This window comes from Cavia porcellus, unplaced genomic scaffold, assembly GCF_034190915.1.
Source record: "Cavia porcellus strain 051 isolate PalLab524CR breed Dunkin Hartley unplaced genomic scaffold, mCavPor4.1 scaffold_28, whole genome shotgun sequence".
NCBI classification, from domain to species: Eukaryota; Metazoa; Chordata; class Mammalia; order Rodentia; family Caviidae; genus Cavia; species Cavia porcellus.
The window spans coordinates 41,454,199-41,573,913 of record NW_026947511.1 but is presented as its reverse complement, the minus strand read 5'-3'; the positions used below and the strand labels follow the sequence as shown (position 1 = coordinate 41,573,913).

General features: G+C 52.5%; 7 protein-coding genes across 22 annotated transcripts; 1 reads left to right on the top strand and 6 right to left on the bottom strand.

Moving 5' to 3' along the window:
- Positions 1 to 2,280: 2,280 nt before the first annotated feature.
- On the bottom strand, positions 2,281 to 8,192 carry Treml1 (triggering receptor expressed on myeloid cells like 1). The gene is made up of 6 exons (XM_003473659.5): positions 7,382 to 8,192; positions 6,909 to 7,241; positions 4,628 to 4,760; positions 3,690 to 3,775; positions 3,223 to 3,275; positions 2,281 to 2,904 (listed from the first exon to the last, which is right to left on the bottom strand). Exons 1-6 carry the CDS (start codon positions 7,758 to 7,760, stop codon positions 2,590 to 2,592), a joined length of 1,299 nt encoding a protein of 432 aa, XP_003473707.3. The 5' UTR covers positions 7,761 to 8,192; the 3' UTR covers positions 2,281 to 2,589.
- Positions 8,193 to 10,490: 2,298 nt separating this feature from the next.
- On the bottom strand, positions 10,491 to 22,689 carry Trem2 (triggering receptor expressed on myeloid cells 2). Of its 2 annotated transcripts, XM_003473658.5 has the most exons (7): positions 22,435 to 22,689; positions 21,895 to 21,934; positions 14,725 to 14,828; positions 12,775 to 13,125; positions 11,421 to 11,514; positions 10,819 to 11,006; positions 10,491 to 10,744 (listed from the first exon to the last, which is right to left on the bottom strand). In XM_003473658.5, the coding sequence occupies exons 2-7, from the start codon at positions 21,909 to 21,911 to the stop codon at positions 10,728 to 10,730; spliced, it is 771 nt and encodes a 256-aa protein (XP_003473706.3). In that variant the 5' UTR covers positions 21,912 to 21,934; positions 22,435 to 22,689; the 3' UTR covers positions 10,491 to 10,727. The 2 variants fall into 2 exon arrangements, with proteins under 2 accessions (XP_003473706.3, XP_023422512.1); XM_023566744.2 differs by lacking the exons at positions 14,725 to 14,828; positions 21,895 to 21,934; positions 22,435 to 22,689 and adding an exon at positions 14,439 to 14,618.
- Positions 22,690 to 24,572: 1,883 nt separating this feature from the next.
- LOC101787963 (CMRF35-like molecule 6) lies at positions 24,573 to 33,116 on the bottom strand. Of its 2 annotated transcripts, none has more exons than XM_013156539.3 (6): positions 31,193 to 33,116; positions 30,668 to 30,985; positions 29,882 to 29,966; positions 28,433 to 28,560; positions 27,674 to 27,726; positions 24,573 to 26,975 (listed from the first exon to the last, which is right to left on the bottom strand). In XM_013156539.3, exons 1-6 carry the CDS (start codon positions 31,248 to 31,250, stop codon positions 26,766 to 26,768), a joined length of 852 nt encoding a protein of 283 aa, XP_013011993.1. In that variant the 5' UTR covers positions 31,251 to 33,116; the 3' UTR covers positions 24,573 to 26,765. The 2 variants fall into 2 exon arrangements, with proteins under 2 accessions (XP_013011993.1, XP_013011994.1); XM_013156540.3 differs by having other exon boundaries at positions 30,668 to 30,911.
- A 140-nt stretch (positions 33,117 to 33,256) lies between these two features.
- On the bottom strand, positions 33,257 to 42,629 carry Treml2 (triggering receptor expressed on myeloid cells like 2). 2 transcript variants are annotated; one of them, XM_013156546.2, is made up of 7 exons: positions 41,435 to 42,629; positions 41,050 to 41,191; positions 40,579 to 40,750; positions 38,822 to 39,142; positions 35,878 to 36,217; positions 35,030 to 35,136; positions 33,257 to 34,811 (listed from the first exon to the last, which is right to left on the bottom strand). In XM_013156546.2, exons 3-7 carry the CDS (start codon positions 40,628 to 40,630, stop codon positions 34,729 to 34,731), a joined length of 903 nt encoding a protein of 300 aa, XP_013012000.1. In that variant the 5' UTR covers positions 40,631 to 40,750; positions 41,050 to 41,191; positions 41,435 to 42,629; the 3' UTR covers positions 33,257 to 34,728. The 2 variants fall into 2 exon arrangements, with proteins under 2 accessions (XP_013012000.1, XP_063094984.1); XM_063238914.1 differs by lacking the exons at positions 41,050 to 41,191; positions 41,435 to 42,629 and having other exon boundaries at positions 38,822 to 39,263; positions 40,579 to 40,719.
- Positions 42,630 to 42,767: 138 nt separating this feature from the next.
- On the bottom strand, positions 42,768 to 71,432 carry Treml4 (triggering receptor expressed on myeloid cells like 4). Of its 8 annotated transcripts, XR_010044071.1 has the most exons (10): positions 71,288 to 71,430; positions 70,744 to 71,103; positions 55,762 to 55,838; positions 55,245 to 55,644; positions 54,827 to 54,862; positions 53,632 to 53,689; positions 48,155 to 48,278; positions 47,561 to 47,867; positions 43,711 to 43,758; positions 42,866 to 42,946 (listed from the first exon to the last, which is right to left on the bottom strand). XR_010044071.1 is itself a non-coding variant. In XM_063238916.1 (9 exons), exons 2-9 carry the CDS (start codon positions 70,817 to 70,819, stop codon positions 42,805 to 42,807), a joined length of 867 nt encoding a protein of 288 aa, XP_063094986.1. In that variant the 5' UTR covers positions 70,820 to 71,103; positions 71,288 to 71,432; the 3' UTR covers positions 42,768 to 42,804. The 8 variants fall into 8 exon arrangements, 7 of the variants coding, with proteins under 7 accessions (XP_063094986.1, XP_063094987.1, XP_063094989.1 ...); XM_063238916.1 differs by lacking the exons at positions 47,561 to 47,867; positions 48,155 to 48,278 and adding an exon at positions 49,210 to 49,239 and having other exon boundaries at positions 42,768 to 42,946; positions 71,288 to 71,432; XM_063238917.1 differs by lacking the exons at positions 47,561 to 47,867; positions 48,155 to 48,278 and having other exon boundaries at positions 42,768 to 42,946; positions 71,288 to 71,431.
- Positions 71,433 to 78,405: 6,973 nt separating this feature from the next.
- On the bottom strand, positions 78,406 to 90,981 carry Trem1 (triggering receptor expressed on myeloid cells 1). 5 transcript variants are annotated; one of them, XM_013157056.3, is made up of 5 exons: positions 90,887 to 90,981; positions 90,386 to 90,626; positions 83,865 to 84,209; positions 81,911 to 82,133; positions 78,406 to 79,314 (listed from the first exon to the last, which is right to left on the bottom strand). In XM_013157056.3, exons 2-5 carry the CDS (start codon positions 90,450 to 90,452, stop codon positions 79,209 to 79,211), a joined length of 741 nt encoding a protein of 246 aa, XP_013012510.1. In that variant the 5' UTR covers positions 90,453 to 90,626; positions 90,887 to 90,981; the 3' UTR covers positions 78,406 to 79,208. The 5 variants fall into 5 exon arrangements, with proteins under 5 accessions (XP_013012510.1, XP_063094983.1, XP_013012511.1 ...); XM_063238913.1 differs by lacking the exon at positions 90,887 to 90,981 and adding an exon at positions 84,638 to 84,794 and having other exon boundaries at positions 90,386 to 90,725; XM_013157057.3 differs by lacking the exon at positions 90,386 to 90,626 and having other exon boundaries at positions 90,887 to 90,972.
- A 7,571-nt stretch (positions 90,982 to 98,552) lies between these two features.
- Positions 98,553 to 101,209, top strand: Ncr2 (natural cytotoxicity triggering receptor 2). 2 transcript variants are annotated; one of them, XM_013156555.2, is made up of 5 exons: positions 98,553 to 98,696; positions 98,788 to 99,126; positions 99,347 to 99,470; positions 99,561 to 99,668; positions 100,403 to 101,209. In XM_013156555.2, the coding sequence occupies exons 1-5, from the start codon at positions 98,642 to 98,644 to the stop codon at positions 100,617 to 100,619; spliced, it is 843 nt and encodes a 280-aa protein (XP_013012009.1). In that variant the 5' UTR covers positions 98,553 to 98,641; the 3' UTR covers positions 100,620 to 101,209. The 2 variants fall into 2 exon arrangements, with proteins under 2 accessions (XP_013012009.1, XP_063094981.1); XM_063238911.1 differs by lacking the exon at positions 99,347 to 99,470 and having other exon boundaries at positions 100,403 to 100,543.
- The last annotated feature ends 18,506 nt before the right edge of the window (positions 101,210 to 119,715 follow it).

Genomic DNA, 119,715 nt, shown 5'->3' with positions numbered 1-119,715 from the left:
GCTTCTTCCTACAACCATCTACGCCTCCATTTGTGAGCAGAATATCAAAGTTAGATAGCTCTGGTCTTTTCGCCACCCTTAGAGAGCTTGGGAAGTGGGTGGGCGGGGCCTCAAGAGAGCTGCAAGGATTGGTTGGTGGAAGGTCCCCCACTTAAGATACTCAAATGCGGATTGGCTGCCATTTGGGCAGCCCTGCTGCTGCCATGGCAATCTCTAGAATGCTGCAGTTACTTCCAGAACTGCAGGTATCAGGGCTGGAGGTTTAGCTCAGCGGCATAAATGCCTGCCTTGGAAGCAGGCAGTCGTGAGTTCGATCCCCAGTACCGATAAAAAGGAAAAAGACCAAAAAAAAAACAGAACTGCTGGTGTCAGAAACATGTTGGCCAGGGTCAGGCAAGGTCCTGGGCCTTCCAGGGCAGGAGAAGGAAAGTGGATAAAAGATGGCTGATGTGAGGTACCTTCTTACCTTGAGTTCTCCATTAGGCTTTCCTCCATTCCTCTTGTCTGTGTTTTCTCCTTTCATTGTTTTGATCTTGGTGTGTAGCCCGGGCTGGCCTTGAACTCTTGGTGATCCTCCTGCTTCAGCCTTCCATGTGCCCATGTGCACGGACTACAACCGTACACCACCCCACCCTGCCTCCCCTCTCCCTTCCAAGGACAGCATAAAGTCCTTCGGCCAGAAATCAGGAGGGTGGGAGCCTGAGGCCCCTGGCTGCAGATGAGAAGGGGCCGCTCAGTGGTCAGCCTGGCCCCGAGTGCTTTCCCAGTCACCCCGAGTTCATGGATTATGGGCATCTGTGCCTGACAGGATCTGAATCCTTAAAAATTCCCACAATGTGTGAGGGCAGGAGGGCCAAACACGGCAACTTCTGCTATCCTGGCCCGTGCTGCAGGCCAGAGCGTCACAAGAACAAACTAGCCCAGATCTTGGGTCAGTACATTAGTGACACGGGGAGGGATCATTTCGGGTGAGAAGGCGCAATGCCGGCTTTGTGTGGAGGGTCCTTTTAAAAGGGCACATAAAGGTCATTCCTTTCCTCTGGACTTTTACCTGCACTATATTTGCCATTGTACCAAACCTTGTGTCCTGAGGACTCATTGTTCAGAAGCAGGAAAAATAACTACTTTCCATTTTTACTTGGCATGGTTTATACTCTTTTCAAAATAAAGTCTTCCTCAGACTGTGCCTTCTAACCACAATGTGCCTATTTTGTATTTTGTCTGGCCATTATATTATTGCCCGTGATCCTGTGAGCAAAGGTGTTGTCTCTGTTTCTTTACATGTATTAAGCTTTTGGATATTTGCCTAATTTAGCAAAACTCCTCATTTGTGCAGTAAACATTTTGAGTGCCTCCTCGGCAACATGCACTGTAATTGGTTCTCAGAAGACAGAAACTCACTCAAGCTTTGAGTTACACCAACTCGGCAGAACTGAGCCTGACCTGGACCTTTCACCCCTTGGGTGATACCCAGCCTTGACTCACGTCTGTATCCGGAGATTCACCAAATAATGACTTTATGGCATCTCCTCCAGGAACCTGATTATTCAACTGACTGCTCACCCTTGAATAAATATCAAAGGTCTTCCACTTTCTCTCAGAAGAAGGAGAAAATAAAATGCATCATAGATGCATTATAGTATCAAACAGTCTAAATCCAGGGGCTCATAAGTCAAAGACTGCTCTTGTGAGATTTCCATTGCAGGAAGGGAGACAGAAAATATGTAAATAAAATGATCATAGACTGTATCTTCTATCAAAGATATAAACAGTGCAGTAAACTTATACTTGTAGGGTAAGGAGTTTTTGTAAGTCGAGCTGGTCACCGGAGGCTCAGAGGAGGAGGAATTCTTCAAGCTGGGGATGGACGGTGAAGTGGAAACACGGTGACATGCTGTCTGTTATCATTTCTGTCCTTTCTCTTGTTTCTCTAGTGTCCCACACACGCCCATCTGTCCTGGGTCTCCTTCAACTTACCGTTAACTGCCCCAACCTAGCACTCTGTCACGTAATAATATGTCACTTGTTCCCAAGATGCAGGGCAGAACGCAGCAGAGCTTTCTGGACCCAGGCAAAATGAATGTGTGCTTCCAGGCATCCTGAGAGAAAGGCGAAGTGCTTTTGAAGAAGTCTTTGTGGTGCCCCCTGGTGCCTCGAAGGGTTCTGACTCCAGAGGAAACTACTTCCCCGTGAATTGGAGAAGAGCTTCATTTCCCAGGCCAGGTGGTCAGTTAGACCTGAGGCCTTTTGTCTCCCATTCAGCCATTCAGGACTCACATATCATCATTTAGGGTTTATTTAGCCCAATGTGTCATTGCAGAGGACCCAGCAGAGGGGTAAATGTCCCTGAAACACCTCCATCAGACCTAGGGTATCACCTTCCCTGCTGGCGATATCAGGATAGATTACACCCCGAAGCCCCCGGCACCTCCAGTACCCTGAAGATCTGAAGCAGTGATGGCGAACCTTTTAGAGCTTTTAGTGATACCAGCAACGCACTGTGGCACGTGTGCCCTAGGGTTGCCACCACACTGACCCAGGGCCCACAGCCCCAGGGACAACCCCTGGGTGTCCAGTGTGCTGAGCAGTTTAGCTAGGTGGGCTTGGACTGCTGGGCAGGTCCTGGGTGGGCTCACTGGAGGCCCCTCCACTTTTGTCCCCTCCCGGGAAGATGACTGTTGCATAAGTGAGGGGCTTGGAGGACATCACCGCCTTGGGAGGCAGAGGGGGAGGAGAGGGCGGGGGTGCAGCTGGGGCTTTTCCAGATGGAGGCTCAAGCTGCAGGTTGGTGTAGGCGGTATTGTCAAAGGAGGATGGCAAGTCGAGCCCCACGGAGGGTATGTCCCAAGACGATTCGGCCTCCAGTCCAGAGTCACCAGCATGGCGGGCCGCTGAAAACAGGTCCTGTACAGAAGAGCAGGCAAATCAGGCAAAGGCAGGAGGCCTCCCTCTGCCCCAGCTCCCTCTGTCGGGAGGCAGGGGCACCACATCAGCCTCTGGAATCCTAAATCCATCAGTGGGCAAACGAGCTGAACTTTTTCAAGCCCAAGCTCCTCCCCTAAGCTGGGGAGGCTGAGCGTCCTTGGGAAATCATGGGCACTGGGTTTGTGGTGGAAGGAGAGGGTTTGGACCTCAACTGGGTCTCCATCCCTCACCACCCTTCGTCCCGGGCCTTTCAGTGATGTGTGCGTGGGGGCGCCGGGACCTGCAGAGGCCTCTTACCGCGTCCGAGATGCCGCTGCTCTGGAACTTGCTACAGACGCCGAGCCTGTTCCCTGCAGGACCAGACACAGCACTGCTGCAGTCTACTTGCCGGGCAGCGCCCAGCTTGTCCCCTCACTCCCTTCCAGAGTGCAGACTCACCCTCTTCCTCCCCACCCAAATCCCCACCCCTCTGTTCCGCTGCCCTCCTCCCCTCACTCTCCCTCTGGTATCAGCCCACTCCCAGGACCGTTCCCCATCTCCTTCCTTCAACCCCACTGCCCCATCCTTTCCAATTCCTGTCTGCCCCACTGAATCCCTCCTCCCCTCCCCACCTCACCGTGGGAATTCTGGGGTGCAAGAGCTTGACTAAATCCACCCAGAAATCCCTGTAGAGCATTGCAGACCCAGACCCCCGGCGGGTCTGTGACACTGGCTGATACCGGACCAGGAGAGCCAGGCCAGGATAGCAGCACACAGATGCCTACCTTTCCCTTTCACCATCACAACCACCAGCACCACGGCCACCACCAGCAGGCCCAGCAAGAGCACTGCACCCCAGATCCAGGGGACGCTGAGGACAGAGGGATGGGCTGGATTAGCCCTGAGGCAGAGTGGGGAGCAGAACAAGATGGAGCATCCTGGCTGAACAGCCACAGGATGAAGGGCCCCTTGCCCAGCTGGGATGCCTGCCTGCCTGCCTGTGATCAGAAGTTCCCCAGGGGTCTTAGTAGATATCTATAGAGAGGTCCACCCCACAACGGCAGGATACACATTGTTCTCAGCTGTACACGGGACATTCTCCAGAACAGACCACACGCCGACTCACAGAACGTGCTTACGTAAATGTAAAGAAATTGAAATTATTCCACGCGTACTATCAGACCACAGTGCACTGAAACTGGAAATCCATGGCAGAGGAAACCACAAAAAAACTTCACAAACACATGGAGATTAAATAGCATCATCCTAAACAACCAACAGTTCACAGATGAAATTAAGAAATTAGACAGTGTTTAGAGAGAAACGATTATGATAATACAACACACCGTAACCTATGGACTCAATGAAACTGATCCTAAGAGGGAAACTTACAGCGGTAAATACCCATATCAGGAAACAGAGCAAGAGCATGTTTACAACTTAATGGTGAACCTCAAACTTCCCTAAAGAGAAGAGCAGGCTAAGCCAAAATCTTATACAGATCACAGCAGGGGTGGGGGATTTAGCTAAGTAGCTTACGCGCCTGCCTGGCAAGCGCGAGGTCATGAGTTCGATCCCCGGCACCAAAAATAAATAAATAAATAAATAAAGACCAGAGCAGAAATTAATGCTTTGGAGACAAAAAAGAAGTTCCCTGGGGGTGGAAGGAATTGTAAGTTCACCACCCGCTCCTCCCAGCCCCCAAACCCAGCCTTTTCCATACCTCCTCTCACGCTGGCTGAGCCCCCAAGGGCTAGCGCTGCCTTCAGGGTCTGTGACGTGGCCCTCGGCCAGGGTGCCAGTCCCAAAGGTCTCTTCCTCCTCCTCCTTCTCTTCCTCGTCTCCTAGGACAGGAGCTGGGTCATAAGGACACAGTGAGTGGAGCACGCACACTGTTGGCCTCCCTGGCTGATGGAGGTCAAGGGATGAGGGAGAGGGAGCCGGGACCAGAGGCCCCGATGAAGAAGCAGGAAGAGGCAGAGGCCGAGTCGGGCGGGCAGTAGGGGCTCCCAACTGGGACCTGGCCTGGTATCAACCCCTCGTCCTCCAGCTGAGCTCGCTGGCCCCTAAATTCGGCCCTGGACACGGCTCCTGTCATCCTACCAGGGGCTCCTGGAAGCAGCACCAGGGTTGGCTCTTGGGTACCAGCCAGTCCTTCCAGGTGGATGAGGACCTGGCCTTGTTCCTGAGAGAGCCACCTCGCGGTTCCCTGCATGCACCAAAGCCAGTCCTGGAATGTGGTGAGTATCTCTGATGTGCAAGCCAACACTCTCTACCTGAATTCCACCTAGAAACCATGTTGGATTTTTTTTTGGTACTGGGCATCAAACTCACAACCTCACACTTGCCAGCAGACGCTTATGCCGCTGAGCTAAATCCCCAGTCCTCCTGCTTTTATAGGTTCCATTCTTTCAGCCCACATCTTGTGAGCATTTAAGTATTCATTAAAACTTAAAAATAAATAACATTTTAATATTATATAATTATATACTATATGAGTTAATTGTATAATTAATAAATAAATGTTAATACAGTAATTATACACAATATACTTATGCATTAATATAGCATTTAATATGTTAAAATTTTAATAATAAAATTTAAAAACAAATCAATATGAAAATTATTTGAAAAACTACTGTAGGATGTTATTTAAAATAAACTGATCTGGGAAGGAAATGTCAGCCACCCGAAGAGGAGACCACTGCTGCTTTTCTTTTGTGAATACTGACATTTTTCACACTCATTATTCTCTTTTTTTGAGGCAGGGTCTTCCTGTATAGTTCAGGCTACCCCCAGACTCACTAGGTAGCCCAGGCTGATTTTGAACTTGCAACAATCCTCCTGCCTCAGCCTCTCGAGTGCTGGGATTACAGGTGTGCACCACCATTCCTGGCTCCTTGGGCTTTTTATTCTCAAGTAATTTGTGTCTTCAAGTAATAAAACTTAGAAAGGCATTTTCCCTGCTCTTATTTTGCCCCTGAAGAAGAGGCGGGGCTCAGGTGTCCTTGGGCTCCCAGTGATCTGCAATCCGGGGTTACTGTTTATAAACAGCCTCTCGGCAGCCTTTGTTACTCTTTGCCCTCTTCACCCCGACACTGAGGATTAGCCCCCTAGCAAACCATGACTGGAGAGACCTCGAAGGGAAGCAGGGCAGGAGCCAGGGTCTGGGTACCCTGTGCAGTGGGCAGTGGGAGGTGCCCCAGGACAGGGTGTGTGTGTATGGCCTGCAGCTCTATAAGCGTCAGCTGCAGAGGATCATCCAGGTGTCCTCTTGGCACCAGCAGAGCAGGACATGTGCAGCAGGATGGGTAGTTTTCTAGTAATAATATTTACATTTAAAAATTTTAATAGACACTTAGTACTGGAAAGATGTGGGCCATGAGAATTAAACTTATAAAAGCAACACGGTTTCTACATGGAAATTCTGGTGGAGAGTGTTGGCTTGCACATTCAGGACACTCTCCAGCTCTAAACTTGAGCCAGCTGAAGGAGATCAGGTACTGACTGTGCCCTATGGATCGTGCACCCACCACCAGTGGTGCAATTAAGATATAAAATTGCTAAGTTTTAAGCCATCAAATGTTGTAGGAATACAAAACTGGAAGGTACAAAAATTCATTTCAAAGAGAATTAATTTCAGATTATATATCTGAATTCAGCTTTATTTAAAACATTTCTAAATTAGCCGGGCATGGTGGCACCTGCCTGTAATCCCAGCACTCAGGAGGCTGAGACAGGAGGATTGCTGTGAGTTCACCTTGGACTTCATAGTGAGTTCAAGGCCAGCGAATCCTAGTATTAAATAAATGTGTTTCTAAGTTAAAATAATATAAAAAGGTAGCATCAAGTATGTGGGAAATGCTGGAGGAGGAGGCCGGGAGTTATCTCAGTCTTCCAGGCCAGTGCGGTTTCCGCTGCCCGCACAGCTGTCAAGGGAATCCCCTCCCTCCCCTGCCCCAGCATGCAGCCCTGGGTGGGGCCCGGAGGGCTGGGTGACTCACCCTTGGGCTGCACCTCCAGGGAGAAGGTGTGCACCAAGTGGGGCCCGGAGGCGCCCTCCACCAGGCAGCCGTACTCGCCCGCATCGGCCTCCTGCAGCGTGACCATCTCCACCTGCAGCAGGCCCCCTCCCATGTCCGTGAGGAAGATGCGCTGGTTCTCGGGAGCGCTACGGTTCACTACGGAGGTCACCAGGGGCTGGCATCCATTCAGGGAAAAGCGGCACCACACCTTCCGTGCCCGGATGTCCTGCAGCCGGTAGTGACACTGCACCTGGATAGAGCCCCCGACGGGGACCTGCAGTAGCTCAGGGCGGCTGCCCGCAGAGCCCCAGCCTAGGGGAGCAGAAGGCGTTTGAGGTCGGGAGGAAACTGCGGATCAAAGGGCTGCAGCTGCCGCCAACCCACACCCCCACTGGCCAGTGACTCCGGGTCTCCAGATGAGCAGGGAGGGAGGTGTGGCGTCTGCACCTTACCTTCCAGTCCCAGGAGCAGCAGCAGCAGGAGCAGGCTGGGGTCCATGGCTGGCGGGGAGGTGTCAGCCCGGGGCTGCCTGGGCACTGACACGGCCTCTCCCGAGGGCAGGAAACAACTGTCTCCCCCGGTCACGAGGGGCTCCCGCCACCACAGGGTGGGAGGCAGGGACTGGTGGGCACTTGGAGGGGTGGTGACAGGAAGCCCTTCCCAACCCGGCTGCTGGATGCTCAGAGACTGGCCCGAGGTAGGGCAGGCGAGGGGGAGAAGGCCCAGGAGAGGGAGGAGGGCAGAGGAGGATGGTGGTGGTGATCGGAGCCTCCCAAACTCAGAGCTGAGGCTGCAGAGCTGGGGAGGAACCCGGAGTGCACGCAGGGCCATCTGGTTCCGGACCCCCCCACGCCCGGAGCCCCACCTGCCAGCACAGGCCAGGGCAGAGCCCCGCTTTGATGAACCCCGGCCTGGAAGCTGCTTTGCATTCTGCCTGAGCTCTCCGGCCTTCTGTCTCCATTTACGATCCTCAGTCGGTGCTGCGTGCTGGAGCCTTGCTTTGGTCGACGTTTCTCTGTGTTTCTCTCCCCTCCTCTGTCTCGTTGCAGCAGGTTAATTAGTTGGTTGTTTGCATGTTCTCTCTCCTTCCCCACTGTTTTTTGTGTTTTTTTTTTTTTTCATTTTTTTCTGCCAACAGATTTCTTCATAGTTTTCCTCTACCCTTTCAGTATTATTGTCTTTAAAGTTTTGATTCTGTAATATTTTTAATATACAAGTTCTCTTTCTTGTTCTCCGGGCATTCTTTGTGGACAGCACATGGTTCTTGTGCCTTGAATGCTTTTTCTCTGCTGGAGACGGTTCTCCTGAGTCCCTCCTCCTCCTCTCCTCCTTCCCCACTCTGCAAGTCAGGGTTACTGTCCTGTGGTGCAGACCCACTGCCAGCCAGGTATGGTGGTGCATACCCATAATCCCAGCACTCGGGAGGCTGAGGCAGGAGGATTGCTGAGAGTTTGAGGCCAGCCTGGGCTATAAAGTGAGTTCACGGCCAGCCTGAACTGCCTGGTGAGACCGTGTCTCCAAAAAAAGACAAAAATTTAAAACAAACAAACAGAAAAATAAAACTGCTGCCAGCACAGGAGACACTGGGTGATCATTCACATCCCCCTAAGGAATTCTGTCTGACTATGGGCAGCAGGGCGGTGGCAGCCCTCGGAGTGGCCACAGTGGCCTGTGTGGCTGGGAATCCCCCCCCCCATCACTCTCCTGGATCCTTCACCCTCTCCTCCTTCCTTCAGCCACCAAGAGAAACCCGGAGCAGGGGAGGGGACAGCTGCCTGGTGTGTTAGGCTGAGCATCCCGGACGTGCTGTTCTGCTTGCCTGGGAGTAAAGGGGCTTCCTGGGACAAAGTGCGTTCAGGTTAAAACTGGAAAAGCCCTCAGAAAACCCATCCTGCAAATCCTGATCAGACTTTCTTTGATTCCCCCTCAATGAAGTTATCTTCCCATGAATAAGCCCCTGGGGATGTTGTGTGGCACAAGGACTGTACCCACCCTTTAGCAGAGCTCCAGAGGTCCTGGCCGGGGTACAGGGGCTCAGGTGGGACCCAGGAAGTGCCATGCTGCTGGGCCCACTGAGGACCTGCTATGGCTGGTCACCTGACCAGGGACTTTCACAAACATTTATCTTAACCTCACCCAAACCATATAAAGTAAGTAAAGTGAAGTTGATTGATTGACTTTTTACAAGCGAGGACACTGAGGCACAGAAGGGTCCAAGGACATCCCTCCAGTGTCTTGCTGGAAGGCAGAAGTGAAACAAAAACCCAGGGCCCCAGCTCCCCTTCCTCCCAGTGTGTGCCCGGCGTTTCAGGCAGGGGTCCCCACGAAGGGAGCCTGCAGAGGGGGAGCCCAGCCCTGGCGCCTGGATTCTACCTTGGATTCGGGAGGATGGGGCCATGTCCAGGATACAGGGAGGACATTTAAGGTACCAGAAAGTAAAAAAGCCCAGACTGGCCTGGGAGCTCCGGGGCAGGGGACACGGCATGGCCCACGTGGGGTGGACAAGGCAGGCACAGCACGAGAGGAGGCCAGAACATGGCTCTGTGGTGGCCCCTTCCCAGTGACTCAAAGCCCAGCAGGTGACATAGCTATGACCAGAGGAGCGCCTGGCCTCCGCCCACAGCCTCTCTGCCTCTTCAGCGGCTGCTCCCATCCCCTTATTTTTGCCCAATGGCTACTGGGAGCCGCCTTCACTGTCCCCTTGGCCCTCAAAGGACTCCTGCACCCCGCCATGTCTTCTTGGCTCATTTCCTCACCTCCTCCCAGTGTTTCTCGAAGGGCGCCTGCCAACTCAGCCCGTCCCTTCTGCCTGCCAGCATCTTTCCCCTGCTGTATTCCACGTCTCCCTCAGGGCTTTGCTCTCCACTAGCCTCTCAGACTTATCTGTCTGCCTCCCCGCTAAAACAGGAACAGGAGGAGGGCTCTGCTCACTGTCCTCACCCCCCAGGCCCCAGAACAGCGCCTGGTGCAGGCCAGAGGCCCCCCGAATGAACAGGACTGAGCTAGAGGGCAGGGTGCCTTGAGTACCAGGCGAAACTGGCATTTCCAGGCTCTACTGGGGACCTCAGGAGAACCCCTCCTAGTGTGTGCCTGGTGATTCAGGCAGGGGTCCCACAGCGGGAGCCTTTTGGAGACTCAGTCTGCCCTCTGTACCCTGAGAGGCTGGGCACACGCAGCTCTGAGGCTCTATGATCCCTGCTGTGACTCCGCCCTGGGAGGGAAGTCGCTCTAGGGAGACAGCAGGAGTCAGACGGGGAAGGAGCCCACAGCTGTCCAACAACAGAGGGAGAGAATGTCCCAGGGCCACCCGGGGAGACGCTAGGTGCTGCTGATATCCAGGGAAGGGGCAGGATGGGGCAGCAGGGTCAAGGGAGGGAGAGGAAGAGAAGACTCCCCAGATGGGAGCCTATGGGGACGGAGGGCTGCAGCACCCCCAGACCTGGGCCCTGCGCAGTGAGATCCTGTATCTTTTCCACAGCCAAACTCATCTCCACACCCTCATGCAAAAGAGAAAACCTTTGTGACCCTCAAACCACCCAGAGGAAACCGATCAGTCTGGGATTGGTTTGTGAGTGTGTTTAATGTCCAAAGCCCAGGCATGCACAGGCAGCCACTCCTACCTCACACACAGAGACACAGGTGAACACACACGCACACACATGCATGCACACGGGCTTGGGGGAAGCAGCTGCAGGCAGAGCGGCCTCTTGCCAGAGAAGAGCCGACCCAGGAGTCTCGGTGGCCAAGGGGCCAGCGCACAGGCACAGGCCAGGAGGCCCCAGCTGGGGTTCCCGTCTCTCATGCGTCCCTTGGTCCTGCAACAGACGGGGTGCTTAGCCCCTGCCCACCCTCTTCAGGCCACCCGGCCACAGCCCCTCACCTGACTCACCTGTCAGGGTCTGGAGCTTGTGTCCTGGGTTGTGGCCACCATCCAGCTCCCTGGCCAGAGGTGTCCCCAGCTTCCACCCACGCCGGGTCACACACCACAGGCCACCGGCAATGAGAAGCTTGCTGAGGAAGATGCAGGCCAGGAGGAGAAGGATGGGAGTGGGCAGGAAGGGCTTCTCTGCTGGGCGACTATGTGGAGAGAGAGAAGGCAGCGAGGGGGCGGGGTGTCATGGGTGGGGTCGGCCCTGGGAGAAGGGGCGGGCTCTGTGGGGCTGGGATGCTGTGGCCAGTTTACACAATGGTTGCATGACCAATGCTGCTAGGTTATGGGACCACTGGGAAAGCAAGGCCGCCTATCCTGGGGTGTTGGGGTGTTGGGGTGTTGGAGCAGCGATCTTTACCAATGAACCCAGGAGAACCTCAGGCCTCACCACCGCACGGCCCCGGACACACCCTGGCAGGCTGCGGGGGTTTAAGCAAGGCCACCTGCAGGCCCTTCCCTGCCTCCAGGCCCTGGAACTGCTGGTCCTGGGACCCCTCCCCACCCCATGCCAGGCTCTGTGGGGTGGAAGCCTGCAGGTACCAAGAACAGGACCACAGTACCTGGAGATGCTCTGCTCCACCTGGGCACCACCAAAGACCTCGGAGTCTTCAAGGCCCCAGACGCCCTCCTCCTCCTCCTGTGGCGTCAGTGGGTCTGTGGGAGACAGCGCGACATGCTGACCCCTCCTGCTGCAGGCCCTGCCGGGGTGGGAGGATCCCACAGGTACAGGGTGCCCTGGATTTCAGGCAGGCCCGTAACCTCTGCAGGGCTCAGATTGCTCATCCACGTACCCCCAAGGGACAGGGTACCAGCTCCCCAGGATCCCACAACAGCACTTCCACTGACACCCAGCCCTGGCACAAGGTCTTCAAAGGGTAAATGCACAGCTTTGCAAACAGGTGTAGTGGGCCCAGCTGAGTACCCTGCCCGGGCCCTGCTGGCTGTGTTATTATTTGCCTGGCACCCTCTGAGGAGTGGGCTGGGCCTTGGACCCTGAGGGCTGAAATCCATGCCTCTTGCTTCCCAGCTCCTGAGGAAAGGGATGCGGGATGTGTGCCCAGGGCTGCAGGGCCCCCCATTCTCTGCTCCCCAACACTGACACTTCTCTGACCCTGTTCCCAGGATTAGAGGGCAGAGCAGAGCGGAATGGGGGAGCTGGGAGGGATCTATCACTTGGCACTGCTCTCCTTGGGGACACTGGTCTGGGAGGCAGGCGGAGGCGTCCTGGATCCCAAAGCTCCAGCCGAAGTCTCAGCTCCTGAGTGAGGACCCCAGCCAGGTCTGAGGCAGGAGGTCTGTGGGGGATGTCCCGCCCTCCCGTCCTCCCCTCCTCCCTCCCTCCACTGCTCCTGAGGACCCGCAGGAGCCCCAGGGCCACCAGGACAGACACCGACGTCTCCGGGAAACCTGCGCACGGGTGCAGGCGTGTGTGTGATGCCGGCAGTGGACACTAGGGCCTCCCAAGCCACGGTAGCTGAGTTCTCTGCCCCTAAGTACAGCTGCTGTCCCCACACCCCATTTTAAGAGGAGGAAATGAAGCCCAGCACAGCAAGCCTCCTGCTAGGGTGTCTTTCTGCACCAGGTTGGCTCATTTGCTTGTGGGTCTTTCGGCTGTTCAGATGGGTGATAAATTAACCTCCTGCTAGGATACAAGGGTCTGAGGAAGCAAGACCAAGACAGACAACGTTTTCTTGCAAATTAGAGAAAGATGCCCTTTCTGTAGGTGACATAGCCCTGCACCAGAGAGCACAGCCTGGATTGGGCTTGCTTATGCAGTTAGCAACCTGTACAACCATCCATGAGACCCACTTTGTGGGTTTTCCCAGCTTTACAAAGAGCCCAGAGGATGCTCCTGCACAAAGCCCCCTCCCAAAAAAAGGGGCCTGGTCTTGGTCCAAGGCCAGAGGTACTCACCTTTCAGCACCTCCACCAGCACTTTGTGGAGGGTGTCAGCCTCCCTGCCGTGGAGGACCTGGCACTGGTAGAGGCCAGCGTCATGGGCTTGGAGGTTCCGCAGCGTCACGGTGAGGATGCCACCCAGGGCGTCATCCGCAATGGCCGTGCTCCCGTTGCGCCTCTGCAGGAAGGCCAGCAGCCACAGGCTGTGCGTGCTGACCACACGCTGGCACAGGCCCTCTTCGTGCGGCTGCCGGCACCAGGCCTTGCGGCGTCCCCAGTGCTTTGCGGGGTCATAGGGACAGGAGACCCGCAGGGACTGGCCCTCCACACCCTGGAGCACTGTGGTGTTGTGGGCTCCGGACAGCTCTGCAGGGGAGACAGCAACTCAACTCCTGCGCTCATCATCTGTGTGCTAAGTATTTATTGAGCGCTTACTATGTGCGGTGGACCCAATGGAGCCCAGCAGAAGCTCAGGTGCTGGCATGGGCTGCATGAGGTGCCCCGGCCGTGGCATCTGCATGTGGTAAATGCTCCTGACTCTGCTCGTCTCCCTGCTGGACTTGCTGGACAACTTGGGAGAAGCAATAGCCTCTCTCTGGACCTGTTTCCAGAACCCACCATCTGCAAGGTCCCTCCAGTTCCATTCTGGACATCTTTCCCTGCCACATGGGACCAGGACCTCCTCCTGTTGCCTCTCCAGCCAGAGAGCAGGGCTCGTGGCCTCTCGGTGCCCCAGCCGTCCATAGCAGTACACATCTTCCTCCATCCTGACCTTTAGCTTCCAGCTTCTCTATTTCTGTGGCTTTGTTCCCCTTCAGGAAGGACTTGTCTTGAGCTATTTTGGGGGAGACATGAGGCTGCTATTCTGGGGATTCTCTGGCAGGGAGAAGCCAGACTTGAAGCCCCAGCTCACTCCCCAGGGCGCTGCCCAGGGCCCCCAGAACTCCTGCCTCCCCCTTAGCCTGACCCCAGCCACAGCTGTGAAACACGGAATTGAGGCCGGCTGTGGTGGCCCACACCTGTAACCCCAGCACTCGGGAGGCTGAGGCAGGAGGACTGTTGCAGGAATTCAAGACCAGCCTAGGCTACAAAATGAGTTCAAGGCCAGCCTGAAATACATAGAAAGACCCTGTCTCAAAAAGAGGGGGAGAAAGGAAGAAAAAGATAGAAAGAAGAAAAAGAAAGGGATTGAGAGGCTGACAGCCTGCACTGTGGATCTAGAGACCCCGTACACCCTCCCCGGCACCCCTGCCCCAAGCAGCCTGACTCCACCCAAAGCTGAGGGTCAGGCCTCTGTGAGGACAATCCTCTCCCCTGTCCAGGACTCCCCACTGCCCTGGGGGAACAGAGGTACTCAGCAAGGTGTGGTTTTGCTTGGTAATTCCAGCATTCTGGGAGGCTGAGTCAGGAGGGTCAAGAGTTGGAGCCCAGCCTGGGTAATTTAGGGAGACCCTATCTCAGAATAAGAGGAGGGTCCTGCCCCCACCACGGGAAAAAGGAGCTGTGTGCAAGGCTTGGGGGTGACTGGAACCTTCAGCCCCCCTCTTCCTATGCTGCAGCCCCTTCCCAACAGCCCCCAAGTGCAGAGCTCTGTCTGGGGTCTTTCTTCCTTCCCACCCGCCTGCCAAGCCCTGGGACAGTCTTCTGCTTCACTGAGCTACAATTTTAGGGAGTCTTACCCATGCCCCTCAACTTCCCCAAGCTGCATCAGGATGCGCCCCTTCCTGCAAGACCAGCGTCCAGCAGCCCCTCAGGCCTGAGCCCCAGGATGGTCATGGCCCGAGGGGTGCAATCTGAGGGCGGCAGCTCGGCTGGGAGCAAGCCAGGGAGAGGCAGAGCAGAGCAGGGGTCCGGAGGCTGCACGCGCACCCCTCCAGCTGCGCACCCGCCTCCCCACACCGCTGGCCACAAGCCACAAGATAGGAAGGAGAGGGAGGAAGGCGCCCCAGGGGCAGCGGGACCCACCTGTGACCAAGAGCAGGAGCAGCAGCCGCAGAGGGTCCATGCCGCCTCCCCGTGAGCACAGAGACACGCACGGGCGCCTGGACAAGCACTGTCTTTCCCTGGAACTGCAGAAGGCAGGGGTGGGCACGTGCGCGGCCCACAGGAACTGGGCTCCTGTGATTCAGGACGGTGTGGGAGGGAGGAGGGCACCAGCCACAGCAGCCTGGAGGAGGCGGAGGGTGACGGAGCCCTGAGAGGACGTCAGGCCTCCTCCTGTGTGGCTGGGCCACTGCGGTCTGGTGCTGCCCAGTCTCCTGGCAGAGCCCAACCCATAGGGCACCGTCCACACAGCTCTGTTCAGCTGCCGCCTCCAGTTGGCTCCACCCTCCCAGGGGACAGAGAAGAGCTGCTCCCCCAGGAAGACAGGACCCCGGGCAGCCCTTTCCAGGGCTCCCCTCTGCTTGACACCCCAATAATGAGAACACAGAACTGGAGCCAGATTTCCCAGCTTCCTGCATGGGCACCTACATACCCATGCCATCACTGTGCCTCAGTTTCCATACCTGTAAGATGGGAACACTGGTAACACACCGCATAACATGGATTCCTAGGAGTATGGTGCTTCTAAATCAGGCCTGTGGCCCAGGAAGTGCTCAGCAGATAGGAGCACTGCTGTTGTCCCAGTGCAAAGGGGACAGGCACTCCGTGAGAGGGAGGCCCTCTGGAATGTCCTGCTCAAGGTGAGCCTTGAGGAGCAGCAGGGCATCCCTCATGGGTGGGGTGGGTCGAAGTAGCATTCGGTTCCATGAATCACAACACACTCATGTTACTCTATGTGAGAACCACCGTCACTAAGCCTGTCAACAAACACTATGATGCAGAACACTTTCAACACCCCACAAAGTTTCCTCGTGCCTGATGTTAGCCAGGCTCTTCCTCTGCAGTCCAGGTTCCAGCAACGGCCGGTCTGACATCTGTTCCACCAGCTTCCTGCCCTCTGTGGCCTGCCATCCTCGGGGAACCACACAGCAGAAGGCCATTCAAGCTCACTGAAACGTACACGAAGCCCATCACCATCCCCTTCTACCGCAGAGCAGGACTTCACGGGAAGGGAACCTCGGGCGCTTCCCCTGCTCACCAGCGGATGGGCGCCCGGGCTGTTTTTAGTGCGGAGCCATCAGAACTCAGTGGGTATACGAGGAGGTCTAGTCCCTGACATGGTCCCGCTGAGCTGAAGGAATCTCTGCCCTCGGCCAGCAGCAGCATCTCAGTTACTAACCGGAGCTTTACAATCCAGCATCAAAACCGGGCAGTGCTTCTCCAAGGTGGTTTGCTGGTCCAGCTCCTTTACTTGGCCGTGTCAGTTTGAGAATCAGCTTGCTAATTTCCATCCCCCCACAAGACACACACACACACACACACACACACACACACATACACACACACACACACACACACACACACACACACACACACACGGTGAGGCTGCACTAACTCTAGGGTTCGGCTTGGAAAGAAATAACCTTTTTTATTTTCAGTACAGAAAATCATGCCTACTAATGTTCTACCACTGAACTACATTTGCAGCCCTTCTCAGATTTTTATTTTGATACAAGGTCTCACTACACTGCCCAGGCTGCCCTCAGACTCCCGCCTCCCAGGGAGCCAGGATTACAGGTTTGTGCCACCACGCCTGACACACGAGGCCTTCCGATCTGTGTCACAGCTTGGTCTTTCAGTTACTTGTGACTTCTATGACTTCTCTGATATATGGTCTCCAGCTTTCTCCATACAAATCCACGTACTCTGCTTTTAACCTAAGCATCTCATGGTATTTTGTGCAATTTTGTTCTTTATTTATTTGTTTTGGGGGGTCTTCTTGAGACAGGGTCTCCCTATGCAATTCAGGCTGCCTCTGAGCTCACTTTGTAGCCCAAGCTGGTCTCAAACTTGCAACAATCCTGCTGCCCCAGCCTCCCAAATGCTGGGATTATAAGCATGTGCCACAATGACCAGCTATTTTGTGCTATTTTAAATGTTTCTAATTTTCCATATCACAGGAAGAAGCAGATTTCAGAAGTTCTGTGAGTCTTTTTCTTATTTTCTGACCCATTTAAGCCTTATTCTGGCTCCTTCTCCCCCTTCTCTTACTACCCAGAGAAAAGCTCTCTTTAATTCCCAGCAAAGGGCAGGTGCACAGAGACACTTTCCCGTCACCCACATCGCGTGCCTCCTTGTAGCCCTGCAGACTGTATCTCTTGGGGCCCAGCGTGGGAACCTCTCCACCCTGCCCCACTCACAAGCATGGGGCCCATCCTTTCCCTTTGCTGAATCTGAGACCAAAGATTCCTCCTCCTCACAGCTGGGCACAAGAGACACGTGGCCTCCGTCACTACATCTGAGCCCCTCTGCCCAGGGACACACACATCCCTTCACCCACCAGCCACATGCTCACCCGGCGCCAGGTCTCAGGGAGATCAGTATTCCTGGGTGTCCTGGTGACCATCACTGAGGGAAGCGGGAGCCAGAAGCATGGCTGGGACTGATGTGGTGCCCCTGGGACAGTGATTACACCTGCCACTGAGCTTCTGCCGAGCGAGCCCTCTCAGCTTTGCAGAGTTCCCCGAGGTCCCTGCAGGAGCTGCTCCTGGCCACCACCCTCCTCAGCCACAGCCCTCTCCCTGGCTCCTTTTCGCCTGGACTCACTCAAGAGGCCAGAGGGGAGCACTGTCACCACTCTCGGATCCTCTGTCCCCACTGGGGCCGACCTGAGCAGCCAGGTAGCACAGGTGTCCTGTCAGGACCACGGCCAGAGCCCACACGTGCCCGAGTTGGGACAGTGTGACCAGAACCTCTGGCATGGGTACAGGGCTCTCAAACCTGGCACAAGACCAGGACACACCACCAGGCCAATCTGGGACATGGCATTGGAGGGTGGGTGGGGGTCCATAGGGTCATTGCCTGGGGCCACCGCCCACAATCATGCAGTCCCCAGATGTCATCCTGGTAAGTGACCACGTAAGACCTCCTTTTTGCAGTTCCCTCTTTGATCCTACCTTGCTTTTACTGAGCTCAGCTTCCCGGATCTGAGCCCCTGTCCTCAAGTCCTGTCTTCCATCCCTTTCCAACTCCTGGCATCTCCTCCCTTCCTCCCACCCGCTCTGTACTTGAGCCTCTCTTTTCTGGCACATGCAGGCCCAAGTCACTGCTAACATCTCATACTTTCAAAGTGCTCCTTCTGGGCAGGACGGCTCCCAGGCAATGCGTGTGTGTGTGCACGCGTACGTGCGTGTGTGCATGCGTGAATGGCGGGGTTGGATATGTCCCAGGCAGGCAGGTCGCAGGCCAGCCCAGCACAGAACACAGGAGACGAGTCTCCCTTGGATGCTGAAGCCTGTGTAGGTGCTGCAGGCATCACAGAGCTGGGGCAGAAGCACAGACACTATCTTTGGCTGCCAATTGGGTCAGAATCAGTCACATGCCGGCCAGGGTCAAGCAGGACATCTCGCCTGAGTATGAGAGCAGTGTGGGGACAGGAAAGCTGTGTGGGACAGCCACAAAAATACAGCGCAGGGCACAGACCGTGGCTTCTTACAGATCTGATTCTATGAGATGTGATCAAACTATATTGTGAATGGTTACACTGCAGTAAAAATACACAGCGATGGCTCCGCCCCCTCTGAGCCGTTCTCGCCACTTCCTGAAGCAGTTCTGGAGTCCCCTCTCGTTGGCAGTGCAGGCTGCTGCTGTGTGCCACCCAAAATACGATGCTGCGTCCTCACCCACCTCACTCACCAGATCTGACACCTGACGGCGACTTCCAGCCTTTATTCAAGGTCAAAACAACCAAGGAAAGGAGTATCTCGAATCAGTTCAGGACATCAAGGCAGCCACAGCAGTGCAGCCAAGACACTCAGCAAAGAGCAGTGACATTTATTACATTTTTTTAACTTAAACGCTCATTCCTGTACTTTTTGATCGCACTGTGTATGGGCGAGTTTCTTAGCTCTCTGAGGCCGGGTCCGCTGTCTGGTTTATTTAAAGAATAAAACAGTGACTCTGTTTTCTTTCTTTGTATTTCTCTCTACACTGTCTCCCTCTTCCTCCCAGCCACCTCCACCCCGACCACTTTCCTCACCTTGCACGACCCCTCCTGCTGCCCTGATGGTCCCCAGTTTTCTCCCCACGTCCCCCCTTCTGGTGTCTCCCCGCTGCCCACCACACCCAAGCCTCAGCTCCCTTTGCAGGGACCTGGCCTCCTCCGTCTGGCAGCCTCCACTTCCCCTTCAGGCACTGCCCAGGCCGCCCGGCTCCCCCAAGCCTGCCCCCACCCCTCCCACCCTTCACTTCTTTAAATTGTTTTCTATTTTATACTATGCAGAATTTCAAAAAGAAGCCAAGCAGACTGAAGGTATGGAAACTCACCCACCGGCAACAGTATCGGTGGCCCCCGATACATTGTATCGACTTGCAGCCACCCTGATCTGTCTCCTTCCTGGCTCAGACAGCATTTGGAAGCAAGTCCCAGCCACCCTATCATCGCACCTGTAACTATTTCTGCTAAATTCTTTAAAAAAAAAAAAAAAGTAAAATAAAACTTCAAGAATTGCCAATAGTTTCAACAATGTTGTATGTGTGTTATGAGTTAAAAAGAACCGGATCTGAGTAAATCTGCACACGCCGCTGGCTGATACACATGTTGGTTTTAGCCTTCAAGAACCCCCCCCCTCCCCTCCCCCACCTTTTTCTGCCCTGACGATTTATTTCTTAAAGAAAGCGGATTGTTTGTCCTGTAGAATTGCTTACAGTGTGCAGCTGGATGATTCATCCCCACAGTCTTGCTTAACTTTTTCCCCTGTCCTCTGCATTTTCTATAAATTGATGCTTAGGTACAAAAAATTTGTAGTTTTTTTTTTTTTTTTTGATGTGTGTGTGAATATTTTATACCTGGTGGTTTATTCTTCCAGCAGGAGGGAGATACCTGATGTAGGGCTTGGGGTCCTTTATGTGAGCCCAGTGGCACTCTTCAAGTGTGACTGCTTAGATTTTAACGTTTGATATAGTTTGTGAATAAATGGATTGAAACAGACTTGACACGTCTCAGTCCGTGGTGGCTTCCATCTGGTATGACAAGAGGGTGCAGCTAGGGCATGTGCATTTCTTGCTAGACCTGGGTCATTGGTTTTTTTTTTTTTTTTCCAAGAATTCCTGGTTCCTTTTTAGAAAAAGTTGGCATTTCAAGACTACACTCTGGCCTCACGGGTGCTCACTGGTGCTGGCTGCCATTGGATCTGGGTGTTCTTAGTAGACAGCAGAATAAACTATGAACAATAAGTCTGAAAGAGTTTATCCTGATAGTTCCAGGACTATAAATTAAGCTAGTAAGCTGTTGTTCAACATCTTTTTTCTTTCCATTTCTTTTTAGTCAAGGTCTCACTTTGCAGTTCAGGCTGGTCTTGCACTGTCTTTGTAGCCCAGGCTGGTCTTGAACTTGAAATGATCCTCTTGCCTCAGCCTTCCAAGTGCTGGGATTTCAGGTGAGCCCCACCACACCCAGCTAAATGTCTTTTATCTTGCATCATCCGAAACTTAGAATTCTACCTCAAAATAATAAAATTAGAGTATCACCTAATTATTCTTTTGTTTTATCTCATATTAGATTCAGGAGTCACAGAACAATAAGGCCAGTGCTCTAACCCACAACACATTTACAGTAAAATGTTAAATCTTTATTAACACTTTTATTATTAGTGCTTATCCTATTAGAAATGCATAGTTAAAGTTTGGGGTTTTTGTTTCGCTTTGGTATCGGGCATTGAACTCACAACCTCACATTTGCCAAGCAGGCGCTTAAGCCACTGAGCTAAACCCCAGCCCTGCATAGTTAAAGCTTATTTATTTATTCTTGCCTTTTAGAGACCAAGTGTTACAATGCAGTTCAGGCTGGCCTTGTAGCACAGCCTGGCTTTGAACTTGCAGCGATCCTCCTGCCTCAGCCCCCAAATGCTGGGATTACAGATTACAGGATTACAGAGGTGTCACCACACCTCTGCATAGTTAAATTACTACACACAGCTCTTCCCTGTGTAAGGCCAGCAGCTTGATGCATAATTGGGTTCACGTATTTCTTTCTCTCTTTTGGTTTTGAGGGAGTGATTTTGGTGATAATGTGATGTAATAAATATACATTAGGTCTCTATCCCAGATTCCTGAGACAGAGGTTCTAATCCCCTTGCAGGTGGGGAGCTTGGAGAATCTTCAGTTCTAATAAGTGCCCTTTAACTTCCAGCTCCTGCCTCAGAGCACCTAAGATCTTTGTAATTTTCTAAATGAAGGGAGCATCTGACACAGAGCTCCAAAATCCTTCAGACGTTTTTGGGTAATGGAAACCTCTTATTCTAAGCTGTTTCCCATTGGTCAGCTGACAGCCTCAGGAAGGGGACCGGTTGCCAGGGAAAGCAACCCCACGTTAGCTCTGCCCCGACTCCGGGATGTAGAGAGAGGGACTGGAGATTGAGTCGCCCAGCAATGGCCAGCGCTGCAATCTATTCTCTTTACACCATGAAGACTCCACAACAGCCCAGGTGGGCAGGATGAGGGTGGGTTGCAGCAGGCTGAGTGCCAGGAAGGCACAGATGTCTTCTTGCCCTCTCACCTCTTCCAACAGGCTGTCCATCTGTGTCCTTCGCAGTATCTTTATAATAAGTGTAGGTAAAGTGTTTCCCTGAGTTCTTTGAGCTTCTCTGTAGAAAACCAGTCAACAGGGGCCAGGGATGAGGTCCTGAGTTTGGTTTCTGGTAGAAAGAAAGAAAGAAAGAAAGAAAGAAAGAAAGAAAGAAAGAAAGAAAAAAGAAAGAAAGAAAGAAAGAAAGAAAGAAAGAAAGAAAGAAAGAAAGAAAGAAAGACCAACCCCCTAGAGGGATCTTGAGAACTCCTGACCTGTAGCTTGCTGATCCAAAGCACAGAGGGGACCCTGGACTAGCAGGGGCAGCTCTGTGGGCCTGACCCTCAGCCCTGGGGTCTGACCTTACCTCCAGGCAGTTTTCATATGGACCGAGTTGTACTGCAGGACACACAGCTGAGGCCTGGTGGGGGACTGCTGGATGGGGGCGGTGCATGAAGGCGCAGCTTGGGAACCAAGAATTATTCTGTTGTGAGTACTGAGTGCAAAAATAGGAAACATTTCCCTACCTTGGCCTCTTATTCATGATCCGCAGCTCCTTCTGTACATCTGCACCAGAAAAAGTCACAAATGGCCTCCTCCTCCCAGGTCTTAACATTCTCAATTTTTCTGCTGTCTCTAACATCCTCCTCCTCCTCCTCCTCCTCCTCCTCCTTCTTCTCCTCCTCCTCCTCCTCCTCCTCCTCCTCCTTCTCCTCCTCCTCTTTTTCCTCCTCCTCCTCCTTCTCTTCTTTCTCTTCCTCTTTTTTTTCCCCTGGATGCTGGGCATTGAACTCAGGGCCTTGCACATGCGAGATGAGTTCTAGGCCACTGAACTACATCCCTATCCTTTTTTATTTTTTTTAGAATTTTATTTTGAGACACTGTTATGCTGCCAAAGCAAGACTGGAAATTTCGATCCTCCTGCCTCAGCCTCCTAAGTAGCTGGGATGACCGGCGCCAGCACTAGGCTACACCGCCTTTTACGTTCTTGACCACGGTACTGGTTACCCTCCATGTCTGCGCCCACCCCTCCACGCACTCCCGGACCCAGTCTTCCACTGACTCACCGCTGGATCCGGCCAGGAGGAAACTCTGCTCGGGGTCGGCACAGCACTGAGGGGAGAGTAACAAAAGGACGATCTCCTTTCCCTCCTCCCTCCGCGCCCTGACGTCGGCCGGAGCACAAAGTCTACACGAAGGACGCTGCTTAGAGAATTCCTGCAGCGTGCATGGCGAACCGCCCAGAAGGTGGCGCTGTTTCCCAGGGTCGCTCTGAGCTCGGTCGCTAGCCGGACACTATCCTCAGCGCATGCGTACTCAGAGTCAAAAGCATTTCCGCCTCTCTCACCTGGGAAACCTTTCAAAACTGTATTTGGGGGGGATGTCAGCGGGATCTCTGCAGTTATCATTTGAGCCCAGATTTTTTTTAAAAAAGGCAAAAATATCTCTTAAGACATCAGTTGCTGTAAAATGAACTGATTCTTCAGAGACTTTAAGCAGAACTTTTAAAATAGCAATTTAGAAAATTAGAATTTAAAAAAACTTCACATCGAAATTGTGAGTCTAGGGGCTGGGGACTTAGCTCAGCGGCATAAGCGCCTGCCTTGCAAGCAGGCAGTCGTGAGTTTGATCCCTGGTACCGATAAAAACGAAAAAGACCAAAAAAAAAAAAAAAAAAGAAAAGAAAAGAAAAGAAAAGAAAGAAAGAAAGAAAAGAAAAGAAAAAGAAAGAAAAAAAAGAAAAAAGAAAAAAAAGAAGTTGTGACTCTAAGCATAAGGGCCCTGACAACGTATGTGACCGACTCCAGCGGCATCGGTAGATGCATGGCGCACACTTTTGTGCAGATAACATCACATCTTCGACCCATAGGTGATTTCTCTCTCAATGTCACACTCGGGGACAGAGTGTCTTTTGTGCTAACCACATAAAGCGTGTTGGCACGGTTTTTAAATCTTGTCTTCTTTTCTATTAGTGCAAGTGTGCAATCCGTAATGTTCACGCTCCCTGTGTGGCGGTGGCGCCTGTACACTTCCTCACACTTTCTTCCCTTTTAGACCTTTCCCCTCCACCCCCAACACCATATGTATGACTTTACGTGACAAAGACAAAAAAGCTTGCCATTGCTCTAAATCCTTCATCGTTAGAACATGGTTGTACACTGTTGTGCTGAATAACAGTATCGCGCTGTGTGTTACAGTTGCGTGCGTGGCTACGCTAATCGCAATGTATTACATTGTTGCCTACGGCAGCTAAGTAAATGTTTCAGGTAACTGAGGTTCAGAGAAATCCAATAGCTTGTCTAGAATCATGCAGCCAGGAAAAGTTGGAACTTGGGTTTAGACTTAGGTGGGCTGGCTTCCAATGTGGATTTCAACGATATTAGTAATAATAGACGATTCCTCCACTCCTCTGATTCTAATTCCCCAAAGATAATCCCTATTCATGTTTTGGTGTTTGCTCACACGTCCCCCCCCCCCCGTGGTTACACACAGAAAGGAGCTCGTGCTAAATATGCCGCTTGTTTCACTTAATGTATCTGGGATCTCTTTCCCTCTCAACAAACATGTTTTTACTTTATTCTTTCTGATATAGAATGTGTGGTAAAGCGTAATTTATTTAATCAGCTCCTATCCACGGATGGTAAGAGTTGGCTCTTGCAAATTTTTTTTAAATGTCATACTTATTCTTACTAAAATACTTGGGGAAAATACATTACCAGCATGGATTTTTTCACAGGACACTAATATTTGACGATGTTTCCTCGAGTGTTGGGAAGTCAATCTGGATACTGCAAAAGATTTACTAAGCTTATTCAGTTTAACTCCCGATTCAACTCTTTTACGGTCCAAGGTCCCTGTCTTGTAGTAGACTTCACTTTTAATCAATGTCCTGCCCCAGACTTTCATACCATCACCACAGCCTCAAAGATCTCAAACCCAAACACACCAGAGCTAAAATACCAGGGACCAGAGGGACTTTCACCCCCAAGTCCCAGCTTGTTGATTCCCAAGTTTCTGGCTGAGGATATGCATCTCCTGTGGCAGAGACACCACAGATCTCCCAGTGAGAAGGAAAAAGATCAAGACCCAGGAAAAACTGGGCTAAGGGTTTGATTGGGAGATAGGACATTGACAGCAAGATAAATATGGACTTGAAAAATACAAATGTGTGTATTTTCCTCAAAGACAGGATAAAGTCTTCAGGAATTTTTGATGGCTTTTTCTTGGTGTCAAATAGAATTTTCTAGACTGAAATCCCTCCAAAGGCAGGCATACCACAAAGCCCAGCCTGCAAAACCATAGACGCAGGATGTCGTTGTGGGCAGAGCAAGGGGCCTGGAGAAATCCAGCAGGGGTGCAGAGGGAAGGGATCTCCACAGAAGATGCAGCATCGGGGACAGGGGAGAAGACAGGCAGGCATCTGGCCCTGGACAGGCTTTCCTAAGGACTGGGAGTTTATATCAAGAGTTTTTATTTCAAAATCTCTTGACCCTTGTCTGTTTTTACCTGTACACAAACTGGAACTGGTGTGTCCTTTTTACTGATGTGAATGAGCTCGTATAACTCCCAAACTCAAATCCTGTATCATTTGCACGCTTTGCACACTTCTGGCCCTTCTCATTTTTTCCCATGATTCCTGGTGTCTTCTTTCGTACCAAAGATTTTCACTTTCACACAGTCAAGACTGTTACATTGTTTACCTTTATAGTTTGCTCTTCTGGCCTCTGAAGTCCTTCTGTGTCCTGAAGTCATAAGGACCTTGACATTTTTGTCTAAGCGTTTTATTGTTTGGCTGCTCGCACACATTTAGGTTTATAACACACCTGGGATTCGTGTGTGTAAGGCATAAGATGGGAACTGTGCTGTTCCACCTGTGGACAGACAGCTGTGCCCACCGCATTAACCATTCCGAGCTCCAAACCGTGCTCTGTCACATATCACAGGTACCCAGGGCTGTTTCTCGCCTCTGCCTGCCTCCATCCCAGGATGCACAGTGGGCCTAGGATCCACCATTTATTAGCTGTGTAACCTTGAGAAATTACTTAATCTTTCTTGCCTCAGTTTCTCCATCTGTACAGTGGTGAGAGTACCTCACTTACAAGCGCATTCCAGCTATGTCTGTCTGGTGGGCTCTATCGCTCCATCCTGGTAGCTTAGTAGACTTAAGCTCAGTAGCCTCAGCCCTGGCCAGGCACCCGGCTGCCTTAAATCCTTGTTCATGAATACAGATCAGTCAGCTCCAGGAGCAGATGGAGAAAATCCTTTGGGTTTTGACCCCCTCACTTGGCCCCTGGCACTGCAGGAGACCCAGATTAAGGGCACCCAGTAAAGATGAAGACAGGAACCCCACAGGCAGGTGGGCGAGGGCACAGGTGGTGGAGAGTCATAAAGGACCAGAGAGCTCTCACGGCTGCAGGTCAGCGCTAGGGACCTCCTCAGAGCAAGGCTGCGGCAGGGCCGGGGGAGGTCAGGTACAGAGGTGCCGGCCTCTAACGCTCAACTCTGGATTCCAGGAGAAAGCGATGTCGGGCAGCACAGGGCAGAAACTCCAGGAGCCAGCGTGACATTCAGGGCACCCTACTCCCTCCCATGCCTATCCCCCGAACCCAAATGCCGGCCTGCATGCAGGTACAGCCTGTGTTTCCTGGATCCCGAGGATGGGGACAGAAACTCAGCCCCATGTGGAGACCCTGGAAGACAGGTGGTGGCAGCAAAGACGTCAGTCGGGGCGACAGGAGCTTCCCTGCCTTCCCACGGCCCTGCCCACTTGGCCTGGAGTCCCTGAGTTGAGTTCTGTCACTTCTGGGAAGTGGACCCCGGCTCCAGTGGGGCCTTGGACTGGGCAGGAGGTGTCCCTGAGCCCACGCTGCGGGACACTGACAAGCCTCGGCTGAGGGAGCTGTGTTCACAGACACTGGCAGGACAGCTCCCTGCCCACTCTGCCTGGCAGAGGCCGGAGCTCTGGGAGGCTTCCAAGCAGCAGGCAGCCTCCACCCAACCTTCTTCCCCGCAGTCATGGGAATCCATGACGGAGAGAGGGGGTGGTTTCAGCACCAGGAGGCCAGTGAGAGAGGAGCTGGGGTGGGGCCCCAGAGGCAGCCACAGAGGGACTTGCACAGCCCACCAGGAGGGAAATGACAGGTGACAGCCACGAGACTGGGAAGAATGAGAGGCCCTTGTCCTGTTGGGCTCTGTCCTGGGGGCACCTCCCCAGGCCTGGGGGGCTGAGCAGGGCCAACACCTCCCCTGTGCCCAGAGCGCTCCTTCCCTGCTCCTTCCTCCCTCCTGCAGGAGGACGAAGGCCTGGCCGGCCTGGCTGTGTCCACTGCATGAAGTCACCTCTTTGCAGACAGAGTGGCTCTGCACCCAGGGAGCACCTGAGCAGCACCTGCTGCCCTCAGTTCCTGGGCTCCCCATCAAGGACAGGGGACATGGAGAGCTGGGGCCTTTGTCGAGTGATGCTGGCATATTCCACGGACAGGAGTCGGTCAGCCATGTGGCTGTCGGAGTCAATGGGGTCCTTGGTGCCAGAGTGATTTAGGTGGGTGAGGGAGGCATAGTGGATGGTCTCTGCGTCCTGGTCAGAGGCAGCTGGCTGATTAAAGTCCTGGGAACCAAAGCAGGCAGATAAAAGTCCACTGTATGAGTCATGGCTGCAATGGTCAGCAGCCCTTGGGACACTGGACAGGGTGTTGGCCTCGGACACCTCTGGGAATGGGGGTCTGGGAAAAACTGCTGTCACCCCAAGGAATGTGTCTAAGGAGGCCAGGAAGCCAGCAATAGCAGCGCTCTGGAGCTTGCTACAAATCCAGAACCAGAGCCAGCTCAGAGCTGTTGAAGTCCAGAACCTGGAGTGGCCTCCGGGAGCCCTGTTGATCATGCTCTCCGAGTGAATTCAGAGCACACCCGAGTGGTAGGGGCACTGAGCTAAGTTGGGGTGCATCATAGGATGGAGGCCGGCCTGACGCCGGGGGTCATACCCAGGACACTGAGGTTCTTGCAGTTCCAAGATCTATGACTCAAAGGGACTCAGGACCTGAGGCGGGACAGACCCAGCCCAGGGCAACTGCTGAGTCCCCACCAAGAGGGCACCCTAGCGACTGTGCTGTGGGCCGAGTGATTAGCCAACTTCTCTCTCGGGCCAGCGTTGGGAAATCAAGGAGAGGAACCACGTGGGGAGGCCGTGAGCGGTCACAAGTGTGTGTCAAGGTTTAGGGTAAATAGAGTGCAGGCTGGGGAACCAAAACAGGATGGTGACGCAGGGACGCTGCAGTCCCCTGTCCCGGAGCCGATGTCACTACTCACAGTGTTCTCTTTCCGAAGGTCGTCATAGATGTGGAGGGAGTCTGTCTTCTCACCTGGAAGGAAGAGCCAAGGTGAGGGACAGGGCGTCCGCAGAGCTTTCGGTTGATTTATTCATCCTACACATTTGCTACTCTGTAGCCTTCCACCTACATCTCCTCTTTCTTTCCTCCTCACCGAGGAAGACAAAATTTACAATGATAACATGCTTGCAATGCCATTCACCATACAGCTTCAACAGCACAGCATCTGCCTGGCAAGCACGAGGTCCCGAGTTCAATTTCCAGTACAAAAAAAAAAAAAAAACAAAAAACACTGTTAACCAGAAAGATCTTTACACAAACTGATTCAAAAGTTCTTAATCAACCCTGGGGGTGGGGCGCATGCCTGTAATCCCACTACTCAGAAGGCTGAGGCAGGAGGATCATTGCAAGTTCGAGACCAGCCTGGGCTACAAAGTGAGCTCAAGGCCAGCCTGAACTGCATAGCGAGACTCTGTCTCAAAAAGACCAAAAAAAAAAAAAAAGTCCTTAACCGCAAAGATGGCTTTGAAGTCTGTGACCCAGAGGCACCAGGCATACCCGGTTGTGGTCAAGTGGGCGTGGAGGTAGCTAGCTGGCTTCCAGCAAGCTGCTCTGGAGCCTCTACTGGGGACTGTGGCCACCTGGACATGTCCCCTCTGTGGCCTCCGGGTACTCACTGGTAAATGAGCATGACAAACCTTGGCTCTGTGACCAAGCATCTGTGGCAGCACACGCTCACCTTCCCTGGCTCCTCTTCCTCGGGCTCTCCCGAGATACAGGATCGTGAGCACGCTGAGGCTCAGAAGCAGCAGGACAGCCACCACCACGGCCACCACGATCGCCTTCCACTTCCAGTCACCTGGAGGACTTAGGCAAAGGAGTAGAGGGGTGGGGGACCTCAGAGCCCGGCCTCACTGCCCGTGGTCACCGCAGGCTTCCTGGCTTCCTGTCTCTCCTGGGTCCCCAGCAGGTGGTAGCCACCTGTCCCTTCTGCCTCCTGAGAGTAGTCCTAGCTTTCTTTCTGCCCTGAAGAACACTGTGCACCCTCTGGGCCTCCGCCCCTCAACCAGAGGCCCCTCCCCAGCCCTTCTCTGTGACCTCTGTGGTCAGCCTTCAGGATATGCTTTGAGAGGGCCTGCCTAGGGCTGGGCATGGTGGCGCACACCTTCAGTCCAGCACGCTGGGAGGCTAAGGGCAGAGGACAGAGCCAAGACTAGGCAACTTAATTAAAAAAATTTTAAGGTCTGTTATGTGGCTCAGTGCTCAGGCCTTGAGTTCCATCCCCAGCCCTGCAAAGAAAATAATGTCTCAAATCATAGGAAAGATACAAAGGTAGACACTCTTCTGTCCTCAAAGACCCTAGTGGAAAATGTCAGGCCCAGAAGGGAAGAGAGATGGTTCCGGAACACAATATTTCTCAGCTCAGTGGATCACTACTACCAGGTTACTGGCATTCTTTATTATTATTATTATTATTATTTTGGTTTGGTTTGGTTTGTTTTTTTGAGGCACGGTCTTGCTATGTAATCCAGGCTGGCCTTGAACTCTCTATGTAGCCTGTTGATCCTCCTGCCTCAGCTTCCTGAAAGCTGGGGTTACAGGCACCTCCCACCATGCCTGGGGTTGTGGCTTTATATCTTGACAAGCAATGGTTCACAGGAGCCCAGGGCCCCAGGTGTGTGGGCATGGTGGGTAGAGAAATGGCCAGACAATGGCGGAGGGCCTGGAGAAATCCGGGTCAGGCTGTGGGTTTAGTGACCACAGGCCATGCGCTTCCCCCAGGACCACTGCGGTGTGGCCTTGTGCCTGCCCTGGGCTGGGTCACCCAAATCCACTCTTGATCTTCACAGCAACTAGGAAGATAGGGCTCAAAAGATAGGGTGACCACATCCTCCAAAGCCCATCTGGCAAAGTCTAGAAGCATTTCGGAGCCACTTCTGGCAGAGGAATATTTGTGCTCCTGGCATCCAATGAGTAAAGGTCAACCACTGTACCCAGCACCCGACAAGGCAGAACAGTACCCTGGGACAGAAATCAGCTGCCTCCAGAGGCCCACAGGGCCAAGAGTGACCAACTTTGATGTAAGAAGGGAAGGCAACTGCTCCCCTCTGGCAGATGAGAAAGTCAAAGCCAAAAGTAGCACAAGGGTCCCCCCACCCACCCACAGGTACCCCAGGTAAGAGGGTACCTGGCAACAGCAGGGCTGGTGGCAGAGGCTGGGGCTGTGACCATCATGGTCCTCTGAGTGTGCCTGGTGGTGGGTGGGGTTGGAGCTGTAAGAGACGACAGTAAGAGGGTGCCTATCTGCGTCCACACATCAGGGTAACAGGAGCCCAGGCCTGCCCCGAAGGGCACTGTGGACAGGTCACTGAGCCCAAGCTTGGGCAAAGAATGAGCTTCAGGCACCGTAAGCCCAAACAGCCAGGCAGGCTCGGCACCGGGGAGGGTCTGGGGGGGTGTGCTTCAAGTAAATGCAGGGAACCTGGCACCTCTGTAGCTCTCGGAAGGAATACACAGGGGCCTCCAGGTTGGAGGGACCCCAAACTTCCCATTCCAAAGTTAAAGGCTCTCGATTGTTAGAGAGGTGTCCCCCACGCTCACCCCAACCCCAGTCTCACTCCCTAAGTCTCAGTTCTGCCTCACTGTCCAGCTGACCCTATCTGTCCACTTTTCTCCCCCAACCCACCCACAGTTGCCCTGTGGTCCCCCATCTGTGCAGTGGGCTCGCAGTCCTTTGAGGGAAGCTGGGTTTAGGGTCGGAGTAGGATGTCCAGGAATGGACCTCACACCAGCCGCGCTAAAGCATGGGGAAGCTCTAAGAGTTTCCTGAGTGAACGCAGGAGGCACCTGCGATGTGGAAGACTGGACTGGGGACCAGCAGGTGACCTCGGGCCTTGGCCTTCAGCCAGGAGAGGGGTAGACGGAAGGATTCCTAGGATCTCCCCCAGCTCTGCCACCTGCTGTGATGACTCACCTTTAGCCACCTCCAGGTACACAGTTTTGAGCAGGTAGACATATGGGTGCTCATAGAATCCACACCAGTACTCTCCCGAGTCCCACGTGGTGAGTCCTGACATGGTGACCTTGAAGCTGTGAAACCTGGGGAAATCCCTGATGGAGCAGCGTGGGTCCATAGCCATGTCACTGGTCACTAATATGGTAAAAGCATTTGCGGACGTTTTCCGAGCCCAGGCTTTCGGCCATATGCTTGGGTATGCCTTGTAATCACAGATCATAGAGAGTGTCTCACCCTCCTGCAGTTTCAGAATCTCGGGGTTCTGGGCCCAGGAGCCTGTGAATACATGCGCAGGTCAGGGAGCCCCAACTTTTATGCAAGGCTGGGTGGCGGGGCCGCCCTCCTTGGGGAGTAACTGTCACTGTGGTGACGCTCAGGATGTACCCCAGAGCCACGCGTGGGCCCCACTCCACTGACTCTGGCACCTGCACTCGCTGTCCCCTCCGCTCACCTCCTCTGCCCACCCTCGTCCCTGCCGCTTACCGAAAGCCAGGAGCACCAGCAGCGTGGGGGACAGCAGGTATGTGGCCTCCCAGGCCATGGGTCCTCTTCCTAGGTGGTGGGGCAGGGGAGCCCCAAGGAGAGGGACAGGAGCTACACGGGATGCAGCCCGGTGACCCCAGGCCTTCGGGACATGTTGCCCACAGCAGAGGCTCCCACAGCCCGGCAGAAAGTCCAGGGAGAACGGAGTCTGCGGAGGCCTCGCCCAGGACTCTGGGCTCCCCTCAGCCCAGCCTCTTCCCTCCCCTCGGGGTGTGACAAAGAAGCTGAGAAACTGGGGGAAACCCTGACGAAACCTAGTTCTCCTACGTCTCTGGCCACCACTTACTCAACTTCCTCCTTTTTCACCCCAACGTATGCATGCGTGACAGAGCTAGGGGACTTGGGAGCTCTGACCACGATCCTAATGGGTCAGGGGCCTGGTGCCCAGAACTGTCCCCTAGGGACTAAAGGGGAGGAGAGGACAGGAACAGAGGGAGGGACAACAGAGGGGAGGAGAAGGGGAGCCTTGCCTGCCCCCATCATCCCACACCCCACCAGGCTCCCTCTGGAAGCATCCACGGAAAGGCAGCACTAAGTAAGCACTTGTTTAAAGTAATGGGGTATCCCAGCACTCAGGAGGCTGAGGCAGGAGGATCGCTGTGTGTTCGAGGCCAGCCTGGGCTACAAAGTGAGTTCAGGGCCAGCATAGCAAGAACTGCACAGTGAGGCCCTGTCTCAAAAAGACCAAAAGCAAACAAACAAATAAATAATGAGGTGAGCCATGAAGACTCAGTGATCCAGGCTGTTCATATGGACAGATGAACCACAAACAGGAAAGACCTGTAAGGAGGAATTCAGTCACTGGGCGTGGTGGCATGCACCAATAATGCCAGCACTCTGGGAGGCTCAGGCAGGAGGATCACAAGTTCGGGTCCAGTCTGGGAAAATTAGTGAGTTAGCACAATTCCATCTCCAAATATAAAATAAAAAAGGAGCCGTGAGTGTGCAGATGGGGCTGCAGGGCCCAGACTGTATGATGCAGGGAGAGAAGGCCAGGGCAGGAGAAGGGGCCACAGCACAGGTGCGGGGGGCCCAGGCCTTTGGGTGAGGCCTCTGGGACTGGCCGAGGTGGAGACCCCACTTCGTGGGGCAAATCCTGGGGTCCAGCAGCGGGGCTTCTGACCCTGCCCAGCACCAGGCAGGAGGCATCCGTCCTGAAGGAGGAGTCCACGGTGACTGTGGACCCCACATCTGCTGGCAGCATCCCCAGCTTGTGGGTGTTAGGGTCACTGTGGCTGCCTGGGACCCGGAAGCACCCCTGACTCCCATTGAGAGGAGCCTAGTCCCCCGCCTGTCTGTCACCCTGCCCACCTGGCCCCGAGGCAGCTGGGTCCTCTGAGCCAGGAAGACGGTGAGGACAGGAAGGACAGGAAGGAGCCCAGGCCCATGGCCAGTGGCAGACGGGCTCGGCACCCACGGCTCCTCCAGCTGCAGCTGGCACCGTTGTCCCCTTCCAGGGCTCCCTGATGTGGTGGCCTGCACGGCCCCTGCACCCACACATGTGAAGCCCAGCCAAGCCTGCGGGATCCCCGGTGCTCCCTCTAGAGGACCTGATGCCTTCCTGTCTCTCAGGCTGTGGCCTCGCCTCGGGCCAGGCACAGGCTGTACCCATGCCAGGTCTGCTCGCCCCAGAGCCCTGGCCCCTCCATAGCTAGGCTGGGTGCCCTCCTCCTGACACCCTGGTTTCCCCCAAGGCACACACCCTTGATCTCAGAAGTGACACTAAGGGGCTGCAAAGCTCATCTCAGCCAGCTACGATGGCACAGGCCTGTCATATCAGCACTGAGAGGCCGAGGCAGGAGGACTCCAAGTTTGAGCCCAGCCTGGGCAGCTTAGCAACTTAGAGAGACCCTGTGTCAAAATTAGGAAATATTTTGGGGAGCTGATGATGAAACACAAAGTGAAGGTCCTGGGTCCAATACTCAGTGTCCCCGTCCTCAAGCTCATCTCCATCCTCCAGGTGAGTAAACAGGATCAGAGAGGACAGTGACGGTCACCGAGACAGGGGCTGTGCCAGGCTTTGAACCCAGGCCTCTATTTTAGCACTATCAGCCACCCCTCCGCCCTATCCCCTCCCAAGGGTCCCTCACCAAAGGGACCCCAGTGTCCATGTAGTGAGGAGGGGGAGGAAGGACCCAGAACAGGGTCCTCGGGTCTCAGATGCTGAAGGGGAGAAGTGCCACGTGGCAGGGCAGTCAGGGGACAGTAAGGACAGGGCCCTGACACGTCACCGTGCTTGCGCCTTTTCATTGCCTCCTGGACACAGTCTGAGAGGTAGGAATTGTGAGCCCCTTGCGCAAGAGAGGAAAGATGAGGCCCAGCTAGGGTAGTGACTTCCTCATGGCATCACGAGTCCCAGTCCCTGATTCCTCCACTGCTCTTCCCACCGGGCATCTGGCTGTCCATGAGACGGGGCCATCCGGGCCACCAAGGTTGCTGTGCAGAGTCACAGTGGAGCTGGTGCCCCACGAGGCAGGCTCTCCTAGTGATACTGCAGCAGCCGCTCTCAGCTCGGCACTTGCTGGCCAGGAATGAACATCCGTGTGTCTGTGTGTCTGTCTGTCCTGGAACCGGGGTTTGGGGGTGCAGCAGTCTTCCCTTGACTACTCTCTCCTGGACCTGGGGAAGAGGGTCGCCCTTCTTGCTGGCCCCCAAGTTTGCTGCCTAACTCATCCAGAGGGTCCACGTCAGCTGTCCAATGAGACCTCTACTGAGTCATCCTCCTGAGGGCTGGCAGCAGAGATGTTGAACTGTCCCCAGGGGCTACCCCAGGCATTGCAGGATGAAGGCTGCCCCTCTCGGGGAGGAATCTGGCCAACACCCTGCAGCCTTGACAGCTGGACTCCGGCTGGCAGTCTGGATCGTAGAGGTCGAGCCTGAGCCAGAGGGGGCAGGCAGGTGGCAGAGTCCAGGGCCCAGCTCCTCCTCCAGGCTGCGTCAGCTCAATTTGTCCTCACTGTGTCCCAAGTGGGTCTTCTCCCCCGGGGGACAGCGAAGGGCTGGGGTACACAGCAACCCAATCTTTCTCTGAGCCAAGCTTAGCCTCCCCACCAGAGTCCAGGCCAAACAAGGGACCTGGTCATTGCCCTGGGGAGCTCAGACCTGGCACCAGGACACGGGGACACTGGGGCTCAGAGCCCCAAGTTTCAGCCACCCCAGGGGCAGGGCGGGGGAGGCAGTTGCAGGGAGCAGGGGCTCTGCAGGCTTCCAGCATGAAGCTACCTGCCAGTGAGCCAGGTAGGCGGTATCCAGGGGCCCTGTCAGAGGACACATGTCAGGACAGAACAGGCTTGGATCGCTTGGGCTCCCTGCCACCAGCCTCTGTGGCCTCAGCACTCGGTCACTTCGCTGTCCAACTCAGGATGGCGCCCTCGGGGCATTGGCTGCCCTTGGGACTGTACCCTCCTCTCCCACCAGTCCTGGTGCTCAGGCCTCCCTGAGTCCCCAGAGAAGCTTCCCAGCATTGTTAAGTGGTCTCAGATGAAGCGGGCTCTCACAGGGGCTCGTTTTCTCACCGAGGGTGCCCAGGCTCGGGCAGAACCGCTGCCCAGGCTGTAGCCTACGAGGGAGCAGGAGAGACAAAGGAAGGTCATGCCTGGTATACTATGCCCAGTGCCCTGCCCCTCGCTGGCTCTGCCTCAGTCCCCCCAGGTTACCCTCCCTGGCCACCTCCTCCCACACCTTGAAGTTCTCTGCTGGACACAAGCCCAGCGACACCTCCCCGTCCCGGCGACCCCGTCCTGGCACAGCTACCCAAGGGCAGGTGGCCCTACTCACTTCCCCGGTATTTCTTCTTCCAGAACTTGTAGACCACGGCCAGCATGACAGGCGCGGGGAGCAGGGTCAGCAGCACGACCAGTGCGGTGAGGTGGGGCTCCTGCAGCCTGGGGCAGGACAGAGGTGAGCACCGGGGACCCTGTTCCAGGTGCCCCGGACCCACCCACCTGCAGGACAAGGACCCTAAAGACCCCACTGAGACCAAAGAGATTCCGGTCTCATCGGTGCCTAGGGACATCGCCGACCAGCTTTGTCCTCTGCAGTGGATGCTGCGGGTCCCACAGACACCCCGGTCTTACACAGTGCGTGGGGCACCCAAGCCGATCCTGCGACAGACAGATGGACAGGACACCCACACAAGTACACACACATGCGTGCACATCTGCTTATGAAATTGGGTGGGGGGACCCTCCGACCCATCTGTGGCAGGCAGCTCTCTCCTGATGGCACATAGGGCTTGGCATGACTTTCCTAGCACCCTGGCCCCTCAGGGACTCGGGTGCCCACTGGGGTGAACGGCTCCTGCCCTGCCCACATCCCCATACCCTCTTTCTAGGGAGCCAGGGGAGGCAGCAGTGACAGGGTCCCCACTTCCCACTTCCAACCCCTCTCCCCTTGGCCCCAGTGAGGTGGCAGGAGAGGTCAGGGGGAGGTCAGTGAAAGGCCAGAGACAGGTCACAAGGTCAAGGGACAAGGGTCAAAGGCCCTGACAGAGACAAGCAAGCAGGAAGAGGTCAAGGGACGATCAGAGAAGGGTCAAGGGGAGGTCGCAGGAGTTTGGGGTGTAGCTGCTAGAGCTCTTCCTTGCGGTCTGTTCCAGCCCTAAGACCCATACCCCCAGCAGGTACCTGGTGGACAGCACTTGGTCACAGCATGTTCCTGAGGTGGGCAGGCTGCCTCCGTGCCTGCTGGTATCAGCGGGAGACATAGTCACTGGCCAGGGTCCCACGGGGACGATGTCACTGGGGAGGCTGGAGCCTGTCACAGAGGCTGGCCTGGAGGTCCCCAAGGCAGTTGACGGCCGAAGACTGGCCCAGGGGAGGGACCCAGGTGTGAATGCAGTCACAGCAGAGGGGAATGGGGTGTCAGGGCCTGAAGTGGGGGCTCGTCCTGTGCTGATGACAGTCCTGCGCTTGAGGCTGTGGTCAGTTAGGCGGGTGACAGGGGCGGGCCTCTGAGTCACTGGGCCTGGGGGGCCAGAGGGCGGGGGTCAGGCTGACTCAGCTGCGCACTGGGCCAGGCCAGGCCAGGCAGCCCCATGGGGTCTGCGCCGCTGACACCCACCCTCCTCGGCGTTGGGCCCCAGCTTCTCTAAGACCTGAGTGACCAGGTACAGTGCCGGTGCCAGGTAGGGAGACCCAAGAAGGGCAGAACGGGGTGACCCTGTCACATTCCCTTCAGCCTCTCTCCTGTCAGACTTCTCCTCCTGACCTGTAACTCCCAAGAAAAGGCCCTGACAGGGACAGATGGGCAGGAAGAGGTCAAGCAAAGCCCAGTGAGGAGTGCGCACAAAGGCACCATGCCCGGGTTAGGGTCCTGTGGCCTGGGACCCATGGGAAGACAGCCCAGACAGCCAGTCAGGCCGAGCCAATTCCGGGAGAGAGGGTCCCTATCACCTCATAAAAGATGCCAGGGGCAAGAGACCTGCAGGAAGCCATCCTCCCAGAACCTCTGCCCCTCCTTGGGCAGCTCTCTGCCTCTTTCTTCCTTATGAACAAAGCATCTTTCCTTAAACTCTGTCCCACGAATCCATTACTGGCTGACGTGGATCCCGGGCAGCACGCATGCCAGTGGACACTCATCCCAGTGGCAATCGCCCTGGACGTGACAACAGGAAGGCACCCAGGGTTCCATGTTCCAGAGAAAGCCAAGCAGTTGGGGTCAAATGCCTTCCTTGGAGGGCTTCACAACACGCCCCTGGCCTTACTGTGCTCTGACCCCATCAACCCAGCTCTGCAGCACCCTATTTTCCCAAAGCTGGGGTCTGGTTGGTGGCAGAGAGAGGGGTTAAAGGAGTTGCAAAGACTCCATCTGGGGTGGGGTGGTCTGAGACCCAGTGGGGATGGAGGCGATTGGAGAGAGGCCACTACCCCCCCACTCCCGTCTGTGCACAGAAAGGACCTTTTTCTAGAGCCCAGCGGCTGTTACACAGGGTAGCTGAGCTCAAGCCACGTTGGACAGGGGAGCGACTGGGGCCAGAACCAGCAGCACTGCTGAGGATGGGTGAGCCGAGAGAGACGTCATACTAACAACGTTATATTCAGCAGTGGGGAACCCCCGAAGATCCCTCCAAGCACCCCGCATTGGTGCCTTGGGAGCCAGCACCCAGACATCCAGCCAGAGCCAGAGCACTTGCTTTCTCCACAAAGGTTGGACAGGAAAGCACCGAGGACCCCCTGTGACACTGTGTCCCGTTCCCCCCCCCCCACCCCCCCCGCTGCACACAGACCCCAGGAGTGAGGCGACACCGACTTCCCCGGTCCAGAGGCTCCTAAAACCCAGAAGGCCAGGTGGAGGGACGAAGCAATAGATTGCAGGGGGATTAATTTGTGACCGGGCTGAGGGCTGAATTCCTAACACCTGCAAAGGTCTGCGAAGTTGGAATCTCCCCCGATTCTCCCTAAGAGGAGGGAATCAAGGTTCCACGCAGCACCATCGGGAGAAAGATGAGAGCGAGGGTCGGTGATAAGCTGGGTTCTGACTGCTTCCGGGTCAGACCAGAACAGGAGAGGGCAGGATTGAACCTGGACTTCACCTTTGAGAGCGAGCGTCTTCCCTGACTGGGACCCAACAGCAGGTGGAGCGCAGTGGGTCAGCGGAGGGGGAAGCGCTGGTAATAAACATCGTGAGAATCGGATGTGTTCCCTCGCCTCTCCTAACCGATAAATACGGGGAAGCTTGTGTCTCAGTCCTCAGTCCTTGTCTGACCTTTTTCTATGCTTAAGAGAGTTTTTGCATCCCCTTGATTTCTTTTCTTTTTTTCTTTTTTTCTTTTTTCTTTTTTTTTTTTTTTTTTTTTTTTTTTTTTTTTTTTTAGACAGGCTTTCACTATGCAGTTCAGGCTGGTCTTCAGCTCATCTAGGCTGGCCTTAAACTCACACAAATCCTCCTGTTTCAGCCTCCCAAGTGCTGGGATGACATGCATGCATCACTATGCCTGGCTCCCTTCAATTTTTAAAAATAGCTTTATGGAAATAAAATTCACATTCCATACCATACCATCAGGGTGGCAGAAAGCCTCACAATCACAGTTCTGAGCCCAACCAGCTCAAAGCATCTTGATATTTATTTCCATGCTGCCCTAAGTGCCCCACATACACCATGGATCAGCTGAAGATTTTCCTTACGTTGCTCTTCCTGACCCCAGGGCCTTTGTTCCTGCTCCCTATAGAATGTACCTAGCTTTCAATGGGATAGAGAACTGTCCTCATTTGGGACTTTGCTGGCTCGCACTTCCTCAGGGAGATGTCCTCTGATCCCTGGTAGGCCAAGATCTTCTGCTGAGTTATTCTATTCACTTTCTGCTCTTAGGAACATTGATGTTATCAGCAGAGATTGGCCTGAATGAAGTGTTATTGCCTGGCATCTCCCCCAGGCGGGACTGGGGCCAATCTGGGTTCCTCTGGGTTCCCTGAGCCTAGGACAGAGCCTGGAGCATCACAGAGGCTCAGTGAATGTGTGTTGAATGGAAGGAATCCTGAATGTGAATCTCACCTCTGCACCCCAGGAGCCCTGTGCCCCTGGCAAGGTCAGGACACCCACAGCCATCCCAGGGCCCGCAGGCTGGCTCACCTGGAGACACCTCCAGCAGGAAGCCCTCCATGGGGAAGAGGCTCCCGGCGGTGACGCGCATGCACCAGTAGCGGCCAGAGTCCTGCGGTCTGAGGTCCGCCATGATGAGGCTGATCACCTTGCCCTGGGCATCATCTTGCACCCTGTAGTGTGGTCGTGTCACCCAGGGCCGGCGGAAGTTGACTTCACACTTCTTGTTCCTGACCTTGCACCAAACTTTGGTTTCGACCTGGTTCCTGCGGCTCTTGTAGGAGCACTGCATGGAGAGCGTCTGCCCTCCACGACGATGGATTCTCCTGTACGCGCTCAGGGCAGGCGGACCTGGGGAGACAGGACTTGCTGAGCCAGGTCTGGGGAGAGGAAGAAGAAGCCATCTGCGATCTCCAAGTGCAGGCCAAGTGACAGAGGTGGGGACCACCCTGTTGTCCAGGGGTGCAGGATCCTAGGAGGAAGCACAGCTCTATCCGCAAGGACCCCCGATATGATGGGGGACACAGAGGACCCGCTCATGGCAGGCCAGACCACCAGACCACATGATGCGGTCTGCGCCCTTCACCTCCCGCACTCCAGGGGAAACAAAGCAGGACTACGGGGTGGCAGGGGGTGACTCAGAGGACAAGGGGAGGGAGAGAGCTGCGGATTTCTCCTGCCTTCTGCCTCTGTAAGCGGAGCCCCCCCCCCCCCCCGCTCCTGCAACAGAGCCGTCTACAAACACACAGAGCTCCTGTGCAACAGACAACAACAGACAGCTCGAGTTCTGGAGTCAAAATAAAGCCAGGTTAAAGGCGGGTCCCGCCACTGCACAGCGTGAGCAGGTCACCTAGCATCCACTTCTTCATGGGTCAAAGAGGTGACTCTCCGAGACAGTGCCTTGGACAGAGTGGGCGCTCAGTGTGCACACCCCTTTGCCCAAAAGCAAGCTGCCCCAGACTTCCTCAGTTGGAGCTCAGAGCACCCAAATCAAGGGCCCAGGACCCCAGAAATCTGGCCCAGGTCCCAATCCAGCTGCCGCTGTAACTGCAGCTCTCAGCAGAGGAACCCTCTACTCTCTCTGTGGCTTGGCCCCTGGCAACACGGCAGAATGACCCAACTCAGTGATTTGATGGGTGAACCCAAGGTGTTTTAGCCCAGGACAGGCAGACAGACACCTTCTGTCCTGGTGAGAGCCAGAAGAGGCTGACCTTGGGAACGCTGCAGTGTCAGCCTCCTTGCAGGTGGTGGAGGGTGGGTTTTAAACAACCCTGCCATGCCCAGAACTGAACAGGAAGTGGTAAATTGGTTGCCATGGCAGCAAGCGAGGCATGAATGGGTGAGACTCTTTTAAGGACCACTGTGGGGAGGGAAAGGCCTTCCGCGATTGGGCCCCTCCAGAACAGGGGCAGGGACCAGAGGCGGCACCAGCCTTCTGAGAAAAACAGTTTGGTGGGACAGGCGCCTGACGCTGTGGTTCCCATCAGAAGGAGTCAGACCTTTCCTGACATAGCACAGGCAGGAAGGCTGTTTCTGCGAGGAAACCGTGTCCCTCACTTCAGCCTAGCAAACGGGGGCCCAGTACAGAGAGGTCAGGAGTGGGCCCTGACTGATGAGGCCCGGTCGGCAGTGCGGGGGCAGGGTGGCACACTCTCTCCCAAGTCAGCCCCAGCCTTCTTCCCCTCCCCAGCCTGCAAAGCGTTAGGATGACTGAGCCAGAGAAGGCAGAGAGGGCGGGACAGGAAAGGTGGCCCTGCCCTCCCTCGTCCACTCCCTTGTCCTCTCACCTGCATCACAGGCCTGCAGACACAGCAGCAGAAGCAGGAGCCCGGGGGCCATGGCTCCCGCCAGGTAGACGTCACAGGCCCTGCAAGGGGCCGGGGTACCCGGGGGGCCCTAAGTCAGGGCCTGGGCCACTGCAGGACATGCCACCTGTGTTTGCCAGGGCAGGAGTCCAGGCTGTAAGAGTAAGTGGCCCATTTAGGGAAGTGACGATTCGGGGACCCAGAGCCACCCACAGACCGCAGACTCCCACAGAGCCTATCACTGGACGGGAGGCACCAGTGGCTATTTCCGGTTCTTTCTCAGAACTTGGGCAGGTGCGGTTGTGGCCGCTCCTCTCCAACTGGGCCCCTTCCAAGGATGCTTCCTGCCCTTCTGGATCCTTCCAGAAACCAGGTCCAGGAGGGGCCCCTCTCACCACACAGAGGCAAGAGGTCACCTAGGGGGCAGTTGTGGGGCTGCTGGCCTAGGCTTACCTGGGATCCTCGGGGCCAGAGTCCAGGAAAGATCAGGTCACTGTCTGCCCACTCGCTCACTCAGGGCCGGACCTCTCTGTCCTGTCGTCCTGCGCGTCCCTGGCTCCTCACAAGGGTCACGTGCTCACGTGCTGTTTTCATTCTGTTTTGGCAGAAATGCAAATCGTAAGACTCAGAACGTGAAGTGTGGGTTCAGAGAGCAGCTTCTGTGCCATCAACAGTGCAGGCGCACACACACTCCCACGCATGCACACAGCCTCCCTTCCCTGGGCACCTTCCCCAGCCTCTAGCCCTCTCCCTGCCTCTCCTCCTCCTGCGTCCCCCTCGCCTACCAGCTCCCACTGCCAGGCTTTGCACAGCCACCGCGTGCCTCTCCTGCACCCACCTGCGGGCGAGCAGCCGCCGCGCGGCCCCATGCGCCGTCCCCAGCTCTGCCCCGTCAGCACGCGGCGCCCCTCGGCTTCCTCCCATCGGCCCTATCTCACCACCACAGCCTGCAGGCCCGTGGAGATGACCTAGCATTCCGCGCAAGACCCGCCCTTTGCCTAGTTCCTGGGGCTGGACCCCGGGGCGGCCTGCACAGGGCTGTCCTCGGAGCTTCTGGCTGCGGGGGCCCAGGTGCTCCCTTCCTTACTTGGGCCACTTTTTGCTTTTCTCCCTTTCTTTCTTCCTTCCATTTTTGCAGCACTGGGGTGTGAGCCGAGGCCTTCCACACTGAGCTGCAGCCTACCCGAGCCCTTTTTTTCTAGCCCTGCTTGTTCTTTTTTTTTTGAGCCAGGATCTCAACCAAGTTGCTCGGGATCTTCCTGCCTCGGCCTCCTGGTGTGCTGGGGTTACCCTTTTCTATCTCGCTGGCTGGGCTCCCTCTACCAGGGGCAGGGAGACCAGGTCAGGAGCCCCTCCCAGGGGTCAGGCTGCTCTTCTGGTGCCAGCTGTGCTCCTTGCTCAGGATGTCAGAGCACCTGGACCTGCGTGCCGGGAGCAGTGCTGCGGCCCAGAGATGGCCGGGCTCCCCTTTCTAACTCCGCCCACGCCAGCCTCCCTTGCCAACCCTGGGAGTCTGGCTCCGGGTGCCACCGCTGTTTCTTAGGTGTCAGCCTCCAAGCCACCCTCACACATCTCTGCTGCATTCAAGGAGCTCTGGGTGATTCTAAGACATCCTTGGGATTCAGTTCCCGTTGATTACGATGTGTGTGTTGGTGGATGTTTATCTGGGTTCATTCTGCCTGGGGCTAAATCAGCTCTGCGATCTGTGCCTGTCATCATTTGCTCAGCACAAGACAGTTAAAGACCTGCCATCCAGCGCTGTCCAGGCCCGGTCCAGCTTCTCTCCAGGTCTCAGGTGGTGCCTGCTTGCTCCTCTGACACTGCTGTGCAGGTCGATGAGGACTGTGCGGTTTTTCAGCCTGCTTTCCCTCATGTTGTGATTGAGCACATTTTATTAATCAGTCTTCAAGTTCAGTAGTTCTGTCCTCTGTTATTTACACTCTCCTGTAGTGAACTTTGTAATGTGGTTTATTAATTTTTTAGTTTCCCAGTTTCTTTCTGTCGTTGGTAATATTTTTCTTTTGTACCAGGAATCAAACTCAGGACCTTGTGCTTGTCAGGCAGGCACTTATGCCACTGAACTATATCCCCAACCCCTGGTAATTTAATTTTTAAAAAAATAATTTTTTTGTTTCTATCTTTTCTTTATAGTGTTTTAGAGCACAGAGAAATTTTACCTTTTTCCATTTTTTGTTTCATTTAATTTTTTTATTTTAAAAATAATAAAACCCAACAAAACAAAACAGAATAAAACCAAATGAAACAAAGCAGTGAAACCAGTACAGAACTTCGAAGCAGGATGCCAGGAAGACAACAGCGACCACCATGATACATGTTATCCTCACAATAGCTGTCCATCCATCAGATATAGCAAAATCGACCCAAAACAAAACAGAATAAAACCCATCAAAACAGAACATCGAATAAAGCAAAACAATGAATCAGAACAAAACAAAACAACAACTGCTCCTCCTCCTCCTCCTCCTCCTCCTCCTCCTGCTCCTCCTCCTCCTCTTCCTCCTTCTTTCTGAAGTAGAGTCTCTCTGCGTAGTCCAGGCTGGCTTTGAACTCAGAGCCTTCCCCTGCCTCAGCCTCCCCAGTACTAGGATTACAGGTATGCGCCACCATGATGCCTGGACTTTACTTTTTTATCCTTTACTTGTTTACATTTTACCAAATCTCTGATCCTTTTTCTCTGTGGCTTCTGCCTCTCTTATATGATGTATCTTTGCCTTTACACAGTTATTTTATTTAGAGTCTTTCTAGTGCACCATACTCACTTTAATCCATGTTAAATGTATTTTAGAGTGTGGAAAGGGGATACAAAGTTATTTTTGCCATGTAGTTAAATATGTTTAGCTGGGCAGTGGCACATGCCTGTAACACCAGCACTGGAGAAGCTGAGGCAGGAGTATCTCTGGGAGTTTGAGGCCAGCCTGGGCTACAAAGTGAGTTCAAGACCGACCTGAATTACAGAGTGAACCCCTGCCTCAAAAAGACAAAACAAAACATGCTTTGTTTCCAATTGTTACAAGTGAAATCGCTTTCTTTGTAATATACTAACTACATCTACCTATTTGAACTACTTCTAGCCAGCTGATCATCTGGGTTTACCTCTGGGACATCTTGACACACTGAAATCCAGAGTGATCCTCTGCGCCTCTAAAAAAACAGGAAACAAAAGACAAGAACATGAGAAAAATCTCCAAGTGCTGTGAACTAAAGACAATAACCTGAACAAATTTCCTACCAAGAAATCAATTGAGCAGTCTGTTCCAGAGGAAGCCGAAGTAGCAGAATGATAACTCAAAGTAGGCAAAATATGCTCAGGGAGATAAGGAAGAGCAGAAATAAGGAATCGTGAAAAAGAACAACTTAGAAGAGGTATTGATTATGAATAGGGAAACTCTAGAAATGAAGAGCAAACGAGCCAGATGCACCGGGGAGGGAAGCCGCATGAAGAGTGTACCCCAAAGGCACAGGGCGGACAGGTGTTGGGAGGCTGTGGGGTTAGCCTGACTGAATCCCCTGGACCGGTTTGCCTGGGCCCCGCCGTCTGCAGTGCTCTTGAGTGTGTCTGGGGGCCTTGGAGCTGGGAGCTTGGAGCTGTGCCTGGTCACTGTGGACTGGCCAGGCCCACCAGCTTCCAAACCAGTGGGCGGGGAAGGTTTAAATAAAAGAGACAGACGGTATGATTTTAGGGCTCCAGGAGGATCAAAACCCTCTAGCAGAATTTGAGATTCTCTGAGATGAAGAACTTCTCTGGACAGACATACTGATTTGGTTTTCGAACCAAGGAAGGGGATACTGAGGAAAGCACGGGAACCGAGCAGAACCTTGGGGGTCGGTTTCAAGACTTCCCCAAGTAAATTAAGCTAGTTAGGAGACTGTCTTCTCCCAAGGTTGATTCACCACCACACAAGTGAGACGCCTACAGCTACAGTCTCTCTGCAGTTAATTGGGGCTGAAGCTGGGCGTCCTCGGCTGTGGCCTTGACTTGTCCTTTGGAGGCCTCATGGCATCACAGGCCTTCTCGGGGACCATAGAGGTTCCCTTGCTGTGAATCCGATGCCCATCTCCAGACAAGGGGCCTGGGCCTGGGCCAGACTCACAGGTAACCAAAGCCAGCTGGTTCATTTCCAATGCTGCTCAGGCATTTGCTTCGTGGTGGTCTCCATCCGCTGGCCCCTTGCCCTTCCTCTGATACCGTTTCCTTCTCCCCTCCTCAGCCGCCCGTGACTACTCAGCAGCCCAGCGCCATCGTGCCCTTCTGCCATGATGCTTCTGTCCTGGAACCAGATGGCATGGACGGAACCCCCTTAACATGGGAGGCCAATTAAATCTCTCCTTTGAGTTGCAGGTGGCAGGTACGGTGTTCTGGAAGCTGGAACACTCACTAACAGAAAGCATGTAAGGAGGTTGGGGATTTAGCTCAGTGGCATAAGTGCCTGCCTGGCAAGCGTGAGGTCGTGAGTTCAAACCCTGCACCAAAAAAAACAAAACAAAAAACCTCCATGGAGGAGAACTATTTAAATAATAAGAATTTCTCAGAATTTAAAAATAAATGTATGAATGTACTGAGAGAATGGAAAATTACATCCTCTGCATTAAGACACTTATCATAAAAAAGAATATAAAATGTTCCAGAAAGATAAAATAGGCAGCTAAAATGAAGGAAAATCAGATTAATACCAGAGCTTTCCATAGCAACACTGGGAGGAGGAAGATGCCAGGATGTCCTCAATGTTTGAAGAAAAACAACACTTTCAGAAGTTTACGTACAATGTTTTCAAACTCATCACAAGTTCAAAAATGGTGGAGAAGACTCTTTTGAGCTCACAGAGGTCAAAGCCAAAGGATTAAAAGTTTCTGCTAAGAGCTGCCTCTCAGCATCTGAACTGGTAAAGATATATCTTTATTCCGTTCACTTGTGTCCCGTTGCTAATCTGCTCTAAGCAATCTCAGTATTTCTGCACCGTGTGAATTTGTCCCAACCCATTGCAGTTGTGTAAGTTTAATAAATCAAGGAAGGATCTTGGCCCGTGGTCTACACCTGTAGTCCCAGCTACTCAGAAGCCTGAGTGGGAGATGACTTGAGACCCTGTCTCTGGTCAAGCAATCAATAAAATAAGTCAAGAAAGGACTGGGTTCTACCATACACAATTTTTGGTTGTTGTTGTTTTGGAGACAGGGTCGCACTGTGTAGTACAGGCTAGATTTGAACTCACTATATAGCCCAGGCTGGCCTTGAATTTCCAGTAATCCTCCTGCCTCAACCTCCCAGTGCTGACTGGGATTACAGGCATGCACTACCATGCCTGGCCACCACGTACAATCAAAAACCAAATCATGGTGGCAATAATTCACGAGTGTTTATTTTTATGTATTATTTTTATTATGAAAACTTGCAAGACTGCACAGGATACACGCCATTGTTAGCTACGTTTAGTCTCACATTTCACTTTACTTCTTTATTTTTGGGCAAGACCAGCCCGTAGGGGGTGCTGTATGCTTCCCACAGGCTCACAGAAAGCACATGCTCCCCTGTGTAATCACAGGTCCAGGCAGCATCCCTTGATGTCAGAGACCCCACAATGCAGGTAACCCCACCTGAGAATAAACCCTAAAGGAAGTCTCCCCTAATTCCATGTGAGAACACGCTGGAAGACGACCATGCCAGCCTGGTTCCAGTACAGACAGGCGAAGGCCTGTACAGTACAGACAGTACAGACAGGCGAAGGCAGTACAGACATCTGCAGCCTGGGGGTGGCCAGGGGAGGGCACACAGGGAGCCTGAGCTGCAGCCTGGGAGTGTACCCAGCCCTGTGCGCCGCACGTGTGTGAAAAACAGTTGTGGCAACGTTATTTGGCACGAATGAAAAACAGAGCCACAGAAAAGTAAAACTGGGTGCTTTTAAAAGGGCACAAGGGCAGCTAGGAAATGATAATGAATCAATGAGAAACACAGCAAAACCGAAGCGTGCATAGAAGGCCGTGTAGCTCGAGCTGAAATAGGCATGAATGAAGAAACCTCCATTCAACGCCACCACTCCCACCCGGCCAAGGAAGCAGAACAAGGAAATGGGAAAGTTTGTGCTGTCCAGGCTGCACTCTCTCGGTGGTGGCCTGTGTCATCGCTGGTCCTTCCAGGTGGTCACTGTTCTTGGTGGCCAGTGCCCAGGTCTCCCTGGACATGAAGTGCTCTGAATGTGACCCTAGCTGTTCTTGTTTTATGGCTGTGATGTCTTCCGTTTCCTAAAATTTTTCTTTTTTTCACCCCCATTCAATTATTTTGTTTTATTCAACTGAATTTTTCTCTTCCAGGCTACAAAACCACCTCCATGCTGAACGAACAGAACACAGGATCCTGGTGGTCAGATGTTACTTATAGACGATGGTGCAGGCTTCTGCTTGGAGACTTTTTTGTTATTTTAATTGCATCTGAGTTTTTCTTGAACTTGTAAGACTTCCTCAGTGTTCAGTCTGGTGATCACAACCTTTCTTAACTTCAATTTTTTTTTCTTAATTTCATTTTTTTTTTTTTTTTTTTTTTTTTTTTTGTCTTTTTCATTTTTATCGGTACCAGGTATCGAACTCACGACCGCCTGCTTACAAGGCAGGTGCTTATGCCGCTGAGCTAAATCCCCAGCCCCCTTAATTTCAATTCCATCATTTATTTTAAAGCCATTTTTATCTCAGATGAAGATATGTGGGGTGGGAAGACAGGAAGCCAAGGGGATCTGCTCACAGATCTCGCTCAGTGAGACAGGGTCCAAGGGGTTGAGTTTAAATGCAAGAAGATATACTTAGAGGTGTCGTACTGCAGAGTCACGCGACGGCAGGCATCCTGTCGCCCGGTCGAGGCAGGTGGAAGGATGCAAGGTCCCTGGGAAGCAGGGAGGATGCATGCAGCTGGGGGGAGATGCTGAGCTGAGCGCTGGCCCACAGCAGTATAAATAATTACCTGACCACAAGTGGCCAGCTTGGGGGCAGGGCAGTGGAAGTGGACCTTAGAATGCTCTCCACAGGCGGAGGGAGTCTCCAAGGGCTCCTTATCACTGATGATTGGGGGACAGGAAGTTGTCGCCCCCGGGTTAGAGCACTGGCTTTTCCTCATAGTGCTGCTGCAGTCAGTGGTCAGGGGCAGGAGAATAGGTGTTTCTCCTGTGTCCAGGGATGTGGCCAACGATACCCAAGGGCTCTGGGGCATGGGTGAAGTTGGCATAATCAGAAATCTCCATCCCTTCTGTCACCACCGTGTCCTTGTGACCCTGGAGAAGGGAGAAGGAAACTCATAAAGTGAGCCTTTTTCTCTGCCCCTCTTCCCCACACCTTGTTTACCCCGGCCCATTTCCTGTCCTGTCTCCTCCCTTCTCTCCACCTCCCCCTTCTTCTCCTGATCCCCACCCTGCTCTGCTCTACCTTCTCCTCGGGCCCCCTGGGGATCAGGGCCCAGGGAAGCCTCTCTTTCTCTGAGGTCTGTTTCTGATTTTCAGGGCTATCCTTCCTCCTGGCACAGAAGCCGCCCAGCTGCACTGTCCCCAGCCCGGACACTCACCCTGCAGCCCCACCAGCAGCACAGGACCGCACACAGCACCAACAGCAACGCGGCCTTGAGTGCCAGGAGTCCACACTCCAGGAGGAACAGGAGGTCCGGGGAGGAGGCAGCACCAGAGTTTCTCCTGGAAGGTGGGAGAGAGAGGGGCGACTCTTCCCGTCCCTACGTGGCGCTGTCGGGGAGAGGGCAGCTGCCACCCTCCCCCAACAACCTCCCCAAGAGCCCCCTGCCTTCCTGGGCTCCAAGCTGAAGCCAGCGTTTCATGGCTGTTCTTAGTGACATTTCTTTGATTCTGAACAGGCGGAGCCTCTCAGATCCCCTCTTCTGTCACTGCCTGTAGGGGACCTCGCCCATCTCTCTGGGGGTCCGGCCTTCTTCCCTGTGGGTTAGCCTTGGTCCCCTGCAGTCTCCAGGCAACAGCACCCGGCTTCTTTCAGACACTTACAATTCCTCTTTCCCTCTGTTACCCTCCTGAGAACCTTTCCCATCGTGCTGTTGCTTGAATCAAATTTCTTATTCTTGGTGTCACCGGTTCGATTTGATTGTTTTTGTCCCTGTGGTTTGTGTTTTTAAAGTTCTGTGTGAGAAGTCCTTCCTGCCTCCCGGGCCACCAGAGAGTCGTCTGCAGTGTTCTTCTTGTTGTCGTATTTTTCAGTTTTCATTTTGCATTAGTACCTTGAGACCACAAGATTACGTGAGACACGAAAGCTTTGTATTGTACGGTTTCTCTTACCTGAGAAACTCAAGGTAGAAATAAAAGAGCAAAATAAAAGATGACAGGAAATGAGGATGGATCTTTGCAGTGTTGTTTTTTGAATGACTTAATTTTATTTTTCACACACACACACACACACACACACACACACACACACCCCTGAATCTAGCCGGAGTCCATCTTCCCATGTTATTAGACAGGGATCCAATTTTTTGATTCATTTTTCATTTTTAAAAAATATGTTGTGCCTGTTACCTCAAGAATATCTTCCAAATAATGGGCCCCATAAAAAAATAAAATAAGAGGGCCCCAGATTTAACTCAGTGGCATAAGCACCTACCTTGCAAGGGTGTGGTTGTGAGTTTGACCCCTGGTACAAAAAAAAAAAATTAAATACGAAAACACATGATGGGCCCCCACTGGTTCTCAGGGGCTGCCTTCCGGTAGGCTACATCCTTGCACACCTCCCGGCATGCTGGGAACCCCTAAGTTCCACCTGAGGAGTGTTCACTCATGCTTACACCAGCCTACTCTGCTATCAGCCGTGTTGCTCGGTACTTGGTAGAACAGGTCTCTGCTCTTATTTTTATTTTTTCGTGGTAGCTACTCATACATCCTTATTTTTCCATATAATTTCAGAGTAAGTTTATCAAATTGCTTTTTTAAAAAAACTTGAATTCAATTTTGTGATTGGGGGAAATTGAAATCTTTACCATATTATTGTCTCGTCCAAGATCATTGATTATTTCTAGTCACATCACCTATTTTATTCAATAACATGTTAAGATTTTTATTTTACAAAGAGACCTTGGTAAATTCATTCTTTCTATAAACAATTGATTTTGTGTCTGACATGAATGAATTTTCATTTTATTTAGATTTTGCCAACTGATTATTCAGACGTAGAAAATTGCTTTTGTTTTGGGGGAACAGAGGGAAAGAATCCAACAATGTTGTCCAAACTGGCCTTGAACTCACAGTCCTCCTGCCTCAGCCCAGAGTAGCTAGGATGACAGGTGTGAACCACCACGCTCATTGTTAAGAACATTTTGCCAGTTGACCTTATATCTGTCAGCCTTGCTAAACTCTATCATGAGATCTAATAGTCATTTTAAATACAGACGATCCTACCATCTGTAAATGATGCTCATTTTTATTTTCTTGTCTTATCTTCTCTCCCTGAACCTACCTTCTTCCAGCGCTGGCCAGCACCCCTAACACTCTACTGAGCATTAGTGGTAGCTGTAAGAATCCTTAACTTGTGTTCATGCTTTTTCCACTCAGTAATAATTTATGGTAGTCATTGGCATACAATCTTGACCAGCTTTAGGAAGACTTTTGCCTTATAATATGGATATACTGAAGCTTTCCAGATGCATTTTCCACAGAAGCTGAATTTTTACTGGACATTTTTACTGCTTGTTAGATTTAGTCCATTTGTATTGATAGGTTATCTACGGCTGAACAATCCTTTCAGTCCTGAAATCTGCCCCTCCTGATCACACTGGTTACAACTCACTCTTTTCTGATATATTTTGCTCTCACTCAGCTGGTTTTCATTTTGCTTTTGGCTCCATGCCCAGCATGAGCCTGTAATTCAATTTTCATGTGTTAGCTGTAGCTAGTTTTGAGGCACTGGCCTCTCCAAATGCCCTGACAGCTGTTATGGCTGTGTCTAGACATCTCCCCAAAGCCTCATGCAGTCATAGATGGGGCTTTTCAGAGGCAGCTGCATCTTAATCCCCGTGGCCCTGGGATTAAGTGTGTGACGTGAAATCAAGGGTGTGTGATTACTTAATCAGCCCACTGACTGGCTTGGCATAGTTCTGGGTGTGAATAATGGGTACCCACTCTGGGTGTGAGCGCTACCCGCTTCAAAAGCCTGCAGTCTGGATAAAATATAAGAGGCAGAAGGAGGGATGCTGCCATTCCTTGCCACCTGCTGCCTACCATATCCCGATTCCCCTCTGTGATGCCCCTCTGCCATGTGCCACCCTGCCTTGGGCCAGCTGCCTATGAACCGAAACCTCTACAAACTGTGAGCCAAATCCACCTTTCCTCCTTTGACTCTGGGGTTAGGCATTGTGTCTCAGCAAGAAAAGTAACTAAGAAAACAGCGCTGGCTTCCTTTCTATTTTATGTAAAATCCTGCATAAAGTATGAATAAAGCATTTGATTCTTAAATGTTTGGTGAGATCTGTAAAACTATCTGAGTCTCAAGCTTTCTATGAAGATGCTTTTTAACATTTCAATTTTACGTAATTATTAAGCTATTCAAATCTATTACTTTCTAAATCTTGGTGATATATAGATATATAGACATATAGATACATTTTAATCGTGGCAAAATTTCATTTATTGAAGCTGGGAAAAAAATTCACTGCAGAGTAAATTTGGCCCAGATAAAACTAGGAAAAAATAAAGTAAACACACCCTACAACATAGGTTGGGCTATCGTGAGGAGACACAATAGTCTCAGCATTTATATTTCAAGGAATTTGCCCACTTGTAGGATTTCAGGCTAGAATCTACCCTTTAATTTGTTATTTACTTAAATCATTTATCTTGCTTGCAACAGAAATGTGTCTATTCTTTATAAAGGACTATTTATGGATTTCCTTTATTTCTGCCATCTTAATCTATTTATTTTAGCCCTAACCTTTTCATAGAGGTTTTGGTATCTCAATACTTATAATATCTTTATATATTGTTTATATATCTTTGGGCTTGTTCTGTGGCTCATTTCCCATCTTCTTGAACTAATTTTTAAACTTTTATGTTTAAAAATTTAAATCAAATTTAATTAAAGCTGTTATGCCCCATGATTTTCTACTATTGTAATACATTTTATTTTATATTTCATAATTTATATGAAAATATATTAACAAATACTACTTAGTTTCAAAGGGTGTTGTTTTAACTTTGCTTCTCTCACTTATTCTTAATTTTGTTGCATTATGTTTGAAATTTTATTCTGAAAAAAAGGAAAATATATTTTGATTCTCATTAATCTTTGGAATTATTAAAGTTTCTTTTATGTCCTCATATAAGGTATGCTCTCATAAATATTCTCTACATATTTGAAGACTGTACATTATTTGTCTTTATGCAGAATGTTTGGTTTTTTTCTTTCTGTACTGAGAATCGAACTCAGAACCTGACACTATGCCTCTGAGCTTTATCCCTGGCCCCACAGTGTTCCATATGTATATGTTTATATGTACATGTATATACAATTTATGCATAATACATTTTATTAAATATTTACATTTATATAGTTGACAATATTCTTAAACATGTATATTCTGAATAATCAAAATTATTAAAGATAATTTATAATGTACTATAAATAGGTATCATAATGTGCATACTTGTAAATATCATGCAAATGGAATAATACTTAGAATTTATTAGTTAAAATAACTTGGAATTTATTATTATTTGTTAATATTTGTTTAGAACTTAAGTTCTTTTGTTTATTTTTAATCTTACTGGTTCTCCATCTTCTGAGAGGAGCGGAACTCTCCAACTACAGTTACATATCATAGCTGATAGGGTTGCTTGGTCTACTTTTTGTTGTTTTGTTTTGTTTTTTTGAGACAAGATCTTTTATGTAGCCCAAGCTGACCTCAAACTCACAGTAATCCTCCTGCCTCAGCCTCTCTAGCGCTGGGGTACAGACATGCACCACTGCACCCAGCTGTAGGTTTCTCTTATAAACAATATATTGCTCAAGACTCTTTGAGTCTCTGTCATTCGATGAGTTTAACCCACTTATATTTATATTAGGGCTTCTTTCTGCCTTATTTCACTGTTTCCATGTGTTGTGTTTTATTTTTTTAAATTATTTCCCTACGCTCCCTTACATGGTTTCATTTTGCTAATTAAATTTAACTGAAAGAGTGCCCCTCTATTTAGTTACCTGAAGACCCATAACCATTCTGATTATCTCCAATTACTGGCTCAAAGTTAACATCTACATATGGCCTCTCACGAGACAAGCATTTAGCCGTCCTGTGTCTCCAAGTCTTCTTCCTCATCTTCTCTTGCCCACAGAGATTTTTAATACCCATAATGAGCACATTTATTCTTTTCCTTCATGTCTCTCACTTTTCCCTCAACTTGTTTTAAATCTTCTCATCCTTTTCCAGAAGCTTTCTGCAGGAATCCCTCAGCTTTTATCCCGGCTCGCACTCCAGCCACACCTTTTATGTATCACATACACGGTGGTCTAGGGCACTGTTTAAAACCAGCCTCACCACTTAGATCTTTTTAAGATTCTTTCTCTTCATTCAGTGTATTCACGCTTCTTGCCTAACCCTAGTGACTAAGAACGTTGGTTCCACAACTGTCCTTTGGGTGGTTTCCAGTGTTAGCTCACAGTTTGTAGAGGTTTTAGCCCACAATCAGCTGACTCCAAGGCAGGGTAGAACATGGCAGAGGGTGGTTGGTGGAGGTGGAAGCCAGCAAAAGCAACAAGAGAGGGACAAATTTCTTTCTGTCCCTTGTATTTTATGCAGGCTACCAGCCCTAGGGCCACACCCTTAACCCCAGCATTGGACCATGAATCAGTCACAAGCTCTAGACTCAGCCATCTCCAAAAAGCCTGACCCCCATGACTGCATGAGACTGGCAGGGGGTTTGGGGGGACATATCTAGGCATAAATCATAAAAAGTCCCCTCTTTGATTCAAAAGATGTTGCATGAACTCTTTCATCACCTTTTCCCTGGATCCTCCTTCCAAGGGAAAACTCTGTCTTACCTGTGCTCAGATCCATTGAAGGAGAGGCCAGAGGTCCCCTCTGGAGAACTGACCAGAGCTAGGAGGACATAGAGAAGACAAGTTGTTCAGAGACCCAGAACAGAGCATGACACTGGGTCCCCAGGACCACAAGAGGAAGTGGAGAAAGGATAGAACCAGCTCCCCGGGCTCTCGGGCCAGGAGTTAAGGTAACCTAACCCCTCAGTTCCTCTTTCTTTCCTTCTTTCTTTCATCTTTTGAACTAGTAGCTTAAAAACTATACATATTTATGAGGCATATAGGAGGTTTCAATACATATATACATTGCATAATACTCAAAACGTCAAAAATAGTTTAGTTAGCTTATGAATAAGACAGCTAGCTAGAATAAGGGCTGGAGACAGAGTTGGGCGATCAACCACATTGATAAGAATTAAAATAAGCATAGACAGTGCGCTAGGACTTTAGCCCAAGCACAAACCTCCTTAGACCACATGGAATGCAACCCCTCCCTTCTAAGCTCCTGAATTTCCAGGAACTTAAAAGCAGAATAACCAGTTTTTCTCTGAAATCACAGTTTCCTTTCAACCCTACAAGTATTGGGTCAGAGAATTGGGGAATTGGGTCAGAGAACTTGAGTGGGGTCATTTAACCCCCCTGGGTGAGGTGGTCACTAAACACTTGGGCCAGTCCTGTCCTCTGCTTATCTGGGAGTAGTTCTGAATTGAGGGTCCACATAGCCCCCACTCAGGACCCCTCCTGGAAAGTCCAGCAGCTACTCTGCTTTACTGCAATTTCCAGTAAAATTCTCCTAGCCACCTCCTTGTGGCTTAAGACTTCATTCTACATTGTGAGACCATAAACCCAGTTTTGTACAAAATTAAGTGTTTCCTGTTTCAGAGCTGCCACCCAGATGGGAGGTTAATGTGAGGAAAGCCCCCAGTGGGGAGCTTTACTGTCTTTTTCTTCTTGCAATACATTCTTGTTCCTGTGATCCCATTCAGGAGACAGAGATTGGCACGCTTATGTAGATACACAGCCAGCATGAGGATGGGGAGAGCAGTTTCTCTCCGTCTTAGGTCCTGATGTCCGTCCCACAGCCCAGACCCTGGGACATCCAGGGCAGGCCTTCCTGGTCTCTCCTTCCCTGACACCGAGGTCCCCCAGGTTGTGTGGGCATCCCTCTCCCCTCCCCCACTGGAGACCCCAGACTGACCTGTGGTTGTGGTCCACGTGGGAGCACTGGATGGGGCTAAAGAGAGAAGAGATTAGATGACTGTGCAGGCCCACAAGGGAAGGGGGTCTGTCCCCAAAGCTAAAGGGGGCGCAGGGGACATTGCTGGTCCCTCAGAGACCCGAGCCCCAGGTCTGCACTCTGCAGCTGTGGGTGTCCCGGAGCAGGAAAGAGAATCACAAGACTCCAGTCCTGGAGCCTTGAATATGCTTCCCCGAAGGCTCAGACCAGGACTGGCAGGAGGAGCAGAAGTGAGACTCCACCCCGAGACGGGGCTGCTCTCTGCCCTTGGGTCAAAGCAGAAGGCTCGGCAGGATTGGGGTGAGGGAGTCACTGGCCAGGGCTGAGCAAACCCCACCTGCGTCTCTCTGATGGGGGCACTTCCTCAAGAACGCCTCACCTGGAGACACCACCAGAGTGATGTTTCTGAGAATGAAGATCGTGTTTTCGGAAGCATTGTAGTTCCCGCACCAGTAGGACCCCGAGTCATCCTCCTGCAGGTCAGTGATGTTGACCACCAGGAAACCAGCTTCGGGGTCATCCCAGATTGTGTGCCGTGACTTTTCCACTGCCGTCTGAGGCTGGTAGGTAGTGACCACCCTTGTACAACTCTTCACACTTGTCTGGCGACACCAGCTTTTACTCACATAGGGTCCCGTCTCGGGTGTGTACGAGCACCGCACAGTCAGTGTCTGTCCCTCCACTGCCTGCAGCTCCACAGAATCTGCTGTCAACAGCCTGGAACCTGGGTAACAAGTCCTCCCTCGGTCACAGTCCTGACCGGGCCACCATTCCCAGGGCTGGGGGAAGTAGAGGGGAAACCACTTGTGATGCCCACCCCGGATGTGGCCCCCGAAGCCAGTGCCCTGGACGTGGCTGCTCCAACTCCACCCTCATCCTGAGCCCCTCTGTCTCACCTGTGGCCAGGAGCACCAGCAGCACCGGGGGCAGCAGCAGGAAGGAGCTCCTGCAAGCCATGACACCCGCGTCACTTCTGCCAAGGAAAGAAATAGGGCAAAGGGAAGCCCTCTGGGCAGAGGGAACCAGAAGAGGGGCCCCATTCTTCCGGCCGTCAGCATCTGTGAGCTTGCAGAACCCAGAAAGGTCAATACTATACATCGACGGGAGAAGTGGCCAGCCTGGGAATGTGGGCACGGGAGAGAGGTGGCAGCTAGGCCTAGGTCGGGGGCCCCGGCTGCAGGGTCTCTCACTGCGCAGGAAGAACCTGCAGTGAACAAAGAGATTGCTCCTTTTTTCCCTCTCCTGTGCTCTCCCTGTGGGAAGCCAGGACTGGGGAGGCACAGCCTGAGTTCTTGTCATGGTCCCCACTCCAGGGCAGGGTGCTCCTTCCTGGATGCAGTGGGGCATAATGCATCTTCACCCTGGGAAGTTTTGTTGGGGGCACCAGACTTTGATGGCAGGAGCTGAGGGTGAACCCTGGAGGAAGTGGGGCCCAAGGAGCTGGGCCAGAGCCATGCGAGCAAGGATTATCAGTCGGGAAGCAGAAGGGGACAGATGGGCTAGGGCCGGAAAGAAGGAGGGGGCTCGAGACCAGATTTGCTGGATGAATACAGAAATGAGTGAAAAGATGAAAATTCTGGTTCGGTTACAGTGTGTGCACAAATATGTGCTAGCCCTCACTTATAATTCTAGCACTTGGGAGGCTGAGGCAGGAGGACTGCTGTGAGTTCAAGGGCAGCGTAGGCTACATGGTGAGGCCCTGTCTCAAAAAAAAAACAGTTTAAGGAGAAACAAGGTCAAAGTTGCAGCAATCTAGCAACAAAGCACAGCGGGCTTTACCTTCCAAAACCGTACATGTAAATAAATGATCAAATAAACACACAACTGGGCAGAAAAATCTCCCACGCAGAAGGGACCTGCCATGGCCTGAGTGCTGGTGTTTTCTGAGTCATTCCTGGAGACTCAGGGCCGTTGGAGAGTGGATCCAGTTGCAAGGACTCCGCCATCATGAGTGGGACTGGTGTCACTGAAGGGAGCGACTTTGTCCCTCTGCCATGGAGGAGCTGTGTTCTTCCTTTCGGTGGGAGAAGATCAAGGAGAAGCTGCTGCTATGGGCTGCAGTGTTTGTCCTGAGTCAGGGGTCCCAAATCCTGCGCCGTGGCCTGGGCTGGTCTGTGGCCTGCTAGGAACCTGGCCGCACAGCAAGAGGGGCGTGGGGGGCAGCAGGAAAGCAGAACTTCCTCACGCTGAGCTCCAGGCCCCGGCAGATCGGCAGATCGGTGAGGAACTGGGTTCCCGCAGGAGCTCGGACCCCCTGAGAGCTGTGCCTGGGAGGGATCCAGGCTGCAAGCTGCTTTGATCATCCAGAAACCATCATCATCTCCTGCCCCCCAGCTTCACCCCCTATGTGGAAACATTGTCTTCCGGGAACCCTGGTGCCAAGAAGGTTGGGGACTGCTACCCCAAAGGTTCAGGGGTTGGAAGCTTGATACCCACTGGGATGGCAGGGCTGGGCGACAGTGTGGAGCATTTAGGGGCGGGGCCAAGTGGGAGTCACCAGAACTGGGGCCATCCCGGAGTGGACCTGAGACCCCGTCTCTCTCTGGCTTCTGGTCTAAGGACACGATGTCTCCTCTTGGATGATTTCCTGCCCAGGAGACGCCATCTGCCTTGAGGCCTTCACCAGAGCTGAGCTGATGCTGCCGCTGTGTCCTTACTCTCTGTCCCCAAACAGAGCCAGTACTTTGCCCCCTGAGCAATCCCCACTTAACCTGAACATGGCGCCCCAAAGTAGGCCTCTTTGGCATGAGGGATTATTTTGAGCTCCAGGCAACCGAGCACCATCAGATGAGGAAAAGAATCCTATCCTCCCCTTCCTACCTGTCTTAGAAGCTGAGTATAAAATTTCCCTTTTCCAGGAGACCCTCATATGAGGAAGAGACAAGCACTCAGCCCTGGGAGCTGATACCGAGCTAAGTTTGCAGAGATGGACTTTATTAAAATCACCTTTACCTTCCATGGGTTTCTCCACGTCATTCCAGTCACTCCCCAAACACTGAGTGTCCCTCAAAGCCCGAACCCCTTCTCACTGTCCAGATAGTCTGTGGGCCCCTGATTCCGCCTCTTTGAGTTACACTTCCTTCTGTGAACTCCCATGCACAACAAGATTAATAAAGGCTGGGCGCCTTTTCTCGCAGGGATTTGTTCCTTGAGATATTTTAATTCCCAGCCCCTCTGGCCCAAACCTCTCCAACACACCCGTCATCCATCCACCCAGAGTACCTGGCCCAAGGCCAAGGCGATGGTAGAAGAGATGGGGGGGGGGGGGACAAAGGGCCTCAGGCACCAAGCTATGGACTCTTTCTTTGAGAAAGAAAGCTTAAAAATCAGAGTGGTGCTTTTCCCACAATGAGGAACATCTGCTTTAATTAAGTGGAAGCTGAAATCAGGCGTGAAAGCCCAGCATGCTGTACTAAAAGTTAATCTGTACTAAGGAGAAGCTGAATTCACAGCAAGGAACTGAAAGCTTCGTAAGGTGGATGGAAATCTCAGAGGACTTCACTCTGCGCCAGGTCCCATGGAATGGAGGCTTTGGGAGCCCCCGTGACTGTCACTGTGCGACACCCTTAAGCACCTGACATGTGGCAAGTTAGACTACAGAGCTGGATTTTAATTTCCATTGGATTTTAGCTAATTTAAGGGCAAAAAGCTGCAATGGGTCTGTGACTCCAATTCTGGACAACATAGTTCCCGTGGCTGAGTGGATCTTAGTGGCAGCGCCAGCCCCACCCCAGGAGCAGATTTCTTTGCTGTGTTGTGTTGGTGAATGTGAAAGCTGTGAGGCTGGCTGGGTGTGGGAGTATCATTGCTGAATTCCCAGCACTCTGAGAGGCTGAGGCAGGCCGACTGCAGGTTGGAGCCCAACCTGGGCAACTTAGCCTGACCCTGCGTCAAGACACAAATAGAAAGGGCTGGGTACGTGGCTCAGAAGAAAAGCCTTGGGTTCAATTTCCAGTACTGTGAAAGAGGGAGAGGAGAAAATGTAATAGGAGGTAAAGCATAAGGGTCTCTTTGTACATTATCTAAAAGACTTCACGCAAAATGTCACTGTGTTTCAGATTGGGAAGGACATCTTCGGACTCCAACGGTACAAATCATACAGGGACACCGATACATTGAACCACACTGTCAAATGCTGTGTCCTGGCCGATCTCACCACCTGGGGCAATGAGGGTTAATACAAAGCTCAGAGCTTATTGGAGCCTCTAGTGTGAGGCAGGTCCTTCAACATAGAGCACCGTGATGTGTGCTTGTAGTCTCGGCTACTTGGGAGGCTGATGCAGGAGGATCGTTTCAGTTCAGGAGTTCAGGGCCAGCCTAGCAACATGGCAGCACTGCATCTCAAAAAGAAAATAACAAGCCACAGTAAAAACAGAGTGTGTTCATGTGATTTGCAATTAACCTTAAATAGGTGTTCCTTTATTACTTGCAGGAGAAGACTGAGATCCAGCCTAGAAGAGGAAGTGGCTGCTGATACGAGAGACAGTGGTGCAGAGGAAGCGAGATAGGTTTCCACTCCTGGCAGCCCCATGCCGACTGTTCCCTAGCAAATGCAACTTGCAGGAGTAATCAGGCAGGAGGACCTGGATACAGAGGCCACAAGGACCTCTCAGTCCAGCTGAGACAGTCTTCAGCATGGGGGGAGGGGAAGCTTCAAGCAAAAAGCAGACTGTCAATTCTCTGAAATGGACCCCTGCCCAGCTAGGAGAGATTCCCCAGCAGATCTGCTGTTCACACCTGGGGAGCACAGCATTTAACAGGAAGCCAGCAGCTTCCCCACACATCACAACCTGATAGCACCCACCCACCCAGCTCAGCTTACAGAGAGGGGATTCGTGCTGTGGCGGTCAGCACCCCCTGCCATACCAACACTGCCCTTGAGCTAACCCTAGGCCCCCTACTCAGAGACCCAAGATTTTGCACACACCCCCAACACACACACCCTCCCGAATAAAACATGCTCTCACCCTTGCTTGGGGCCAATGGTGTCTTCACCCTTGGTCTGGCTTCACCCAGTCTGCAATAAAGTCCTTGCATATTGCTTAAACTCTGCCCACTTCGGCAGTCACAACTGTACCTCAGTTTACCCTACCCTCGTGCTGAAACCCGGGAGGTCAAGATCCCCTCCCAGGGGAGTCCAATCTCCCTCTGCAGACACCCAGTGGGGCACACGAGACTGCCTGTGACAGCCACCTCCAGCCCTTCCTCACACGACTCACTGCTGGTGTTGGTCTCCTCTTCAGGTGGGGTGTCACCTGCATCCCGTCACCTCCTAGCTCTGTCCCTTGTCTCTGCTCTTTCACTCATGCTAAGTGGCTTTCTAGCCCCAGCGTGAGTTATGCTCTAAAAACCCAGTCCTGGTCACCCTCACTCTCAGGTCTGACACTCTGATGGCTGCAAAATCCCAGGGATGCCTGGCTTTATTGTCTGTCGATTCACTCGGCCTCAAGGAACTGCTTGGAGATGTCCCTTCCTTCCCTGAGTCACCTCCACTCCGCTGGTGTCTAAGACCACTATGGACAATTCACCTCCCTCGCTTCCTGCCTCATCCCCCGGCACGTGTACTCAAAAATCTCAAACCTCTCCACCTTGCCCCCGACCGGAAACAAAAACGTCTCATTTATTTCTGTAACACCAAACTAAATAATGGCTCCCAGTGGCCCATCTGTGGCACATCAGATTTTTCAGTTCTCCAAGCCCTTGAGTTGCAGGCTGGGAAAATGTGTGAGCCTGGTGTTTTTTGGCCTCTGCAGGCCCCCTTCCCTCTGCACCTCCTGGGACCCCACCAGACTGCTTCTCATTCCCACACCCCACCTACTCCCCGGCCCCCTCCTGACTACAAGTGAGCCTTCACTTCCCTGGCCCCGCCATGGCATCTCCTCCACCCTCCTGTCTCCCTCCTCTGGCTGAGGCCCCTCCAGCTGCCACTCAACCGCCACTAACCCCTCAGCTTCCCCAGCCCCACCCCCACTCCATTTCTCCTGGACGACCCCCATCCCACGCTCTCCCACCTGCACCCCAACCTCTCACCCCGCTCTCACTCTTGATCTGGATTCTGCTTTGGTTCTTCAAGCCCTGCTCCCTGATTCCCTCTCTGCGAGGTCACTGGCACAGAGGGCACCCACTGTCCAGGTCCAGGTCCCCTTCTCCCTCACTGGTCTCTCTCCCATCCCTCCCTGCCTTGGCTCCTTTCACTCTGACCCCTGCACTTACATCCAAGAGTTTCAGTACCTGGCTCAAAGCTATGGTCTTACTCAGGATGACATCAGTGTTGCCTGGAGGGTGGAGGAAACAAATCTGACCCTCACCCAAGCATGTGACAGTGACTGCTGCTGGACTGAGCCCCTTTTGAGGGGATGGCACCACGGCTGTTCCCAGGCTCAATCCCATTGGGTCTTTAACCAAAGACATGGCCTGCTGAGGACAAGAGATTACATGGTCATTTGCCTCTTGGAAGGACTTAAGAAAAAAAAAAAAAAAACAGCCCACAGGTGTGTCAATTATGACAAACTTAAAGAGATCACTCAAAAAAAGAATGAAAATCCAGCTCAGTTTACGTCCTGACTGGCAACCACACTAAGAAAATATACTACCCTCAATCCTGAAAGCCCAGAGGGACGGTGGAGTCTCAAAATGCATTTTATCATCCCATCAGCTCCTGACATCCGCAAAAAATCCCAAAAACTGAGAGAGGCTCTCAGACCCCACAACAGGCACTAATGCCACAGGCAAGATGAGGTCACCAATCAGCAAACCATCTCTGACACATGGTTTCTCACCTCCCCCAGAAGAAACCCAAAACCCAAACAGGATGCCACGAAAACGCCCAGGGGCACAAACTGGCCCCTGTTAAATGACATTTAACAAAATGGTAAATATCAACTGTCAGGCCACTGGGTAAAAGAGTGTCCCAACCTCAAACCCCTCGCAAGCCTTGTCCCACCTCTGGAGGCCCTCACTGGAAGTTGGACTGTCCCGTGGCAACCAGGAATGCTATGATGGTCCCCTCCCAGGGGCACCCCACAGGACAACCTGGTTCTCTCTGACCTGATCAGTTGGGCCTCTGATGACTGACACCCCCCCGAAAGTCTTGGAAGCCCCTGGGCCATCGCAGCAGCTGAACTTGGGTAAACGTTAAGGTGGAAGGAAAGACTGTCTCATTCCACCTTCCCCTCTCTTCCAGGACAGCTGCTTCGGGCCGACATTTCTGTGGTGAGGCTTGATGGCACCCTATCTAAGCCTCCCGAGACTCCCCCGCTCCTCTGCCAGCTGCAAAACCACACAACTCCCGTGCCTTCCTGGCCATCATGACCTGCCCCACCCCACTGCTCAGGAGAGATACCTTAACAAAACTGACCGCCTCTCTGACTATCCCCAGTCACTTCTCCCTCCTTAAACCCACTTCTGGAATATCTCTGCCCCTTCTGTTGCCACACACAAGCTCCCCGCCTCATACCTCTTAAAGATGATCACCCACACCCCACTCAGTGCCAGTACTCCCTAACAACTCAGCTCTCCTCAAACACGGCCTTCTCATGCCTCTCAATTCCCCTTTCAACACCCCATCCTTGCTGTTAAAACGTCAGACTAGTTTATACTGGCTGGCCCAAGACCTCCAAGCCATCAACCAAATTGTGCTCCCCACCCACCCTACAGTCCTCAACCCTACACCCTCCTGTTCTCCATCCCTCATCCACCACCCAGCACGCCATCCTGGATCTCAAAGGGGCCTTTTTCACTATCCCCCTACCTCCCCAATCACAGCTGCTCTTTGCCTTCACGTGGACAGACACAGACATCCACCAGTCACAGCAGCTCACCTGGACGGTTCTTTCCCAAGGTTTCCATGACAGCCCCACCATTTCAGCCAGGCCCTCACTGATGACCTCCTTTCCTTCTGCCCTGCCACTTCCCATCTCCTCTGGTACATTGATGACCTACTCCTCTAGAGCCCCTCTGCCATCTCCTGCCATCAAGACACCCTCACTGGAGGCCTGTGGCTTTAGCTCAAAGGCATATGCATCTACCTGGCAAGTGTGAGGTTGTGAGATCAATCCCTGGTACCAAAAAAAAAGTACCTCACTGTCTCACCATCCTCCAACATTTAGACAGTAAGAGATACCAGACCTCCCCCTCCAAGGCCCAGATTTGCAAGCCTAGGCATCCTCCTACAGAGAAACACCCGAGTTCCCCTCGCCCCAAGCTCCTACAGCGGATGCCCACCACTGTCCAACAACTCCTCTCTTTTCTGAGAATGATAGGTTACTTTCACCTCTGGATCCCAGGCTTTTCTATCCTCACAAAACCCCTCTGTGAGCTCACTCACAACAATCCTTCAGGCCACTGAGACCAAAAGGCTCTCCCCTGTGTGTCCTTTCAGAAATTAAAGCAGGATTTAACCCTGACCGCTATCCATCTATTCCAGACCCCGCCCACCTCTCCTCCTTCCCACGGCAGAACAAAAACCGTGCACCCTGCAAGGGTTCCACACTGCATCCAGTTGCCTTTGTATCATGACAGACACCGCCATCCAGGGGTGGCCTCTCTGCTTCCGGGCAGTGGTAGCCGTTGTGCTTATGCTTGGAGAGGCCATAAAGATTTCTCTCCATGTTCCCAGCACCTCCCACTCTGCTCATGACTTCCGGGAGCTCCTTACCTCCTCCTTTCTCCCCTACCTGCCCTCAACTCCAAGTCTCCTCCAGCTCCATGCTTTCTTTCTTGAATATTCCACCATTATCCTGTCCCCAGGCCTCAGCTTTAATCCTGCAACTTCCCTGCTCCCACTCATAGAGACAAAAGACAATAGCCTCCCTCACTTGGGGGCTTGCCTGCCTCAGCCTCGTACAAAAACACCAGGCTCCTCCCTCACATCTCAGCGCTTCCCAGCCAGGACCCAGAGCACACCTGGTTCACGGACGGGAGTTCTTGCAAAGCCTCGGCAGTTTCTGTGGGATGTGCAATGGTTACAATGGACACAGTCATTGAGGCCCAAGCCTGTCCCACCCACTCCACTCACAGCGGGCCAAACTCACAGCTCTGACCCAAGCCCTCCCCCTGGAAAAGGGAAGCAGAATTAACAGCCACGCAGACTCAAAATACGCTTTTCACATCCTTCACAACCATGCAGCAATATGAGCTGAAAGAGGACTTCCTACCACCCGGGGAATCCCCAGCCTCAGTCCACACCTAATAAAGGCACTCATGGAGGCAGATGATTCGCAGTAAGGGACAGAAACCCAGAGACCCGCAGCACAATGAAAGCTCTTTCGCAGACCAGACAGCCAAGGAGGCTGCTGCCTCCACCAGCACCCCAGCTGCCCCCTACGCACCGGGGCCAACATCTCTCCTGACAGGCTTCACCCCAACTATTCCACAGAAGCACATTCACAGCAGGACCAGACACTCCCCACCTCAGGGGGACAGTTCCCACCTTCCAGACACGCCAGATTCTTTCCTCCTGCACGATGGCTTTCACACAGGCTATGAACCCCTCAGCCGCTCACTCCCTCCTTTCAGCCTCCTGGGGACCTACACTGAAGCAGATCACCGCACACTGCCCAGTCTGCCACTCTGACATCCTCCGAGGTTTCTCCAGCCTACCTCTTACCTAACCCATCAAGTCTATGGATTTACCCCTGCCCAAGAGTGGCAAATTGCCTTTACACATATGCCATAAGTCAAAAAACTTCAAAAATCTCCTGTCTGGCTGGACACCTTTACAGGATGGATTGAGGCATTCTCCGCCACCTCAGAAAGGGCCGACGCAGTCCTACAGTGCCTCCCTCCACTTGGTGTGCCCCACCCGGCAACCCAGTCAGATAACAAGCCAGCTTTTGCTGCCCAAATAACCCTAGAGGTCTCAGAATCTCCAAATAAACTGGAAACCCCACTCTCTACAGGCCCGTCCTTGGGAAAGGTAGAAAAAGCCAATAATCTAATTAAGGTCCAACTCACAAAGTGCTCCTTGCAGCTAAAAAAGGATTGCCTGCCCCTGCTCCCTGACCCTCTCCTTGGCCTCAGGGCAGCTCCTCAGGGGCCCACCGGATTCAGCCCCTGTGAGCTGCTGTACAGCTGATCCTTTCTTTGGGCCTCCCCAGTACCTCTGAGAGACCATCTCCCCGCCCTTCAGCTAGGCAGACAGCAGATCCCAAAGGCAGCAAACTTCATTTTACCTTCCCCAACATCCAGCCACAGGAGGGTGCCCTTGCTGGCTGATCTGCTTTGGTTAAAAAACTTAGGCCTCAACCCTCAAAACCCCAATGGACAGGTTCCCACACAGACCTCTAAGCAGCCGGCCTGCGGGACCCATGCCATTGGGTTCACTGCTCCCTCCTAAAACTCCACTCCCCAGCTCGCTTCCTAATCCCCACCACAGCCTGCTGCCCACTGGAAATCGTGAGTGCCCTTTTACCCGCATTCCCGAGGAGTGGACGCCCCGCTGACTCAGATTCAGCAGCTCCCTCAGATTCAGGTCTCCCTCCCTCAGGCAGACCCTCGCCCACCTCCCCAGGCTCCCCTGCTGGACTCTCTCCTGTCTTGGGCAGGCGCCTCCTTGTCCCTACCCTCAGAGCCGTACTCTAGATGATTCACCTTGGGTCAGAAACCTCATCATCCGAGGAACTTCTCCATCTCTCTCTTCCAAGTCCGCCTGTTCACCCTCCTCCAAGCCCTCTGCCTGGCCCGAGAACTCTGACCTTTCACCTAGAACTCTGACCTTTCACCTGTCTTCTCACTCTCAGCCTGCTAACTCCTAACCCAACAAGCCCACATCCATCCACAACATACAGGGTCAACCCTTGTCTTATGCAAAGCTTGGTCTCTCTGTTTCTTTCTCTCTCTCTCTCTCTCTCTCTCTCTCTCTCTCTCTCTCTCTCTCTTTCTCTTTCTCTTTCTGTGTTTGTTTGTGTTTTTTGGCAAGAAATCTGTCATAGTCTCCCTGGTTTCTTCCCCAATCCGATTCCATTGTCTTTTTTCTGGTGGGACTGATACTCCTCCCCTTGTGTGTGCTCAGACACTCTCCTCAATAAGCATCACTTCCCTCCTGCTGATTGGGTTCCTAATCACCCTGCTGTGGTCTTCTGTCTCCAGCTCCAGTATGACATACACACCCCACCCCAACTGCCCAGAGTCCAGAGCTACCCTCCTACCTTGGTGAGTCCATAAACCCAGCCTGTTCCCTACTAAACCACTCCCAACTATCACTGGCACAGGTAATGGCCTCTTTGCCTCCACCTCCTCCACTGAGGGGCACCTGGGCCCCCTCTACCCAGGCCATGGCTGAGTTCATCTGGTTTCCCACTTCTGAGCATACACTTGGGGTGCAGGGGCCCACAGGGGAGCTGTGCCTATGGGCCTCAGCATGCTGAAATACCACCTATCACAGGACCAGTAGCCACAGGCATAAAAATCTTTACAGGACATCCTATGCCTCTCCAGCAAGGGCTCCCTGGGAGAACCCCTAGGGGCCTTACCCCCATCTAATGCAACTTTGCTCTGAACCTCCATTTCCCTGTGACCACAGGAACACAGCGTTTGACTCGGTCCATCAGAGCATCAGGACTCCCAAGCACAGAAACAATCTCATGAATCTAAACTCCTGGTTCTGCTCATCCTGCCAACTTTCATATCTCAAATTTCTGCTATGGCTCCTTCCAGCCGCTGACCCACACTTGCTGGCCAGGACCCCCAAATGGGATACCACCCCCACCCAATACCCCCTACTGCCCCACCTGAAGAGCTCCTCCCAGTGACTTCTTGTGGATACCATAAGATTTTCCTTCTGAGGGGGATTTGAGCAAAGATGGCAGATAGATAACAGCTGGCTACAGAGGCTCCCTGAGATAGTCAACTTAGAATTCAACGTAATACAGAGTGGGGAGCCCCAAACAGAGAGAGATGAATTCTCTCATCCCAAGAAGAAACTAAGGTGAGAAAAACCAATCAAACATACAGACCCAGCGCTATTATTGGAACAGCTAAAGGTTCTGTGCTCCCACCACAGCAGGCAACTTGCCAAGCCATCTGAGGTCCCACCGCTTCAACTCACTGGAGGCACAGTCACACTGAGGTTGGGGGCCAGCCAGCCGAACGGAGAGCTGAGCTGGTGGGGAGCCTGCATCAACCTGTGGTAAGTGACGGGAGTGGAACCATTCCACAGAAAGGGGGGCTCCGGCTGATGACATTCTGGACTGGGCAGGACTGGCAAGTACAAGGGGCAGCAGTGACTTCAGTCATTTGCTCCCTTCCTGAACAGAATTGGTGAGTGAGCTTGGCCTGGGTCACGCGACCTAGCTGAGACCCAATAGGGTATCCAAAATCAATTCCCTATTGTGGCAGCGCACACTAACACAGTGAAGGCCTCAGAAGTTTGACTGACCCAGAGAGGAGGGGCCAGCATACACTGCCCCTTTTGCAACTCACTAGCACACTGCATTGTGAAGGGTCATCTAGCCAGCGTGCTGCAGAAGAATTGTAACCAACAAACAAAGAAACTGGGCCTCCTGGAAGAAGCAAAAAAGATGGGAAGAGGAAGCAACAAGAAAAAGTCCCCAGGTCCCAACCCTGAGAAGATTGACCCAGAACAGGTAAATACAAAGGAGAATGAGAACAGCAAACATACAATATCAGACACGGCACCAGTGGACATAAAGAGATATCTTCAGGACCTCATAGACGAGTTCAAAAGTAAAATATTTATCCAAGTAAAGTAAGATATAAGAAGGTTAATAAAAGAGAGCTAAGCACCCCTAAAGAAGACAGAGGCAGAAGAAGGGAGGAACTCAAACAAAGGAGAGAACCATTTGATGAAGAATATAAAGAAAACGTAGAATACATGAAGCAGATTCAAAGAGATTACCAGGAAATTAAAAACTCTATGGAAAGATGGCAAATCAGCTTGAAAGAAACTAAGGATAGATTATCCAAACTGAAGGACAGTTTTGCAATGTGGGATTATGAAAGGAAAAACTTTTTAAAAATAACAAGGAAACAAGCAGTAACAATACAAAGGCTAGAAGATGACAAGAGGATCTACAACTTGAGAATAAAGAATGTGAATGAAGAAGCAGGAGTACAAACAAAGGAACTATAAAGGCTATTCACAGAAATAATTAAGGAAACTTCCCAAACATAGGAAAAGGAAATGATATTCTGATGTATGAGGCATACAGAACTCCAGCCACCTACAACCAAAACAGAGCTACACCCAGGAATATAATAATCAAGATCCCAGAAATTCAATATAAGAACAGAATATTAAAAGCTGTTAGAGACAAGAAACAGATAACCTACAGAGGAAGGCCCATCAGAATAATGGCAGACTGTTCGACACAAACCATCAAGTCAAGAAGAGCTTGGAGCGAAATATTCCAAGCCCTGAAAGAAAATAACCTCCAACCCAGATTGATATATCCTGATAAACTGTCTCTAGAAATTAATGGAGAAACAAGATGCTTCCAACACAAAGAGGAACTTGGGAAATTTGCAATGACCAATCCAACTTTACAGAGAATACTGCAGGGCACTCTAGAGAGAGAGAAAAGTACTAGGATTCCAGGAACAGTGGCAGAGAGGCCTCAATGAATGCAGCAGAAAACAGAATGAAGAAGACAAGCAGACAACTGACGGCAAAAAAAGAGCATAACAGAAATGAGGCAGAGAAGGTTGATTATAATCTCTAATATAGATGGCCTTGATACACTAAGTTAAAAAAGAACCACATATAGAATAGATCAGGAGGTAGGGTCCACCAAGATGCTATTTAGCTCAGTGGCATAAGCACTTGCCTTGCAAGCAGGCAGTTGTGAGTTCGATCCCCAGTACCAATAAAAAGGAAAAAGACAAAAAAAATTTTTTAAAAAGATGCTATTTATAGGAAACATAATTAATATGTAAAAGAGTACATGGACTGAAAATCAAATATGAGAAAACAATGCTCTATGTGACAGAGAACCAGAGAGTAATAGGGGCAACTAGACCAGTATTTGTGGATAGGTTGGAAACACAGGCTTTAATAAGTAAAGGAATATAATTAGAGATCAAGTCCAGGAGAGAGAAGGTTCAGAACCACTTAGGTAAATAGCAGGCTGCCCCCTGCCCAATTTAAAACCAAGGGTCTTGGTCAGACCCAAAAATGCACAGTGTACCCCTGGGGAAGTGAAAGGGGAGGGAGAGTCTTAAAAAAGATGCAGAAGATATTGTTAATAGTGTATCAGGATTTAAAGCCCACATTACTCACAGCACTCTGTTTAGCTAGATTTTATTCTGTCCCAGTTTGTCTACTTGCATTAGATTTGAGGGCACAGATAGCTATCTCAAAAACATCAGGATATAGCACAGTAATCATCCTTAATTTCCTATTAACTTAATCTGGAGTCCTGTATGACTTATACTGTTTTATCATGACTGATCTTAGTTAAATCTGGTTTGTTTGATTGCTGTTTGGTATTGACAGATTTTATTCAAAACGGATATGATTGACAGTATCAAGTCTGAGGGTATAGGCAACTACACTGAAGATGACAAGACTATGATACACATTCTGGTTTGATAACTGCCTGTTTTTGAAGTTTTATACTATATACAAAGTTTTTTTACTAACACTGTTATGTATTATATATTCAATTATACTGTCTGATGATATAGCCAATTCTATTGAAGATAACAAGAGACGACACAGGAACTATGGTAGAACTCCTTCCTTGTACAATGGTTTTATATGTCTTTTTCATTTCATGTGTTTATAGGAATATGTTTTGTTTTGTCTTGCTTTGTTTTGTTTCTCCCTCTAATATAGAAAGGATAGAAAACATGTTAAGACTCATGCATGTGCAGAACCTATAAACAGTTTATGAGAACTGATCTTATGACACATGATGAAATGAAGAGATACTTTGAAGAAAAAGAGACACTAAAGTACCCAGTGCTGATCCTGGAGTGTCATAATGTGACACCCAGCAATACTATTATTCTTTGTTCAGAGTGATATTAGCCTGCTTGGGTTTGTTCAATCTCAACATAATTAAAGATATGGATAACTGCATGTATGTTTAAGTGCATGGGATTGATAACCATATTTCTAAGTTTTTGTTGGATAGTTGAACAGAACTGATTGCAGTGTTACTGTTTGAATCCCAACTTTATAAGCTCCATTTTAGTATCTTGAATAAAATTATTTGTAAGAGGACAATCTGTAATCATCAACTAGTGATTTCTTACTGTTTTTTTTTTCTTTGAAAGTATGTATTATTTCTACCCGTTTTCTATTTTGTTTAGTCTTTCTTTAAATAAAATTTAAAAAAAAAAAGATTTTCCTTCCGAGGGCAGAATGAAACCCCAGGTGTCTCCCAAAGGACAGCCTAGGCGCCACTCTTTCTTTCACAGGGGCCACACCCACCACCACATGGGACAATGGGCGAAAGAGAGATCTAAGACAAAAGCCACTTTCATGATGCATCACGTTTTCTGCCTATACACGTCTAGGGTCTTCTGGCTATACAGAACTCTGCTTTGTTCTGTCTGCTCACAAACTGGACTGGAGCATGTAACCTGGCACTCCTGGCCCCCAAAATCGATGTAGCTCTCAGGCAACCAGTCCCTGTGAAGACCCCTCTCAGATGCCAGCCTCCAGCCCCAGGACTCGTACCCCTACTAGGAGGCCTTGGACTCTCTGGGGATGGGGATGGGGATGGGGATGGGGATGGGGATGGGGATGGGGATGGGGATGGGGATGGCAATCATGGGTGTGGCTGTCTCCACCACAGCCTGCCAGCAACTCAGAAGAATTGTCTAAGGGGCTTGGGAAGATTTCTGGCCTTGCAGAAAGTAGTTTCCCAGGCTGGGTTGGCCCTCCAGAACCACTGCACCCTGGATCTACTCACTGCAGAAAAAGCAGGCACCTGAATCTTCCTCCAAGATCAACGCTGCCTCCATGTCAGCAGGTCGGGTTTTGTCCATCAGACAGTCCGGAGTCTCTGGGACCAAGCCATGAGGCTCAAAGGACAGGCAACGGGTGGCTTCACTGTGGGTTGGGGAGCGGGCATCTTCCAAACCAGCTGGACATCCTGGCTTCTCCCCTGCCCAGGCTGCTGGTCCCAGTCTTTCTGCTGTTACTGTTTGCACCTTGCATAGTAACAATCTTAACAGATTTCATCCTAGGACAGATCTGATCCATGACATCCAGACAGCTCCTGCTGACTGACGCCCGTTACACCACTGTCCCATGGGAATCCCACGCTGGGCTGCAACAGAAACCAAAGATCATCACGCTCCGAGCATCCCGTCACCTCGCCCAGATCTGGTACCCTGTCACGTTGCCACCAGCCCAGGCCCTCTCCACCTTCATTTCTTTCTGTCTCTTTGCTAGGATGCACAAGCAGTGCCCCAGTTACAGCTGAAAAAGTCCTGAGAAACAGCATCTCCTACCTCTCTTCTTTCTCTGTAACACGACAGGAATGTCAGGTCTCTGTACGAGACCCCGCCTAGCAATAAGCAGATAGCTTATTGACACCTGCAGGAGCACAGGCTTTCAACAGGAAGCGGCAGCCTCCCCCACACAGCTCAACCAGCAGAGAGCTCAGTCCACAAAAAACCACAAGAGCCGCTGTGCCTGCCAGCACCCCTGCACCACACCCCGCCCTGTCTATTAGCTAGCCCTAGATCCCCTACTCAGAGACCCCAAATTTTTCACCCCCCTTGGCAGTGCCCCCTTCCTTACCTAAACTCCCCTACAGGACATGGTCTCACCTCTTGCTCGGGGCCAATGGTCTTTTCCCCTTGGCCCACCTACACTAGGTCTGCAGTAAAGCCTTGGCACATTGCCCAAACTCTGCTTGTCTCAGTGGTCTCTACTGTGCCTCAGTTTACCCTAACACAGATCAAAGAGATAAACCGAGGTACCTGCTTCCCCTCCAGTGCCAAAAGGGATTGTGGTCCCTGCAGGCTGGACCCTACCCAAAACACCTCCTTGGCTCCAAAAGTAATCATTTCAGATGCTACAGATTCTTGAAAACTCTGTTCATAAGACGTTAAAGTGAAACTATTGTCATCGACATCACTGGAAGCTGAATTTTCCAAGTGCCACAGAACAATAGGTGACCATGTGGGCGCCCGGGAAGAAATCAGAGAAGGCAGCAGCAAATGGGGTCTTTTTCCTAGACATGCTGAAGTTTCCATAAATTCTCCAACATGAAGAAGCAGAGCTGGACCTGCTGTATCTGCACCTGTGTGTGCCTTGGGGTAACGCACAGCACATGGACCCCAGCAGAAAAGCACCAGGGACACCACAGTTATTTGACATCAGAGACAAAGGCCAGGTGCCTATTTCCCACTGTGACATTTGTCCTTCACTGACAGTAAATGAAGCAACGGGCCTTTGACCAGGAACTATGCTCCTGTCGGCTTGAGGGGGCCCTTTGGGCGGGCTCGGGGACCTCAGTTATGTCCCTGCCTCCTCTCCTGGGCCTTTTAACAGTGAAAGATCTGCAAAGCATGTTGTCTCAGACTCGCTGGCAGCGAGGCTTCCAAATGAGCTGCCCCAGCAAACACACTGACGTGAGAGTCAGAGTCGGAGCCGGGCCGCAGGAAAGGCGGGCGCACCTTTCACCTGCAGAGCTGGCCGGGCTGGCGGCTTGCTGGATGGAGAGGTTTCCATGGCAAAAACAGTGGTCCTTCATTCTCTGTGCCTTCAAGAGGTGTTCCCAGAGCTGGGTAGGAGCAGAAGCTGATTCATCAATTTGTGTGTGTGTGTGTGTGTGTGTGTGTGTGTGTGTGTGTGTGTGTGTGAGGGGTCGGTACTAGGAGCCCAAGGCCTTTGCACTACACTATGTCACCGCCTTTTCTTCTTTTTTTAAAATTTATTTCACGACAGGATCTCACTAAATTCCTCCAACTGGGCCCCGACTTGCAGTCTTCCTGCCTCAGCCTCCCAGAGTGCTAGGATTACAGGTGTGCACCGCCATGACTGATGTCACACTTCATTTTTAAAAACTCTTCTACTTAACATAGGTAGGTTGGGCTGTGAGCGTGGGCTAACTCAAGTCCTAAGGAGATCAATGCCCAGTTCCAGAATCAGAGGTGAGGTGAGAGCCCAGACCCTGGGAAAGACATCGGCACCTCTCTACAAACTTTACTACAACCTGGAGAGGGGGTTCTGAGGTCAGAACTGAGGGAAAGTGTTCAGCATCCCACAGTTTAGGCAGAGACTCTCTGGGGGTGGGGCTCCTGGATGCAGAATCGGGGATAAGGGGGAGCCACTCTCGGTTATTGGGGTGTTGTTAGTTCTCCTGTTGCCATTGGTTCTCCTGGAACAGCTTGTGGAGCTTCTTCCTGATCAGAACTCAGGGTGTTCTCATCAACAGAGGAGCTCGGGACCTTGTCACTGAGAACGGTTGGGGTTCACTTTGGGGGAGCTCTGGTCCCTACTCTGAGCATCACTTCCTGTGCCTGCTGGCACAGCTCCTTCACCCCACTGGTGCAGACTTTCTAGCTTCCACCTCTGACCTTTGGGCCTTCCCACCACAGATCCATGGAATAGACTTGCACGAGACACTGTCACGGGCTCTAGGTCTTCAGCCGGGCTCATGCAGGAATTTGCCTTGTGATCTGGGTCTTCAGCTGGATTTCTGGAGTCTATAGTGTGTGGACTGAATTCTTGCACTTTTTGTGTTTGACTATTTGGGTGACTATTATAAAATACTTCTACAAAGTGTGTGTCCTGTATGTAATTGTTCTCCTTGTAATCCCTAACTACAACAATAAACAAAGATCAAAATAAAAGGTAGATACTAGAAAGCAGGGAAATAGATGCTTTTCAAAGGGGAAGGGGAGCAGAGATGGAGCGAGGAAGGATGGAGGGAGAGGAAGGGAGGAAAAGGAATGGAGGTGTGGGAGGGGCATGCACCAACTCCAAATGACAAAAGCAATTATGGGCTACAAATAAGAGCCAAGAAAACATGCTCTGAAAACACCACACTCTTGTGCATCTCAGACACCATAAAAACCAAAAAAAGAGAAGCTCACAAAGCAGGAAACTGAGGCTCCGAGAGGTTAGGGGGCTTTCTAAGGGTCTCACCCTTAGAAAAAGGAAGACATGGGCCCTGAGCCCAGCTCTGTCTCCCTCCGGCACCCTGGCCCCTTTACCCCACTGCTTCCCGGCACCTCGACGCGCTGGCCTGCACTGTGCTTTCCTCTTCCGGTCGCAGCCTGGCCCTGCCTTGCTGTTTACCTTCTCCTCCGCTAAGGCTGCCTCTGCCCTGGCCACAGGACTCCCTGGAGGGAGCTTTGCCTTCTTTGTCTCTGTGTCTCCCAGGAGATCAGTGGGTGCTGGAAGGTCGCTCGGTGGACTCCACATTGCTGTGTCCACTGCAACGCTGGCCCTGGTGGTGCACACCTGCGAGCCCACCACTCAGGGAGGCTGGGCAGAAGGTCTCAAGAGCAAGCCCAGCTGGGCCACTTAGTCCCGTAGCAAGAAAGACCCTGTTTCCAAATAAACTATATAGAAAGGGCTGGGGATGGAGCTCAGGGCAAAGGGCCTGGGTTCAACCCCCAGCATTGCCAAAAACCAAAACCAAGAGTGTATCTGTTCCCTCCCTTGTCCTTGCCTGTGTCTGCCTTACAATCTGGTCTCCCTGCAGTCCGTCCTAGAGCAGTGAGGACAGAGGCCGCTGCCCTGGGCTGTCGCATTCCCTGCTCGGCCTCCAGCCCCCTCACCTGCCTCTCCTCACCTGAGACGCAGAGCAGCAGCAGCTCCCACAGTGGGCACCCCTGTGCCCCCATCTCCTCCATCCTTCCTCCTCCCAGGTTCCTCGACTGCTGGAGGACGCGGCCCAACGCAGTATGTACCATCTTCCCTCGAGGCTGTGCTCTTTCTTTTCTTTTCTTTTGCAGCAGGGTCTCTGTATGGAGCCCAGGTTGGCTTGAACTCATGGCAATCCTCTTGCCTCAGCCTCCTGAGTGCTGCGATTACAACTTGCACTACCATGCCTGGCTCCACTGTCTCTTTTGATTGAGAAATCCTGAGGGAAACGTGACACCAGGGGACAGCTTGGGAAATGCACAAACTGAAGAGAGGAGAGGCCTGCTTCCTCCTGTCTTCCTATGCCACAGTCCTGTTGAGAAACATTTGATTCCCCCTCTATACCCATTGCCTCCTTCCGTACCAGAGCAAGTCGAGCCCCACCCAACTGCCCTGAGCTCAGAGCCACCACCATCACTGGCCACTGACCACTACTACTTCCCCAAACCCCTCACACCATTCCCCCACACCAGAAATTTTATTAGTCAGCTTCCTGTTGCTGGAACACACACTCAACACTCATGCATGGAAGAAAGAAAACATTTTAAATTTCTATTCGCAAATGTTGGCAGTACATCATGGCGGCCCTCGCCCGGGAAGCTGCTGTGTGCACGTAGCCCATCTTCCCCTTTCTCCTTGCCCTTCTCCTCCCTCTGTGTCTTGGTTCACATCTTAAGAGGATTCAATCCCTGGTCAGTGGCTCCAAGGCAGAGGCGTCATGGCAGAAAGACTTGGAGGAGAAAAGACGTTTAGTTCGCAGCAGCTGGAGGCAGGGCAACAGTACCAGAAAGGCAAGGCTGAGGGGTTGGATAGAGACCCCAAGGTCACACCTACAGGACCCCCAGACACACCCAGGTGCCTTGCACAGCTCCGAAGCCACTCAAACTGACCAATGAGCTTCCGCACTACAGGCCCGAGGCAGGCGTCCAGCTTCTTCACCTTCCGGGCCCAGTTCGAGCCTCTCTGATGTCCCACTTCTTCTGTCTCACTCTGCCCTTTGTTCTCAAGCACAGGCATGCAAAAGCTCACTCAGGAAGCCTGGTACTCTGGACTCTTCCCTGCACCCAGAGACTGGGTCGCAGCAGGACTGCAGAGAGGCCCAGCTGGGCATCTGCACTTGTACAGGCAGCGTGGGTGAATCCAGCGCAAACGAGTCAAATAGACCCTTCCTACAAATACTCTGTGTCCCTGCGGCCTGTCTTTGCTGTGCTCGTGTGTGGGGTTTGGACATCTCTGGCCCCTCCTGTTCACATAGTCACGGAGGCCATAGTGAGGACTGAGGCAGGATAACGGCATGGCGATGCCCTGCTTCTTACTTGTCGCCATACTCCAGCCATGGCAGGAAATCCCTGCAGCGCTGTAGGCTGTGCACAGGTGCTGTCATGGCTCGGTTCTCCAGCACAAAACCCTCACTCTTGTTGGGGGACTAAGGCCCCCTAGCATGCGGGGCTCCATTCACCCTCCACCCAGGTGCAGCTGCAGTGAGCTGAGTGCCTTGACCTCAGCTTAGCCAAGCACGTGGCTGCCCAGGACTCCGGACCCCGAGGCTGGAAGCCACACATGATGCTTTGGGCAAGATCTACACAGAGCAGTTCAGCACTCATTCAGAGCCCTGGAAGAGCTCATGGAGAGTGATTGGTGATTCGAGTGTTCAGGGCAGGCTCGTCAATGAACACATAGCCAAGCCAATGGCCCCTGCTCTAACCTCACCCGTGGTCTCTCCTTGGCTTCTGCTTGCATTCTGAGCCCAGAACTTGTGTTTTTTCATTGAGTCTGTGACTTCCTAGTGTCCTCCTGCAATTCCTCTGCCATCTGGAGCAGAATCTGGGCTGGCACCAAGGACCACTTCTGGTACTGCTGAGGTGGTACCGTACCCACTGAGGCAGTGGGGAGCTCCTGAGCCCCAGAAGATTCACTGAGCACTCAAGATCAGACAGAGACTGCAAGGTGCAGAGCTGGGACTCCAACTCCAAGGCTTGCACAATGAATCACACAACACTGTCGGATCAGCAGAGGTCCAGGGGGCTCCCTGGAACTAAGGAATCAAGGGTTGTTTCACAACATTATGGGGGAGCCCAGGAGACAGAAGGATGCTTTGGTACCCTGGCACTGGAGACAACCGTCAGTCATGGCCTCTGCTGGTCCTGCGGGGCAGGTGGACAGAGCGGCTAGAAGCTTGGGACGGCAGCTGTGTGTTCAGAGAGGGTTATAGCCACCCCTACCACTGTCCCCACTCTTCTCCGCTGCCACCCAGTCAGAATCTGGTGCCCAAAGGAGCCCACTGATGGCCCACATGGGTCAGGCTTGGGACAGAAGAGGGAGAAAGGTGCGGAGGGTGACTGCAGGTGCGGAGGGCCAGTGTCTGGGTAACCATCTGTAGATCCGCAGGGCCTGGGGCTGAGCCCTCACCTCACACAGGAGGATGGGACTCAGGTGGCTCAGGGGCCACAGTGCCACAAACAGTGCCCCAGCCCACTGTGCTTCTCCTGTTAGCATCTAATTCCACCTTTGCTGTGCTGGCCTTTGTGTGAGCTTCATAAACCCAAGCAGCCCTGGGACTGCTCCCAGGAGGACCCTCAGCAGCTGCCCCCATGGGCACCTGGGTTCCTTTGGACAGGAGAACAGACGCTGTCTGGGATGAATGGCCTTGGGGTCCAGTCATTCTGGGATGAAATGGTTCCCCAAGGAGCCTTCCAGGCTCCAAGATGAAACCAACTCCACTCGGATTTCCAGTGGCTCCTAACCGGGGATTAGAAAGGAGCTGGGTGTGGTCAAGGCCCCACTATGCAGGGTCCGAGCGCAGCTCACTGGGCAAGTGGAGAGTGCCATGTGCCAGCAGCCTGTGCCCGGGACCCAGGATGCACTCACAGGAGCAGGGGAAAAGTCCAGCCCACGGAATGGAACGTGCTTTCCCAAAGCGAGATGCACAGCGAGAGAAAAGGTGTGACTGCTCCTAGTGACTGCAGGATGAAAGTGGACTTGACCCTTGCCCAGCTGGAAGGGGACAGACCCTCCATCCTTTCCCACCCACGAGGTCACCTCAGCCCTAGAGCCCAGAAGGGCAGGAAATAACTAGACCCTGTTTGAAAGCTGGTAGGAGCTGCAAGTTGCAGAGGAATGGCACGGCTTTTTGATGGGGGACAGTGGGAGGGTCCCAAAGACACTTTGAGAGCTGGTAGGGAGCTGGGGACAGACTCAGAGGAGGAGGAAGTGGGGTGAGGTAGGGGCAGCCTCCACACCCAGGCAGAGAGACCTGGTCACCCCTCCATGTCCACCCTGCTGTGATTCAAGGGAAAATGGCTTTAGAGGGGTGGTGGGGAGCTTTCGGCAGGCGAGCCGCAGCCAGCTGTTCTTGTCACTGAAAGTTCTAGAAGGTTCCCCACCACTGCTGTAAGCAGAAGCAGTGCCCTGGCTTTCTATGGTTTCACACTCCTGGCTTTAAGGCTGTCCACCCAGTCCCTCTGCAGTTTCCCTTCCTGCCTGTGAGTGGTGGCTGATCACTCCTGTAGCCTCCACCGGTCACGCTCACCTCCACCTTCCTGGTTATCTTCAGGACCCAAAGAAGAAATGCACAGTTTGTCCAAAGCTGTCCACCCCACCCTTCAGACCATCTACCCCCCCGTGTCCGGTCACCGTGCTCGGCCTTCCTGGGTGTCCCTGTCCAGGAGCTCCGTTACAAACAGATCGGCAATTCAAGTACCCGGGGTCCTTCTTGCCTCAAACAAAGAACTGGAGGCGACGAGCCACAAACAGTGCCACAAGTTTATTTGAAAAACGAAGGGCGAAGGGTAACAGGAAGAACTAGCTCAGCGGAGTGAACTTGGGCTGAACAAACAGAGAACAAGATTTTAAAAAACAAAGTTAAAACTGCACCCTGCGTCCAGAAGTTGAGGAGCAGGGTGTCTGGGGGGTCATGAGAGCAGGCAGCTCCTGGCGTCTGTGGGAGTCCAGGAGTCGTCGCACCTACAGGGTGCTGAGAACACGTGCCACTGCCCGGGGATCTTGCCATTGGCCACTCTCCAGCCAGCTGTGCTGGGTCCTGTCTCATCTATCAGTTTCTCACCCCGGTTCTGACCTGGCCTGGTGGCATCTTGTCATCTGCTCACCTGGTGACTGGATATGTCAGGAGGTGACTGCCATCAAAAGGAGAAACTGAGGCAACTGATCCCGTGGCTGAGAGGGCAGCAGGCTTCCCCAGTGTGTTTCCATCCAGGTCGTCAAAATGGTCCAGTCCAGGGGAGGACCACCGAGAGAGGTCTCGGCTGTGCCTTCTGAGACTCGCAACCCCGCAGACAGCCACAGCAGGGCGTGGTGGGCTCTATCTCTTCTTCACGCCAACCAGAAGGCAGCATGGAGGGCCAGCTTATGCTGGGGCAGTGTCCTCTCCTCCGAGGAGCCCAAGCACACAGTCACAAGGAGTGGGACGGGCTGGGCCAGGAAAGGGGGATCCTGAGCCTCAGAAGTCACCCCGCTTTCCCTCCCACACTCTCTTTGGCACCACTGCCGGATGGACATAGCTCCAGCTGGAGGTGAGGGGTCGGGGTCAAGCGTTCATCGCCCAAATGACTGCTGGGTGACAACAAACAGGGCGATGAAGACCAGGCTCTTGTGCAAGAGTCCAAAGACCACAAGAATGTGGATGCTGAAGAAGGGGACCCTGGGGAGAAAGACACTGAATGAATCGTCCCTGGCGAGGACACTGACGGGATTTCTTCCAGGTCCGCAGAGGCCTCCCACACCTTCCCCACCTCACCGGGCCCGGGCAGGGCCGCTGGTTTCGTTTCCCGTAACACAGCTGCTCAGTGGAATCTGGGCTCACGGCCAGGGGAGGCACAGGGAGGAAGGATAGCCCTGGTGGCTTCAGCTTCTCTGTGATGAGTAGAGAAAGTGGCCCCGGGGGCTGGGACACTGTCTTTATTCTCCATCCCAGATCTGTTTCCTATGTTAGCCCAAACCTCCAGCCTCAGTTTCTTCATCTATAATTCAACAATTCAACCCTAAAGGAAATCCCGCCATAAAATTTTAGGTTTGAGCAAAACGATTCTACAAGTCTCACATGGATATCGGCTGACACCATAAAAACAAGGAGTGAGACCAGCAGCCTGGCCTGTCCATCAGCAGATGCAGGAGAGGAGAGAACACAAGGACTCTACGTGCTAAGACGCGGACACAAAGAGAGATGGATGTCCACAGACAAACAGAAGGCCATCCCTGTGACCTCGCAGGACGCTGTTCCAAAATTTAAAACCTTTTAAAAGGCTGGGGATGTAACTCAGCATGAGGGCCCTGGGTTCAATCCCCAGTACTCCCAATCGCTACAAGAGAAATTAACACCCGAGGGAAACTGCAGTCCTGCAAATCAGCAGAACTGTGTTAGTGAATAGTCTCGCGGTGTCTGCAAAGGTGTACGAAGAAACACAAAATCTTTCTATAACTCTGAATCCCCAAAGGATTTCAATGAATGGGAAAAAAAAAACTACAAAGTTTCCAGAATAGAATCAAGCACAATTAAGCAAAGCAATAATTTTGAAATCAGCACATTTGCCTGTGCAAAATTTATAACCAAACGCACAGGTTGCTAAAGAGGGAGGCACAAGGCACAAGAGCAAAAGTCAAAGAGCTCCTCTGTGCTGATGTCCACCCCGGCCCCCTGCCCTGCCCTGCCCTGTGTCTCAGGGGATGCCATGCCCAGGCCTCCTGGTCCTGGTCAAGCTCCCCCGAAGCGGTGCTGGCTACCGGGTCCCCAAGACAGAGAAGCCAGAGTCTGTCCTGTCCTCCGTGGTTCAAACCGCACCCACTACCGTGCCTGGCTCTGCGCTGGCTGGAGCTCAGCTGCCTGCAGGTCCCTGCTTTGGGGCTCACTGACTCCATCCCCAGCCCAGCTCTGCCTTCTCCCCGGGAGCCCTCTGCACACACCCATCGCAGGGCATCTTTAGGGGCTGCACACGGGCTCCCCTGCTGCCCTAGATGCCTGGAACCTGCCTGCCGCTGGCATCCTTTGGGCTGCCCGGACCCCACGACTGTGAGTGCAGAAATACAAATGCTCTAAGCTCAGTGGTCCACACCTGTAACCCCAGCCTCTGGCGTGAGGATTACATGTTCAAGTCTAGCCTGGGTACTTGCCTGAGACTGTCTCAAATAGTTTTTTTTTTTTTTTAAAGCTGAGGCTATAGCTCAGTGTGAAGGCCTTGAATTCGTTCCCAGTTCTGCAAAATAAGTAAATTAAATAAATAAATATTCCAGGTCCTCTGCCCTTTGACAGGGACACCTCCAGTGTGATCTGGACCTCCTTGGCAGGGTGGAGCCAAGTCACTCCCTGAGCCTGGCTAGCTCATGAGGCCTCACTTGGTTCCCATCCCTTCCTCTTCCCTCTCCTGGTGGCTCTGCTGATGATGACTTCCTGAAGCATTTTAACCGGACTGCTTCCCTCTCCGGAAGTGACCCCGAGAAGGGTGACATTGGTCTCCCCAAAGTCACAGGGGACATGCCCTGGACAGACAGTGCAGGATCCGCCCCCTTCCTGCTCCTTCTTCCCCATACCCTTCCCGCAAGAGAAGTGTGCTGCCACCGGCTGCCACCACACACATGAGGTCAACAGGTGACGGGGAGGGAGAGAGTTAATATTCCCTCCCACAGGGGAAGGCCTCAGAGTCTGTTCCAGTGACAGAGTGCTAACACATCTGCCAGTCATGGACCTGGAAATCTTATTTACAGACACTGAGACTGGCGCCACCTATGGGCTTGAAGTAGAATATCAGTACTGAAATCCACTGAGAGATAGAGACAGACAGAGATAGACAGAGAAAAATGAGCCCTCCAGACGATCCTAGCCTACAGCCGCTGCCACAGGCCAGACAGCCCTGCGGGTCTAGGACCTCTGCTGTGTGGACAGCAAAGTGAAGCAGAGAGGTCCCCACCTATGCAAGGTCACACAGGCTCCATTAGGACCAGGGAGCTTGACTCAGAGTGACTTCTGTTACCCATGGGACCCTGCAGGTTGCTTAGCAAGATGCCATTTGCCTCTGGAGGGTACTGTGGTGTGCGAGGAACCCAGGCATGGATCTGGATAGGACGGCGTCTGCCTCTCACGCTGTCACCCCCTCTCCCCCCGGGAATTTCCACCAAACTCGGGTGACTCTGGTCTGCTTCTGCCCATGCACCTCGTCCCTGATTCCCCACACCCCCTCAGCACGCACAACGAGGAACAAAGGGCTCCACATCCAACCCAGGGGACCCGGGCCTGGAAACCATACCTGATGACACCCGTCACGTTCGTGAAGTTGACTCCTGGGTCAAGAGAAGCAGTGGTTGGCTTAGAGAGAGGCTGAGTCACAGCGCTGGTTGTGCTCAGCCTCTTTGTGGTGCGAAAGATGTGAAGACCAGCCGACCTGGAGGTCGGACGCGTGGCGGCGGGAAGAGCAGGGTCTGTGGCCAAACCCTGGCATGTCGGGTCGGAGGCCTGGGGACCTGAAGATTCTGCAAGAAGACATTGGAGGAACGGGTGGGCGGGCGGAAGGATGGATGGCAGATGAATGGGTGGATGGATAGATGGACGGATGGATGGAAAACAGATGGAGCTGAGGAGGGAAATGAACACGGCCACGCAAGAAGCAAAGTTTTCTTTTACTAAAACCAAAGAAACCATATAAGTTAGCCTGAGTGATAGACAAGAAGAAGGAAAGAAAGAACAGAGGGAGGAAAGGAAGAAAGGAAAGAAGAGAAGAATTTTCAGGCTACTTGTGTGAAGGGGGCCTGCGGATTTTCACCCTCTGTGAACCCCACCTTCTCCAGGAATACTTCCCTTATTAATCCCCGTAAACCGAGCACTCTGCCTGCCAGGAGTCTTTATGAACTCGCTGCAAGGCACCTTGCCGTGGGCCTGGCCCTCTCCCGGTGCTGGGAATGTGGACCTAGCTCCCTTTTCTCTGCCTTTCTTAATTCATCCAGGATTAGCTGCTCCCCAGAGCCCTGCAAGGCATGGAATCTTCCTCCCAGATTCGGAGATTCATAGGGGAGGCAGATGAGGAGCCCAGAGTTCCCATCCGGTGGAAATGTGATCTGTGAGGGGGGCACAAAGGAGCCTGGAACTCGTCCCTGTAAATGGGAGTCACATCTGCATTCGAAGCAAGCTCCCCCGCTGCGTGACTGTGCCCACAGGAAAGTCCGAGGCGCACTCTTTCAGAAGCACGGAGGAGGCCACCAGCTGCTTCCTTGGGAGGGGGACAGGGGGCCCCAGGAGACTTCGCAAGGACATAAACTATCCCAAGTCTGCCGCTATGGGCAGAAGTCAGGGACACTGCTAAGCAGCCTGCAGTGCAGAGATGGGCCGCACTGCAGGCCATCATCACACCCCAAACACCATCAGAGCTGACCTTGAGAACCCCTGGGCCACAGAGACCCCAGTCCCCTCTTGGTAGATGGACGAGGGTAACCACAGGCATTAGGAGTCACCGTGAGGTTTGGTCCAGGGAACCTGGTTGATGGGAGGCCCGGCAGGGAGGATGCAAGATCTGAGCTGCATTCTCCCCCAGACTCTGGGCTCTGGAGAGCCTGAGGGGCCGGCGGTGAACCTCAGGCCTGGACAACCTGAGTGCATCCTGCTGTGGGCTGGGTGATCCATCCGGCCTCTGCTTCTCCTGCTGAACACAGACCCTGCTTGCTGGGCAGCCCCAAGGCTGCAGGTTTTTCCTGAGCACTCTCTTTCGGGCTCCCACTCAGCGGCACTAGCCCAGGCAGTGTCTGCTCAGGCCAGCCCTGGTGGCAGATTTCTCAGTGCTCAGACTCAGGTTCCTAATCCTCCCCACCACTGCCAGACTCTAACTGCTCCCGATGCCCCCACTCACAGTTTTCTCGGTGCTCAAGTGTGGGCGTGGGGCGTGAATCAGAGATGCCCGTCATGGTGTCCCCACTGGTCTGGCCACAATGACTTCCCTGCTCCTCTCTCCTACCCCGATTCTTCCTTCTCCTCCCTCCTCTCACTGGGGGCCTCCTCCTGTTTGCTGAACCTGGCCCTCTGGCATTCTCGGTGACTGTGTATTCCTGAGGCCTGCCAGTGAGAGACTGGGAGACCCAACGCCCCAACTTCTGGTCTAGAACTTCCCCCCTGCTCTCTGATCTCTCTCTACAGCTGCCCCAACTGGCAGATAGGGCCTCACCCCACCCGCCGTGCTCAGGAGACCCCTCCCCACTTGGGTCCCCACTGCTCACCTGAGCACAGCACCAGCCGAATCCGATACGACAGGCGAACGGGGGGATCGTGGAGGATGACACACTGGTACAGCCCCACATCCTGCCTCTGGAGCTGCATCATGGTGATGGTAATGAAGCCAGTGCTGGGGCTGTCCTCCAGGAGGAACCTCCCCACCTGGGCCCGATTCATGTCATCGTTTTGTGTCTCTGTCTCCACCAGAGTCGTTGGGGGGCCCTGGCTCTCCACTCGCTGCCAGGCCTTGGAGTGGTACTTGTACCTCTGGTTATAGTGGTAGAACTCTGTGAAGTTTCGCCCTTCCACTAGGCACCTGCACTCCTCACCCAGGTCTTCCGCATGGAGCCCTAGGGAAGAGCAAGCAGGCCCTGAGCCACGGCGCTGAGTCTGTAACCTCGGGCTCGGCCCCTGCAAGGCACGAGGCCAAAGCTGCAGGGTCCAAACAGCGCGGCCAAGCACCCGGGAGCCACTGAGCTCCGGTCAGTCCCCTCGATGTTGTTCAGCAGTTCGGTGTAGGGCCGGGAACAGACGCCCCTGTGTGGTGTGTGTGAGGCATAACATCGATCATGTTGAATCCGGGTATCTACAGGAGCTATTCGGTCTCCATTTGGGTTCTTTTGTAATTGGTAAAATAATTAACTCTCATGTTGGAGAACTGGTGCATACATGATAGTATCTTGACTAGTTCTGATCTCTCTCCCTTCCATCTTACCCCACCAATTGTAAGTTTTCAATAATAGCAAGAAGCTGAAGGGGCCTGCCTGGTGGCACACACCTGTCATCTCCTCACTCCGGGAAGAAGAGGAGGAGGAGGAGGAGGAGGGGCTGCCAAGATGAGCTTCATCTAGATAACTTAGCAACCCTGTCTCGAAGTAGAAGATAAAATAAAAGGCCTGGGGACGCAGGTCAGTGTGAAGGCTCTAGATTCAATCCTGCCACCGCAAAACAAAACAAGACAAACAAACAACAAAACCACAGCTTTATCCCCTGCTTTCTATTCTGCCCAGGGCTGTCCTGATGTGCCCCCTTGCTGCCTGGACACAATCCCTTCTATAAGCATCTCAATGTCCCCAGTGTCCTCTTCCCACTCCTCTCCCCCTGTATCCCCTCCAGTCACCCCAGGGGAACCCCACCCCAGCCTCCCCAGCGGGCAGGACTCTCTTTCTCCTCTTGGCCTTCATAGCAGGGGTCACACCACTGCTGACACACCTCCACCACCATTATCCTCATCATCACTGTCCGCCATGACTTTTATTAAGCCCATCATATGCCCTAAACACTGAGTCAAGTATCCAGCCAAGTCATCAGACAGTATTTAATTCTCAAGACAACTTTCTGATGTATGTGCCAGCCACAAAATGAACAGCTGTAAATAGGTGCTATTTACAAATGATGACACTAATCTGTCCCCCAAGAATGGCTCAAGCCATTCTCTCTAGGAAGAGACGGTGAGGGTGACAAGGATTAAAAGTGCCTAATGGAATGAATGTACCAGGTAAGGTAAGAAGTTAAACAGAAGGGAGAGAGAGAATCAACAACAAGAAAGTGAGGCAGTGGCAGGAATAAGCCGCTATTGATCAGTGATAACTCAATCCCAATTCTCCAATCAAAAGACACAGACTGGAAAAATTACGACATAAAACCCAAGAGTATGCTGCTTACAAGAAACACATTTCATACCCACACACAAACTGATAGGTTAAAAATTAAAGAATTGAAAACAGTATTCTGTACAGAGCAAATTTTTAAAAATTGCAAGTATAGTTATCTTATATTCAGACAAACTGGACTTAAACCAAAACCAATCAAAAAAGAAAAGGAAAGCACTCCATAATGGAAGGAAACAACACAACAGGAAGACAAAACAATTATTAACATATATGCACCAAGCAATGGTGCACACAACTTTATCAAAACAAGTACTAATGGTCATAAATTACCAGACAACCATAAGCACAATTATAGTGGGGGACCTTGGTACCCCACTAATACAGATAGGTAAACCAGACCCAAAAAATCAACAAAGAAATATCAGAGTTGGAAAAAAAAATCTGAAATATGTTCTTAATAGATATCTGTAGCATTTTACCCCAAAACAGAATGTATATTCTTTTCAGCAGTGCATGAAACTTTCTCCAAAATAAGCCACATAGTAAACCATAAATCACCCCATGCATTTTATTAGATCACAAGGTACTGGAGGGAGAAATTAAAGACAAAAGAAAGCACAGAAGTTATGCAAATGCATGGAAACTAAACATACACTGTTAAGTAAAAAGTGGGTTACAGAATTAATCAAGGAAGCAATAAGGCAGTTTCTAGAGCCAAATGATAATGCCAGAACAACATCCCAGAACTTATGGGACACAATGAAAATAGTCCTAACAGTGAGGTTTACAGCCATGATTACCCACATTGAAAATGCAGAAGGATCCCAAATAAATTACTAATAACGGACCTCAAGGTCCTAGAAAAATAAGAACAATCCAAACTCAAAGCTAGTACAAGGCAGGAAATTACCAAACATCAGACCACAAAGTAAGGAAATTTGAGACAAAAATACAAAGAATTAATGAACTGAAAAGTTGGTTCTTTGAAAGAATAAACAAAATTGTCAACCTCTTAGCAATCTAATCAAAAGGGAGAAAGTGGGCTGGGGATACAGCTCAGCAGCATAAGTGCGTGAGTTCAGTTCCCTGCCCCCAACAACAACAACAACAACAACAAAATGCAAAAGAAAGAAAGAGAACAGAACCCAAATCAATGCATTCATAAATGAAAAAAGCACAATCACAACAGACACTACCAAAATCAAAAAGGTTTTTCACAAGTACTTAATATCAATGCACCACGGATTTAGCTCAGCAGCGTAAGCTCCTACCTGGCCAGTGCAAGGTTGTGAGTTTAATCCCTGGTACCAAAAAAAAAAAAAAAAAGAAAGAAAGAAAGAAAAAGAAAAAGAGATTAACACAGTAAATTGGAGAATTCAGAAGAAGTGGGTAGATTCTTAGATATATACAAGTTGCCAGAACTGAACCATGAAGATTTAAAAGCCCAGGATAACCCAATAACAGGCAGTGAAATTCAAGCAGTAATAAAAAGCCTGCCAAGTAAGAAAAGCCCGGGTCTGGATGAGTTCCCTGCTGAATTCCAGAAGAACCTCAGGGAAGTCCTGACACCAACACTCCTCACACTCCTCAGGGAAGCCGAAAGGGAAGGGGTTCTCCCAAAGTCACCCTGGATGCTGCCATCATCCTGCTTCCAAAACCAGACAAAGATCCAACAAAAAAAAAAAGAGACCTGCAGACCAATTCCTTTAATGAATACAGATGCAAAATTCCTTAACAAGATACTGGCAAACAGAATGCAACAAATCAACAATAAAGTCACACATCATGACCAAGTAGGTTTCATGCCAACAATAGGTGCAGAAAAAGCCTTTGACAAAATTCAACATTCTTTCATGACAAACTCAATGAAGAAAACAGATACAAGAGGACTGATCTCACTCTAATAAAAGCCATTTATAACAAACCTACTGACAACACCATGTTAAATGCAAAAGAAAAAATAAAACAACTTTCCCTCTAAAATCAGAAACAAGACAAGGATGCCCCCTATCACCACTACTGTTCAACACAGTACTCAAAATAGTAGCAAGAACAATTAGGCAAGAAAAATTTTAGAAAGGGATCTATCTAGGAAAGGAAGAAGTCAAATTATTATTATTTGCAAATGACAAGATCCTCTACATAGAAGACCCAACCCCCCCCCCAAACTTTCCAGAATAACCAAATTCAGTAATAAAGCAGGATATAAAATCAACACACAAAATTCAGTAGCATTCCAGTACGCTAATCATTAACCCACAGAGAACAAAAATACCATTCACAATACCTCCAAGAAAAATTAAACAGGAATTAACATAACAAAGGAAGTGAGAAGCTCTGCAACGAAAATTACAACATTTTGAAAAAGGAAATTGCAGAGGACATCACAAAATGGAAATTCCCTGTTCCTCAAGAGCCAGAACTAGTACTGTGTGGCCTACATTACCGTAATTCTAAAATTGATATCACATTTAACGCAACCCCAATCAGAATTCCAACAGTACTCTTTTGATATCACGTTTAATACAGTCCCAATCAAAATTCCAACAGAATTTCCACTATTCACAGAACTGGAGCAAACAAATTCTCAAATTCATCTGGAACCAGGTGAGACCTGTCATAGCAAAAGGAATCCTGGGGGAGGAAAAAAGAGAGCAGAGTGAGAGGCATTTGGACTTGAAGTTATTTACAAAGCTACAGTGATAAGAACAGCATGGTACTGACACAAAACAGAAATGAAGATCAATGAAACAGAATAAAGGATCCAGAAACACCCTGAAGCGTGTTCAAGTGTTTGATCTTTGAAAAACAAACAAAAACACGCCCTCTTAATAAATGGTATTGGGAAAGTTTCTGTCCACGTGCAGAAGATTGAATCTAGACCCGTATCTCCCACTATGTACCAACCTAAAATCAAAATAGATCAAGTAATTATATATTAGAACCAAGACGTGCTGGAAGACAAAATAGGTAAAATTCTAAAAGTCATAGGCGGGCCAGAGATTTAGCTAGTTGTACAGGACCTGCCTGGCAAGCATAAGGTCCTGAATTTGATTCCTGGCACCCTAACAAATAAAATAAAATAAAAATCATAGGCATAAGTAAGGACATTCTGAACAGAACTCCAGTTGCACAGGAAACAGTTCCGAGAATCAGTAAATGGGATCTTATCAAATTACAAAGCTTCTGCATAACAAAACAAATTACTAACACACTGAAAAGACAGCCTAGAGATTAGGGAAAAAATTGGTAGCTATGCATCAGACAGAGAATCATATCTAGAATACATAAAGAAGTCAAAACTTAGCCTCCCTTCCAAATAAAAGACCCAAAGGAAATTGGCAAGTGACATGAATAGACATTTCACAGAAAAAGTTCAAATGGTCAATAAATACATGAAGAAACGCTCAACATCGCTGGCCATTAGAGCAATGCAAATTAAAACAACACAGAAATACCATCTTACCCCAGAAAGAATGACCAATACCAAGAAATCAAATAATAACCAGCACTGTTAAGGCTGCAGGGGGAAAGGGCCCCTCTGCACTGTCGGTGGGAATGTAAGCTAAGCTGCATAATGACTGTGGAAATCAGGGTTCAGAGTCCTCAAAAAGATGAAACTAGAAACTTCATTTGATCCAACTATTCCACTTTTGGGTACCTTTCTGAAGGAGGCGGAGACATCGTATTACAGGGGTCCACGCATGCCGCGTTTACAGCAGCACCATTAACCACACCTAAACCTGGGAAGCAGCCTTCGCCCACCAACAGGTGAAAGGTTAAAGAAACCAGTATTAGCACACGTGGGGCACGACTGTCATAGAGAAAGAAAACCTTGAGTCACTTCTAGGAAAACGGATGCACCCTGAGAGAGCCCCACTAAGTGAAATAAATTAGACCCACAAACTTAAATACCGTGTAATTTCTGTTATATGAGAAACTCAAAGTGTACATAGACAGCAAAATAAAAGATACTAGATACTAGAAAGCAGGGAAATAGATGCTTTTCAAAGGGGAAGGGGAGCAGAGATGGAGCGAGGAAGGATGGAGGGAGAGGAAGGGAGGAAAAGGAGGTGTGGGAGGCGCATGCACCAACCCCCCACAATGGATGCCATTATGAGCTACAAATAAGAGCCAAGGAAGCATGCTCTGAAAACACCACACTCTTGTGCATCTCAGACACCATAAAAACCAAAAAAAGAGAAGCTCACAAAGGAGGAAACTGAGGCTCCGAGAGGTTAGGGGACTTTCTAAGGGTCTCACGCTTCGAAAAAGGAAGAGATGGGCCCTGAACCCCGCTCTGTCTCCCTCCGGCACCCTGGCCCCTTTACCCCACTGCTTCCGGCACCTCGGCGCGCTGGCCTGCACTGTGCTTTCCTCTTCCGGTCGCAGCCTGGCCCTGCCTTGCTGTTTACCTTCTCCTCTGCTAAGGCTGCCTCTGCCCTGGCCACAGGACTCCCTGGAGGGAGCTTTGCCTTCTTTGTCTCTGTGTCTCTCAGGAGATCAGTGGGTGCTGGAAGGTCGCTCGGTGGACTCCACATTGCTGTGTCCACTGCAACGCTGGCCCTGGTGGTGCACACCTGCGAGCCCACCACTCAGGGAGGCTGGGCAGGAGGTCTCAAGAGCAAGCCCAGCTGGGCCACTTAGTCCCTTAGCAAGAAAGACCCTGTCTCAAATAAACTATATAGAAAGGGCTGGGGACAGAGCTCAGGGCCAAGGGCCTGGGTTCAACCCCCAGCATTGCCAAAAACCAAAACCAAGAGTGTATCTGTTCCCTCCCTTGTCCTTGCCTATGTCTGCCTTACGATCTGGTCTCCCTGCAGTCCGTCCTAGAGCAGTGAGGACAGAGGCCGCTGCCCTGGGCTGTCGCATTCCCTGCTCGGCCTCCAGCCCCCTCACCTGCCTCTCCTCACCTGAGACGCAGAGCAGCAGCACCAGCAGCCCCTGCAGCAGCCACCCCTGCACTCTCGGCTCCTCCATCCTTCCCTCCTCCAGGCTCCTCTGCTGCTGCTAGAAGATGCTGCCCCCAAAGTTCCACAGCTTCTTTTGATTGAGAAATCCCGACGGAAAACGTGACACCAGGGCACAGCTTGGGAAACACCCAACTGAAGAGAGGTGAGGCCTGCTTCCTTCCTGTCCTCCTATGTCACGGTCCTGCCGAGAAACACTTGATCATCCCCCACCTCCTGCACCATGGACGGTCGGGCTCCGTCCGCTGCCTGCTCTCTGAGTCTCCCTCACTGGCCACTGTGACCACTACTTCCCAAAACCCTCACACCGTTCCCCATGTCAGAAATTTCATTAGTCACTTTCCTGTTGCTGGAAGACACACCCAACACCCATAAATGAAACAAAGAGAAAATATTTTAAATTTTTATTCTCACACATTTGCGGTACACAGTGATCACATTTACCTGGGAAGCTGGTGCATCCACGTAACACATCTTCATTCATGTTCCTTCCCTTCCGCTCTCCTCCCTCTTCCTCCCTTCATCTGCAAGGCATTCACAGTCAGCTGCCTCCAGGGCAGGAACTAGAGGAACTGAACACATCACAGAGGAAAGAACAAAGCAGTCTGGACTGTTAAACCCCACTCCCAGAAAGGGACCTGTGTCTGCTGACACAAAGTGTCCTTGAAGGGGAAATAATGGACCAGGGAACAAACTCTAGCCCCAAGAAAACCTCCCTGTTCCAATAAACTGCAAAGCAGCATGAGGTTTTATCCTGAACATAAATCCTTCCTCCTGGCAGGCAAGAGCTGAAGGAGAAATCCACAGTGGTACCTACCATGTTGAGAAGGATAATCAGGAGTTATTTGGGGAAGATGTTAATTGCTTAAGACTGAGCTACAAAGCTACGCTTAAGGATTTCTGAGGTCATCCGACCACAATGACTGGCCGAGAGACTGCCACAAGAAACACAGGCTAGACAAAGATGCCCAGAAAGTTGAAGCTCAGCCCAAGCAGGATGAGGTCCGACTTCCTCTGTGAGAAGCCAAGCTGGTCATGTGTGGTCTTGGGAGGCGGCTGGGTCTAAAATTGCTGGTAGGAAGTCCAGCAGCTGCATGACCTCTCCCACCCCCCGGCCCACCCCCAGCACAGAACTCTGGGATCTGTTCACTCTCCCCAGCTGCCAGTGACATCACGGATACCACTTGGCTGGTTGCCACAGCCTGGGGTGCACGGACAGAAGGGCCCCTGGAGAGCAGGGGCATCTCACAAACCCACAGGAGGTAAAGCCAGGCAGAGGAAACAGTGACACGGGGCACACGGAGACATGGAAAGGAGGAGCAGCTATCCCCCTCATATCTACAGCCCTGCAGACCTGGAGAGAAGCTGCATATTAAAAAACACGCTGGAATTTTTCTTTTGACTCATTTCTCATTTTTTGCTTTGGGTTTTGGAGGATTGGGAATATTTTACTTCCTTTTTTTCTTCTCTGTTTTTCTTTGTTTTCTCATCTTTTCCTGGATCATTCCTTTCTGATAATTTTATCTATTTATGTGATTTTTCTTTTATACTTTAATAGGATCCTTCATCTCTTTTCTCTCCTTTTCATCTACCTCTTCTTTATTTTTCAAATTTTACCCCTCTTATTTTCCCCTCCCCTGTCTCCTCCTTTTTTATTAGTATTACTACTAAGCTTTATTAATTTTTAAATAATGCTAGGAATGGTACTGCACACCTATAATCCCAGCACGCAGAAGATATAGATTTGCCACGAGTTCAAATCCAGCCTGAACTGCACGGCGAGACCCCATCTCCAAACAATCTACAGATATTTAGGTGACTCTATGCTATTGTTGAATTCTTTCTGTTGTTGATGGTGGTATAATCATTGCATTTAGTAGCTATCTACTGTGTGTCAGTATTTGATTTGTCTTTCTATCCATGTTATTGTTACAGGTCTCTTTTCTAGTGCTAAAGGTTGCACAGTGGTAGCTTTTAGGTAATACATAGAAGACTAGTCCGAGATTAACTGGAATTAGTGAAAAATCAGAAGACAGAACAAATGGCATAAAAATCTGATTACAGAGGCAGTAGCACAAAACTTACCAAGTATGGGAGGAAACACTGGGTGTAGTGGTGCAGGAGACTGAGGCAGGAGGACCGCTGCAAGTTAAGGGCAGCCTGGGATATTCTGTGAGTTCAAGATGAGCCTTAAACACATAGTGAGACCCTGTCTCTAACCTCCCTGCCCAAGTATGGGAGAAGAATTTAACATACAGACAAGCAAGATGTGCAGAACTCCAGATAGCCATGATTTGAAAAGAACTAATCCACAGCACACTGCAGGCAAAATCCTGAAAGTTGAACTCCAGCACAGAAAAACAACAAATCACTTATAAATTAGAACCCATGACAATCATAGCAGATTTCTCAACACGATCCCTCAAGGTCAAAAGACATGATGTGTCTCAATCCCTAAAAGAAAACAACTTTCAACTGTCAGACAGAAAGAATTTCAGGAGAGAAAGAAAGCTTCTAACTGAGAGGGACAAAAGGGGCCCCCGAAAGTGGCTGCCCACGACCCCACTTCTCAAGGGTGTTTATTGAGCAAAGCCAAGAGGCAAGGTGGGGCGGGTTCAAGGTGGGACAGAACAATAGCCAATCAGTAAGATGAGAAGCACGGCCCTCAGGTGATACTGATCCAGTCACACAGTGGGACAAGACTATGGTCAGCCAGTGAGGGACAGGGTGGTCACTAGGGTGACACTGATTAAATCGGGATCAAATGAGAGCAAGCACTGGGGCAGACAAAGCCTTTCCCAGAGGGGGTGGGTAAGGAGGCTCAGTCCTCCACCCCACAGTGACTGACGCCCACTTACAATATTAATCACTGGCTATTATCCTTTTTAATAAACTCATTTCCAAAAATATTCATTGTCCCAGTGTGTTAATCCAAAATCCCCAAATTTTATTAACAATCTCAACTATTACTAGATCGTTATGGGCAACCTACTGTATTAATTCACTTATAGAAATAGTGGGTAAAAAATTACAATAGGCCACAAAATTTTCCATTTCATGCAGATTACAAGACCCAAACTATAAACCAGGCACGGTGGCACATCTCTGTAATCCCAGCCCTGGGAGGCTGAGGCAAGAGGATTGCCATGAGTTCAAGGCCAACCTAGGCCAGAAGTAAGTTGAAGGCCAGCCTGAACTACACAGCAAGGCCCCAGTTCAAAAAACAAAGACAAAGAACAAACATATGATGTTATGTCTCATAAACATATACTAATTTAAAGAGGAGGTATTAATGTGCAAAGATAAATAAATAAAACCACATTTCCAAATATCTTGTGCCAGTAGCTGAGGACCTTTCTTCTTGGCTTGGAGCAACGCGTGGGTACCCTCATGATGGTCTCTTCTAGTCCTGCAGGACTGAAAATTTACAACAGTCCCTTAGAACAATGAGGAAAGGCCACAGAGAAGGACCTGGAAGACGCCATAGAGCTACTGTGGTTTGCAGGTAATACTGGGTCCAGGTACAAATTCAAAAATGATAAATACCCTTAGGAAATAAGATCAAACGCAAGACTTAGGTATATTTCTATTCCTGGCAAGAGAAGATCACAAATACGTTTTGTTTATCTTTATAGCAGAGTAACAGTGGTTAGTTGAGTTTATCTTTGGTCTGACTTTTTTTTTTAGACAGTCTCACTATGTAATCAGGCTGGCCTTAAATTCACTACATAGTAGCCCAAGCTGACCTTAAACTCACAGTGATCCTCCTGCCTCATCCTCCCGAGTGCTAGGGTTACAGATGTCAGCCACCATGCACCTGGCTAGTCTGATTTCTGATTAACTCTGTTTTTAAACCACAGTTTCCTCATTTGTGGGTTTGTTTTCATTTTTTACCTCCGTGACCTAAAGTAAGTGTTCAATTTATATTTTTCAAGAAAGATACCTCAGTTTCTTTCATATGAAAATCCCCTCTGTTGCTTTACAAATTAAGAAAATTTAGTGAAGCAGAAAACTACGGGGTCATAACATTTTCCACTCTCAGAAGAAGATAATGTGTTGTTTTCTTGCATTTAATATGGTGCCAGAGAACTCTGAAGTCAACAAGATCCTGTAAAATTCAATCTGAGGAATTTAGCTCAGTGGTGTAAGCAGCTTCCTGGTAAGCATGAGTTTGTGAGTTCAATCCCTGGTACCAAAACAAAAAAAAAGGCGTGAGATTCTCTAAGTCCTTTCTTCTCTCCAGCATAGATGCTCACAGAATTGTGGTTTCCCCAATGTACCTTGAGGTACATGATTGACACTATTTCTATTCAACAGGATTCACTTACCCTTATTTCTCACCCCTTGGACTATTACATCCCGCTGTTTTCTAGAAATTAGGCATGTTTCTAGAAAGTAGGCAGGGCACATCCCCTCTGGTTTGAAATTATTATTAGAAATTATTAGAAATCATTCCTCATTTTGTCCAAAGAAATGTAAGTGCATGTGTTGCTCTCAGAGGGAGTGCTCAGTGGCTTGAACTCCCAGCACTGGCTCTTTTGTCCTGCCGAAGTCCCTGTTGGCTTGGGATGTCTGCAAGGAATCTGCATGGCAGCTCCCTGGAGGTTTGCCTGGACCAGCAAACATCACACAGAAGAGTAATGAACTGTTGTTGAATATGAAGCCACTCAAACCTAGAGGCTCTTGATGACCCCATGTCAAACTAACCTTTCTTAGCTGATAGAATATAGGTCTGTTTCCATTGATTTTGTCTTTTTACACTGATTTTGATCTTGCTAATTTTGCAGTAAGCCCTTTAAATCAGTACACATCTTCCTTCGCCTCAAGTAAAGTTTTCTTCTATTACATCTTAAGTCCTTGGTTCTTCTTGTATTCTCCTGGCCTGTCTTTCAGTGGCAGCACCAACCCATTTTCCGCCTGTTCCTTACTGTGTTGTAGATCATTTTATAGTTCAATTCCTTTTCTCTCTACATTTTGGAAAATATTCTTTTTCTTTCTTTTTGGGTGTGTGTGTGTATATGTGCATACATTGCTATGATACAATGGGAAAGTATTCTAAAGTTCTTATTCCATTGCAATAATTATTACCACAGCAGCAACTGTGACTCAAGAATACGGACACTCAAGGCCAGGGGTGTAGCTCATGGCACAGTGCCTGCCTGGCAAGTGTGAAGTCCTGAGTTCGATTTCTGGTACCAAAAAAAAAAAAAATACCGGCAGTCAGACATGTATTCTTTCCCTGTCCCAGGTAGGAATAATTTTTTTTTTAAAAATGTTTTAACTCCAGGAGGAAATGACCAATTTGTGAGAAAAGCACTACAGATTCTGAGAGTTTAAAGGTCCTTCAAAAACTGCAGAGGTTGGGCTGGGGATTTAGCTCAGCAGCATAAGTGCCTGCCTTGTAAGCAGGCAGTCGTGAGTTCGATCCCCGGTACCGATAAAAAGGAAAAAGACAAAAAAAGCTGCAGAGATTCTTTCCAATTATTCCAAATCTATAGTCAACTAGAGGTGATTTGCTCCCAGCCAGAAGAAATCTGTCAATGTCTAGAGAAATGTTTTGTCATAACATTGACAGGGCAGAGCCAGGTGTGGTGGCACATGCCTGTAATCCCAGCACTCAGGAGGCTGAGGCAGGAGGATGATTGGGAATTTGAGACCAGCCTGGGCTACAACTGAGCTCAAGCCCAGCCTGAACTGCATAGTGAGACCCTGTCTCAAAAAGACAAAATTAAAAAAAAAAAAAAATTGACAGGGAGTGCTCCTGGAACCTAATGGGCAAAGGCTAGGGATGCTTCCCCAGAGAAGTAGGGACCACCCTGACCCAACAGAGGATGTACAGCTGGCCACAGGCAGTGAGATCTAGGGTCAGTGGTGTGCTGACCAAGGGTGCTTTGGAGGCCCAAGGAGCCCATGGCCCCTCCCAAGGCCAGCATCCCACAGAGGAAGAGCGGTCAGGGTGGGACGCTAACACCTACAGGCAGCACCAGCCCCTGGGGACAGGGGCTCCCTTGGGCTCCTCCACATCTACCCTGGAGCTGGGGGAGGGGAGCTCAGGCTGCGGGTAGAGCTGGCCCTGCTGCGGTGGAGGGAGTTGGAGCTGGCAAACAGGTCACAAAGAGTTTTACAGGAAGGGCTGGGCCAGGAGGCAGGGACTTGGGTTCCTTTAGAAATATCCTCAGCCTCTGGGCAGAGCACAGCCAGAAGTCCTAGGGGAGGGCACCAGCTACCAGGGGTGGACACGGAGCTCGCCATTCCTCAGGGAACTCCCACCCCGGGGACTAGAGGAGCGGCCAGGAGGGAAGACAACACTCCCAGGGGAGCTTCTCCCTTGCCATCCCTCAGGCCAAGCTGTCCCCACCAATACCTGTGTGTCTGTCCTTAACTGGCTCCCTGCCATCCTGGGCAGAGTCCACAGGTGGCCACAGCCCCCGCACAAGGGTTCGCTGCCACTTCCAATTCCAAGGGCCTCTGCGAACCAAGAGCAGGTCAGCTGTCCCAAAAGGCAGGTGCTGGGGGGACTCCACCCCTACATGGTGCTGGGTATTAAGCTGGATCTTGTAAAGGGCATAGGGAGGAGCCACCCGGCCCCAGACCCTGCCTGGCCTTCAGCATTCTCCTGGGCTGCTGGAGTCTCTGCGGTGGATCCAGGGCCAGGGACCCGGGAGGATGCATCTCGGGTCAGAGTTACTTCCCGGTCACAATGGGATGGATGATCCAGTGTGTTACAGTCAGGGGAACTGAGTCCCCTGGGCTAATGTTCTGAAATCCCATGTTGATGTGTACTGATGTGGGTCCTTTTGTCATTAACTGTGCTGGAACTCAGGAGTCCTCTTCTTCTCCTCAAGTCTAAAGCATGTCTATCTATCTATAATATATATAGATATTATATATCTATATATATAATTTCCCCTCTCCGCTCTTTTGCAGTGCTCTTTTTTTCTGTTTTTAACTATGTCAGTGTTGGCAGGGTGCCCACACAAATGGTGAGGCCCGAAGTTTGGGGAGCCAAGTTCAGCTGCAGGCGAGGAAAGCACGGGCTCCTCTCTGCATGTGGGTGCGACCCTGCCACACCCCGCTTTCCTGTCCCATCTTCTGTGGTTCAAACCCAGCCTGACGATGCCGGACAGCTCCGGGCAGAGGTCTGCAAACCTCTTCTCACAACAACACCCACTCGCCAGGCCACTGACAAGTTGGGGGCAGCCCAATGTGGGTCTCAGCATTCTGTCCACTGAAACTCAAGTGAGCCGGGTGTGGCGGGGCGGACTTACAACCCCAGCAGTCAGTCTGAGAGGCTGCGGCCAGAGAATCAGGAGTTTGAGCTCAGCCTACAACTTAGTGAGAACTCGCCTCAGAATAAAAAAATTAAAAAAAAAAAAAAAAAAAGGAGGGGCTGAGGATGTAGTTTGTTGCACAGACCCTGGATTCAATCCCCAGAACCCCAAAAAATAAGGGAAAAAATTTAAAAGCTAAGCGATCCTAACTCACACGCATGGCATTTCCACGAGAGTGACACGGACGCGCTCTCCCCACCACACCGCTCAGTGCCTGCCGGCTCGTGCTCTGCTCTCTCCCAGCTCTTCCACTGAGTCCCTCAGCAGCGGCATCTGAGACCCCAGCATTGTCCCCTTCCTGTGGTCCCCGTCCTCCGCAGGCACAGCTACTCCTACTGGAAGACAAGGGCACTGCACCCCGGGGCAGCACAGTGGACCCAGAGTCGCATGCCCACAAGCCAGCACTGCCACCTGCGACAGCCACTCATCAGCCAGGCTCCCCTGACGGCACTGGAGCCCTGACGCCCAGCAGCTCTGCCTCCCTGTAAATCGCGTCTTTTGGACGCTAATCTAACAGCCCTGATTTCACGCACAGAAGCGACCTGGGCAGGGACCCTCCCCTCCCTGTGCTTCCTGGCTGGAACTGGGCTCCACGTCTTCCTCTCTCTACCTACCTGCAACACCCTCAGGGCCTCCAGGGTGGAAGCTACGGCTCTGGTCACCAGGTAGCCAGGGCACAAAGTATCTGGACAGCCAGGTGTCCCTGGTGTGCTGCCCCCTTGTGCATGCACCCCCGGCCTCCATAGAAAGGGACAGAGGAGCATGGACAGGCCGTGCCTGACCGCAGCTTCCTCCCCACCTTCTCAGCTCCTCCCCCAGGGTGATCAAAAGGGACTCAGGTGACAGGAGGGGCCTCCACAGAGGCCACATGGCCTGGAGTGTCCACCTCCCACCACCGCTGCTGCTCCTGCTGCTGTTTCCAGGTGAGGCGGGGCAAGGGGAGCCAGGACAGGTGACTGACAGGGGACAGGGGGCAGGGCAGGTGTGACTGTGCCTCTCTGCCTTGTTCCCCAGGCTCCTGGGTGCGCTCAGACGAGGCCATATTTCAAAGAGTGGCAGGAGACACGCTGACAGTGATATGTAACTACCCAGCAGCCTCCCGCGAGTCCTACAAGGAGAAGGCCTTGTGTCGGGAGGTGGCAGGATTCACATGCGGCAAGTTAGTGCCGGGCGCCAGTGCCAAGGGCCAGGTCCCCCGGGTGTCCTTCTGGGACCGTCCCAAAGCCGGGCACTTCGTGGTCTCCCTGGCCAGGCTCACGGAGGAGGACTCCGGATACTACTGGTGCTCCCTGCTCGAAGTTTCCAGCAACACTGTGCTCAACTCCATCAAATTCTACGTGGCCGTGTCACCAGGTGAGCCCTCCAGGGCCTCGAGGGCGCCCTGCACTGTCTTCCGGTGCCTCTCCCCTCCTGCTTTCCAGCCCGGAAGCCCCCTCCCGCCCTCCCGCCTCCTGACTCCCATCGCAGCGCCCTCCTGGCTCTCAGGGTCCTTCATGGGGTCCATCTCGTCCCCACCTGGGAGACTCCCGTCCCGGCCCCAGCCACTCCGCTCACTGAGGTCCTTCCTCTCCAGCCCCCACCCAGGCCCCCGGGGCTGCCCGCAGCCCCACCTCCTCAAACACCCAGAGCTCTACACTCCCAACAGCAGGAACCACGGAGGCCCTCAGGGCTCCATCTGCCTTCACCCCACTGGCTTGGTGAGTCCACCATGGGATGCCGTCCCCACCTGCCCAGCACAGGGCAGCAGACCTGACCAACCACCCGCTTCTTATCTCTCCACACTCCAGGCCCCAAAATGTCACCCTTTGCCCTGACCTTGCAGACTCCTGCGCCCTGGGCCGCGGGCTCTGTGGACTCCTTCTCACCAAGAGCCTGGTGCTGCTGGCCCTGCTATGGTGAGAGGTGTGGGCTGGGCTTGAGGCCCCAGGGAGCAGGGAGCCGGGACAGCTCCTGCTCCAAGACAGACTCATGGAGGGGGCCCAGCAGTGGACGGGGCAGGGGAAACAGTAAGGGACAGCAGGGCCCTCCAGGTGCAAGCTCCCAGGGGCTCCCTTGGGCACCCAGGCCTCGGCCCCGGTCCTCCCGTCGCTCTCCCTGCCTGCTCTCCTCCCGTCTCTGCCGCCCGTCTCCCCTCTCTCCCAGCTTCCTCCTTCTCTGTGTGGCTATCTTCCTCCCTCCCCCACCGCCCTGCTTCAGGACCTGCACAACCTGGAAGTCCCCTACTGCCCACTGACTCAATCTAAGGACCTCCCAAAGCTGCCACTGCAGGCCTCCAGCCATCCTAGGGAGGGCAGACACAGGACAAAAACTGTTGCCCACCCTGGGAAGAAGAAGACATGTGGGGAAACTGAGGCAGGATTGATAGAAAGTACCATTGAAGTCTGGAAACAAGGTCAGGCCAGGCCAGGAGCGGGCTTAGTGGCGACATGGGGCTGTGGGAAGAAGAGTAGGATCCAAGTCACTTCATCTGGCCAGGTACGGTGACTCATGCCTAGAGTAGCAGCACTCGGGAGGCTGAAGCAGGAAGACCACTTGAGCCTGGGAGTTTGGGGCCTGCCAGGCAATTTAGCATGACCTTGTCTCAAAATGAAGACTGATTTTGCCTTTTTCTTCACTCCTGGCATTGCAGGACCTTGAGGAGCAGATGTGTGCAGCGTAGAGGGGACCTCCTGGGGAACCAGCCCCAGCCCTGGGAGCTCAGGGCTGCCCTGAGCCCACAGAACCTGAAGCAGACACCCAGGGTCCCCCAAATCTGTACCCCTAGGAGCTGCTCTCTGACCTCTGAACCCTGCAGTCCTGCAAAGACAAGGCCAGAGCTCTGCGGCAGCCCCTCCGGCCAACCCTGAGGGTCTTCCTTGAGACCCTCCACTGGGCCATGCCAGCCTGCCCCCCGGGCTGCCATCATCTCATAGGGGCAAAGCCCAGTGTGACATTTCAGTAGCACCCGTTAAGACCCTGGAGACCATTCTTCCCCCGCCACCTCTGAGACAAGACGTGGCTGAGGGGAGCCCACTCTCTGGGCCAGCAGCACCCTCTGAGCCCAGCACTGGCCCAGGACCAGGATGCCTGAGTCTAAACATGGTGGGAGACAGCGACCAGCTGTCTCAGCTGATGTACAAGATCCCTCGTGACCCAGGCCGTCCTCTGCAGCTGCTGGGGATCCTAGCCTTAATTACCATCTCATTGACTATGCAGATTAGACCCCGCCCTCTGCGGGCTACAGACCCCCTGACAGTTCCTCCAAGGCTCATAAGAGGTCGAGACTCCCACTGCCCAACAGAGGGGGCCAAGCCAAGCCCTCAGACCACAGTCCCACCCCAAACCCGGAGGCTTCAGACCCTCGGCACCTAGCTTGCTGCCCAGAGCTCTGCTGCCGGCCTCTTCTGCCCAGGGCAATGGGCTTTCGCTTTCAAATAAATCTTTGATTCTGCTGTTCCTTCCCAGTGTCCTGCTCGATTCTTTGTTCAGGATGTCAAGAACGTGGACAAGACCCCTGATGTGGTGACACCACCACCACCACCCTTTCATGTGTAGCACCTTGTAAAAGACACAGCTTGGGCACATGGAGCAGAGTTTATAAGAGCAAAGTCGAGTCAGGAGTCGGGGCCCTCGAAACTAGGAGAGGTTTGGTTCAGAATGCTCAGCTCTGCACCCCGGATGAAAGACAGAAACGGACCAGGGTGGGCAGAACCAAGGGACACACAGCACAGCGAGGGGACTGCCTCATCATGCTGGCTAGGACCAGCCTGTTAATGGGTTCTGCGCTTATCTCTCCCAGTTTCTCAGAAGGTCACATAAAGGATCCAGTTTGAAGCTGGGCATGGTGCTTGGTGCACATCTGTAATGCCAACACCCTGGGAGGCTGAGGCAGGAGACGACAAGCTCAAACCCAGCCCAGGTACAATTTAACAACCCGGGGAAACCCTGCTCAAAATTTAAAAATTAAAAATAAGATTTAAAGGGCTGAGAATGCAGTTGTATGAAAAGGCCCTGGGCTCAATCCCCAGTGCTACTAAAAAAAAAAGAAAAAAAAAAAAATACAACTTAGCTTGGGTATGGTGGTGCAGAATTTTAGCGTGAGTGACCCCATGTTGGTTTGCTGGGGCAGGCAGAGCACTGGACCTCAGTCCATACCAGTGACTGCCTGTAGATAAAGCCGTAGTCCACACTGAGGCCTCCTCTCTGCCCCGTCAAGCACTCTGTCACTCTGACACGGTGTCCCCCTGTGGTGCTGACTGCCCCCCAGGCGGTTGTGGCTCTGGCAGGAGGTAAGCGAGCCCTCTCCAGCTTTGCCTGCAGGGTCAGGCTGGGGACCAGGCTGACCCGGTCAGTCCCTGTCACTCCGTGGACTTGCTGTCTCTTGCTGAACACTGTCCCCACATGCCAACCCCTGGCATCGCTTCCCTTCCTGGCCTCTGATTTTCTTCAGAGCTCTCTGGAAGCCTCTGCTATTTCCCATGCTCGGGAAGCAAGTGAACCCGGGGGCCAAAGGTCCAGGCCCATGGGGAAGGGTCTCACACCAAGGTCTGCCCTCTCCTCTGCCAGCCCTCGTCCACAACCCAGGGTCCCCACAGGGCAGGGCGGCGGGGGAGGATGTGGGCAGATGACCCGGCCTCCAGCCACTCAGCCCCTCTGGGTTCTGAGGTCAAGATGACCCACTTCGCATCCTCCACCCCATGGCTTCCTCCCGGCCCGACAGCTCTTCTGATCTGTGAAGTCATCTGCTGTCAGCTTCACAAGCGGGAGGACCTCTCTCTGCTTTTTTTGGTTTATTTTCTTTTGTTTCTGTGATATTCAGGGTAAAATCCAGGCCTTCGACCTGAGCAATAATCCCCGGCCTTTCCCATATTTTCATTTTTCATTCTCAACCTGTTTTTGTTTTTGTTTGTTTGTGAGACAAGGTGTCACTATGGAGCTCTTATGGCCCCTAAACTCACAGCTGATCTTCCTGCCTCAGCCCCCTGAGTGTTGGGGGATTAAGGTGTACGCTGCCACACTCAGCTAGCATTGGGTCTTTTTTATTATAGTTGCTTTCTTTTTAACTTAAACATTCACTGCATTTTTGATCACCCCTCCTGTGTTTAAATCCCCACCGAACACGCTCCAACCACAAATGATTTACAGTCCTCCAACTTGCAAAGGCACCTGGCTCCTTCAAAGCCCCCAGAATCTCTTCCGGGGTGGCCCCGGCGGGTGTCTCTCCCCTGGGCTAGGTCTCAGCCATGGCAGCCAGCATGGAGACTTGGAAGCCCACGGACGGCCACGTGTGGGATAGTCTAGTGTCTCCCGGTTCCTTTCTGAATAGGATTTGAGGGTTACAAAGATTTGGGGTTTGGTTAGGGGTTTTTGTGTTTTGTTTTGTTCTTGCCCTTGTTTTTGGTTGTACTTTGAATCGTCTCCAATCTTGGTGGTGCCTTGTGAATGTCATTCTCTTTTAAAACATGTGGGCCTCAGCCAGGTGCACACGCCCACCAGCCCAGCACTGCGGGAGGCTGAGGCAGGAGGATGGAAATTAACTCAGCAGGGGCAACTTAGTGATTTATCGACAGCGTGTCTCAAAAGAAAACATAAAAAAGGCTGGGGATGTGGCTCAGTGCAGACTCCGGATGTGATCCCCAGCACCAAGGACTCCCCCCACCCCGAAAAATTAGATTTCCTTGGACTCCACTTGTGACTCAATCATGAAACCGAAGCTGGTGGACAAGCTCTTTCTATGCCTCAGGCTTCTGCAGAGAAGCTTCAAGTGGCACCTCCACATTAAAAAGAATCTGCGAAGCCCATGCCTTGACCCCCTGGAGGCCTCTGTCTGCAGGAGATGATGAGAGAGATGCAGTTGGGCCTGACTCCAGCTCCTTCCCAGGGACAGAAGTGGTGACAGAAACGTCCTAGATCTGGGCTGTTTTCCTCGGTGTGGCCCTGGCGGTTGGGAGCAGGCTGGGTCCCTCACTGAGCTGCCATTGTTTCTCAGAGAATGAAGGTGGAGAAGGTTCTGGAGCCTCTGCCACGTGAGGTGGGGCACCCAGGTGTATGAGTCTGTTTTCTGCTGCTGCCACAAACTCCATGTAGCTGTAGAAGAGTTTTGGAGGCCGTGAGCCAAGATGGCGCACGCTCCCCTTCAGCCCCTGGTGGTGTCACATCTTGGTGGTTGTCAACAAGTGTGGGGACATGTGTGACAGGGACAGTCACATGGTGACAGAGAAAGCCCAGAGAGAGCAGGAGGGCTCAGCCTCACTCATCTGCACACAACTCATCTTCACAGAACTGGTCCCACAGCGTGGACTCCTGACCTCCTTCCAGCAGACCGCCATGAGGGCTGTTTCCACACATGACTCTCTGTGGGACAGGCCCCCGGAAGTGGCTGGTGTGTTGGGCACAGTGCTGCAGGCTGGGAGGCCTGGGATCCCACACAGGGACAATACACATAAGACCCCGAAGAAACAAAAAGAGCCACCCAGGAACACAGCAGCGGGCCTGCAGGTGGGAGCCGTGAACCAAGATGATTCTAGAAGATTCTAGAACATGGCAGAAAGGGACAACAGCAGAAAGCAAGATTGAAAACAAAAAGAGGGAGCTAAAGAGGGACGGAAGAAGTGGGACACTGGCAGGGCATAGACAGTGGAGGGAAGGATGAGTCACATTAGGGTGACCACGGCCACCCAGGTCAACAGAGAGGAGACCCCTGGGGCACTTGCTGTTCCTTCTCACACCTGGGGCTATGGCGGCATCCTGGCATCCCGGGACGGTTGAGACTTCCAGAGCCCAGGGTCCTCCCCTTAAACCCCAGTCTCCTGCCTCCCTTCCCAGCTCCCCACTGTCCTGCTGGGCTCCCCAGGGACGGGCTCCACAGCAGGCCGCAGGCCTGCAGGGAGTGTGGGGACAGCTTGGCTCTCAGGCAGGCCTTGCCCGGGAGCCGAGGGCCTGGACGGGTCGGGAAGGCTGCTCAGGTGTCTTCTTAATTGCATTGGCCGCGGTGATATTAATTTGCTATGTAGCGAGGAGCTCTTTTTTTAGAGCGATGTGTGGTGAATTATTTAAGGGTGAAATGTCTGGATGTATGCAATTTATTTTTAAAATACTTCTGCATAAAAAATACAGCGAGTTAAAAATACAGATGTGGAGCGGAGCATGTGGCAATGTCTGTGGCTGGGACCTGCTGCCCCTCTGAGGAAATCAGACAGATGAGCTGACCCGGACAAGACCGAGCCCTCAGAAAATGCACCCCTCTTCCCAGCACCCAGTGGGACCCCAGCGCCCCCTGCAGCCTGGTGACAAACACACCAGCCACTTCTGGCGGACACTGAACGACAGTCACCCGCCCAGCCCAGCCGGAGGTCCCAGCAAAGGGACCCCGGACTTGGCCCTGGACGGCAGACCTGTGCACCAGGCTCTGGAGCTGCGCCCTGGGTCCCGTTTGGGTTTTCCGCTCCCCTTCTGGTAAGTTATGTATCAACACAAATGAAAGACAGTAAGTTCCATCCTTTTCTCCGCTTTCTTTTCCAACTAATATTTCTCAAGCACCCGCAAGGGAGGCTGTGGGAAGCTGGGGTGCGGCCTGCTTTCCTGGGCTGCAGGTTTCTCCCTGCTCCCCACTCCTCCCTGTTCCTTCCGCTCTGCCCCGCACCGTTGCCTGGTGCCTCTCCTCCTCTCCTCCCCACACAACCTCCTTCCCAGAGGGGGACCCTACTGGCCTAGGGGTTCAGTGGTGACAGGTCATGGCCCTGTGACCCTGTCAACTGTCTTCAACCATCTTTCCAGGGGAACCAATAAAGCAGGCCTAGGAAGGCTGGGGGCTCAGGGGGAATTCCAGTGGCCCAGCTTGCTCCCCTCCCTGAAGCTTGCTTAGGGCAGGAGGGGAAAGTCACACCCCAGAGTGCCTTGGGACTCCCCCTAAGCACACTGAGGACTCGGGGGCTACCGTTCCCCCATCCCCACATCCTCAGTGTCAGAGCTGAGTCCCAGTTCCCAGAGACCACGGAATGCCCTGACCCCTCATCCTTCACCCCAAAAACCTCTTCCCTTCCCCGCGACCCCACCTGGCCTGCAGGTACCAGGGCATGAGAGGTGGCTGACCAGGGTGTGGGTGCTCAGGGACACAGCCCCTTCTGCAACCCTGGAGGCCTTGAGTCCCAGGTTCCCGGGGACAGAAGCTGGGGCCTGAGGAATGGGGGCCGAGAACAGGGCAGTACCCGTCTGGGAGGACAGGCCCAGGAGGAGGGTCTCAGCCCATCTCTGTGACTCCATCCCCCATGCGCGGCACAGGACAGCGATCCTCGGGTGTGATAACACACACCTAGACGGTGCGGTCCAGAAATGCGACTAGGCCCAGGGATATAGCTGCCGCCCAAAGAAAACCGAGGATTTAGCTCAGTGGCACAGCATCTGCCTGAGAAGCGTGAGGTTGTGAGTTCAATCCCCGGTACCAAAAAGCAAAGAAAAGCAGAACCCAGGGTAAGTCAATGCATAGGAGACCAGATCAGTTTTATCCATAAATGGGAGAACACAAGTTAAAAGCAATAATGGCAAGATCCTTTTTCACCCAGTAAATTAACAAAAATGTAGACCATTGGCTCAGCACGAGGCTGAGAGAACTGTGGGCTCTAACAGGGACACCGGGGCACCCGAGGGAAATCAGCCCCGAGGCATCACAACAGTTGATGCCGGCCACTTCCCGCAGACAGGCTCCCACTCTCCTGTCTGTGTGAGCACACAGCTCATCTGTGCACACAAAGCCGCTAAGGAGCTTCGTTTGAGCCAGTCATGGTGACGCACGCCTGCAATCCCAGCACTCAGGAGGCTGAGGCAGGAGGATGCTAAGTTCAACCCGGGGAACTTAGTGGCTCCAGGAGACCCCATCTCAAAATAAATCATTTTAAAATGGGGATGGAGCTCAGGGTAAAGGCCTGGGGCTCAATCCCCAGTAGCATAAAAAAAACTGCAGGTTCCAGGGACTTAGCTCAGTGTCCTAAGCACCTGCCTGGCAAGTGCAAGGTCATGAGTTTGATCCTTGGTACCAAAAAAAAAATTGCAAAAAAAGATGCACCAGGACTGAGGATTTAGCTCAGTAGCATAAGTGCCTGCTTGGCAGGTGCCAGGTCATGAACTCAGTCCCCATAACAACAACCAAAAAAAGCACTGTAAGCATGGTGGCCAGTGCTCCTAGGAGGCTTGGTCTTCACCTGTGTCTCCGTGTGGCTGTAGGTGTCCTCTGGGGGACACGGGGAGATGAGGTCTGGGAGAAGGCTGTGAGATCACCGGGGCCCCTGCAGGGGACATGGGGCCCTTTCTCCTCCTCTCTCTGCCTCTTGGCCCCCACAAAGTGCCCAGCTCTCCCCTCCACGGGTCCTGCCACTGTGCCCTGACAGCTCTGGAACCACAGCCAAAATAAACTTTTCCTCTTTAAGTTGATGATTTCAGGTATTTTGTCACAGTGATGATTTTTTTTAAAGAGAGGCTTATTACTTTTTTTGTGGCACTGGGGATTGTGCTGAGCTACAGCCCCGGTGTGGGCCAGTTAGCGATTGATTTAATGAGATGCTCTCTCAAAATTAAAAGTAAAATTTCTTGTCACATTCCACACATCAGTGAGATTGTGCCTTATTTCTCTCTGTTTGCTTGGCTTATTTCACTTAGCATGGTGACCTCCAGGCTGTCCACATCTACCCCAGAGACACATAAACTTATGTCTGCATAAAATCCTAAAAATAAACCCAAGTGTTCATAGTAGCTTTATTTGTGACAGCCAGAAACTGGAAAGGACCCAGAAGTCCCCAGCAGACACCATGGGAGAATATTACTCAGCCATGAAAAGGAGCCAACTACAGATACATGCAATACTCAGGATGGAGCTTGGAGAATGTGCAGTGCATCAGAAAACAATTCCGAAAGTTCTGGTTATATAACAGCTTACTGCTGACAATCCTGGGATAGGGGGACACATTAACAGCTGGCAGGGGCTGAGAGAGCTGGGGATGGGGCGGCTGACTCTAAAGAGGTGACCGGGGAGACCTTTGCAGTGGTGAAGTTATTGTGTGTCTTGGTTGCAGGATTCACAGGCAGGAGCTGGGGTGAGGACCCCTTGTGACCCCTGCCTGTGAGCAGGGCTCTGGATTCGAACTCAGTACTGACAAAGAAAGAGAGAGACAGAACTGGGTGTGGTGGTATACAGCTGTAATCCCACCTCTGAGGAGGCTGAGGCAGGAGGATCACTGAGTTCAAGGCCAGCCTGACTACATAGTGTCTCAAAAAGAAAAGAAAGACAGAAAAAATGTTAGTTTACACGTGTGTGAAAGACACCCAGAGGCACTCTGCACTATCTTTGAACTTCCTATGAATCTATTTTTATTTGAAAGAGAAAAAAGCGGGGACATGTGGTTGTTTCCAGTTTTGGTTTGGGGGTGCTTTTTTAACCAATCGCAGATTTTCAAATGACCCCGAGTCTCTATTGCCCAGCGGCCCTGGTCAGGATGCTCTGAAAGGGGGTGGCGGCGCGCGCCTCTTCCCAGGGCCGAGCGCACGGCAGGGCTCCCTTGGTGCCCGCCCGAGGGGGCGACCCGGGGTTCCGTGGGCGCAGCTCCGCAGCCGGGGCTCCCCGGAGCTCCACGCCTTCTGGGACGCCTGCCCTGATAGGCTGCGGGAGCCTGGCGGCGGCAGTGCCACCCTGAACCGCGAGGGGGCAGCAGAGGACGGCGGATGGCGCGCGGCAGCCGGGCCGCTGCAGGTGCACCGCCGCCCCAGCGCCCTCCGGTAAAGAGGGCGTCGCTGGCCGAGCAGGGGCCTCGGGACCTGGAGGTTACAGATCAAAAGCATCTTCACTGCAGGGGTGAGGTTGCCCCAGAAACCGGCGCCCCCGAAGCCGTCCGTGAGTAAAGTTAGAGGAGCGCCTCGCCGGCACCTGGCACCTGGCACCTGGCACCTGGCACCTGGCACCTGGCACCTGGCAGGCGAGAGAGACCTGCTCGCTCCCGCGCCCCCTGCCGCCCCTGACCCAGTTCTGCAGCTGGTTGCGACTCGGGCTGCAATGCTGCCTGCGGCCACCGGGCGGCAGTGTGGGACCGCGGCGGGGGCTCCTGGCTCCCGGGAGCGGGAGAGAAATTCCCAGAGCTCCCGACGCCAGTCGGGAGGGGCGGACCCCACTTTCCTATCTCTGCAGCCCCGCACAGGCTCGGGTCTGTCAGAGCACGAAACGCACAATGCCACAGACTGTAGCCTGGGGTCCCAGATTCCCGAGCGAGGCGATTGGAAGACAGACCTCCATAGCCTGTCGCAAATTTTCCCCTCAGTCGACTGCGCCTGCTCCCAAGGGACCTCCCTTACCGCAAGGGACCACCCCAACCGACGCGGCACTGTTTGTTCCTGTGTTTATGTTTGCCGTCTTTCGGTCCCCAGGACAAACACCAGGCTTTTGTCCTACACTTGCTCCAACGCTTGACAGAAATTTACTAAATGTTTGTTGAATGAATGTTTGTTAAATGCATTGACTTGCAAAATGTGGCAGTTTGGGAAGAATCTTGCTGGTGCTAATATTTTGCAAATGTAACTTGTTGGGAACTATTGTGACCCCAGGACACTGGCTTTACGCTTCTTGGTCGTATTCATTGTCATAAGGAAGATACAGTTGGACATAATCTCGCTTCCAGGAGCACAAGTGGGCGCGCCCCATCTTCAGTTGTGCTTGGCTGGAGAAGCGGAGCGCAGGGCACCCAAGACGCCACCGTGGGGCTCCCGGAAGGGATGCTCATCTCTCGGTGCCCACCCCCACCCCGCACTCTTGTGTCCCGCAGAGGCGAGAAGGTTGGGGCAGTGACGCCCCCTCGCGCTCTCCCAATTGGTTCCGCTTCCCCGAGGATCCGGGTTCCCAGGAACTTGGGTCTCCGTTCAGGGAGCGGGACGACCTGAGCGTCCGGGGATCCCTAGCTCGGGTCTGGGGACCTCGAGCGAGGCAGCACCAGCCCGCACACCGGAGTGCACAGAAAGCGGGGGAGGGCCGGACGCGGCAGCCGGACCGGGGAGGAGACTGCGCCGGAGGGACAGGGGGACGCCGGGATGGGTGGCTGATGTGCAGTCGCGCGCGCTGCGGGCGTGGGCACTCCCGCGCCCCAGAGCGCTTACACGGGGACACCCAGGCGGGGCCGGGAACGGTTTGGGGAGCGGGGGAGGGCGGGGCGGCGGACTTGGGGCTCGGGCGCGCGCTCGTCCGCTCCCCGCCGCCGGCGCGCAGAACTTTTCCCCCTCGCGCTGCCCCCGCCGGCGGCCTCCGGGGAGCGCCGCTCACGTCCGGCTCCGCTCCGGCTGGATCTGTGCTGCGGGCCGGAACGACCTTCCCTGACCTCATCTCCAAGCCCGCGAGAGCGCGCTCAGCCCGGCCCGGGCGCCGGGACCCTCCCGGGCCGCGCTCGCGCCAGCCCCGCCGCCGTCGCGGGCGCGCACGAACGGATCTCATTAGCATCCTGCTTTGAATATCATTTGCATTTATTCACTTCATGTCAAAACGCCCGGCGCTCTCCCAGCCCGGCCCCTTCTCGGAGCTGGGGACCCACGCGCGAGCGTCCCCCTCTCTCTAGTCCCTTCCCCGGAGACCCCACGCCTGCTCAGGCTGTCCTGCTCCCCACTCATAAAAAAAAGTGCTGGGGCCCCGGGGGCGCCCCAGCTGCGTTAAATCGTTGCGCACTCACAACCTGCGGCGAAGCTCTGCGTGACGCCTCAGTGAGCGTGGGGGAAACTGAGTCACGAGGCTGCCTTGCCCCGGGAGCCCCGCCCTGACTTGCCCCCAGGCCGCTGCGGACAAGGGCGCCTTCCCGGGGGGCCCCGCGCCCCTCTGCCGGCCGCCCCGTCCTGCCCCTTCCCAGCGCGGGCTCGGGGTCCGGCCGCCCGGCTCGGGGGTCGTCTGTCGGCGCTGGCTAGTTAAGAAAAATAAACAGCGTTCCAAATGAGGGCGATTCCTTTCAAGCCGAGCCCCGCCGCCTGCCAGAGAAATGCAAACAGCGGGGGGCGGCCCGAGTCCGCCCCGGCCCCCGCGCCCGGGCTGCCGTAACCCGAGCCGCCGCGCCGGCTCCCCGCGCGCTGCCCTCCGCCTGCCCCTTCGCCCCTGACCCCGCCGGCGGCGCGCTGCGGCGCCCCCCACCGGGCCGGGACCCGGGCCAGCCGCGCGCGGCGCCCCGAGCAGCCCCTTCCGGCCCCGGCGCGCTCGGCTCGGGCCCATCCCCACGGTCACCCCGCCACGCGCCCTCACGGCCACGTGGCTGCCTCGGCACGGTCCTCCGAGGACACCTTGGACACGGAGGGAGGCATGGACGGGAGGCCGCCGGGCAAACCACTGCCTGGTGCGCCGGTGGTGCTGCGCCCACGTGCGCCTCCTCTCCGCGTCCTGGTGGGCGCGGCGGTGGCAGCGACAGTGCCACCCGGAACGACCTGGCACTTGGCCGCAGCGGGCCCCGAGAAGCGAAGGCACGTGTGGGAGGAGTGGGGAGGGGGTGCCGCTGAGACCCACTAGGTTAGCAGCTCTAAGGGCTGCGGGGACCAGCAGGGGGAGTGGCCCCCGCGGGAGGGTGACCCGGCCAAGCAGGACGCGTCGGATCCATCCCTGATTATCGCCGCCCGGGGGCTCCTCAGAGCGCAGTGGCGGCGGGAAACGGTGGGACGGGTCCCCACCGCCACGGAAAGGCCTGGAACCCCAGCAAGAGAAGCCCCGGCGACTCGGGCAGGGGGCTCTGCCGCCTCGCCTCGGCCACCTCCTGCCAGACCGCCTTTCTTGAGCCCCGAAGTGCTGGGGGTCCGGTGGCGCACCCGCTTCCTCCGAATCCTTCCACTGCGAGGCTGGGCGGCGCCGGCTGTCAGGTGTGAAGCTCGGTAGGCTTCGTGAGACAGTCGGTGTCACGCGGAGACGTGGACCCCGCGGCTTCCTGGCCCTGTGCCCAAACCACTCTTCGTCGCCCAACAGTAGCATCTGACCGCGTTTCTCGGGGTTCGGAGCTCCGCGATGACCGGAGAGCGCCACGCACACCCGTGCGCCCTCGCGCGCTTCGGAGCCCGCGCCGGGTCCCCGCACTCGGCATGGCCGCAGCTCTTAGGCCTCTGGGCCTCGGTTTCCCCGCAACCCCTCGCCCTGGAGAACAGCTGACCCTCGTTAGGGGTGCAGGGCGCAGGGCGTTCGCCGGCCTCCGCGCGCCTTCCCCGCGCACTGTGTGCCCCGCGGGAGGGACGCCTTCCCCGGCTCTTTGGTGAGCCCGGGAGAGTCCCCTTCCTGGAACAGCCTCTAGCTGGGCTTCAGGGGACCATTCTCTCCCACTGCAGTGAAAAAAAGACAGAAAAAGTTTTCCGGAGGGCCTGTGGGATGGGAATACACATCTCCTCTGCTGCACCCCCTGCAATCTCTTAGACACAGCTTCCTAAACCGGGTCCCTTCTGCCAGCTGACACCGAACAATCCTGGCAACCCGATTCCTTCTGGGTCCTTGGGGGAGGGGGAGCCACTTCGTAAACCGGCAGTCTGCTCGCCTGTACCCTTCCCCTCTCTGCTTCCCCTAAAGCCTGCGGTGTAGAGAGGACCCAAGACGACCCCCACCCCGAGGGGCAAGGTTTGAGCGCCCAGCTCGGAGTCCAGGGCTGGCAGCCCTCCCCCAGGTCGTCCCCCTCATCCTCCCCGCCCCCACTCGCGCGCGGGACTCAGACGCTGCTCCCGGAGCGAGCACGCGCTGACAGTTAAATTGCAGGGCAGGCCGAGGGGGAAAGGGACCATGTCTCTCTCTTTAACAGGCCCGGAGACAAAGCGTCTCCCCTCGGAGCCCGAGCCGGGCGCAGCGCGCAGACCTGTCAGCCGCTCCCGCGCTCGGAGAGAGTTTGCAAAGTCATAATTATATCTCTTAACCTGTCTTGCTCTCTGTAGAAGAAGGTCCCATTATATTGAAATGAGATTATTAGCCATCAAATACTTTCTTTCGCAGGAATTTTTTTTAAAATTCAAATACCTTAACGACTTGGCAATTGCATTGTGATCGGGTTTTGCTCGGCGCCCCAACCTGGCGCGGGAGTCGGGGCGGGAAGGCGGCTGCTTGGGGAGGGTCGAGGGGGCGCGCGAGAGTTGGCAAAGAAAAGCAACCGCTCTTTGATTCTTCTCCCAGGTCACAGCCACCCCGGGGGCGCCGCTGCGCTGAGGTACTGGGTGCAAGTGAAGGGAAGTCGAAGGGGGACTCTTCCAGCCCCCCCCCCCCGCTGTGAAACCCGAAGGTGGCAGGGAGGAGGGACCAGCAGGAGCTGAGGGTCCCTGGCTCTGCCGTTTCTGCCAAGGCTGGCTCCACGCGCCTTCCGGGTTCCTGGTGCATGGAATTTCAGTGCGCAATAAATAGGGTTTTGCACTTACGCCCAAGGTCTGTCTGGTTTTACCAAAGATTGTGAGCCCCTGGAGGGGAAAGCCCATCTTGTTCCAGACCTTGGAACCCCTGTCCCTCCTGCCAGCAAAGCACCCCCACGCATTGCCAGGACTGGAGGCGGAAGGTTTTCCAGACTAATTGTAAAGCCTTCCCTTCGACTTCCCTGGTGGGAGGAGCCCGGCTTGTGTTTTCCTTGGCTTCAGCCCAAACGAATGGACAATGTAGAAGCAAGACAACTCCTCGCCCGGCCCCTCTGCTCTCCCCAGCCCACCCTCCTCCTGGTGGGCCCAGCCCAGCCCCTAGTCCTCCCCACCCCGTTGTCCACAGCTGCTCTCAAGCTCTCAGAAAAGCAGCCTGGGACTTAAGAGTCCAGGACCTTGGCTTGGAGGCAGATGGAACCAGGCTTCTCCGTGGCCAGTCAAACTTTGGTTCTGAGTCTGCCTCTCACTGTGCAGACTGAGGCCTCTGACCTAAGATATGTAGTCCATTCACCTCCGGCATCACCTCCCTGGAGTAAAGGTTCTTAGGATAAGAGTGGTCTTCCCTTGTCTTCAGGAAAACAGCCCCAGGCAAGGCAGAAGCAGTAACCAACGTTAGCTTTTAAAGCCTCCTTCTACACAAGCTCTGGGGAATTCTGTGACAACTTCTGTAGGAGTATCCTGTACCAGAGCTCTGTATTAGTCACCCCAACTCTGTGACAAAATACCCTGCGATCCACAGGAGGAGATGTTCAGTGGGCTCACGGGTTCAGAGGGTTGAGTCAGCGGTAGTCAGGCTCCAAGGTAGAACTGTCATGAGGAAGGGTCCTCACCCATGCCAGCTGGGAAGGAAAGGAGAGGAGGGGAGGGGGAAGGAAAAGAGAGGAGGGGAGGGGAGGGGAAGGAAGAGGAAAAGAGGAATGAGAATCCTGGAGACAAAGACAAGAATCCACCCTTCCAGGTAACACCCTCCCGTGACCCACCTCCTCCCTGCTAGGCATCTCCATCTAGCTATGAACTCTCATTGGGTGAAACCATGAATAGGTGTAGCCTCTCATGATCTAATCAGCTTCCAAAAGCCCCAGCTACAACCCATGAGACTTGAGAGGGTTGGGCAGCATTTTAAGTCGAAACTGTAAACTACCACATGCTGCCTAGCAGGAAAACAGATAAATCGCAACATAGTTACACAATGAAATACTATACAGCTAAGAGAAGAATGAAGAACTGCACAACACACAACATAAATGACTCTCACTACACTAAAGAAATCAGACACTATCTTGAGTGCATTTTCCATAAATTAAAAGTATGAAAGCAAGCAAAATGAGTCTATAGTTCGTTGGACATGGGGCTGCATGCCTGCATGGGCTGCATCCCAGCACTCGGGAGGCTGAGGCAGGAGGATCATTGTGAGTTCAAGATCAAACTGGGCTACAAAGTGAGTTCACGGCCAATCTGAACTACATAGTGAGACCCTGTCTCAAAAGACAAAAAAAAAAAAGAGTATAGTGCTAGCAGACAAGATGGGGCTATCTAGAGAGAGCATGGTTGGAAGGGATTGTGAAGGAGGTTTTTGGATGATTTCATCTGTGACATAGTTCTGTGAGGGTGCTCGGTCTGTGCACATTTGTTACAATATACACTTATATTAAGCGCAGTGTGCAAATCTACATTTTCCTGGTTTGACTCTAAAATGTTCCCCAACAGCTTCCTTTGTTGGCGGGGCTTTGTGACAATGATTGGATCATTGGGGCTCAGTGGATGGATCCATCAACAGAGTCACGGCTGTGTAGGTATCAGGAGGTGACCGGAAGTGGGGAGGCGGGGCCTATTTGAGGGGCGTGGCCAACACCACCGCCCCTTCTCTTTCTCTGCCATGAATTCTCACCCTGTCCCGCTCCGTGACACCTCAGGCATAAGCAGAGGAGCCACCTCACCTTGGACTGAACCGTGAGCCTAGATGGCCCTTTCCTCCTTCAACTATTGCTCTCAGGTATTTCATCACAGCAGTGGAAAGCTACTTAACCCAGACTCACGCTGGGAATTTCTTCTCCCAATCTTCAATCTCCTGCATAGGCTCATAGGTCTGAATTCCCCCAACTGCAGGAGACTACAGGGGAAATGCTGGTTGTTCTTGTTGCCTGCAGGTCAGGCTGGCTCAGGCTGCTCGGAGTCCAGAGAAGAGGGTGGTGAGTGTGACTTAGGGGAGGCAGGAAGGGGCTGCCAAAGGAGGGGCACTTGAGCTGTGACAGGTGCATGGACTTTAGGGAGATCACGGGAGCAGTGGTTCTCAGCCAGGAACAGTCTGGCCTCCAGGACACCGGGAGGTATCTTTGTTGTGACCCTGGGCTAGGTGAGGGTTGCTGCTGGTTCCTCCTGGATGGAGTCAGCGATGGTGTTAACATCCCATAATTCACGGGATGGGGCCAAACAAGGGATCATCCAGCCCCAGGCGCCAGCAGTGCCCAGGCTGAGACCCTCAACCAGGGCCTTCAAGTGGACAGGTTTGGTGGCAAAGGCTGGGATTCTGGTGGGGTGCAGCTTGCAGGTTGTGACTGGAACTGAGCTGGGGGACCAGAGGCCTCCCCGGGCCAGGCTTCACCCTCTGCTACGAGCTCTTCCTCTCCTTCCCTGGCACCAGAGCTTTCAAGCGGCTTAGGGGTCCCCCAGAGGTGCTCTCAGGGGACCCTGAACCAAACTGATTCTCAGGAGATGTGCAAGGCCACCTCACAGCCACACTGAACCACACTTAGAAGACCATACACACACACACACACACACACACACACACATACACACTCCCGAAGTGGTGGAGTCCGACCAACTCCCGGGGGCTGTTCCACCACCTGAAAAGACAAAGAACTCAGCTGGGCATGGTGGCACATGCCTGTGACCCCAGCATTCAGGAGGCTGAGGCAGGAAGATCACTACAAATTCAAGGCCACCCTGGGCTACAAAGTGAGCTCAAGGCCAACCTAAAGTGCATAGTGAGATCCTGTCTCCAAAAAAGACGATAAATAAAAAATTAATTAAAATATTCTGCACTTTCCATGTGAAGTCTTGAACATTTTGCACTAGATTTATTCATAAGCATTTGTCAGGGTTTGCAGCTATTGTAAATTGTGTTTTATAATTATATCTATAGTTCAAGGCATCTGCTGGGACCCTGAACACATCCCCACAGATTCGGGGCTACACTGCTCATAAATAGGAGGATACTTGTTGTGATGAACTTAATTCTCTAAACTCTCAGAGCAATTCTTAGCTAAATCCTAGGAAGCTGTTTTTTGGAAATTGATCTCAAGTGGACCTGACTCCCCTGGAATCCTGGCACTGTAGAAAAGGATCCCAGGTCACAGTGTCCCCTGTGATTAAGAGAGCCCTAACTGAGACCCTCAGTCACAAGTCAAGGACCCTGGGAGCCCTAAAGGGCAGGAGATTGAGGCGATCAAGTTTCAGTTAACACACATTCTTACCAGGCATTCAGCAGGCTGGGATCACTCCCAGTACACTTTCATTTCAGTAAGGGTGTGACAGAGTCTTTCTCACTTACTCCGGGGACATCACCAGGAAGACAGCTCTGGGCAGAGATGTGGCTTCCTCTAAGTGCACAGAGGTGTGCAGATCTCTCAGGGAGCTGCAGAGCGGGGTCCATGGGCCCTCAGACCGAATACCTGTGACGTGGGCCCCCACAGCGGGGCAGGGCTGCCTCCTGGACTCGGCTGTGGACTTTGGAGGCTGAGGGAGAGCTGAGCCCTGGAGACAACCATGGGAGGGGGTGACCTGCTTCTTCCTTCCCGGTGACAAGCTGGGGTGACCCAGAGCGGTGGGAAGCTGGAGGGGCTGGGAACATAGCACACACGCCTCCCCTTCAGCCTGCACTGCAGAGAGACAGAGCTGTCCCCTGTGGGTGTCACAGGGCAGTGTCTCTGGGCTCCTGTCATCACCACTCCTGCATCTGACCCCTCTGTCTCTTCGCCTTTGGTGGAGACAAAGAAGCAGAGCCCACGGCAGGAAAGCTCTCATTTTCACTAAGGAGAGAGAGAAAGGAGGGGACAGCTCAAGCCCTGGGGTGTGGGGAGGGGAGCTCCTGGCTGGGGATACAGCCGTGATCCCGAAACACAGTGAATGCTGACTTTTAACACACATTACAGCCCAAGGCCAGTTGCCATGAGTGCCCCTCAAAACACGATCCCTGGCTTCAGACGCATGCATCCCATCATCTGTGCCTGTTCGAAGCACTTCTGGATGTCCCATTTCAGGTGGTTCTGTGGCTGCCTTGATCTCCTGAATTAATTCAATGTGTTTATGGCAATTCCTGCCAAGTAAAACACCGCAGGTGTCCCGCCCACGTTATTCGCGAGAGCTGGCTCCGTGGGGCTTCATGTCTTCCCAGAGGTGGAGATGAGTCATTTCAATGCTCTAATAGCCTTCTGTATCCATGTACCCCGTCACCAGCTCATCTCTCACAGTCTTCATATCGTTGCTTGGAAATGCCTGGAAAGCTACAGCGCGCGGCCTTCCCTCCCTCGCCTTTCCATCCAGCAGTGCACGCTGCGGGTTCCTCCCCGGGTTTCCCTGGCGCCACCCCTGACTCCCATTCCCTCGTGCAGAGGTTGCACCGTTTACCTCCCCACTGGGCCGCCGTCCTGGCAGCGGGTGAGCCGCGCTTGTGCAGGGCTTTGTGGGGCAGAAGCTTTCAGCTCATTTGGGTCCACAGCAGGCAGCGTGCTTGCTGGGGCTTTCCAGGAAAGCCCGCTGGATCCGGAAGAAACTACCCCTGGCTTCAAAGTGGCTGGACCGCTTTGCACTCCCACTAGCCACAGCTGAGAACTCCCCCAAACGCACATTTTCACCAGCCTGGGTGAGACGCCCTCTTCTTAAAGCCCAACAGTTTCAGGTGGGGGTCTCTGTTCATTCCCACAGTTCCCTCCCAGGCCCGTCTGGCTCAGGGGCATTAACCCACCCAGCTGCTGTCTATACAAGAGACCTCTACTGAAGGACGCGGGGTGACCAGCAAGGCCCATAGGAGGACACCCTCACCTCATCAGCTCTCACCTGCCATCTGGAACCTGGGCCCTTCTGCTGGGGAAGACAGGGAGACCATGACTAGAGATGAGCCGGCCAAATGCTTCTTTAAATGGAATTATTTCCTAAGAGGCGCTCGCAGGATTTGGGTACAGATGACCAATTTGTTTTCTCTAAGCCTCTTCAGTGTTTGTTCATCAAATTAACAACCATTCGGAAACAGGCAAAGAGTGTGGACTTTTCTCTGTATCGCAGGGATACTGCCTACCTCTGAGGGGTCTGGGGTGAACCTTTCACACCTCCGAGCCACATTTCCCTTTCTGTAAAAACATGGCTAGACTTAGAAGGTTGCTGTAAGAGAAAATTCTGATTTGCTTTTTGCCAACTGTAGAATCAAGGTCCATGGTGGCTTTTGTTTACCTGTGCTCTGAGCCCAGATTCTCTCCTCCTGCCCTCCCACACCCGCCACCCAGCGTGGACCTAAGAGTTAACTCAGAAGCTCTAGACGCCGCTGCTGCCCCACAGAGCACGAGTGAGCTCCCCTCGAGGCGGCTGGAGCCTCCCCTGGCAGCTCCGGGCAGTTGTGTGGCTCGTCTGTCTGTCAACAGGGAGATTGCAATTACTTACAGCCAGTGGCAGGTCTAATGACTGCCGTAATTTCCGAGCGGTGATGAATGTAATGATATTTTGAGATTATCTGCAACAACCGTAACGTGATACGAAAATACATGTGACTTCTATCGGTGACAAAGTCGTGGGGACTCCTAATACCGCTGCAGCTTGTTGTCAGCATGACATGCTGATTTCAGGTCCACGTCGGGGAGAGGAAAGATGTCCTTCTGCTGTGGACACATGTAGCTGCCGCTGAACCCGGGGTCTGTGGAGCCCCACACGGAGCAGGGGTTTGCTCATGGACGCTGGGGCGGGGTCCAAGTGTTGTTTTAAGTTCCTCAAGGCCATGTCTGTGGTTTCTTTGGGAAGTCAGCTTCTCCCTCCACACAGGTCTGAGCTCTGCCTCCCATTGGTCACAGAGCAGGTACTTCACCCCACATTTCCTGGACTTGGTTCTTAAATTTGTTGTTTGGTTTGGCTTGGGGTTTTTGCTTTTTTGACTCCACGCCAATCTCCAGCTGTCAAATATCTGCTCCTCTAGAGCCATCTGTAGCGAGAGGCTTAGTAGAGAGACAATATCCTCCGCCTGATCTCCTCGGCAGGGATGAGCTCCCCGCTCCCTGATTTAACCGAGATGACTTAATCAGTCTTTTCGGCTCAAATCCTTCCTTGGCCTTATCTCCTCTTCTGTGGGTCTGGAAACTGTCTCTTCCCATCTTAATCTCTGCTGGAGAACAGCACCTTCCTCCTGGAGCTCATCTTGTCCTGGTGACAGCCTGTTAAGTGAATTAAGAAACTCACACTCCTTTCTGCCCCTGTCCAGCCTCTCTCACTCTAGGTTGGGTCCCGAGAGGAAATCAAGTCACCTCTGGCATTGGTGGTGCCAATCCGGGCTTAGCTGACACATCCAGCCCGCCACCCTGATCACAGCATTTCCTGTCCACCTATCTGCAGCCA

What these genes read in the sequence shown, in the direction of transcription:
- Treml1 (XM_003473659.5), bottom strand. Translation starts at nt 7,760, where the DNA reads ATGGCCCTGCGTGCACTCCGGGTTCCTCCCCAGCTCTGCAGCCTCAGC. An exon ending in CTCAGCCAGCGTGAGAGGAG is followed by an intron (nt 3,776 to 4,627) that starts GTATGGAAAAGG and finishes CTCTGTCCTCAG; the next exon opens with CGTCCCCTGGATCTGGGGTG. An exon ending in GCAGCGGCATCTCGGACGCG is followed by an intron (nt 2,905 to 3,222) that starts GTAAGAGGCCTC and finishes TCTTCTGTACAG; the next exon opens with GACCTGTTTTCAGCGGCCCG.
- LOC101787963 (XM_013156539.3), bottom strand. Translation starts at nt 31,250, where the DNA reads ATGGCCTGGGAGGCCACATACCTGCTGTCCCCCACGCTGCTGGTGCTC. An exon ending in GCTGGTGCTCCTGGCTTTCG is followed by an intron (nt 30,986 to 31,192) that starts GTAAGCGGCAGG and finishes ATGTATTCACAG; the next exon opens with GCTCCTGGGCCCAGAACCCC. An exon ending in GTACCTGGAGGTGGCTAAAG is followed by an intron (nt 29,967 to 30,667) that starts GTGAGTCATCAC and finishes CGTCTCTTACAG; the next exon opens with CTCCAACCCCACCCACCACC.
- Trem1 (XM_013157056.3), bottom strand. Translation starts at nt 90,452, where the DNA reads ATGGAGGAGCCGAGAGTGCAGGGGTGGCTGCTGCAGGGGCTGCTGGTG. An exon ending in GCTGCTGCTCTGCGTCTCAG is followed by an intron (nt 84,210 to 90,385) that starts GTGAGGAGAGGC and finishes GCTCTTCCCTAG; the next exon opens with GGCTCCATGCGGAAGACCTG. An exon ending in TCGGCTGGTGCTGTGCTCAG is followed by an intron (nt 82,134 to 83,864) that starts GTGAGCAGTGGG and finishes GTCTTCTTGCAG; the next exon opens with AATCTTCAGGTCCCCAGGCC.
- Treml2 (XM_063238914.1), bottom strand. An exon ending in CCTGCTGGAGGTGTCTCCAG is followed by an intron (nt 36,218 to 38,821) that starts GTGAGCCAGCCT and finishes CTGGCCCCCCAG; the next exon opens with GCCCAGTGACTCAGAGGCCC. An exon ending in GACCAAGTGCTGTCCACCAG is followed by an intron (nt 35,137 to 35,877) that starts GTACCTGCTGGG and finishes GTCCTGCCCCAG; the next exon opens with GCTGCAGGAGCCCCACCTCA.
- Treml4 (XM_013157006.2), bottom strand. Translation starts at nt 70,819, where the DNA reads ATGGACAAAACCCGACCTGCTGACATGGAGGCAGCGTTGATCTTGGAG. An exon ending in CACTCTGGTGGTGTCTCCAG is followed by an intron (nt 54,863 to 55,244) that starts GTGAGGCGTTCT and finishes TTCTCTCTTTAG; the next exon opens with CCCCATCCAGTGCTCCCACG. An exon ending in CACGTGGACCACAACCACAG is followed by an intron (nt 53,690 to 54,826) that starts GTCAGTCTGGGG and finishes ATGTCCTCCTAG; the next exon opens with CTCTGGTCAGTTCTCCAGAG.
- Ncr2 (XM_013156555.2), top strand. Translation starts at nt 98,642, where the DNA reads ATGGCCTGGAGTGTCCACCTCCCACCACCGCTGCTGCTCCTGCTGCTG. An exon ending in CTACGTGGCCGTGTCACCAG is followed by an intron (nt 99,127 to 99,346) that starts GTGAGCCCTCCA and finishes CTTCCTCTCCAG; the next exon opens with CCCCCACCCAGGCCCCCGGG. An exon ending in GCCTTCACCCCACTGGCTTG is followed by an intron (nt 99,471 to 99,560) that starts GTGAGTCCACCA and finishes TCCACACTCCAG; the next exon opens with GCCCCAAAATGTCACCCTTT.
- Trem2 (XM_003473658.5), bottom strand. An exon ending in GCTGGTGGAGGTGCTGAAAG is followed by an intron (nt 11,515 to 12,774) that starts GTGAGTACCTCT and finishes TGTCTCCCACAG; the next exon opens with ACCCACTGACGCCACAGGAG. An exon ending in GTGGAGCAGAGCATCTCCAG is followed by an intron (nt 11,007 to 11,420) that starts GTACTGTGGTCC and finishes CTCTCCACATAG; the next exon opens with TCGCCCAGCAGAGAAGCCCT.